The sequence below is a fragment of the Uloborus diversus genome, chromosome 2 (assembly GCF_026930045.1).
Source record: "Uloborus diversus isolate 005 chromosome 2, Udiv.v.3.1, whole genome shotgun sequence".
Classification (NCBI taxonomy): domain Eukaryota; kingdom Metazoa; phylum Arthropoda; class Arachnida; order Araneae; family Uloboridae; genus Uloborus; species Uloborus diversus.
Genome location: NC_072732.1, coordinates 192,807,976 through 192,948,340, shown reverse-complemented (window position 1 = coordinate 192,948,340; position 140,365 = coordinate 192,807,976). Strand labels below are relative to the sequence as shown.

Genomic DNA, 140,365 nt, shown 5'->3' with positions numbered 1-140,365 from the left:
AAGTTTTGAAGGGGAGGAAAAAAAACACATAAGAAGCCCTTAAGGGTGTATTACAAGTATTTCTACGTAGCAGAGAAGAAAGATCTAAAACAGGTTCTGTGACCATTATAATGAAATATGTGTCTTTGGAACTCTATTTCGTAGACTGTGGAGCTATGAGCAGTGAGCATGGGGAAAGGTACCACCAAGATATCTTTGCATTAGAATGCATATATCAGGGTCATTGAGCTAAGTTGATGCTTGTCAAATATTGCTGAAATGTTATAAGAGATGATCCTTCTTCGATACACAAGAAGCAATAGAAAATGAAATGTTTACTGCAATAGGCCAAAAACAACCTTAGCAGTCAGAAAAATAAACACTGCTTAATGAAACAGGACATATTTAATATCATTTACAGCACAAGCTTTTTTTTTTCTTTTCTTTTAACTTAACCTTCAAATCAACGTCTGATTGTTGTGCATCGTTCCCCAGTGCACTTTTGTGTATCTTGAAAACATGAGCTAATAAAAAAATCCATTTGAAATCCAGTAATATATATTCATTTTTCTCGACCCAAAACAAAAGGGATTTGACTATTTAAAACCAGGATGCAGATAAAAAAGTTCTTTCTCGTTGTGTAACGTTATCGACGATTTGTACAGTGAGTATTAATGTAAGGGCCCCATCTCGGGACCTTACAATTGCATGGTTAAAACAGGAATTGATCCAAGGCACCCAAATTTTAGGGGCCCTTATTGTAATCTATTTCACGTCAAGGAGGGGCAATAGGGGCAATCGCCCCTCCCTTGAGGTACCTACAGAGACAATTTTTCTGAATCGAGGTCTTAAAACAAAAGTCATGGCCATTTTGATTTAACGTTTTGGAAAGGAATTGGGTTTGAATCTCCCTCCCGAAAACTTTTTGGAATTGAAGCTTCAAACAGGAATTTTAGACGGTTTTTGGTGATTTTAGGAGAAACTTCCTCCCGAAACTTTTCAAAATTTTAGTGTCAAAGAAGTGATTATAGACATCTCAGTAAGTGTTAGGGAAAGGAATGGGTTCAGCGACTTTCCTCCGGTAATTTTTCAATACTGCAGATCCAAAAAGAAACGACTTTGATGACAACAAGGGTACTAAATTTCAGAACATTCCTCTGGAATTATTACAAAGTTGGAATTCTAAAACGTTATTTTAGAATAGCTCTATCGATGGAAAAGGAAAGGAATAGGTTGGGGGATCGCCTTGGCTAAATCTCTATATTTTATTTCTTGTAACCAAAAAGGATGTGGTAGCCAACCGAGCAGATTGCAGGGTTTGGCCAGAGGAAATTTGGGTCCGTTAACGGACCCTTCACAAAAATACGATCACTCAAAACAGACCCTTCACAAAATTCCGATCAACCATAACGGACCCTTCACAAAATTCTAATCAACAAAAACGGATCTTTCACAAATAATGTATTGTAAAAGCGAATCTAAAATCGTAATAATGGCTAATTTTTCAAAAGAAATGTCTGCATATTTCTGTGATTCTTACTGTTTTTGTTATCACAGCAGAATCAAAATAGCCAGCAACGATGTTGTTGGTATAGATTTTTCTGAAAATGGTATTTGACCCGCAGCTTGATATTGCTGCCTCAGCACCTTTCTCCCCTGCTCTCAATCTAAACAATAATAACATATATCAACGAATTGAACTTGGTACTGCTAACGAATAGAATAGCTATAGGTTGGGGAAGAAATACACAAGTGATCACTTCAGATACGGTTATCAACTATAAAATTAACATTAACGCTAAATAAATTAACATTTAGTAAACCTTTCACAGGGACTTGGAAAATATTCCTAACATTTTACCAGCTTGGCAATTTTTGTGCCTTTATAGTAAGATGTTTTAATGTTATCAATGAGCCTCCCCCCTCTCCCAATGCATTTATTAATGTTTATAAATTTAAAATTTTCATTTTTACAAAATAATTTTGTTTTACAAAAAAAAAAGAAAGAAAAAAAACGACCTTTCCCAAAAAAATTTTTGATTTTTCACAAAAACTTTTCGTTTTCAGAAAATTATTCTGTTCTCACAAAAATATTTGATTTTTCACAAAAAACGGACCCTGTGAAAAACCCTGGACAGACCCCTGAGATGTATATCAGATACATAGTTTAAGAGGTAAAAAAATCGCCCCTCCTTGAAAATTTTTTGAATCTGTCTTTGGTTAATTTATTTATTTGTTTCATTTCATTTCATTTATATTAACTATTTTTGTTAGAAAGAATGCTAAAATTGAACAAGGATGAAGTTCTGTGCACTATACAATTTACAACAAGGTACATTAATCTTATAGTAAGCAACTGAATAAGAATGACCCAAAGTTTCTTTCGCTTTGGGACTCCATATCGTTATAATAGGAACTTACTCCATTCCCTTCCTTGCAGTGAAGGGAGCTGGTAGATCTTAATATAGGGCTGATCTACGTCGATGCGGGGCACTTTGTGGCTCTAATACCAACTCCAAAACGATCCTTTAATGAAAAGCCAGAGAACGCCAGAGGCAATGACTTCGGTCAATTTCTGATAACTTATTCACTGTTCCACATGTTTTTGTTCTATAAGTGTAACCTGCCTTGCCATTAGAAATAAAAATTTGAAAAATATATTATATTTAGTTTGCAAAGGATGAGGTTAGAAAAAAAGCCTAATTGTCTAATATTTCCCAAACATGGCAACAATTTTCTACGCACAGATTTACTAATTGCATGGTTATGTTTAGTTATTTTTTCATCAAAATGACTAACTTGATCTCTGCTCTATATTATGTCATCTGTGTGTGTGTGTGCTCAAGTTTCTTACTTTTCTTTTTATTTTTCCAAATAGCATGAGTAGAGTTGCTAATGGACACAATGCACCGGGGACAAACGAGACAGGCTGTCTTGAAAACGGAGCGGGTTCAAAACGGGACATATGGTCACCTTAGTCGTGACCCCCCCCCCCCCCCCCCCTTTCCCTCTTCAAGTGACCTAATATAGCCTCCTAAATCTGCGTTTTTGGGGACCTATTTTTACAAAAAATACACCAAATATCCCCTATTTCTGCCAGAAAATTGCAGACACGTGATTCGCCCTTGGCTGCAATTGGTGATGCAAAATTATACAGGGTGGAGAGGAAAAGCTAACACAACTTTCGGCCATCGATTTACATATTTTCAAACTTAAAAATACGTTATAAAGTGATTTTTCATTCCAAAATCGGAAATTCATCAACTCAGAAATTATTTAAATTAGCGTATGAAAACACTACATTAAAATTATTACACAACTTATGAACACAGAAAAGAATTCCGAAAGATCTCACCCAAAAAAGTAAGTTGAAAAAGAACAAAGAATATTTCGTGCATGGACTTATGAAATCTTCTGGTAATCTGTTTCGTCTACGAGCCATAATGGAGAATCGAAGAAACAATGAATCATCAAATCAAAACTTTGAAGTATAACAACCCCAAACTTCGTCTTCATAAACAACGAAAACAGAAGAAACCGGATTTCCGGAGAACAGATCAAAGTAGTATTGCCACTAATAATTTTTAAATATACATAACTTTATTACATTACGTTCTACTTGAACGTTAACAGTGAAAATGAATCTTCGTTTCCTCCTTTTCTAAAGTCTGTTCCCTATACTTTCTTTTCATTGGATATTTAAAAGGCTAATAAAACAGGTTTTCCTCCCACGCATACTTTTATTCTCACTAATGTGATAGTTGTGGTTCAACTGCTAAAGCAATGAAGACCCCCCACCCCCTCAAAATGAAAAGATTCGAAACAAACTTGAATGGATACTCTTTGGCTACATTCGGAAACAGGCACCGGTCACACCAGGCCACCGCAAGCGGTCGAAACGGTTGAGTCAACTCGATCGTTTCCTAACGCTTGCGGTGGTACCGGTGCGACAGGTGTCTGTTTCTGAATGTAGCCTTAGGTGCATTCGGAAGCAAGGATCGGTCGGCGCAGTACCACCGGTCACGTCACCTAACAGGGCCATTTGTCAACTGCGTTCGGATATGCTGCGGTCGCTTTCTGGCGGTCGACTCGGTAGCAACCTGTCGCAGCGCCGTCCCCCCGTTTGGACGCGGTTGGTGAGATCACAAAGGTTGCGTTCGACGAGCACGACCGGTAGCGCCCGGTTAGTTAATCACGTGACAGCTAATGATCACGTGCTCCAATCAACAGCTTAGATTGGTAACCGATGCGGTAACCGGTTAATCACAGAACGCTGCGGTTAGTTACTGGTTACTCAACGGTTAACCGGTAAAGTTTGTCGAACGCAACCAAAGTGTATCGTTGCTGAATTCGGTCGTGTTTCATGTTTTGATCGCAACGCACTTGACTTTCCCATCACGAAAATTACGCTTTGATGCGGGGGTCGTTTGTTGCTATAGAACTACCGCGCTATCATCACGAGCGTTCGGAAACACAGCTGTTCCACCAGGCTCTCCAAAGAAATCCAGAAAACGTCTTAACCAAACCAGCCTAACCAAAGAGTTCTTTATTAGGAAACTCTTTATTATAGAACTCTTTGAGCCTAACCACGCGGTGTGTAACCGGTGGATTGTTTCCGAACGCAGCCTTTCGGTTCTCCCGGTGATTAACCAGAAGCATTTAAGGTTGCGTTTCGACTAGCTCGACCGAGAACGACCGGTTAGTTAATCAGGTGACAGCTAATGACCACATGCTCCAATCAACCAATCAACTGCTTAGAATGGTAACCGCCGTGTTAATCGGTTGATCATAGAACGATTCGGTTAGTAACCAGTTACTTACCGGTCGACCGGTGAGTTTCGTCGAACGCAACCCGTACCGCAAGCCCGATAATGTATTTGTTGAATGATCGGCTACAAACTATAACCTTTGGAAATAATGTTCAAAAAAGAAAAAAATATCACGACGAATCCACAGAAATAATTTTTTAACACTAAAAACTCGCTGGAAATTCACCAAATATCCTAAATAAACAAACAAACCACCTGACGTAGACCCGGAAGTAGCGAGTCTTATTTCCGGTTAAGCGCCAATCTCCATTGCTAGAGATAGGTGTTCATAGCGAAAGCGATTTTGTTGTGCTTCTTTAAAAAGCAGAATAATGTCTTCTGCGTATTTCAATGCATTAAATAAGAAAGACAAACTTAGTTATTGTTAAAAATTATCTTTCAATGGCTGTGACCTTACCGATCCTTTAGTAGATGGATGGCGAATCTATTGCTAACGATTGATGTTTACAGTGTTCAGGCAATTTTGTTTTCTTTCAGTTCTATGTAGAATCATGTCTTTTGCGTGTTTTAATGCATGAAATGAGTATAATAGGCTTTGCTATTCTCAAAAATTGTCGATCAACGGATCTTATTTTCCTGATCCTTTAAATACAGAAATAAGAAAAAAAAAAAAAAAAAAAAAAACGAGTCTTCGTTTGTCGATCATTACCGCGATTTCAATGATAAGCATTTATGAATACCTCCTAAACAGAAATAAAGTTAATACAAAGTCTGCTTTCAAGAATCACAAATCTACTGGATTGCAAGTACGTTGTGAATTGTAATTCCTATTCTTAAGTTGAAGCTATTTTTTCAAAGATGGAAGCTTTTCTGCACTGTGTCACACAGAATGGCTATGACAGGGAGTTTTGGTGTCATATTCAATCAATTCTCCTGTTGTAGCTTTTCGGTTCACACACACTTATTACAGTTGCTACCTAATTTTCAGGTTTGATATTTAATATATTTTATTACATATTTGTTCATCACTTTTTTTTTTTGTTTAATCAACTTGCTTCTGTAGCAAGATTGATAGGCATAAAAAAAATTGAAAGATAACAAAATTTAAATTTAATCACCGAGTGCTTTCTCCTGCGTTAAAATTGCTTTGAATGTAATACCAATAGCTGTACTATGATACTATACTATAACTTTTAATTAATGTGTTTGTTTACCGATTGTCGAATATCTAAATTTGTTTACAAATAGAGCGCCTAATATTAAAGTACCGTCAATAACTCGAAGTCCCAAGAGACGGGCTAAATGGTTCGAGTTATTGACAGTTCGAGCTATGGGAAGTTTTTTTCTCATGAGGTAATGAATAGTGGTTCTTTATTTTAATCACACAAATCAAACTGTTTGAAACCTGTCAAAACACTGGAAACTTTCAGCTTTGCAGGAAGCAAATAAAAAATTGTTCAGGTTGAGTTTTTCTAATAATCAATTTAATATAGATCATATAGATCTTCACACATTACAGTAAAAAACACAAAGCTGATGAAATTAAGGTGAATGTTTCCAGCTCGTAATACCTCGCACAAAGTGTGTTTACTTCATAATATTCATTAAGATTCAATCCTTTCGCTTTAAAGCAATTGGTTTTGATTCGACGATCAGGACCTTTAGAAATTTGAACATCTTTCTTTCTGACATCTTGGCTGCGTTCGGAAACGATAAACCGGTTACACCGCGTGGTTAGTCCGGTGTGGTTATGACGTATTTGGAATTTCTCTAGGAATTCCGGTAGAACAGCAGTGTTTCCGAACGCTCGTGGTTAAACCGCGGTAGTTCTAGCTCAGCAGCAAACGACACTCCAATCAACGCGTAACTTTCATAATAGGCAAGTCACGTGCGTTACGATCAAAACATGAAACACGACCGGATTGGCCAACACAGACTTTGTGACGTTTGTGATCTCGCTAACCGCTTCCAGACAGCGGTGCCACAGGTTGCTACCAAGTCGACCGCCCAGAAAACAACCGCAGTGTTTCCGAACGCGGTTAAGTGACGTCACCCGGTTCCACCGCAAGCGTTTCCGAACGCTTGCGATTGCACCGAGGCGACCGATCCGCGTTTCCGAATGCACCCCCTTATTTGCTCCTGTCCTCATGCTGTATCCGAAAGCAGAACAACATCACCTCTTTTTACGAAAATTTTGCGCCTTTGAAATTCATGATTGATTTAAAAAATTCAATCAAATTACAGATACGTAAACAGAGCAATGGGATACTTTCACGTGACGTCACAGCAGGTTTGTTTTGCATAAGACACGTGACTTTAGCATAGGACACGTGATCTATGCAGCTTTTGCTGCTTTGTTTGGAAGCCATTGCTGACCACCCAACTTCAGCTACTTGTCATCACCAGTGAAAAATTGGGTAAAACTAGCATTTTATTAGTCTCGCCGTAATATTTGAAAGATTTTAGAACAATAGAAATACATGATCATTCTGAAAACTTCAGCAAAATTTTTCGATGCATACGAAATGAATATGATTTGCAAAACCAATGAAAGGCTTGGAAGTTTGTAAAGAAAAGTTTGTTTTGAACCAGCATGTAAGTGAACTACGAACGGAAATAATGAAAAGTTATTTTTCCTGAGATTTTGCACCGTAATTTTATTTATTTTTTAATACATTACAGAAGAATCATGAAATGATATTAAGTGTTTAACTAAGCAAAACATCCTTATAAAATAAAAAAGAACTGCAGGTGATCAAAAATAAATAGTTGATTTTTTGTTCCTAACCAATACAATGTTTTTTTTTAGAGTTCTAGATCGATATATAGAAGTAAATAGTGCATGAGGTTTCTTATTTACTCTATGTACAGTGTCTTTTTTATTGACGATATTCTAAGCATTAAAGAGTCAGAATTTTGATTTTATGATGAAATGGACAAACTAATAAACAAGTTGTCTATTTTTCTCTGCTGGTTTTGTCTTTCAAAGTCAACCAATTTTTTCTGTTCTGTAACTGGAGTGTAATGAATGACATTAGGCAGTCACATTACAGTGACATTTGGTGATTATCCATCCCTCGGAAAAGCAGAAATGTTTCTTTTATGACCATACACAAACAACTGAAACAAACTTCACCCTTTCCCCCTCTGAAATGCAGCGACATCCCTTTCAATTTTTTTCTGGCTGCGCCAATGTTACAAGGATTTTATTTCTTGACAGTCGAAAAATTCAAACTGCAGTGAATAATGATAGCAGAACATTATCATTATTCCGCAGACTGTTTTTTGCTAAGCAATTTTCAATCTGTTGCGAGAACCCTCAGTTTTCTTGAATTTAATGTGGCTTATGTTTAGGCGAGCCAGATTTTTGTACTGTTCAAACGGAACATCGAAAAAACTCCCCCCACCCTTCAGCGTAGCAAGTATTCAAAAGGGTAGGGATTTGTCATTTATGAACAATCGAGTCAAAAAGAACGAATCTTTAAAATGAAAGATCCGTTCGTTAACTAAAAAATGACAACCATTCCTTTGAACGGTGAGCATTCGGAAAATTTTATTGCTGCACTTGTGATAAAATCGCATTTTTTAAAAAAATACTTTCATCTTCAATTTTTTTAATGGGCAATCAATTTCAATTTCCTTTTTCTCAATGCAGTACAATATCTTCTTTTCGAACCTTTTTACTTTCTGCGTTATTCATCATTTTTCTTTAACCATTGCAGTTAATTTTCTATTTTCCAATGTAGTTAAATTTACATTAAGCAATGTTTTGTGTAACTGGTTTGGGCTACTAGCAAAATGTTTGGACATTCCACTTCTTGTCCCAAGCACCTGCTAAAATCCTTCTCACGCTTTCTGTCACCAAAGTTATTTCTAAAAGTAATTTTTATCAATTTTCTGGTGATCATTTTATCTTCTATAACATTCCTATCAGCTACATTCTATATTGATTTTAATTTATTTTTAACTTGCTTGGCGATTTTGAAGTCGCTTATTTTACATTCAATATCCAGGGATTTTTAATAAAGATTGTCTAATTAGTCCCCCATTTAAAAAAGTGTTGTCTTTTTTTCTTCTGTTCTCATCGGTACTGTGGAATAATTTTGAAATTCTCTAATATTTAGGTGAGTACCTTTTTTAAAATTAAGTTCTTCGGTACTCCGGCTGAGCTACCAATACATTTGTTGTTACTTTTTCGTTTCGGCAACTGAGAAATGACTTACAAAAAAAAAAAAAAAAACTATAATTGCTTTTATACATCTAAACCTGAATAAAAATTTTTGATCAATTTTTCATAGGCATTTTTTATTACTTTAAAATAATTTTAGTTATTTTTTCTTTAAGAATATTACTGATCTAATGAAACCTTTCGTGTCTAAGTGAGTATGTTGTGCACAGATCATCTGCAATTTTTTCAAATGTACGAAGTAGTTCAAATGAACGAGTTGAATGAACAATCCTCTGATGTGTGTGTGTGTGAACAGAAATTAAATAGAATGACATTGCCCACCCCTGTTTTTTTTTAGAGTTTTAAAGGGTGATTCATTCTCAATGCCAGGCGTGCCCATTCCCATCAAATTCAATGGCGCAAATCCCCCCCCCCCCCCCAATGTGACCAGACGTCCTGCTTTTTGTCTTAGCGGGAATGTCCCGCCAAAGTGTCTCGCTTTGTCGAAAAAGTCCTGCTTTTTTTTGTTTAAATTCTGTCACACAAGAAATATAACATACTATCTAGATTTTTTAAACGCTTTTTCGATATTTTGCTGTCAGTAAACGTAAGAACGCCATGTAAAATGTTATTCTTTAATGTTTAATACGCTGCAAGTACAAATGAAAATAATAATTTTGATTAATAAATTTGTTGTGTGATGCAATATTCTTTACATCAATACTAGTAAATTATTTTCAACTTGAGTTCTTTATTGGTACATTTGAGTTATTTCTTGGCATTTTTCTGTTACGTAAAATATTGAGCCTGTGGGAAAAAAAAGCTACTCAACCCCCCCCCCGGTCATGTGTCCTGATATTTAACTTGAAAAATCTGGTCACATTACCCCCCCCCCCCCCCCAAATTTTCTCAACCCTCTTTCCCCCCTTTTTTTATTTTCTAACTCTCTTTTTTATGTTTTATTTTTAAAAATATATTAATTTATTTTTTTAACATTTTTATTTATTTATTTGTTTATTTATTTTTAATCATTATTATCATCATTATTTTATTAGAAAAGTTCTGTGATATGCCAATGAAAACACACATACACATACAAACTAAATAAATAAAATGAAATGAAATAAACAGAATAAAATAAATAACTTAAATCAAAAATAAATCAATAAATAAATTTCAATAGAAAAATTAAAAAATCCCCTCCAAAAACTTTGATAGCGCAATTTGCGCCATAATCCCGCTCTGTGGGCACCCGTGCTCAATGCCATGAATAAATGGTTATTAATTTTAATGATAAATCAGGGGTCATAAATAATACATGATGCAATCAGATACATTTAAATATTTTATTTCCTACACGTTAATATTTTTAAGTTACTTTAGTAGGAAGGAAAGCTTTGAATGAGAAATAAAAATTTGAACGATATTTACGCATTCTTTGCATTGGCCAGGACTGTTTTAGAAAGTCTTGTTTTGTTTTTAATCTCGCTGTAAAAATTCCTCACAAGCTAATCCAATATTAATTTTACAGGTCAACTTTACCTCAGAGCAAGACTAACTTATGTCCACAATCGCTACTTTATAGGAAAAAAAGGAACATTTGTCTGGATCATTCAAAGGATAAGGGGTGCGCTCTTTTAACACTGGTAAATAATTACAGTTGATTGGGTTTTTTTTAGAATTAAGTTTGCATGACTCGATATGGACTAGGATTATACATACAATGCAGAAAATCGCAATTTATAGACTCGTGTCAGTCTGGCTCTGAGGTACAGAAATGAGTTTTTGGACTTTTTCGGTCATCTGTAATCAAATTTATCTTTTTCCGCTACGTGAAGTAAACCAGCCAGGACACCGAGATTTTGTTTGAAAACTGGGACTGTCATGGTCAAACCAGGACGTCTGGCAAGCCTACTTATATTCTACAATTTCACCATCCAATACTGACTTAACCTTCCGAAATGGCTACTGCATGATAGATTTTTCTGTATGTTGCAGTGTTATATTTTGTTGCTTTTATATTTTTCTTAAATCTTATGATAATACCATCAGCCTTAATTTTAAAACTCATAAATTATTGCTTATTACAAGAAAAAGAAAGGATTGTTTTCTCATAGCATGAGAATTGGAAAATAAATATCATTCATTGAAATCTGTTTAGTTTTTATGAATCATAAGGCAATCAAATGTAAAAATAGTACATGTCTGTATCATTGTATTGTTTAATAAAAATATTTGTTTGTATTTAATGAATTTATTTTTTCCATTTAAATCCATATTCACTTTAAAACAGCCTAGGCTGATACCACAAGAAGTTATGATTCATTAAGTTTGCTTCAGATATTGAACCAAAAGTGAAAACATATAAAATGCATTAAATTTGAACCGGAACAAAAGAGCTTAACTTTAAATTTACATTAATGTCAGACTAAGTACTGGTTTCATTTCAATGTATATTGTGACTCTGATAAGTTTAAGCTTGACCTTGATAACGTTTATATTCTTTTGGGATATCAAGGAAGGGTAATTGGCACCAAATTGAGTTGGGTTGCTTTTGTAGAAGTTTCTCAAAAGTATTCCAACCCAAATCCGTGCAGCAATTACACGTCCCTTTTTCATTGAAGTTCACAAAAAGAAGTAGTCAAGGTCAAGCTTGCATTTATCAGAGCCACACTATATTTTCTTTCTCAACACCAACTTTTTAATTCATTTTATAACTTTTGATACTGGACCCAAAATTCATGATTTTTTGTATCATGATTTAATTTTTAATTGCATTAATTGAAAATTTAACTGCTATGTTACAGATTCATCATTTACACAGATCACGCATTTATTTATTATTATTAAGCTCAGCGTTTTCGATTTGAAAATTTTAATGTACTGAAAAAAAGGTGGATAGGGCGGTTTTTCCCAGGGTGGAAAAAATCTGACAACCTTGCCTTTCGGTGATATTCCGCATAGCTTTGAACCCGACATTTCTTTGAAGAAACTTCTCAAGATACCATTTAAGGATTTTTTTCCCTCTACTAAATGCTTTCACTTAATTCATAGCATATTATAGGATTCTAATGGAGAATTTTATCAGTTTATATTGATTGTTTTCAGCTGTAAGACGTGAATTTTTTGATAAGTTGACCAAATGTTTAAAAAGATGTGATATATGGAAATTCACTTTATAATATTGTTTACATTTTGTTTCACTAGCTGTGAAACTAGCTAGCAGACGAGTGACCGAAGCAATGGTTCGGTCACTCGTCTGGTCATCAGTGCTGATTCTACATTACAGTTTGTTTGGCACTCTAGGCTTCCTTAAGAGGTTTTCCACCTCCAGCTCACTCACTTCCTATGCCGGGCTAATGAGTGCTAATAAGCACGAAACTGCAGTCCTCGGCTGGAATTGACTGAGCTGGCGGTGTATTTCATGTATTTCCGCCTTAACTCTAGCTATAGGGCGGTAAGTTACTGAAAAGTATATATGGACTTTCAATATTTTACCCCGCCATGGAGAACAACATAGTGGCATGTTCTAAGTATGAAATCTCTCACTACACAGCAAATCATGGATTATACAAAGTATAGTTTTACCATATGGACATATCAAGCCATTGTTGAGTATATATAGATTATTGTGTGTGTGTGTTGTATTTTTTTATTTTACTTTATCCTGGTAAACTTTGCTTCTTTAATAATAAATTGATAAAAATTACTTTCTTATCCATACTATTCACTACTTACTAGTAATCAGACTGCCTATTGTTTGGGAGGAAAACTTTTTGATGCTTAAAATACATATTACTCATTAGTCTTAAAACCAATTTTGAATGTTCAACAGTTTGTATAAAAAATAACAATGACACATTCAAATAAAATAATTTTATTTTCAAAAAAAATCCATTGTTTTTATGAAAATCAGCCTTCTTGTGTGCAAAATTTTTCGCTATGCCAATGAATCTGATGGGATGTTAGCCACTTCAACTGTGATAACCTAGAAATATATGTTGCATGCAAATCCTTCTCGTTTGAATATGAAAGGTTTTTTAAGAAAGATAAAGTTCTGCATCAATTTCCACACTACCTTAAAGTGGCATCCTGACTGGAGCATCATAAAACAGCTTCTGAACATGACCTAAGATCAAAAGCACTCTAGTGTGGATGCCACTTTGGAGGTATGATGCAATAAGCGCATTACCCCTTTTTGCAGAAGCAAGGCGGGTTCCCCAGGAGGTATATTTCCATCACAGAAAAGAAAAGCTATTTGCTACTATTTTTAAAATGTCATTAAGAATTGATGGTGTAATAATCATTTACAAGAGTTGTTAGATAGTTCTAACTAATGGGAAAATTTTATACCAGGTATGTATCCAATGAAGGTGTAAGAATTGGAACATTTCTCCATTTATAAATGTTCATCCATCTGAAAATGCAGCAGGAAACTAAAAAATACAAAATTGTGTTTGGAAAATCAATAATTTTATGTAAGGACATTACACAAATATTTTATTTACTTTGAAAAATAAAAAATCATTTATAAACAGAAAAGATATTAAAAGTAATACCTCTAGTGTGATACTTAAATGTCCAAAAGAAAAACAATTACTTGAATTGACTGGTTCTCAAAAATATTCATGGATGCAAGCCTTCATTGAGTTAGCACACTTTGTCCTTTGCCTAATATTTTAAATAAAAGAAATGAATAAAATTGTAGAAAAGTTATCAAAATTCAACATTTGACAAAAAAAAAAGAAAAATTAATTTGAATTATGAAATTTTGAATCCAAATTATGTTTTTCACAATCATGCGTTGCGACAGGACCCTACTCATTGGAGTTATCGTTTCTGGAAACAGCTCCTGTCCCTCCAAGCCAGCCCCTTCTCCTGGGCCTGGGCGGTTACGTGTTTATAGTTTTGTGTATGTAGGCGCGCGTTCGTGCATGTGTCGGCTTGTGTGTGTGCGTAGACCTGTGTGTATGCATGAAGGCGCATGCGTATGTGTGTAAAAGCGTGTGTGAGTGTATGAGCGTGTGTGTAAGTAGGACATGAACACCACCGCCAAGCTGATTTTAGAGGACAGTGGTCAGGACCAGAGGAGCCGTGCCTGCAGAGGCTCCCGGTCCAAGCTGAAAAAGGAACCACAACGCTAAGGACGGTCAAATGAAAACAATTAGCAATCGTTATTGCTCAAAAAAAAAAAAAAAAAACACAAATAAGCAATTGTTGAAAATGCAAGAATATTAATGAACAACAAATGAGCGATTTTCGGAAAAAATGTCCCGTTCGTAACGCTGGAGAATCAAAAATCAGGATACTACGTATAAAAAGCGAAAGAGATCCTTAAAGAGGCATAACAATTTTGTATCGGGATGAAAAAAAGAACTATGTTTTGTTACAAAAATTAGAATTGTTTACAAGACATTTAAAAACATATGAATTATTTTCCACATTACAGTCAAATCTCAATAACTCGAATATTCCTTTATCTCGAAGTTTTCATCAGATGCCAAACTTTTGAGACTGTTGTGAAAATTCCCCATAACTCAAAGTACCAACAACTCGAAAGTTTTAGCCCATGGGACTTAGAGTTATCAAGAGTTGACTGTACTTCCTAACAAAGAATTAGTCTACTTATCTTCTGTTTCAAACACAAGTGACATTTCAATGAAGCACGGTCATGAAAATGCTTCATTAATAGATCAAAATATAAATGGAATCTTTCTTGCACTCAGAGTTATATTTTTACTTTCATAACTTAAAATTATATCTATGAAAAAACAGGATTTTTAAAGAATTTTTTAAATTTGATTAACGAGACTACTGTACTGTACATTGGTTTGAAATGCACTTCTTAATTTCACTTCAACAGCTTTGTCAAAAATGCTTGTATTCTCGTTGGGCCCTCACACCGAACATAGTATAACAGTAAAGCAGACCTGTAGGTACTCAGAAAAGTAATTTTGCATTGAAGGTGCACTGCTTGGCATTCAATTTACGGTACGAGATTTGGCGAATCACATAATATGTATACAGTATAGAAAATATGTTTAATCATCCAATGATAAACATAGAATGATAAATGTTCTTCATCTCTTCAGCAGGAAATTACTAAGATTTAAAAGATATAAATATGGCACAGCTCCAAAGACTAGTTTTAATCATTAAAATTTTGTACAGTATTTATATTACTTGACAAATATCACATGAATTTACAATTAATATACCTGAATCAATGGAATGCATGAGCTGTATATGAATGTTGAAAATTTATTTAACCTGAGAACTAATGTTCGGGGATGAAGGAAATAAGAATGAATTCAGGTAATTGCAGGACTAGTAGAATAAACCTTTGTATTCAACAAGAGAAAATAATTTATAGTTTTTTTGCACTTGGTGGTATAGGTTTTTTTTTTTTTTTTTTTTTTTTTTTTTTTTTGTACTAATAGTGAGACAAGGTTACAGCATCATTTTTTAATACTCAAAGCTAAAAAAAAGAATGATTTGTTTATAAAAATTCCATTATTTGATTTTTTTTTAACGGGAATAAATGAAAATTCAAGAAGTATTATACATATCATTCAACTTTACATGGGCAAAACTGATGTAAACATAACGACTATAAAGTGTAGATTAATGACAAAATAACTTACTATGCTTCAGCAGCTCGAGGCATAAAATTTGTATTCCTCCTTCTTACAAGATGGCTTGCACAAAAAGAAAGAAAAAGTTGACACAGCATCAGTTTTCAGTACTCTTTTTTAGTCCGATAAAATCTTTGTGGTCATACATGGCCGTCGTGACAACCTTGAATATCGTGATTTGACATTGACAACCGATTTATTTTTTTAGCTCTGTAGTTGAATGTGGAAGGATTTTGAGGGATATTTCCTGCTCCTTGCATTCTTCTTTATCATCATTATTCGTTCATCTACACGCACAACCGCTTGTTAGCATTTTTCTTTACGAAAAAACCTAATTTCGACAGCTAACGCTACGCTCCCAATACCTTTAACATTACCATGTGCGTTTGTTTTGCATAAGGAGCCGTATCCGCGGTGTTCTTCTTCTCGGCGTGAAAGTATCCCATTACGCAAATTGTAAGCAATCTTTGATGACGTTAGGGTAAGGGGTAAGATTTGCGGAGACTTCCTCGGAAATTTTTCAAAATTAAAGTTTCGAAAACAACTTTAGACAATCTTTGATGATGTTATAGGGATCAGGTTTTAGGGTTCTAGGGTTTCACCTAACCCTGGGAACTCTTTCAGAATACAGTCCTAAAACCGGAAATATTAAAACTTTTAATTTTCACCCTTACCTTACATTTTAACATGTTTGAATTCAAACGCTTACAGCCCCAGAAGTATATTTTATTGATTTGGACGGAGGTGTTTTTATTTATTTATTATTTTATTTTATTTTTGACTTTTGTGTGATAACTATGGTCATTTTTCTACTATGTTTCATTTTAAATATCGTATCTCATTAATCTCCTGTAGAGTTCTTGTTTTAACCTTCGTTTTTTCCCTTCAACCATTTAACAACTTCTAGTGCGACTTTTCATATCAATCGTTTAAATCTCACTTCTCTCTATCTCTCTCTACTTTGATTTATCTGTTTGAACCATATTTTAACGGCATATACATTTTTCAGCATTCAGCCACAGCCATCTTAACACAAGGCCTGCGCGCTCATTCAACATGGCCGCCCGTGAAGGCGGTTTGTTTACATCTCATAATAGCTCTACCGTGAATAAAAATTTAGATTTTTTTATAATCCATTAAAAAAAAACAGTTAATTTTTACATGAAATACTCCGATACATCTCTAAATTAAAAATTTATATCGTTCGAGTTTTAATATTGACACAAATAGTTCTTAAATAGTAAACTAAATTAAAATTCATGCATGACACATTACATATTATATTCGTAATAAATATATAGATAATGAATAAAAATGAAAATTTTAATGGGTAAAAAGAAAATACACTTCAACTTCAAATCATAATGCAAAAGAAAGTACGAAATAAATTTTGCTTAATGTAAATTGTAAAATGATTAAGACAGACGGGGAAGATAAACGGGAAGTGCATATTTCTTATTCATAAACTAATAAATATTTTGAATTTTTCACACGAATGATTTACAGTAGTATTGATTTCCTTTGATAAAAATACAGACAAATGAAAAAAAAATATAAGATGGAATAAAATAAACCAATATTTAGCCATATTTCTAACTGTTACAAACAAAAGAAACAGTATACATTTTTGAGAGAAAAATCACTCAAATAATAATTACAAAACATCTAAACAATTGAAACAAACTAAACAATTGGTATAAAGGACAATACTGATGCATATATTTCAGAGTAAAAAATATAATTAGATTTATCATGAGTTATCTGTGAGATTTTTTTTTTTTTTTGGAGAAGTTATTAAACAGTATGTTATAAATCGTTTGCATAATATTTCTCAAAATCAAGAAAATGGTGTGAGAGCTAAGCTTGTAATGGTCATGTACCACATTTCTAATGCATGGCTCGCTAATAGTTGTTAAAAGCTTTAATTCATTTTCATTTGCTATGAATTCCTCCAAAAAAAAAAAAAATTCCACAACATTTTAAAATACATTTATACAAATAGAAGCTGGGTTTAAAAGAAAAAGTTGGTGTTTTTCAAAAGTCACGATTTCATGTATCTATTAAACTGCACTCTTCAGAGAATTCATAATAAAAAGCTCCTTGAAATTTTAGTTACAAAAAATAATCATTTACCAAAGTGAGGGCAAAAAGCTTCGTCATTAAAATCGAAAGTAATAAATGTGTATTACATGAAAAAAAACATAAATAAAAATGTGTACCTTTCAATGATAGAGTACAGTACCTTACAGAAATAGAAACTGCTTTAAAAGTTAAAACAGTTGCTCTTTTTAATGAACCGCGATCTAATGTATATATTAAACAGCACTCTTCAGCCAATTCATGTTAAAAAGTTCCTTGAAACAATAGTTACAAAAAATAATCATTACACAAATTGAGGGCAAAAAAGCTTCGTCATTAAAATCGAAAGTGATAAAAATATGTAGCATGAAAGAACATAAATAGAAATTCGTCCCTTACAAGTAAAAAATCCTTAAAATATTATTTAACAAGTACAGTAAAACTCCTCTAATATGGACACTAACAAGACAAAATTTTTTGTTCGCAATAGAGGGGTGTCCGCATGACAAAGGTTTAATACCTTTTAATTTTACCTTAGAATCGAGGAATTAAATACTGTCCACATAGGAGGGGTTTCCGTTAAGAGGGATTTTACTGTGTTTATTTTTATTATCAATTCTGCTTAAAAATAACCATTGGTAACCACACTTACCTTCTTAACATTTTTTAATCCAACAATAGTAGCTTCAAACATATTTGGAGATGTTAAACATTTGATACGTTAAATTTTCACTACCAAAGTATCCCAACGGCTTATAATGTAAACTTGACGAAACGTAACGATTTAGTACAGTCAAATACAAAGAGCAAAAAAGAAAACATCATTTCAAGTCTCCATAAAGACAGTTGATAACGTATTCACACATTTGGAATAAATATTACTTTGCTATTTGATACTAAAGTTGTAAGATGAAATACAATATTGCATCCGCAACGAGCAGCTACTTGAAGTCCACAACACTGTTTAAACTAAATGGGTTTTCCCGCTCAAAGCCTCCTTGAGGTCACGTGACATCGATTGCGCAATACAGCGCGTAGGCCTGATATATAGAAGGCTGTGATTCAGCTTTGAGATTTTCATGGTAAGAAAAAAATGAAAGTAAGAAAAACAAAAACAGAAAAACATCAGCACCCCAGACGCTATCTTGTTTATTTATAAATTTATATTTTTTAGTCTAAAGCGTGCCATGAGTTTCCAAATTGCACTGAATACTGTAAGAGCATTTTTTTCGCGAGGCTTTAATTTTCGCAACCCCGTCATAATAAAAAATTTTAAACCTTGTAAAAAATCTTTTTACGTCGGATTTTTCAATTTTCGCTTCTGTTTGCAAAAAAAAAAAAAAAACGCGAAATTTTGTTTTCCGATGGGAAGTCACTGTAATCTTCCAAAAATTTCATAATTCGGGACATTTTGCCTGATGATTCTGAAAATATGGAGACATAATCTTTACTAATAATAAAGCTGAAAGTCTCTCTGTCTGGATATCCGGAGCATGTCTGGATCTCTGTGACGCGCAAAGCGCCTAGACCATTCGGCCGATTTTCATGAAATTTGGCACAAAGTTAGTTTGTAGCATGGAGGTGTGCACCTCAAAGCGATTTTTCGAAAATTCGATGTGGTCTTTTTCTATTCCAATTTTAAGAACAAAAATATCATAAGATAGACGAGTAAATTTCGAAATTATCATAACGTGGAACCGTAACATGGACACAAGCCAATTGGCGAGATACTAAATTATAACGTGGAACCGTAACATGGGTGCAAGCCAAGTGGCGAGAAAATTCACCATATATTATTTGTAAATATACAGGCGAACTAAAAGACCTTTTAATTTTTCTATTACAGGCAAAGCCGTGCGGGTACCACTAGTTGAAATAATAAAACGCCTAAATGTAATTATTTACTAAAGATGTAAGCACATGTGTGAATATCCATCATTTATCATTCTGCAAAGTTTAGAGCTCCGTTCGGCAGAAAAGTTCTCTCCTCTTAAAAATTTAAGTTCGAGGCGCCCCTGCTGGTGTTGATCCTACTTATGACAAAATGATTTTAAAATCTCTGTAATTAGTATAAAAGAACTAACACCTTTTACTTCAAACTTGTGCAGACTACGGTTATAGAATAGATAAAGGGATATCGCGATGCGCCCTCTTCATTTGTAGATGGTGCCAGTATTTTTTCCAGAGAAATTAGTTTTTTTTTTTTTTTTTTCAGCAGCTCAGTTGCAAATATTTTTCATATTTTGATTTGGCAATTTTGCGCCCCTCAAAAATCTTTACTCCGTGCCGGGGAACGGACTGACGGAGTATTAGTCCGGCCCTGATGGGGCTCATTCCAATTTGGCGACCTCCGCCCCGCGAGATTGCCATGGCTTAGTTTTCCTGGACCTGAGAGGGAGAGGCGCTCTTCCCTCCAGTTTCTTGGCGGACTTCACAGTTTCTTCGCAAGTGACCCTCGCCGCCACATTTCCAGCACTTAAGTGGTTGTCGATTTTGGTCCTTGGGAGCCGAAATCCTTTTGAGGGTTCCTGCAATTTCTTTTATTTGCTTTTCCAGTTCAGCAAAGCGTGACGAGACCGGATCAGGCTCATCAGTTTTCACACCGCGGATTGAATGGCGATCCTTGCGGGTTGCTTGCTGGGCGGCCTCCAACTTCATCGCATACACAACAGCAGAATTCAGGTCTTTGACATCCGCCATCCGTAGAGCTTTCTGGATTTCCGGATCTCGAACCCCGTCGATGTAATAGTTGAGTGCCAGGTTGTCTCGAACATCCGCAGGACAGTCGCATAAAGCAAGATGAGACAGTCTCTCGACGTCCGCCGCTAGCTCTTGCAGGGTTTTCCCGGTTTTCTGGAAACGGGACTTCAACTGGAGTCGGCTGAAATCTTTCTGGCACTTCTCACCGAAGCGAAGCTCCAACGCAGCTGTGAGGGCGGCGAAATCCAGGCGCTGGCTGTCCGGAAGGGTCTGAAGAATGTCCGCTGAGTCACCTCTCAGGGATGCTGCAAGATGGCAGGCCTGGGTAGCAGAGTCCCATCCGTTCGCTTCCGCCCAGGGGCGGATCTAGAGGGGGGCCATGGGGGCCATGGCCCCTCCCAAAGCCTTGTGATTGTAGGAATTTTTTTAAGGAAAAAAAAGAAAAATATATTATGAGAAGATAAAATTTAACACATGAATTTTACTGAAAAAGAAGTATAGGCCTTAATTGGGAGATAAATTGTATCCCTATCCTCAGAACAAAACTTTTTTTCCAAAATTTTTCTCCACCTTTTACATCATTTCTTGATTTCAACTACAGACCACTTGGACGATCTCTAAATGCTGCGGTTCTTAGAGTATACCTACTGTTCACAAGACGAAAGATAGCCTAAATTTTCGTTTTGATGGCTTTAATTTCGAAACTAGGAGGAGAACCCTCTTTTCCCATGCCCTTTGACAAATGCCTTGATATGTAGCAAAAAATTGCATTTTAAGTCTTTTATTTGGAAAAAATGTCAACCGAAACTAGCTTATCCAGCTCTTATCATTTAACTTGCTTAAAAGCAACTTAAATGATTTTTTTTGGGGGACTTCAATTACAAACGAGTTTTGATAGGACCCCCTCCCTCCCTAGTTTAATATCGTGATGATAGCTTTAAAAGGAGGTTCTGGAGAAGCTCACGAATCTTCCATCCCTTTCTAAAATATGTATAAATATAGTTAAAAATCGAATTTTTAGAGCCGCAAAGGCAAAATATTTCCAGGAAGGAAGGATTCTAAGCACCTTCACACTTCCTTTAATGTAAGCAAACATTGCCTAAAGGTGCATTTTTAGGCTGGACAGCTGAGAGCTAGAAGAGCAACCCTCCTCTTCTAACTTCTCAATGTATAATGACAGAATATTTTGGTTCCTAAGCTTTATTTTCAAAAAGTATTTTGGGGCTAACGCCCGAAACCCGACCTTTCTCTGTACATCATCAAAAATAGACAAAATGCGTTTTTAGTTTCCTAATTTTCAAAAATTACTCGGAAATTTAAATTTTGAAACATTTTCGAGGGAGATTCCTAAATCCACCCCCTCACCTAATGTCTGGATACCCCTAAAATTGAGTTTTTAAAACTTCATTTTGATAAAATTTCTGGGGAGTTATCAGGGCCTAATTTCCCATTAGGCAGAGTAGGCAGCTACCTAGGGCGGCAAACTTTTCAGGGGCGGCAAATTTGCTCTTATAATACACATTTTTTGAATTAAATTGTTATTCTTGAACGTAAAATATTAGCATTCTTTCATTTTCCACAGAGACAACTTTTTTTTGTAATTTAATAATGATTACTTTCACACATCTTGTGAAAGTCAAATGTTTTTCAATCACGGTATTTGCCGAATCATCAGCAAAATTTGCCGAATAAAAAATTTTGTGGGAGATCACTGTGATCATTTCATCGGGGGGCCTCAGAATGTGAAACGACATCATTTCTTCATAAGTTTGACAGTTTTGAATTTGCGGAACACTTTTTTACGTTTTTTTTTTTTTTTTTGAGTCAAGGATATTTTGCTTCTTTTTTTTCTTTTTTTTTTTTGGGGGGGGGGGGTTCGGCAGATTTCAAATTTGCCTAGGGGCGGCATGGAGCTAAATTCAGCCCTGGGGAGTTTGTCCAAAAATTTTGGATGGCCCCTCCCAAAACAATCGGCTGGATCCGCCACTGCTTCCGCCACTATCATGAATTGAGTTTTGTAAACCTGCCATGAAGTTTTCCCATCAAATGTGGCAAGTTTAATGGACGGTCGAGCAACCGATGTGGGAGCGCCAAACTGTACAGAGCTGCTTTCCGCGATCGACAATCTCCTTTCCATGTTTTTAATTTTCTCATCCACATGATTTTCAACTGTTGCGATACGGTTTTCTACTGTTTCAAATTTTTCATCAAAAGCATCAACTTGATGCTCTATCTCATTAAATTTATTTTCCATCCCAGTCTTTACCGAAGTAAGGTCGTTTTTAATTTCCTCTTGGTTAGAAACTAAATCATTTTTCAGTACCATTAAATCACTTTTCAATTGTTCTTGATTAGCCTTAATGTCATTTTTTAATTGTTCTTGATTTGCAGTAAAACTTGCAGTCAAATCACTTTTTAATAGTTCTTGATTAGCCGCCATATCATTTTTTAATTGTTCTTGATTAGCCGCCATATCATTTTTTAATTGTTCTTGATTACCCGCCAAACTTTCAGCCAAGTCGCTTTTCGCAGCATTAATTGCTTCCAGAAGTTGTTTTAATTGATCATCCATTGCGCGAGTAATCACCATAAAAAAAAAAGTCTATAAATTCAAACAGTCTTTATGAAAAAATGTCCAAAGTCACACTTACTCCAAGAAAGTCCAGAAGAAGCCCCACTTTGGGCGCCAATTGTAACGGATTCGGTGCGACTTCCACTTTCTTGAAATGAAGACACAGTTCTTGATAAAAACACAGGAGCTTTATTTACACTATGTTCAGGAGAAATCGTTAACAACTGCTAAATTATTCATCAGCAACTAAGCAATTATCACACAACACCGTAAACTCAACGTTTACACACATATTTACTTCCAAATACGAAAACTACACAGCGAAATGCCTCGCTATAAACAGAGCTAATACACTCTCAGAACAAATTCTCAATCGAAACTAACTTTTTATCCATCGCTAACGGTTTATATACACACCGAAAAGAAATCTCTCAAAGATTCCAGAAAATGCTACAACGTTCTACAACTACACTTTCATTGATAAAATCAGTGAATGAAATAAGAAAAAAAGAATAGGGGGTTGTATATTTTAGCCGAATGAAAAGGGGTTGTATATTCATTACGGGAAACTATTTACAGGTTACGTTACTACAATAATTACTTTTTACAGGATTTGTAACAATATCATATCGTTATTGGTTAAAAGCTTTATAAAGCTCTCAAACAGGTTGTCCTTTTTTTTTTTGTATGTTAATCCGTTTTTTTTTTTTTTTTTTTTTTGGTCTATATTTTGTTTATCTTATCGTTCATTGGTTGGATTGCTTTATGTGTGTCTTCACTGGTTAAATTCATAATCCTGAATTAAATTATAAATAATTGATGTGTACTCTTTATAAAATGCTAAAACAATTGAGATGTCTGTATTTAAAAAAGAAAGGCTTCCACCTTCATTAAATTCAATTTTTTAAAATACTTTTAAAAAATTTCAATGAATGTATGATATTTAATGTATTTGAATGATTACATTCAAATTGTTTCAGAACTATTCATGAAACCACTAAGGTCTTATCAGCAGTACAGCAAAAAAAATAAGGAAAACTTTTTTGCTAATTTTGCTGAAAATCTTTAACAGCTGCAGTTCTCTTCATAGGCCAGTCTAAACTTAAAAACTTTCGCAGTATTTTTTATTACAATACATTAAAAGTCATATATTGATTTCAAAATTGTCTCAAAAATGGTTGAGTTTTCAAGTTTTAGAATTTCGTGAAACTTTTTTTTCCCCAAATGTATTTAAGTTAAATAGTAAATGAAACTGCATGAAATTCTCTTGAATTGCCTCATCAACTGTGTGTGATAATTTTTTAAATGAATAATAAATGAATTTAAGGTAGCAAACGGTGCGATTTCTGAAAGTTTGACTTGAAATAACATATATATAATTTTTCATTATGAAACATTGCTTTTTTATGTTATTTTCAATTATTTCATTCAAGAGTTTAAATTACCTATTCCTTTTTACATAACTTTTAATATTATGAAGAATATTAAAAGATAAAGAATTTGCTGGTTAATTAAAAAAACTTACATTGAGAATTAGTTGACAAATGAGTTAAATTAAACTCCAATAGCTCCTTCTTCAAAAGCGCCATTTTTTTCTTAAAGATAATGCTATTTATTCGTTTAATTATATATTTTACAGGTTTTTTTTAAAAAAAGCAGAGCATTATTTTATTTTATGAGTTATGAAATTAGAAGGAGACAAGAAGGATATGTTTGTCACTCACTCAAAATTCAATTGGAAGTCTTATTCTTGAATGCTAACTCATATTCAATAGAAATTAGCTAGAAATAAATTGGCACAAGAGAAAATTATATTAGAAATTATTATGTATTAAATTATTGACTAGAAGTATTTATTATTAAGTTAAATGGCAATCATTTCTTTGAGAAGAGCTGTTTAAATTGCATTAAATATCATTAAGAATATGAAAAATTGCAGAATTCGCTCTTTTCCATCTACAAAATAATTTACCATGAGAATTATTTTTAAAATAACTTCAATTTAAATCAAAACAATGTCGTAAAACATGCATTTTTTGCTCAGAGATGAAGTAACCTATTTTTATCTCAAAGCATAGTTGCTCAAAGGCACTTTCATTTGCTTTGCAAAGAATGAAATTGATTGGAAATAATAATGATTAAAGATATCATTTGCAAATGCTTATTCGTATTTAGCAGATTACAAACAAGAAACACAGTGCGAAAGATGACTAGCAACATTACAATGGCATCTTTGAAGCTTTGATTGACACTCGAATAAGCCAATGAGAGGGCCTGAAAATTTCCTATGACCGAACAGGAGTAAAGATAGCTTATATGCTACCGGCATTTCAAAAAAATGAACTGTGGGACAGCCTCTTGCCACTCAACATACTTCACATTCAAAGATTACTTTTTGGTTCATAATGTTTTTTGTTTTTTTTTAGTTTTTAACACCATATATTTTTTAAATTCATCATGGTCAAAACTCGCTTTCAGTCAAGGGGCATCCCAGAAGTGTCTCGACGTGAAAACAAAGTTATATATATATATATATATATATATATATATATATATATATATATATAAAATTAAGCAATCAGAATTTCAAATATTAAACAAATTATAAATAATAAATAATGATAAAAAGGAAAAATGCAAACAGCTATTAAGTAGGAATAGATAAAGAGCGAATCCAGAGCTCATCAGCCGTGGAGGATTCATTAATTATGGTCAAAAGACCAAAATTTTAACTATGAACTGGAAGAGAATGTTTAAGCTCCAGTACATGCAATATAGAGTAACAATGGGCAAAAGCACCACTTGCTAACCACATGTGAAAAATGAATGCAGATTTATAAAACTAAGACCTAAAACTAAGCACTGGGTTTCGTCTTGGACATTAGAAGTCAAAAGACTATCAATAATGTCCCTCCACCATACCGCCAGCGAAAAATCAAACTATGTGTCCGAGTGCAAATTCCAATCTGTAATCAATTCAATTTTCGTGCCAGTCGATAAAAAGAAAATAAAAACAAAACCAATCGAATGAATGAAAAATAAATTAAATCATTTCATTTATTTTTACCTTCCTTTTCTTTTTCTTTCCTTTTTTTTGCACCTTTTTCCTTTGCGCCCTTTGGAGGCCAAGGTTGGCGCCCTCTTGCTGGACCCAGTCCGCCCATGCCTCTTCACCTGCGATTTAGCCGAAGTCAGCCGTCACGATCTGTTTTTCACTTATGGAACATTTATTGATTTTTTTTTCTTTTGATTTTGAGTTTTTCGACTTCTGAATTGTGTGAGGGCTACGATTATTTCACGCCTTGCCCCTTTAATTTAGATTTATTGATTTAAAAAAACTTTAACTTACAAAGGAAGAAACTCCGTCAAGATATATAGATTAATTTTCTTCATCTAGGAGCGAGCATAAGTTTAAGTACTCAACACTAATGGCTAGATTACTATGCATTAGCACAACAAAACTTACAGTAATGAAATGTTCCCCTTTTAGTTCAACTAAAGGAATCTTTAATTCCATCTTAATCTATAATTAGCTGCATTAACCAAGAGTAGACCGAGATATGGCAACCCTTTTGCTGCTCATAAACCAAACCACGTGACTAGTGGCTATCCTAGCAACAGCGGGCGTTGATCGTAGTAGATCGTAGCAGACGATCAACGCGAAGGAGAAATATAATAAATAGAATTGATGGAACACGGAAGAATGATCTTTTATGGAGTCCTATTTGTAAATTTGTTGTTCTAAGTTGTAAATATTTTGTTAATATAGTGAGTTTTTCGTTTAGATAGTATTGTGCATTTTCTTTATTCAACTTCAATAACTCTCTAAGCAATTAAAGATGCAAGCGCCCAAAAAGAATCGGCAAACGGTAAGATTTTTACCTACAATTTCAATTTAAGATACCGATTAGTACATTTTTGCGTTAACGCAAAACGTTTACGCCAACGCTAACGTAGCAGTTCCGAATGAAATAAAAGTTACTGAAAACTGTGATCAAAAACTAGTTACTAATATCAAAATATGCATAACTAAAATTAAAACAGTTCAATCATCTCTGCACCTGGAAAAAAAATTATGATAAAAACACATTACGTGTCTTAAAATACATGTCGAGTGCCAAACTATAGATACCGTATTTTGGGGAATAAGCGCCGCACCCAGTGTAAGCGCCGCATCGTAACATATTCTCAAAGAATTTTTTTTTAATGTATGCGCCGCACCCGGTGTAAGCGTCACACCTTCCATAAGCGCGCACTCAGCATTAAACAACTTAAAAGCCAATCAGTAATAAAGAAAGCTGGATTAAATGCAAATGAAAAATATATTTTATTTCTCGTTAATATTTTTAATTAACGATAAAGAAATTTTAAAATTTCCCCATTTTTCACTTTTTGCCTTCGGCATCCCTCGATTGGTCATCACTTTCGATTTCCAATTGCTTCTGCCTTTATTACCTTAACCTTAAAGGCTGCAGTATAACTTTTCAATTGCTAAGGAGCCATTTCAAAAGCAACTCTAAAAAAATTCGTAAAAACGATGAGCCAAGAGCGCAAGAACGGCAGCAAAAGATGCAACACGACGATGTGAGTGAATAATAAAATTAGAGCTAGGAGACAAGTCTCCCATTAGGATGCTTGACCAAGCAACCCATTTTCGTGAAGGAGGTGGTAAATTCCCTTTAGACACTGGACATACATCCCTCTCTCTTACTAGTACTTTTGCTGCCTCCTCTCCCTGACCCCTTCGCTCCGACGCGATAAGGCTTTCTTGCTCACGTGTATCAACTCTCCTCAGCGAAATACGTGCAATCGCTGACTCACCTTCTCTCCCCCTCTTTGCTTTACTTGTCGCGAAGGTCGAAGAGTTTCCTGACCCCATCGCGCACGTGGATCAGCATTTCTCTCCTCGGTGAAACATGTGCAATCGCTGCTCCCCTTCCCTCCCCCTCCTTGCCTTACTTGTCGCCCAAGGCCGAAGGATTTCCTGTCCCTTCGCTCCGACGCGATAAGGCTTGCTCGCGCACGTGGATCAGCATTTCTTTCCTTATTAGTGAAACACGCGCAATCGCTGACTCCCCTCCCCTTCCCCTCTTTGCTTTACTTGTCGCCTAAGGGCGAGGGATTTCCGCGAAATAAAAGCAAACGATGTGGTGCCATCTGTTAGCAGCATTTTCCAATTTTTTTTTTTAAACTTGAAAAAAAAAATTAATTTGAATTTTGTCATCTTGAATTCAAATTATGTTTCTCGCAATCACGAGTGTGTGTTTGTATGTGTGTGTGGGAGGGGGTATGTGTATGTGTGAAGGCATGTGTTTTTGTGTCTGTGTGCAGTCATGAGTGTGTGAGTAGTTGTGTGTACGAGTGTTTGTGTGCGTGGGGGCGGAGTATGTGTGTGTGTGTGTGCAGGCATGAATGTGTGGGCAGTTGTGTGTATGTGTAGGTATCTGTATGCGTGCGTGTGTGTATGTGTTTGTGTGTGTGTTTGTGTATGTGTGTAGGGGTATGTGTGTGTATGGTGGTGTTTGTGTATGTGTTTGTGTGTGCTGGTGCGTGTATGTATGCGTGTGTGTGTAGGATATGGACGCAACCTGGAGACGGTTTTCGCTAGAGGAGCAGCATCGTGAGGCCGGCCGACGCGACGGGTGGTGCTGGCAGAGGGTGTGGTGCCGCGAAAAATGATAGCACGCCAAAAAGTCAAATGAAAGCAATAAGCAATCGTGATTACTCAAAAAAAAAACACTGTATCCGCCGCACCCGTTATATGCGCCGCACCGGCAATTTTTTTACTTTTTTTTCTTGTATGCGCCGCGGCGCCTTTTCCCGAAAATACGGTAATCCTACCAGCAACCATTCTGCCAAAGTTTTCGCCAAGCCTTTCACCAGTCACATGATGTATCCATGAACCAATTTTTTCATCAGGAAGTCCGGGAAAGCTCTGTCTACTCTTATTATTAGTCTATGGCATTAGCAAATAAAACTATTAAAGCAGACAACTTATCTTGAGTCTCGACCCAAGACACTTCTGAATTAATGCCTCAAAGCCTAATATGTATTTGATATTTGAAGACTCAAGTGTTACGCTTTGCTAATGCCAGTACTGTTTAGAAAAATTTCCCATGGACAGTCTAGGTAATCTAGTACTAGTTAGTACTGTCGGCTGTGGGTATGGCTGCGTTCGGAAAAAATCCACCGGTTACACCGTGTGGTTAGTCCGGTGTGTTTATGACGTATTTGGAATTTCTCCAGGAAGCCTGGTAGAACAGCTGTGTTTCCGAATGCTCGCAGTTACACCGTGGTAATCCTAGTTCAGCAGCAAACGACGCTCCAATCAAAGCGTAACTTTCGTGATGGGGAAAGTTAGGGACTCTAGGGAAAGTCATGTGCGTTACGATCAAAACATGAAACACGACTGTTTGGTCTAGAGCCACTATGCCTTAAGCGCTTATCACACGATGCAACTTTTCACCCGATTCCCTCCAATACCGGACTAGTCCAATATACCTCAGATGCTTCGGCCAAGTGAGACGTCATCATTTCTATTGTCCGCCTTTAGTCCAAGATTATAGCTTCCGAGCAATAAAGTTGGGTAGAGTTGGTCTTTCGACCAATAGGAAAGCATCTGAGTGCACGGGCAAATCCAACATGGCTGACTGCTTGAATCCGAAGTAGAAGACTAAGAAATTTATTAAATAATGGACTTTATTAGCGAGAAAAAATGTCTATGGGATGTTAAAAGTCCCTTGTACTGCATGAAGATTTATAGGATATGGTTAATGAGGGAGTATTTTCAAGGAATTGATTAATCAGCGATTGCCGAAAGCATGCCATACTCTTTACATACGGTAAAGATATCCTTTTCGATGTTTATTTATCTGCTTGATATAGTGCGTGAAAGAAAAATCTTAAATGCTGTGATACCTTTAGTTTTATTGTTATTCGTGCTGAAATTTCGCCTGTAAATTTGGCTAATTCTTACATTAATTCGTAGTTTTGGTTAAAGGTACATTGGCGACAGTACCGGTACATATCGACGCCAAATGATTGTTTACATTTTACTGAATCCTTGTCAAATTACTGGAAAAAATAACAATAATCTTAATTTGATTATTTGCCGTATTATTTCTCATAGTGCGTATGTGCGAAATGTATAACTGTTTACATAAAACAGTATCATATAAAAAGTAGCCTGATGCTTGATACATAATTTTTATATTAAATGTTTAAAATAGTTTTTGAGGTGTTCTAGAATAGTGAGAAATTCTTAATTTCATAAGATTCAAAAACAACTTTTCATTTTGCAGTGCTAATAAATCAGTATTAATCCTGCTTGCAAATGATTATCATTTTGTCTTGCTTTTAGTGTTAAAAAAATTAAAATTAATCTATGTTATTGCTTTATCATGATTTAAAAATAAGTTTCTGAATCATTTTGTAAGAGAGCTGTACATAATTTTTGCTTCTCAGTTACAAGGATCCCTTTCAGCCATTCATCTGTGCAAATGAATGAAGAAGGATATGAGAAAGACCTTTTAGTGAAATCTTACCATTAAACGCTAGCTGGTTTGTCGATATTGACAGGTTAAATAAATTAAATTATCTGTCATATTGGTTAACTTGCTGGTTAATCTTTTCATCCTTTGAGTTCCGGTGCCAAAGTAATTGAAGAAAACCACAAGTCACTGAGGCATTTACAATTGTAATAGTTCAGTTGGTGATGGCTATGTTTTAATTCAAGAAAAAAAAAAAAAACAAGTTTTTCCCATTTGAAGAGAATTTATTGCATTTAGCCAAGAAGAAATGAAGATTTGAACCCAAGCATCATTACTTTGAAAAACCTAGTAATGTATTCCCTCTACCAATTTTTATTACGATTTCATAGTATTTTTTTATTCTGTTCTTTTATTATAGTTTATGCTATTTTTTTAACGAATAGTTCTTTACCTGAGTAAAGCATGATTGGAACATTTGCTATAGTTTTTATATTTAAAATAAACATTGTTATTCAATTTGGTGTACTTGCTGTTCATGTCATTACTTTGCGAATATGTTAACAATGTTGCACCAATTATTTGGGAACTATTCGGTTTCCGGCTATTTTTTTTTTAACAATCCGGTATCTGATCGAGCCAGCCCACCGTACGGGATATCTGACAGATTTTTGCAGGATATCCAGTAGTTAATCTGATATTGATATGGGGGTTATCCGGTATATATGTGGGGATTATCCGGTATGAAGTGGGGTTTGATGGAAAATTTTCAATTAAATGGGATGATGTAATAACTTTTCATGTTTCCTTCATCAAGTTTTGCCTTTAGTAGTTAAGATAATAATTTGCATTTTTTAAGACTCTACCTGAATTTTTTGAACACAGTAAGATTTCTTAAAGTTGATTTTTTAATTATGAGTTTATTAATTTCTTTTTTAAAAAATAAACATTTTTAGCACAACTCTTAATGATGTATTTTAGATGTTAATTTGCATTTTTTATGACTATGTAGGGGAAAAAGGGGCACATTTGAACATGGGTCACATGTGTACATGGCATGTTTTACTAAGATAACCTCAAGCAAAAAATATTTAAAATTCTCAAAATATGACAGTACCAGTCCTACCTCTTGGTGACATAATCTTTGTTTTAGCAGGTGTTGTATATAATTTTACCAATATATGTCCTTTCCTTGTAAAAACATATTTTAAACTAATTATGGAGCTAAACTTAGCTGTTGCAAACCATTATATGAACATGCAAGTGAATTTATGACATAACTTTTTTAATTGAATCAACTTCTTTTGAAAGTCAGCTGTAAGGTAGATAAGATGGGGTACTTGTGAATATAACATCTTCCTGCATATGTGAACACTTTCCATACCTCTTCCATAATACCTGTACCTCAGAGCCAGACTGATGTAAGTTCAAAAATTGTGATTTTCAATTCGTTCATTATTATATTGTACGTAGAATCCTATTCATTCCGCATCGAGCCATGTGAATGCAATTCTGAAAAAAAATTATATTAATTTGAATTTTTGGCATCTTGAATTCAAATTATGTTTTTCGCAATCACGAGCGTGTGTGTGTATGAATGCGCATGTGTGTTTGTGTAGGCGCATGTATGTGGGTGCGTGTATATGTGTATGTATGCATGTGTGTGCGTGTTGTGTATGCAGTGCTGTGTGTGTAGGAGTTCGTGTGTGTGTATGTAGGCATTTGTGTCTGTGTTGAGAGCATGTTCAATCTTTTGCATGCGGCAGACAAAAGTTTTTCCTCTCGCCTCTAAAGTTACAATTATATGACTTACGTTGTTCTGACCTGAGGTACAGATATCAATATTAGGGTAGTATTAGGGTTGAAAACACTACGTACTGGTGTCGGAGTACAATTAGTTTTGGGATACTGGAGTCAGAGGACCTAAAATGTTTTTAAAAAATTCTGTGTACAAGCATGGAGAAAGAAAATCGTTGAATTAGTAATTTAAACTTTTTCATTTTGTAAAATTTTTGACCTGAATAGGGAAGAAATAATCTTTTACTAATAATAAAGATGAGAGTCTGTGTCTGTCTCTGGATCTCTGTACGTCTGTTACGCGCATAGCACCTAGACTGCTCGGCTGATTTTTATGAAATTTGGCGCAGAATTAGTTTGTAGCATAGGGGTGAGCACCTTGAAGAAATTTTTCTAAAATTCCATTTTGTTCTTTTACTATTCCAATGTTAAGAATATTTTACCAAGGAAATTATCATAACCTGGACAAATAAATTTCCAATTTATCATAACATGGAACCGTAACATTTGAGAGCAAATGAACACAGCAAATTGGGGAGAAATTCATCATCCATTATTTGTAAATATACAGGGAAACCAAACCACCTTTTATTTTTCTACTACTGGCAAAGCCGTGCCAGTACCGGTACTCAATAAAGTAAGACAAAAGGGATGAAAATAAGGAATTTCTGCCGAAGCTGCAGAATGGGAGTATGACTAATTTTGGGGGTGCAGGAGTCTGAGTTGGAGGCCCTAAAATTTTCTCTAGCATTTCTTTGTACATGCATGGAGAGAGAAAATCATAGAACTAAATTAGTCAAACAATTTTTCATAATGTACATTTTTAATCTGAATAGGGAAAATATAATAATTTAACTTATGAAGTAAAACAAAAAAAAAAAAAAAAAAAAAAAAGATGGAAGTAATGAATTTTTGCCACAGCTGGGGAGTCGGATTACCACTAATTGTAGTCAGAATTGGTAGCTAGGCATTTCCCTTCAATTCCGCAGCATTAGTAAAACCATTTGCATTTCATATTCCTTTCATTTTGGTTCAGTCATGTTTATCTCTTGTGTCAATATTCAGGTCTACGAGATATGGCATTTCAATTTTAGTGATAGCTTTTTTTATCTATTCCTTGATACCAAAAATTGAGAATGTATTCAAAATCTGCACAAATCCCCCCCCCCCCTCTTAATTTTTTTTTAGGTGATAAAAAATAATGTTTTCTGTCATTCTGAATGTTAAAAAATTTTCAGTTGTTCGAAAAATACTTTTAAAATAGTTAAATTGACAAATACCTTTTCTATATACATGTTCATCACCAAGAACTTTTTCCAACTGTTTGTTTGAAACAAATTCACCTTTAAATTAGGGATTTATCTTTGGCTCTTAAATTTTCCCTTAGAGGCTAATGTTACATTCCTTTGATGCGTAAAAAATGGAACAAAATATATTTCAAATCAAAAAGTAAAATCTGGAAATGAGGGTGTGCTCGCTGAAATTTTTCAAACAGAAAGTTTGTTCAAATCTGACTATTCACTCAAAAAGTTATGTAATGTGTGGAGGGGGGGGGGGGGGCAGCAGATTTCTGAATGTATTCTGTGGGAAAAAAAGCCTTTTTGTTATTATAAAATTGATATAAAATTAATTTACTTCAGCTGTTAGTCTTTAGTTAATTAAACCTACATTACTAGCACTTTTTTAGGAAAATTTTAAATTCAATAAATTTCTTCTGCATTTCTGCGCACAAACGAGGGAGAAAAAAAAATCATGGAACTAAATTATAAAAGCCCATTTTTTCATAAGGCATTTATTTTGAATCTGCATAGGGAGAAAAATTAATAACCAAACAAATGAAGACAAAAAAGACAATTTTTATGCAGTTAAAATTTAGCACCTTTTTTTACTTGAAAGTGAACAATGACAAGATTTTTATTGAAAAAAAGGAAGGAAGTAAAAAAATAGCATACGGAACAAAAAAAAAAAAAAATGTATCAAAATAAAGTCCTTTTTTCAAACATTATTTACTAAAACTATCGGCGATCAAACAAGTAAAAAAAAAAGCCCGCACGAAGAGATAAAAACTTATTTTAGCAAACCAAGTATTTGTTTTGAGAGCAGAACGATCCGAACTTTTACGGCAACCCACAATAGTAACGATGACGTCATGGTTTAGAAACAAGTCTGAGCTCTGCCAAGTGTTGGCTGGTATAAGAGGATAGCTCGAACTTCAAGCGTTGCTTGGACTTGTCTCATGTTGGATCGTGTGATAAAGCGCTTTTAGATGGTCAACACAGATTTTGTGACGTTTGTGACCTGAACCGCTTCCAGACAGCGGTGCTACCAAATCGACTGCCAAAAAAACGACCGCAGCGTTTTCGAACGTGCGGCACCGAGTGGCACTACGCGGTGGCACCGAGGCGACCGATCTTTGTTTCCCTGATGCACCTTATGTTTCATACTCTGATCGCTACTACAGTCTTTCATATAGGGACTCTAATTCGCACCTGCTCAAGAGCGCATTGACGCTCCAGTCGCTTTTCAAGTTCAGTGGACGCGAACAGCTGACTGAAAGTCATTTCTTGAAACTTGTGCTGAAGTGAAGAAAATAGCAGAGTGCTGATTGGATGTTGCAAAATACTCTAGTTTTAAACTTGTTTTTCAAGATTCAAGTTTAAACGTCAACGTGTAAGAAGGTTCGGCTTCGCTGTGCGTTAATGTATTGCTTATTTATAATTTTAAAGTTTTCATAAACTTATTACTCTTACTAAAGTTTTTGTAAACATGGATATAAGTAATTTAGACTGTCCGCAGTTTGTTAACTTTCCAATAGAAGAGTTGGAATTAGTGTACACTATGGAAGGTGAGTCGTTACGAAATTCAGGTGTTATTTGTCAATTGTAGTCATTGAATACGAAATTATATTATTCTTAGTTACACATTTTTAGTTTGTTCACTTTATACACAATTTGCAACTTCGTTAGTTTTTACCTGCCTAGCTACTGGAGAAATATGATTGTAAGATACCAAACAACCATAGGACCCGTTTTTAAGTAGGAGTCCTGTTTTCAGGTAACCTGTTCCGTTGTCCCCGCTCAGGCTGAAATGTCCCATTTTCTAAAGTCACAGAAGGAAATGCCAAATACCACCATCAGTGACTCAACCAAACTTCACTGGGTGGAGCTATTGAAGCATTTTCTTTAAACTGGAACTAATTAATGTATAGTCATTTATCTCATTTATTTTAACCCAGGCCTAATACATTTGTAGATGAGTTATTTTCCCTTATGACTTGACTATAATGCCTAGAAAGAGTAGTGTGCCGATCGACAGGGGAAAAGTGAGGTTATATCTGAGGAAAATCTAGACGGCGCTACGCTCAAGGAGTACGTTATGCTCCTCAATCAGACTCGTTTTAAATCAGCGATTGCATGCAGATTTCGCAGTTTAAAAGCCCCGTTTTTCGGATTGAACTTATTTCTGCGCAAAAGACAAATTCTGTAATAATTGCTAATTGTTACATGGATGTTCATTTATTTTTTGAAGCATATAAAATTACCTTATGCTAATTTTTCTTCAATGAAAATAGTAGACTATAAGGGGCCATTCATTAAATATGTAAGGGTCCCGAGGGGGAGGGGGGTTGGAAAAGCCTCTATGTACCCTTACTTGGGGCCCCCCCAATGTGAATTTAATAACGATTCCAGTGATGTAACGATTCCAAGATTTGTTATTTTATAATTTTGAACAACGAAATGGAATCTTACGTAAGAATAGGGGGGGGGGGAGAAATCTTATGTACTTTTACATGGGGGAAGGGGGTCAAAAAATGCCAAAATCATCCTTACGTAATTAATGAATGGCCCCTAAGTATTCAATAACTGCGCGTCTCTTATTTCTCTACTAATAATAAAGCTGAAAGTCTCTCTGTCTGGATTTCTGTCTGGCTCTCTGTGACGTGCACAGCGCCTAGACCGTTCGGCCGATTTTCATGAAATTTGGTACAAAGTTAGTTTGTAGCATGGAAGTGCGCACCTCGAAGCAATTTTTCGAAAATTCGATTTTATTTTTTTATTTCAATTTTAAGAACAGTTTCCGAAGCAAAATTATCATAAGATTGACGAGTAAATTACGAAATTATCATGACGTGGAATCGTAACATGGGAAGAGTGAATGAACATAGCCAATTTGCGAGAAATTCATCATCCATTATTTGTAAATATACAGACTAATCAAATGACCTTTTAATTTTCTCCTCTAGGAAAAGTCGTGCGGGTAGTTTCAAAATAAAACTGCTTCTAAATTCTTAAGGTAATTAAAATTATCAGGGCTTCTCAGTCCGAGTCAAAGAGTCGGAGTCGCTTGAAAAACCTATCCACTCCGACCTGTCTTTTTTTTTTTAATTTGCAAGGACTTTCCTTACATTAAAAAAAATAATAGGGCCACTTGCTCCGATCACATACATAACTACATACTAATTTGCAAATAACTGCAATTGGCAAACAGCTGGCTTGACTTGATTATTTGTTGAATTTTCGGTAATACTTATCAACGTCAAACTGTTAGTTTGCTTATTTTTATAACGCTCTTTAGAACCTATCAGCAAACGGTTTTGTTGTCGATAATTATCGAAATAGAAGTAGTTTTTGAATCTGACGTTATTACTGTCAAAAAAAAGTTTTTGTATTTTTATCTTTTATCTCATATGTAAAGTAGCGAAAGAAATGTATCCTTAAAAACTAAAAACAAATGGGGAACCTCCTCGTCCTTCTGTTTTGTCTAACATTGCTTATGATAGCTTTAAAATGTTCTTTTAAGAGGAAGTGCAGCTTCTGAATCTCCTTGCCCTTAATCAGGAAACAACATGACAGTGGTACAATTAAAAAATCTAAATAAGTAGCGATCAAAAGAACATTGTTATACATGTTTTTGGACGCAAAAAATATTTTCCTGTTGTTGATATATGAGATTTTAAAGCCTATGGGAATTTTATGAAAAGCGAGTCTCGTTGTTCCAAATTTAGCGAGTTTCCATGGAGACAGACATCTTTCTCATGCTCTGTAGATATGGATGTCCTGCCACATGCAGACGAGTAAATCGTCTGTGAGAAATTGGTACCTTCAATCCCTCGCCAAGTGTTTAAATTTGCCACTTTTCTTAAAATTTCGAGAGACTTAAATACCTTTTATCTCGATGACAGGGGAGGATAACAATAATATTTATCAATTTTGTACAGGATTTTAAAAGGTTGAAATTCAAGAAAAAAAAACTTTTTTTAAAAAATATAACTTACGTGCTCATTGATTCCGTTTGTCCAAAAGTCTTATGGTCGGTCGCTAACAGTTACCAGGCGTAGCGTTGCTGGAGATTTCCAACCTATTCTCCAGACCTATAAACTATAGAGGTGGTGCTACCATATACCGTGCCAAAGTCGGGCTCTTTCTCATTTAGGGGCCTCATTGACTCAGGAGTCGCTCCTTTCTGCTTTAAACTCATGCTGGCTACATGAATGGGGCTTGAATCTCCCAAGTGGCATTAAAAACAGCAACTAACTGCGCCCTGAGCCATCTCGATTGATAATACATTTGCCTTAAAATATAAGTATCAAATTTTCAGTCAATTGGGTAAAATTTTGTTTTGAAAACATCCTTGTCTTTGTGTCTGCTTCAATAATGATCTTTTTATCATCAATATTATTTTCCACATAATTTTCATTGTATACAAAAGCTACAATATTTGGAGATTTTTTAAATTTTATACAAACTACAAACCTAATATTCGTTAGGCAAATTAATATGAACAGTTTCATTTATAATAGATTTATACGTGGTTATTTCAGTTTCATCTGCAGAAAGATCAAGTTTTTTTTTTTTTTTTGAACAGGGAACATTTTTTTTAACTGCATCATTCTTGATGGACCTTTTCTTTGGTAATTTTTTAGTAAAGTATGTTGGCAGATTTGGGAAAATTGTCGGAATTGCCTCATTTTCCAAAAAAGGTTTTCCCCCAAGGAATCAAAACTTCCTCACCATTTATAATATGCTTAAAATGTTTTTCGAAATGCAGAGCACAAGTTGTGCAATATTTATCAAAAACTTTATCTGACCTGGGAATTAACGAATTCCACATTAGTTTTTCTTCATCTGCTGGAGCTTTAAAAAGCGTAACTTTTTCCTTGAATGTTTTGTATCCACTTTTGCACCCTGGTACGAAACAAGATGAAGCTTTAATTCTTCTAATGTTCAACTTTGATGCCTCCATTAAAAGCCAAAAACGTTGTTTCATGAAATATTCACGAAATAAAGGTAAAAAAGAGAAACTCGGAACTAAATTGTAACAAAATCCCGCGTCTACTAATGTAAACACCGCAAAATTGAACGTGCACCTCGACCGCACTGCCCTCTAGCGGTTTTCATACAATTTGTCTTCAAGAATCGTGGGGGGGAAAAGCGCCGGTCGGCACACTACTCTTTCTAGGCACTATAGACTTGACTTACTAGGCATCCCGGTTTTCAGACAAAGTCCCCCTGTGCAATGTGTCCCGGCCAATTTACATCACATCCCGGTAAAAGCTAAACTTGATTATAGATACTGAAAAAATCTAAAAATAAATAACTGGAGAATTATTTAAAGTAAAATTTTCGATATTTCTGGACCTGAGAGCTAGACTTAGACTGACAATTAGTTCAAAAATTATGATTTTTTGTTTATTACTGCATCATATTAGAATCCTGTCCCAATCCATCATGCAAACATAATTCTAAAGGAAAAAAAATCCTCTAATTATTTACCAGGGTAAAAAGAGTGCGTCTTATCCTTTGCATGTGCCATACAAATGTTTTTTCTATCTCCTGCAAAGTATACCAATTATGTGGTATAAGTTTCTCTGGCTCTGAGGTACCTACAGATTTCTAACATTGACCTATAAAATTAATATCAGATTAGCTTGTGAAGATTTATGCAACAAGATTAAAAATAAAAACTTTCTAAAAGAGTCCTTGTCTATGCAAAGCACATGTAAATATTGTTCCCTTTTGACTACTCGCTATGCTGGCGGGAGGGAGGTGGTTATTCTGGTGTCCTGTGGTTGAACATTTCAAAAATCTAACAAGCCTACTGATGACTAATATGTGAAATAGCAAAAAAGCACTTGAAAATTGTAGTTCTTAAAGCAGTTTTGATTTCAGAAGTGAGTTTGAATGGAATTTTACAAATAATTTTGAAATCATCACCAAATGGATTCATACAAATTTCTTTCTAATTATATTTAAAAATTGCATCAATGCTATTCTTTTAAGGATTAATTTATGTTTCTGTCTGTAATGAAGAGTATGTAACCCCCCCTCCCCCCCCCCCCCTTTTTTTTTGAAAATACACATATAAAGATATTTGAAATTGGTAACTCCCATTTTTGAAGCAAGAATAAATGGTTCCCTTAGTCATAACTTATGAAGAAAATGTCACAAAACAACCATTTGGGCTCTATAAGAATTAGTGAAAGATGTTGTATTTTAATTTACTTCACTTTTGTTATACTTTGATTAAATTCTATTTTCTATTCCTGTCTCAGATAGCTTAAATATTGAAAAACATGTTGAAGATTCATGTATAGATTCAAGTGTTCACAATGATGACGAAGATAGTTTCATTGTCATTGAAGATTCTTCTGATACAGAAAACTCAATATCAAAGAATGAGGAATCCAGTGATAAGCAGTAAGTTTCATTTAAAAAAAAAACTATTAGAAATTTATTTTAAATATTTAATGGTTAAACACTTTTAAACTTAGAAATGTTACATTTGTTAAAATTCAAATTTTTGATTCGAGGAAGTTCCTCCCTTTTTCATAGCTGTCAAGTGCTCACTTTATCCCAGAGTTTCTCAAATTTCATTTGCATAATTCAAAGTCTTCAATTATTATTATTATATACACATTTTTTGAGGGGGGTGCCCTCCCCCGCCCCCAGGGAAAAAAAGGCACTTGAGGATCCATTCTCCTTTTGAATGCAAATATTTTTAAATTTCGAAACCTTTTTTCTTTTTTTATGCTTACATGAAAGTGTTACCTACTAGAAGTAACTATAAACAATGGCACAGCTAAGTTCCAATTATTTTACTCATAAATTAAAAACAAAACAAAAAAAAAATGCTTTGTTCATGGAAATAAAAAAACAAAAACAAAAAACTTATAATGTTTAAAAATCAAGGCCAATTTAGTACCAAAGTAATAATATTAAGCTTTCTTAATTAAAGTATGGCTTAATTAGTAGTTTCAAATACATTTTAAAAATAGTATTTTGTGAATTTGAGGATATACTGGCAATTTATAAATTTGGTAGAATGCCTATTATTGATGTATTTCCCCTCTATCATTTATTTTCAACTCAGAAATAACGACATTGATAAGGTCTGTCACAGAGGTGCTGAATTTTCCATTAATATAGACCTGATAAATTCTTTTTTCGGGGATTTTTTTTTCTTCTTCATTGCTACAGTCTGCACATGTTAAGCATATGAAAATATGTTCACTTCTTTTTTTACATTAATTTACATGCCTGAAGTTCAAGTTCACGGAGGTGAGAAGTCAGAATAACCGCACTAAGTTTTTAAAGCAAAAAAAAAAAAAACTTTTTAAAACTTAATTTCTTTTGAATCAATAGGAAAATTATACATATCATTACGAATGAAAGTGTCAACATATGAAAGTTGTATATTTGTGTTCTAAATTGTCCTGCCCCTATTTTAAACCCCAGGTTTTTTTCTTTTAGGGCAAATTCACGGTAACATGTGTGACAGTTTTACAATATTTTCTCTTTTCAGTTATTTTTCATTAGCTCAGCATAATAAGATCAAGCATTAGCAAATATAATTTTATGTTAGATACTCTTATAAAATAATCCTACATGCACAATATAATCATTCTCAGGTTATTGTAATTAGTTATTAATTTCATAAAACTTGTAACGTATGTGACAAATGAAATCTCAAATTGTCACACACGTTACAAACTTTTATAATATTAATAATTTTCATAAGCTGAGAATAATTATTTTGTGCATGTTTTTGTTTTGTAAGAGTATATCTACGTTGTAAAATGAAGTCTTCAAAAAGCCTCTGTTTGTTTGAACGTGCAAAACTCGAGAGATGCCCGGCTAATTTCTCTGAAATTTTCACAGTATCTTTCTTTTAGTACTGAAAAGGTTTGCAGACCAGTTAAAAAAAAAATTCGATTAGTAGTTTTTTTTTCCAATTTAGTCCCAATTTTCACATCAATTCCCGAATGGGGGGGGGGGTGAAAAATTACTTGCAAATATTAATATTACATATCATTGGAAAGGGTAAAATTTTTCCGCTTTCTACACAATTTGTTTCAATGCTTTAACTTAATTAAGGTGGGAGTTATTTAAATTTTTAGGGCTTAGCTGAAATTTAACCACTACTTTCTTCATTAATTATATCAATAAAATTTGAGAGAATTGTCTATCTCGACTTATGGTCGAAAAAATAAGTTTCTATCTCCAAAGGGGAAAAAGTTACAAGCCCTTTTAAATCAAGTTTCAAAAATCTCATCTCTATTCAATTTGTTAATCATTTTATTTTAGCATTTCCACGGTAATGCTTTTTGAATACTGTTTCTTTCCATCTTTCTCATTTTAATTTCTTAAACTTATTTTATTTTTTGTTTCCATGGTTACGCTTTTTTAATTCATCTTTCTCATTTTAACTTCTTAAAAGTATTTAAATATCTGTCATCCTTGTTTGGAAGGGAAATTTAGCATGCTGTTTCTTTTTCTATTATTTAAGCCTGATTGTTGAATATTCGTCACTTGACACAATTTTTATATTCAAGGTAGACCAGCAAAGCCCAGCTAGTCTAAAATAAAATAATATTTACTAAAGCTTGATTTTTTTTTTTTTTTTTGGATGCTGACCTTAAAAAGAACTTTGAAAAGAACAAGAAGTTCTGTCTAGAACTAGACGAGCCTACTTTCCCGTATACCCATACTACTTTCTAGTACCTTATCAATATACTCAAAAATAGCTAAAATCGTAAATTTTTTCAAACATATTTTTAAAATACTTTAAGCTGATTTCTAGGAATAAAAAATTCCCCACTCATCTAAAAAAATCGATGCGTAAAAAAAAAAATTAAACAAAGCAGCTAATACGCTTTTTTCCAATAAAAAAATCTTGAACAGCTTTCAAAACGAAAAAATTATCATTAAAATTCATAAGCTCATTAAAATAAATATATCATATCAAAATAATAAAAATATCGTTTCTTTTCCCCCTGTTGCCTAAAACAATTTTTTAAATGAATTAATGCACTTACCAAAATAAATAAAAACAATAAAATGTCAACTTAAAGAAATAATTTTCATTGTCAAAAAAAAAAAAAATCGTATGCGCATATCTTTATGTAGAAACATAAATGACTTCGAGTTTATTCGCCGAAAACTGAATACCTAAATTAAAACTTTAGCGTAAAAATAAAAACAATTCAGATCAACAATAATTATTTCACAGTCAAAACCATAGCTGCGGAGTCGGAGTTGGAGTCAATTTCATTTTGAGATAAAGGAGTCGGAGTCGAATATCTAAGAATCGGAGTCGGTCATTTTTCCTCCGTGTATAAATTTTTGCCAAGGCGTCGAAGTCGGAGAGTCGGAGTCTGATTAATTGTCGGGCACAGGAGTCGGAGTCAAGTGCCCCTAAATTCTCGGAGTCGAAGTCTGGAGTTTGGCGTCAAGAGCTATTTCCAACAAAATTTGTTTGAAGTAAATCCCCCTTTAAGTACGGAATCTACATTGACTTTCAGTTTCCCCGTAGGCGCTAATGTTAAGGGATTTGAACTGTTCAAAATTGAACGGAAAATTGTTCAAATCAAAAAGATATTTTATATACAAGTTTTTCATCAAACGCTTTTTCCTACAAAGTTTGTTTGAAGCAAATTCGCCTCACAGTTCGGAATTGCCTTGAATTTCCCCGTAGGCGCTAATGTTAAGTTTTTTCGAACTGTTCAAAATTGAACAAAAAATAGTTCAAATCAAAAAGTGAAATATGGGAATGAGGTGTCCTCGCCGAGATCTTTCGAACAAAAAAAAGTTTGTTCGAATCGGACGATTCATTCAAAAGTTATTAGGGGGGGGGGACAGACCGACAGGCATTTTTCCCCCATCTCAATACCCTACTTTCCAATTTTTAATTTTTCAATATTTATTGAATTATTTTATTTATTTTTGACTTTTTTTTGTTTTTTGCGATATTTTTAAGATGCATTAAGCCTTCTTTCATGCTTTTTTCTTCTTTTTCCGACTTTTACTGGGAAAGTAGGCTAAAAAAAGAAAGGTGTAAAAATGTCACACATTATGGTGAAATCTCCCTTTAGTGCTTCTGTATTTTTATCTTGAGTTTGGCAGCTGTGCTCCATTCATTTTGACAGTAAAAAAACTATAGTACTGATCAAATATATATATATAACTTCTCAGGGGTCTGGCCAGAGGATATTTGGGTCCGTTAACGAACCCTTCACAAAAATCCGATCAAACAAAACGGACCTTTCACAAAATCCCGATCAAACAAAACGGACCTTTCACAAAATCCCGATCAAACAAAACGGACCCTTCACAAAATTCTGATAAACAAAATCGGATCTGTCACAAATTGTTTATTGAAAGAGCAAATCTGAAAGCAAAATAACGCATATTTCTGTGTATAAACCGATAATTTTTGGAACCTTTTTTTAAGTCAAAATAGAGGGATCAGCTTATACAAAGTCGGCTAATTTTGAAAAAAAAAAAAAAAGAAAAGAAAAAATCGGCACTCTTGCGATGCTCCGATGCTCCTGCAAGCGATAAATAATTGCTACTGCCAAATAAATATAATGGTTGTTTGTTTTAGCTAATTAACAGCGGTGTTGTTGTAAACTTTTCTGAAAAGGCATTGGTAAGCACTTTTCTCCGCTCATGATTTAATAAACAATAATAATATATGTCTGCAAAATGAACTTAGAACTGCAAAGAGATAGTAAGGGTGAGGAAAAAATATGATCGCTTCAGATAGGGTTACCAACTTCAAAACTATCACCACTTAGCGTCTGGCGTTGAACCTTTAATAATGAGATTAGAAAATATTCTCATCATTTTGTCGGCTTGTCAATATTTCCGTTTTTACAGCGTCTGGCGTTGAACCTTTAATAATGAGATTAGAAAATATTCTCATCATTTTGTCGGCTTGTCAATATTTCCGTTTTTACGGTGCGGTGCGATGTTCACTTGTTATTTTGGGAGAAAATTATATGGGTTTTGATTTTTCGATGTTAACAAGGATGATTAACTTTAAGCAAACTCTTTTAATTACCGTTTTTTTTCTTTAGATGTCTCCATTTTGAAAAATGCAATCTTTTAACATCCGATATGAGAATCATATTTTGTTCTTTTTTCAAGCTAACTTCGCTTTATTTGGATTCAAATAAATGAAAAGTCTCTTTTTTATTTCTGTTAGAACCCTCATTTCAAGTTTTTAAAGCAAAATTCCATTTTCTGTTATGAGTCAAAAATTAAAATGCTGAATAGATGGTTTATTTTATTTTATTATTATTTTTTTGGGGGGTCAACTGTGTTCACAGATATTAATGATATGTTATCATAGGACTCTAAAATGCAATTTTAAAATAATTTTATCGAAAATATTTCTTTTACAAGCCGTTTTTATACTTTTGATGCCTTCACTTTGAGAATTGCGATCTCTTTGCATCGGCTATGGGAATCCGATTTTTCGAATTTTTGATGATTATTACGCTTTGTTAAGAGGTAAACAATTGAAATATCTTCTTATTTTTGTTAAAATCACGGAATTTATAAGTTAGAAACGAAATTTCGTGCTTTTTAAGAGTGTCTTGCGTCAAAAGATTGAATGCTGAATCCTATTCTGAATTTTGTTTTATTTATTTATATTTTTGTTACAATTATTTTAAATACTGTACAGAAATATATCTAGTATAATTTAACATAATGCAGAATGGTAGATAAATATTGATACTTGAAAGTGCGATGCCCCCCCCCCCCCCGCCAAATATCAGGAAAAAAAATCCAGAATGATTTTCTCGTCATAGAAGAAGAAAACACTCAACTTTAAGTTTAATTGATGCAGTTTGTGCCATCTCTAAATTCTGAAATTTCGTTTTAACAAAATTTTTTTTTTTTTTTTTTGCGAAATTTTTTGATTTTTCACAAAATTAATTCATTTTTCACAAAATTATTTGTTTTTTCACAAAAAACGGACCCTGTGAAAAATCCTGGACAGACCCCTGCTTCTCAATGATGGAAGGGAAGATGAGAGGCAAAGAAGAGTTCACAATATTTAATTTTTAGAATGTTTGACTTTCTGTCTTGCAGTGTATGAGACACACTTGTATAGGCACTAAAAACATCTCTGCCTGAATATGATATGTTTTGATTATACAGTAGGGTGGAACGAAAAAAACAAAGTTTTTATTTTCGAATTGTAATAGTGCAGAAAAGTTGCGATTGGTGAAGACTTACAAAACAAAACAAAAATTTTTAAAATCGGATAATATCTTCCGATCCCGCAACGAGCCTAAAAATTTGAAAAAATGGAAAATTTCATGTTTTTAGCGATTTTTTAAAAACTTTGCTCCAACGTTTCTTTTTAATACTCTAAGACGGAAAAGTTATGATTGTTAAAGCCTTCAGAAATTTTAAAAAACATATTGAAATCAAATAATACCTTCTGATCCAGGAACAAGCATGAAAAGTAAAAAAAACGGGAGAATTTCATCTTTTCTTAGTGATTAAAAATAAAATTGTTCTTCTTGTTTTTTTCTCCGGTGTTACAGGGAAAAGCCTTTTAAAAAACCCTATATTACACATAAACATTAATTTATTTCTTGATTTTTAAGGTATCTTCTAAACATGCAAAACTACCATTCTTTACAACAATGAAACATTTTCAAATAATAAAAAGTTATAAAATATTTACCAAATTTACAATCCAGTATACAAGTCTTATTGTTTTAAGTGTTACTTGTTGAAGCTAATTTATAATCAGATTTTTTGGAAAATTCGGGCATAATTGATCTAGATTTCAATGTTGCTCTTAGTAGCCATCTCTTGATTTAAATCCACACACTTTGAACGAAGCCTCCGTCACTAGCTTCACACATCTTTCGACAGCTTGCGTATGACAAGGGAATAGTTTTATATCCCAGTCGAGTATAGCGCCTGTTGCAATAAGATTTTCAATGTCTTTGTTAGGAACTTTTCGAAAAAAAGGTGGAGAAGATAGCTTTGTCGTGTTCCAATTAATAATATCTGTGTAATCTTCTGCTTCGAAATTTAGAGATGGAATGACCTAGTTTCTAATGCTTTTGCCTTTAGAAACAGACTCCCTGACTTTCTAGACGTTTTTAAACTCTAGTTCTCTTATGTGCCTCCTTTCATCAATCACCATTGACATTAATAAGTTTTCGGGATGTGCAAAGAAAAAGTTTCTTTCAATGCCAGGGTAAACAACTTGTTTTAGATTTCCAGGTAAGTATCGACAGGTTTGAATTGTTCTGTAAACATGAATCGCACCGTCTGTGAAATTTTTGCGGTTCTTTATTTCAAACTAGATCGACATGTAACATCTCAAAATAAAAGTCACTATGTCTTTTAACTCACCTGATGGGATTGATACACTTACGTACAGTCTAAGGACTCTATTTGCACAAGTGAGCCATCTGGAAAGTGATAGTGGGCCGGGGTCGCGATTTGACAAATCATTTGTGCAATTGCCACCCTTTATTGCCTGAGATATATCTAAAAGATATCTTTGATCCTTGCTCAAGCACTTTCTGTTTACATCTGGAATTGTACAGTCAATTGCTTGAAAATCTATTACTGGCAGTTTTTCGCGATCTCTGAGTTGTTCTCCTATTGGTCCAGAAAACGAATTTGGGCCAGTTGTTCCACCATCCAAATGCAGAAAAAGATGGCGAAAAGGCAACTCAATGAAATGTTATAAACAAATTGCCCATTGCAATGGTCGTGTAATATAAATTAATCAATCCTTTCTTTAAACTTTGGTTTATCCTTGTCTCGGTTGTAAGATCTCATGAAATTGAGATACTTTTTGTAGAAGATATCGATGAGCTGAGCAATTCTTTTCAGGGAAACTGTAGGAATCGAGGCCTTATCAAAGATACATTTAAACTTTTTGCGCCACTATGTCCTTAACAATGGAAAAACTCACTTTCGTGTTATTGACGTTTCTAGCTAACTCAAATCTCTCTTGAAAGCAACTTTGAAGTACATTTTCATAAGTAGGGAGCTTGTTTGTTGGCAAATCTCTCGGGTGGCCAAATATAGGGCACTGAAAGGGCTTTCTCGTAATTCCTTTCTGCAAAGATGGATTCATGATTGAAACATGTTTAGCAGAGCAAATTGACTTCATACGCACATTAGAAACATTTAGAAATACTGATGCCAGCACGACTGCTTTATTCATTTAAGTAAGATACCCATAGACACAAGTCAACTAAATAGCTCTTAAATTCAAGATCGTGAGGCGCTAATGGGGTATATTAGATGCATACACTGGCGGGATTAAAGGGCCATGTGGACAATTTCACAGGCAGGCTAATACTAAAATATCACATTTGTTTTATAAACAAACGTTCTTCCATTAGTATTTCATACGAACTTATGAGGATCGTTAAACTAAAATAAAAAAAAAGCTGAAAAAGGACTTAAAGTTTACATTTTTTCAAACATGTAGGTTTGTTGCGCGATCGGAAGATATTGTTTTATTTCAAAAAGATTTTTTTTTTTTTTTTGAAGTCTTCACTAAACGTAACTTCTCCGTTTTGTAGCCTTAAAAAGTACATTGAACCAAAAATGTTAAAAATTTGGGAAAAAAAATCCTGAAATTCTCAACTTTTTCGATTTTTTAGACTTGTTTCTGGATCAGAAGGTATTATTCGATTTCAGTTTTTTTTTTCTGAAGGTTTTACCAATCGTAACTTTTCCGTCTTAGAGCCTTAAAAAGAAACATTAAAACAAAATTTTTGAGAAATCACTAAGAAAACACGAAATTTTCCATTTTTTCAAATATTCAGGCTCGTTGCGGGATCGGAAGATATTATCTGATTTTTAAAATTTTTGTTTTGTTTTCTAAGTCTTCACCAATCGCAACTTTTCCGCACTATTACGATTCGAAAATAAAAACTTTGTTTTTTTCGTTCCACCCTATTATACAGTAAACTTCAGATTATCCTCGGGTCTTTTCACATTTTTTTTTAAACTGATTGTGCTATTATTCACTTAGATTTTGCATATATTTTTTATATTCAATGTTAGTAGATGCTATGTAGCAATGTTTTTAGTTATTAATTTAGTAATCTAAACATTTGTGAGTGTTATTAATATTTTGTAGCTATTATATACACTAAGAATATTGTATACACACAGAAATTTTAGGGCCGGTCACAAATTACTTTTCCGGAACCCCTCCAAATTTACTCCTATATTTCACACTTAGTTTTAAGAATATTGGGCACCTTCAGGCTCAGGCCCAGGCCAGCAAGTGTCCTCGCCCCCCGCCTTCCCCCGTGCACGCCCCTTACACTAAGTTTCGTTTATTAGCTATCATTATTACCTATTAACCTTGGTTTTCAGGAATTGCTTGTAAGAAAGTATTGTATATTAGCTCTTGTAAGTTCAAGTAAATGTTTCTGTGTAGAGTAGAAATGTGTGAAACTGATGTGGTATTTTTTGCCCTAGAGCTTAACTATTTTTTGCTGCTCTAATTTAAAATTATGTTTCTTTCATTTGCAGACATGAAATTAGTTCAGAAACTGTAAAACATGGCAAAACACAAAGCGATGCCTCTGATCAATTTGTCAGTGCGATTGGCTCATTTTTTGAAGATAATTCTTGCACAAAGGACGATGTTATAGTTCCTATCAAGTAAGATATATGATATGAGTTCTATGTATTTTGTAGCATAGAAATGTACAAAAATGATGGTGAGATATTTTGAGTTCAAGTTGTTTTAAGTTTTTTATACTGGTGAAATTTATTTCTCTTTAGTTCAGGATTATTTCCATGGTTATCCTTGCAATTTTTCCTCCCAGTGAAGAAAACAGAAAATTCTTAAAATTTTGATCTGTTCATTTACAAGAAGTACTCAATTTTTCAATAATTTGAAGGTTGTTGCTGTCATGAGACATGCTGTGGTAGCCGGATTGGTAAGGCATTGAACTCGTAACTGGACAAGCCTTCCCAGCCAGTCAATAATCTTCCATGAGGACTGGTGGTCACAAGGTCCTCCAAGTTTCCATTCTAAATCAATACCTCTGCTAAATCAAGGGGGGCTTGGCTTCTAGATTTAGAAAAAAAGTCTTGCAGAGCAGACAGCAGTCTAACTTGAGAAGGGTTTTGATTTCATTTTGGTAAAGTCTGATTCTGGGGGTGCCATCACCCTTGGGGGATAAGCACCCTTGAATGGAACCTTTGGGAAGCTCAGAGCCGAATTTAGCTTCATGCAGATTTGCAGTGTCAGGAATATGTCTAAATCAATATACGGTAAAATATCCCTCAAATGCAAACACTCAGGGGACAAACTTTTTTGTCCGCAATAGAGAGGTGTCCGCAGGACGGGTTTAATAATGTTATTTGCATTGGAACTGGGGAATTAAAAATTGTCCGCATAAAAGGGGTGTCCATTCGGAAGGGTTTTACTGTATGTAATATTTTATTTGAAATAAGAAGGAAAACAACAAGAGACAATGGTGTGCCAGTGAGAAGCAAAGGGATGTTAGTCGACTTTTTAAAGTTTAGATGAAAAAACATTTGAAGTTCAAATCCTATGTAGACTTTCATTGAAAATGTTTTCTAAATCCTGCAGTATAACAGCACCTGCACCTGCTTCGGATATTAGTTCTATCGCCTGCCGTTGCCCTGAAAGAAACAAGAGGTTCTCCTACTATTTGTACACTATACAGGTTATCTCGATAGTTTTAAGTTTGGCGCTTAACATCCCTTTGCTTTTCACTGCTGCAATCGATGCTTTGTGTGAAAAGATGCAAAATGATACCTAACAATCACTTCATTTTTTTCTTGAAAGCCTTAACTTTTTTTATGTTATAGTAGGAGCATATCTTCCTGATATTTTGTTTTACATTTGATTTGTAAACAGTTTAAAGTCAGCAAATAACTTCAATGAATTCATATAGTGATCTATGTACTTAAAATTAGGTTTTTTCTGAAAGTCTTGGCTCCTACATCTGTATCATTTTGTACTTGTCTGTCACTGCTTGTTCCGTTCAATCGCATCAGTAACTTACAATAATTCTAAAACTGGTAAATTATTTTTTTATTGTTAGGCATTCACATTTATTATACAGTAGAACCTCTAAATAAGGGACACTAATGGGACCAGACATTATGTCCCTTAAATAGAGGTGTCCATCTTCGGAGGTATTTTAGTTTATTCATGCAATGTGTTTACTCAGTATAGTTTTGTTAGGAAAATAAGCTATTAACATTTAAGATAAAATACTTTTAATATTTTATACACAACTAAATAAAATTCACACTTAATGTTTTTTAAAATTCTTTATTTTATTAATTATGATTAAGTCAAAAATTTGGTAAGTTTAAAGTTTTGCAGCATAAAGCAATTATTTTATTGCAATTGTTAATTCATTGCATGAATTTTCTTTGTGTCATGCAATTTACAATGCAAGACATTGAATTACCATTAGTGCTAACATTTCAGTTTTTATATAAAAAGCTAGTCAGTTTCTGTGCCCTCTCCTTTGGCCCTAAGCCTATTTGAATAAATTTCTGGGCAAGGGCGCCCATATAAGGGGGCAAGTGGGGGACTCGAGCCCCCCCCTTTTCAAATTAGAACTTCCTTGCTTTTAGTACTTTTTTCTTTGCACAAATGTAAAAATATTTCTTCTCCACCCCTTTTAATGAATAAGTTATTAAAAATGTCTAATTTTAATGATTCTAATCTGTCCTGAAATTGTTTTCTACGGGGAAAATATCCAGCTAAACTACGGGGAAAATATTTGAGCTCCCCCTTGCAACTTTATATATGGGCGCCCATGTCTCTGGGTGAGCAAGTCATGCATGTAAATTTCTGCAAGACTCTTTCAATATATACTTATTTCTTTAACATATGTCAATGTTAAACGCTCCTCAATTTTTAGAGGAAATGTGAAACTTGAATTCCAGTAAATTCACTCTTTCTAATGCATTTGTATATAATTTTTTGTAATTCTCTTCTGCTGAGACTGGCCCTTAACTAGAGGCAAATACATGGAGGTCCCTATTCAAAAGGGCTAGGACCAGAAAAAATGTCTCTTAAACAGATGTCCTTTATTCGGAGGTGTCCCTTAATTGAGGGTCTACTGTACTTGATATGTAGTTATTTATTACTGAAAGTATCTGTGAGAACACTTATTTAGTTTCGTTGAACCTTTTAGTTTTCTTTTCGTGATTTACTTGACTTTAATTTTGCATGACTCCCATTCCACCACAGGCATTTTATTGCATATTTTTGTATCATTTTGAAAAAAATTATTAATTTTTAATTTTCTAAGTTATACTTCAACAAATCTTTACTCTTGATACCAAAACAAAGGTTCCTTATTTGTTCTATTTGTATTTGTAGAATGAAAGCTGCTGACAAAACTATTCCGAATGTCCCATTCTGTCACATGGAATGGTTCCTGTTCCGAATGCTTTAAACTTTTTCTTCTTTCATGGTGTTTGTTTTATATTCTTGTTGTTATTTATATTTAATTATTAACAAATGTTGATAAGTTTCTTTGGTAATTGGATAGATAATCCTTGCTGCAAGAAACAGATTTCTTCCACTGGGTATTCCTATATTTTTTATCACCTTGCTGATCATGGAGACCAGTAACTAAAAGATTTGGCTCTAACACTTTTTATAATAGTTGAAAAAACTGTGAAACTACATGTTGAGGTAAAAAAATATATTGATTTTTGTATACAGTTGCACCTCAATGAGACAAAGCTGTTACCCGGAATTGAAGCTGAATTACTGAAATTTAATTAGTAACTAGATATCTATTTATTTTATGTGTACTATAAAAGCTGACATAATTGGTAAACTTTTTTTTTTTTTTTTTAACATTTAATTTCTGAATGACTGATGATTTGTACTTTTGTGCTGCGTTACTACTTAGTTATTGTCAAGTAAGGCATGCTCTAAATGTTATCAATTTATTTTAATTACATTGTGAGCATGCACGAAAATAGGTTAAATTACTTTTATTTCCGTGTTTGTTTATATTTCTGTTTTATGTCCCCTTTAGAGCTGAAGTCCATTCGGAACATGTTATAGATAACAAGCTGCAAAGTGATGCCTTTGATCATTTTGATTGTTTGGTTGCCTTTGTTTCCACACCAATCTCTTGCAATAGGTATGATACTTTAGTTTTTCTCAAGTAGGATATACTGTAAGAATTATCGGCGGATTTTACGTGCGTGCTATAGAAATGACCACAAATGGTTTTAACTACTTTGCACTATTGTTACTTTTATTTGTTTATAGATGATGATTTTCTAACTAACATAGTTATCTTAATTTTTGTGGAATAAGAGATATAATAGTATTATCTACATTAAATAAAAATGCACAAAAAAGTGTCAAACTACTTTGTTCTCTTTTTTTTTTTCATTTATGCAATGTGTGTAGTACAGTGAAACTTCTCTGGAGCGACCACTCTCCGTTCCTGAAAAAGTGGTCGTTAATGGAAGTTGATCGCTCTTGGAGGTCGTTTTCGAACATGCAAATATAGCACCATAGTTGTTATTTATCTTTTTCCTGCAGTGTATTATCCAAGAACATTATCATAAGAATGTATTTAAAAAAAGAAACTTTTTTTTTAAATTTTAAATGTAAAATATATTTTTTACATGATTTTTCTATTTAAAAACTAATGGCTTTAAAATTCACCTGCTTCAGATTCTTTGTTTTTCCTAAAAAAAACTTTAGTTTCTAGTTTAGTTTTCCGCTGCAAAAATAAATTAATAGTATGTCCTTATTATTAGTGCAAGATAAGATTATCTATTTCTGTTAGAGTTTGTTGTGCTGACAGCTTTTTTTTTTTACTGCTAATTTCCTTTAATTTCCTTTCTGATTTTCCTTTCTTGTGTGAATTCAAGACTTCTGCACGTTTCTCGAGCGTGAGATTGCGCAATTTTTCGAAATTCTGACTGCGATGTATGGTATGGTGATGAAAAGCAGAATGCAAATTCACTGAAGTCAACTCTTGAGCTTTCAAAAGCACAAAAAATAGATTTTGTCCACTCTGATGAAGTAGGAATGCTCCCTTCTAACCCCCCTCTCCCGTAAGCAACCAAGAAATTCCAAGAAATAACCTTTTAACAAAGTTCTATTCTTATCAACCTCCCTCAATGAAAGGTGCAAACTTGACTTGCCTTGAGATTTGCATTTGCCACCTGTTGGATATAATTTGAAATTAATGGCCTACAGCTAAGCTGAAAATTAGGCAACTCATTTCCAACTAAAAATTTGAGGTAGTGGTCTGCCCGAAGAAAATGAAACATGAATCATTCTTTACACTGAAAAACATTTATTTGACACATATTGAAAAATGATTACAACACAATGATTTGTTCCCCGAAGAAAAATTAAAAAAAGAGATCTTACAATAAGTCCATGCATGGATCAAAAGTCCTATTGATGTTCTATGGTGACGCCTCACCGGTCGTTGGACGGCATGGCAACTTCCACGAATTGCAGGCAGGTCAGTTCGTACCGCGTGAGCAACAGTTCACCACATCAAGGAAAAGGCATACCCAGGATGGACACGATCTTCTTTCACCGGAGAACAATTAACCCCCATCAGGGAAAACTATAACTTTTCACTTTGGTAGACGTCATCACAACACACGCTTTCCAAACTTAAGACATCAGCAGTGCTCTTTCAAGAAAGACCAGACCTCACCCAAGAGGCCAATAGCGAAAATTTATGATGACATTTGACGAACACGTTCACGAGACACAGACAACACAAGACGAGGAGACGAGTAGAAGAAAAGTAGCGAAGCCCTCGAGCTACTGCCGGTCTGCGTATTTATAGCCAGATTCGGCCTTTCCAGAAACAATGTGACGTTACATGATTTGCATATTGCCAGAACAACACTACTCCGTAATCACACAGCTTGCAGGTTGCACAATTCTTATTTAATTTGGCATTCAGCACTTAACACCTCAACATGATTTCATCACGTCATCGACACGTGCTCTTTCGGAAGTTTACCGACATCTGCCGAATGACGGCAACCAATCATAGCGTGCCACATGTTTTTCCGAACACTTCCGATTCAAACTCGGACATTTGAGTGTTGGTGGCAGGTGGATGGGATTCCCCGCGCAAGGTTTTCTCTCGGAATGGCAAAAGGTAAGTCACAAAATGATTTTTTTTAAACAATATTGGTGAAATCCTTCAAGAACCAAAAATAAAGGCATTTAGCCCAACACCACCTTTAGCTTCCCTATGGTCCGAAAAAACAACGCCCTCCTTTTAGTGACTTTAACGAGGTTCCAAGCAGAGAGAGCAAGAAAGGAACACGTTTGGACCCACTGGAGAATAGATTTAATCCCTTATTCTGGTTTCTTTACACCATTTTAAAGGCATTTTAACATTAGTCATATACGGGGGAAATTCAGTGCCTCAGAAAAGTGGTCCCTATATAGAGGTGGTCGCACATAGAAGTTTCACTGTATTCACTTTAAATGTTTTCTTTTTTTAAACTAATCAGTCATGTTACTCTAGCTTACTATTATTCTTATCTTTCATGTGCAGATTTGAAGTCTCTTCAGATCAGGTTAAAACTGAAAACATCGAAAGTGTTGTCTTTACTCATCTTGACAGTGTTGTTGACTCAGTCTCTAAATCACTTTCTTGTGAAGGGTACTATTATTATTATTATTACTGTTATTATTTTTGTATGACATGCCTTTAGAATGATGAATTTTATGTGTGGGGGAATGTGGGACAAAATGAAATAATTAAGATCACTTAAGATTTTCAAAATGAACAAACTGGAAATTTGTTTTGAAAATTGCTGTACATAAAGAAAGAACAATATATTAAAATAAAATTTGCATTGAAACATTGTTTTTTATTTTTGGCAGTTAATCTAGAACTTCAAAAAAATGGAAAATTTTCACTTTCTTACTTCTTTTTACAAAAAACTATTGTATTCGCAAAAAAATGTCACTCAGAAATTGTCCTTAATTTAAATTTTGCTTGCCTGTGAATGAATATTCAGTTTTTTTTTTCACCTCGACCACACATGGATATATGCCTAAGACCGTATAGATACCTGAAGTATCCATTTTGATGATGCCCAATTCCCCAAGTTTATTACAACTAGTTTTCCCGTGATGTATGTGCGTATGTATCTTGCATAACTGAAAAACGGTATGTCCTAGAAAGTTAAAATTTGGTACGTAGACTCCTATTGGGGTCTAGTTGTGCACCTCTCCTTTTGGTTGCATTCGGATTTTCCAAAGTTGGCAATTATTGCCAAGCTTTTGGTCTCTAAGTTTCATCGCCATCTTGGCGACAAATTTGACTTTTTTTTTAAATTTAGTTTCAATTTGGCCATATTTAAAGAGTTAACTGTTGAATCACATTGAAACTGCCAATATTAGGGTAATTTATCTGTATAAAACGGTTTTTTTTCGCTTCAGTTTGCAGCAAACTTGTGGTGAAAAATATTTAAAGTGTCTTTGCTTACTCCGAGGCACTATTATCATTAAATTGGAGTAAAAGGAAATCATGGGATGCACACATCTGCTCATTTATTTTATGGAGCACAGTGAAAAATGAAGTATTTTTCATGTGTTTGATTCGATTGTAATTCTGTTCCATTGTAAAAAATATTTTTGATCAAATGAATGAGTAAATAAAAGGATGAGTGAATAAATGAGCAGATAATGAAACAGTAATATATGAGGGAAAATAAATGAGTGAATAAAACTCAATAAGGAAATAAACCAGTGAATAAATAAGTGGGTTATTAAATGAAAGAATGTAAATGCATTAATAGAAAATTAGGAGTTGGCAAATGATTGAATGAGTAAATAAAATGAACTATTTTTGCACTGCCCCATTCTGTTTGCGCTGCATGCACTTGACTAATTGTACTAAATATTTAAAACAAAACTCTGCTTAATATGAAATAAATAAGTTCTGCACCGAATATTAGTGGGACTTACAAAGTATTATATAAAGTGGTAATAACTAGAACTTTATCATTTGATAATAACAAAAATAATTTTTGGCTTCGACAAAATATCATAATTTCGGTACTAATTTTTGGAAATTGCTTGTATTATATGCTTTGATCTTCAGAGGTAATTCTTCCCCTACTGGAATCGACAACATGCATTATTACATGGTAAAAATATTTTACGAGATAGGTGGCGCTAAAAGCAGAGTAAATATTTCACCATTTCACTTTGTCCCACATTCCCCCACTATAGAAGTTCACGAAATATTTTTTTTTTGCGTTAATGTATTTATCTTTACTAACATTCCTTTTTGATCAGTTAAGCCACTCTTCCTTACCAATGTGCTCTTCTTCCAGGCCAGACTCTGATTCAGAACATATCCACGTAGAAAAGACATCAAGTTTTGTCTTAGGTCAAAGTGACTGTACTGTTTATTTAGATGCAGAAGAAAGTCCTAATAAAGAAATTGCCCTTTCGCCAAATATTAAGTAAGACAAGCATAAAGATTTATCAGCATATTTTCATTCTTGTTGTAGATATAGGGGAAAAGGGGGCACATTTGAATATGGTATGTTTTACTAGCATAACGTCTAGCAAAAAATCTTGAAAAATGCTGAAGTAATTGCAGTACCAGTCCTAATTCTTGACCAAACTTTTGAAGCAATTTATGTTTCTGTAGTGACAACTTCTTTGTTTTAGCTGGTGTTGTATGTAATTTTATTGTTGTCTTCTTCAAATGAAGACATATTTTAAATAAATTAATAGGCTTAATTATCGCAAACCATTATAGGAACATTTAAGTAAATTTATGACAATGTTTAAATTTTGTAATTAAATTAAGAATGTTTTATTTTTAAAAATTAGTTCTAAGGTAGGTATACATGTGACAAAACATGGATGGGCATTTGTAAACACAATACGTAGGGGTATATGTGAACAGTTTCCATATCCTGGTATATGATGATGTAAATTTATATTTTGCTACAGCTAGTTTATAAATTTATTGTTAATTATTATTGCATTATTGTAAATAAATTATTTGTTGTGTTTTTTTTTATGTTTTTTATTATTTTGTTTCAAAATAGTTGGCCAACGATTTAGTGTTATGTAATATTTAAGAGAAGAAAAAGAAAAATATTTTCCTTCAACTAAAAACTGAAGTGTAAAATAATTTTAACTCTCATCATCATGAAGCTTAAACGCACTGTATAATAAGAAGAAACTTTACATAATAAAGTATTCTTTGTATTGTTTAGTCTAAGTATTTTTCCTGTCGCTCCAGTAATTAGAACATGCTACGAAACTTTAAAAATTTGACAGTGAGCAGCGCTATACAGCTCGGAAAATATATTTTCTAATTGACAATTATTGTACAATTTAAACTCACCCAATATTTACAAACCCCCTCAATGTGATTCGTATATGTGTATGCGTTTTATATTAGAGTTTTTCGTTGAAATATAATGCCTGTCCTGTATTTTTCAATCTGTTCATATGTGCCCCAAACTTTTTCACATGTGCCCCCCTACACATGTGAACAATTGAGGTTTTTTTTTATTACATAAAGTAACAAAATATTTTTTTCTTTTAATCTGAATCCCAGGGCACAAAAAAAAAAGAACTATTTAATCATGGAGACACTTTTGCTTTGAGATATTAAGAAATAAAAAAAGTGTTCACATGTGCCCCTTTTTCCCCTACACAAAAAAAGCATAAAAATACTTTGTAATATTAATTTTTTAATACTTTGTCTTCTCTCCCGACCTCATGCTGCTTTCTTATTACCTTGTTCTTTTATTTGAAGACCTTAATTTCATTAAGAATATGATAAGCATGATGGAACTATAATTTATTAGTAATGTGTTTTGGTATGTAAACTTCACTGCATTCAAAAGAAGCAAAAAAATATTAAGGTGGTTTTTTTTTTTTCTGAAAAATCTAAATTTTTATCATCCTTAAAACTTTTAAAGATAAAAAGCTATACAGTGATATCTGTGATCAATATGGTATATAGTTGAACTTGTTTCTGAAACTGACTTTTGTGATTGAGGTTACACTTGCCTTTCAAACAGTAAGACATGTGCTGAAAGTTTTCAATTTTTTTTCTTATATAAAATTGTTTGCAAGTACACCCAACTGTATAGCATAATAAATATGTTTATTTTGTCAATTTTTGTAACACATGTTTTCTGTTTATTTTTAGATCTGAAGACCATGCAGAACACATTATAGATACCACGCTGCAACGTGATGTCTTTGATCACCTTGACTCTATGGTGGACTCAGTTTCCACAGCAATCTCTTGTGCAGGGTATCATACTCTAGTTTTTCTCAAGTGTGACAAGCCATAGAAAATATCAGCTGATTTTATGTAACTGAAATAAAAAGGAACACACATTTCAAACTAATTTGTATTATGGTTATCTTTATTTGATTTTTAAAAGATATTTCTAATTTTTGAACAACTAATAATAACTTTTGTTCATTTTAGTATCTGTTGAGGGAGACATATTCTAAAAGTTATCAGTTTATTTCATGTAGATTATATAAAAGCATAAAAATGTTTCAATCAATAAGTAGTTTTAAGTTAAAAGTTTTAAAACCTCCTTACTCGGATGAATTCTAGCTAAAAACCGTTGTACAACCTTTTTCTCTTCGAAAGCTGCACATCATATCAAGATGAATCTTACTTGTCAGAATATGTATAATCTTTAAATCTTGTTTACGTTGGAAGTAATGGAAAGGGTAGAAAAAAATTACTAAGCACAACTATATTTTAATTTCTAAATGCTTATTTTATTAATAAAAAGTTTCCATGTGTCTTTTTGAAACCAATATCTGACTATTTTGCTACAAATTTACTACAATTATTCTTTGCATGGATTGCAATTTGTTAGTTATGTAAAGTTACAGAACAAGGCCTCTGATTGATAACATTGAACATAATAACAAGCCAATAATGCCGACCAGCAATGGATTGCACAGCGTTGGCTAACAGCACTTTCGACCAAGTCTCATCTCAAATGATTTCAATGGACCACGGTGATCAGAGATTGGGTATAACCTGCAGAGAATACTCTCAATCATCATTTCAACAAAAATGAAAAAAGTTACCAAGAATGGTTCATTTGATCTACAATGCCACAGACAGAAACAGACACGCACGTCAAACTTATTATTCTCTTACTTTTTGTGTCAAGAGTGAAGTACTACTCAATAATTTTTATTTGTTCAATGTATTTATTTATTCATTTCAGTGATTTGTCCTTCCTAGTCAGTCCATCTGCACTAGTTTACAATTGCTCTTTTTGTTCATTTGCAGATCTGAAGTTCATTCAGAACATGTTAGAGATGAAACAGTGACAAGTGATGTCCCTGATCAATGTGTTTCCACGGTTGACTTGGTTTATGAAGCAATCTCTTGTGAAGGGTACCTTTATTTTTATTTTTAAGTGTGACATGCTATAAATTAATGATCAATGTATTTTGTCTGTACTATCAAGTGCATTAAAAAATGTCTATTTCTTTTATATTAATCTGCTTTTCTTGACTTTTGTTTCTTAGGCAGTTAAGTTGCTCTGCCATACCAATGCACACTTTTTTTCAGATCTGGAGCTCATTCAGAACAAATCAACAATGAAAATACCTTAAATTGTGTTTTTTTTCTCACCTAAATAGTACGTTTTTTAATAGCATTCATTCCTTTACCACATTACCAAATCTTACATAAAGAAATTATGCAATAAAGTTATTGAGAATTTTTTTAAGTAAAATATTTCTTAAAAAGAACGTTTCAGAGAACATTAAAACTTGCATTTACTTTCTGATGAGTAAGACAGGTACTGAAAGGTTTCATTATAGTGATGTGTATTAAATAGAATGCAAGAGAGTACTTCCAACTGCATTGCAATATTATTTTATTTCTCTGATGTTTTGTAATACATATGTCCTGTTCATTTTTTAGATCAGAAAACCATTCAGAACATGTCCTAGATAACCTGCAGAGTGATGTCTTAGATCACCTTGATTCTATAGTGGACTCTGTTTCCACAGCAATCTCTTGTGCAGGGTATCATACTCTAGTTTTTCTCGGCATTACCTGCCATAAGTAACGCCCCCCCCCCCCCCGAAAAGTTCGTTCTGACATTTAAATGTTCGTTTATATTTAAAAATTTCCAAAAAATATTGTTCCAAAACTTAAAATTCTTTCATATGTACAGGGTTTGTACGCTCCTTCAAAACTCCTCCAATGGTCCTTCCTTTAGAAAATGTTTTGAAGGGCCCGTCAAACTCTTTCATTTTGGTTTTAACTCCTTCTTTTTTTGTTCAAGAGTTCTACATAATCTTCCTCTATGGCAGTAACTTATAGTACTTTGATTGACAACTAACTTCGCCATAAGGACAATTTTAATGTAGTAATTTTGTGCTTTTTTTAAATTTTTTCTAACGATGTGATTTACTAATTGATCACAGTTAAGTCATAAAAGTTGAAGGTGAAAATTTTATTAGAAGACTAAAATATTTCATAAGTGAAGTAAAATATGCTTAAATGGTGCTTGGCTATTTTTTCAAGTTTTATGGTTATTGTTTTTCCTTCCACCTCACTCTCAGCAGCAAAAGTCAGGTTGTCTTATTATTATTTAAATATTTACAGGATTCGTACGGGTCATGGAAATCCTGGAAAGTCATGCAAAAAAAAATAAATAAATAAATAAATTTCAGACCTGTAAAAGTCATGGAAAATTAATATTTTCATTAAAAGTAATGGAAATTCATTTAAACAGGGTTCGCATGGGTCATGGAAATCCTGGAAAGTCATGAAAAAAAAAAAAAAACATTTCAGACCTGGAAAAGTCATGGAAAATTAATATTTTCATAAAAGTCATGTAAATTTATTTCAAGTCATGGAAAAATGTCTTGAGTAGTAAGAAAGCAACAATTACTAAAAGAGTGCTAGAAATATTGAGTGATTTAGTAATACTGCATATAAATTGAACGATCTCAAAAACAAATCCGAGTTTTGGAATCCAATTTCATCTGCTTCTGTAACAGCCGCTCGCCTTTTTTTATGATGTGATTTTACTACTAGGGCATTACTAATTTTGAACCCACTATTATTTTTAGTACTTTTTATATTTTATATTCTGTAGTAGTGGATTCGTACTTTCTTGATTTTGCCACGCTCCCTCAAGAAGTGTAATTCAATTGCATCCGAGTTCCTTTCAACTACTTGTATAAAGTTCATTATTAAATTTTTCAGGGTTTATCTTGATATGTTGAAGGTTTTAAAATGAAGACTTTAGTATGGCAATAGAACATAGAAATAATGGGAATTCTAATCAGTGGCGGATTGGTTGAAAAAATCAGCCCTGGCATTAGGAGATGTAGCGGCCCCATAGCTCTTATAGATATTAAATTTTACCTAACGATTGAGATATCACTTAAATATGAGAAAATTATGCTTAACAACTAAATATGTTTTATTAACAACAAAGACAACAGTTAAACAAAATTCAACAGATAGGAACACTTCTGCGCTTTAATGGTGAGCAAATTGATACAGTATTAGCTAAACCTTATTTTGGGGGGAAACTGATTGTAATTGTCAATTTAAGTATTTTTATAATGCCCGGAGCTTGATTGAATATATCCGTAATGATAACACTGCTTGGCAAGTATGTCCTTTTCTGTAGTCATAACAAGTAACTTAATTGCCCTGTTATATAAAAATGATCTAGCTCATGGGTGAAAGATTAGGGCCGTCTTTAGAACGTGATGATGGATCCCTCGACACAAACATACATTACCGGACCCAGTCATAAACATTCCCTTTTTTATACTGCCATACCCTGACGACACCCAGACTCGATGCGAGGTCAAAAACCTGGTGGGAGGGATCGGGTACGAGTTTGACAGTCCCTTATTTTTTTTTTCAAACGCATGTATCAATACAAAGAGAGAGAGAGTGGACTTAGCTTTATGGCTTCTGGGAGTATTAGCAATATAAACTTAATGGAAAGATTACCATAGAGTGAAATAGGGGGGGGGGGCTCTCCCCGGAAGTTTTTCGAAACTGTAGTCTTAAAAACTCAATTTTAGACAATATTTGGTGATGTTAGGGGAGCGCAGGTTCAGGGTTTCTCCTGCTGCAATTTTTCGGAAGTGGAAATCCAAAAACAGAATTTTAAATTATCTTCGAGTATATGGTATGAAGAGCTGTTCCGGGGGCTCTCCTCTGAAATTTTAAAAAATATATTAGCTCTGAAAACGCCGCTTAAGAAGTTCTTTGGTGAGTTTAAGTCGAGATAGATTCCGAGACCATCCACCAGAAAATTTTCAAATTGAAGTCTTAAAAGCCTTTTTTGGTAAAGATTAGGGCACCGGCAATTACTCGAAAGTTAAGTTCCAAAAACGAAATTTTTGCTGACCTTCACTGATTTTAGGAAAAAGAGTTTTCAGGAGGCTCACCCCAGAAAAGTTTCGAAATTGAAGCACTAAAAACGAGATTTAAAACGTTCTTCATTGATGATGCCGAAAGACAGAAGGGGACGGGGCACTTTCCCAGAAAATTTTTGATACTGTTAATCTAAAAACACAGTTTTAGACCATCTTTGGGAATGTTAAAAAAAAGGGAGAGGTTCGAGTACTTTCCTCCAGCAAATTTTCGAAACTGGAATTCCATGTTATGTCGGGAGTGGATTCGGCTATTCTCTTATGAAGTTATTCAAAATTGAAGCCCAAAAATTTAAAAATTACACATCTTCGATGATCTTAGGAGGGGGGAGGTTCTGGGGACAACCGGAATTCTTTCGATATTGGTTTTTATCAACTTATTTTCTTTTTAAAATGAGGGGACCGAAACCGTGAGTTTGTACAGCGTACAGAATACTTTATGTTTCGTCAAAAACTGTTTGAAACTCGCATTTCGGCGGTCTTTGGCTTTTGATTTGATAATCTTAATAATGTAGAGTTTTTCATGCTCCTCAGTGGTATTTTAAGATTGAATTTTTTAAAATAATTTTACAGTTAAAATATTTTGTCACTTTTATTCCAATTGTTATAAACAGGGTCGCCGAGAGCAAAAGCGGAACCAGGAAAAAAATGACGCAAGTCAATTTTTTTCACAGGCCCCCTTCTACACCTTTCACCATTAAAATATTTTATCCTCTGCGCGAGTTCAATTCCAAGCCGGGCCCCTATTCTCCTACAAAACTGACATGACCTCACGTGGGTCCTTGTTGTAAGTTGCATTTTATAGCAATTGTGAATTGTCGTTTATAAATAAAAGCGTCAAAGAGACCAAAAGTATTTTAACTTATTACGACCCCTAGTTTCCCTGTTTTTTTTTTTTTTTTAATTTATTCATTTATTTTTTATTATACCACTAAAAATATATTGGCAGCCCCAGGGCCCGACTAACTAAAAGTGAGGCTCTAGGCCCACATTAATTTGGGGGCCCCCTGAAGACTATGCAGTGTTTGGTTTACATTTTTAAAGCACGAGTGTACTTTTGGAGGCCCCCTTTGTCTAATCACACAACTATGTATAAATCACTTATGTGCATTTATGAATCCTCTTTGGGTCCCCTCATAATCGTGACCCAATAAATTCGTTACTGGCAGCATGATTAAAAATTCCCCTTTAAAGAAGTTTTTTCCAATTAATAAGCCATTTTTTTCATTTTTAAAAAAATATATTCTAAGGACATGGGGCCTCAGGCCTAGGCAGCCTGTGTGGTAATCAGGCCCTGGGCAGCCCCATTTCAGAAATTCCCCTCCCCCTTCTTGGTGACGGCCCTGCCTCCCTCCACCCGCAAGCTTTAGCCCATGCTTAAAGAGGAGCTGAGGCTGTATTTTGCGAATTTGCGTTATTCTAAACACATGCGTGCAAAATTTACATTTTGCTGTTAGTTGACAGGCCCGAAAAAAATTGCTTTTAGTTGATCGGCCCGAAGTATGACCGGCCCACCGGGCAAATGCCCGGTTGCCCGCCGGCTGTATCCGCCACTGATTCTAATACTCTAAAACAGTAGTGCCCAATATATAGCTCACAAAACTGATCCTTTTAGCCAGCTGAAATATCTGGTTTGGAAAAATGAATTTACTGTAAAAAGTGGCTTTACTTTAATGAACAAATAGGCTGTCCAGTTACATGAGTGATTAGATGCACTATTGACATCAAAGGTCAGTGATTTATGAAGTAAATTTATTATTTTAAACTTATTCAATTTTTGTCCCATTAATTACTATTCTGTCCTATTTATTAAATATTTATTAGACATTTAAACATTAGTGTATTGAATTCATTATATTTTTATTTTACTTAAATTTATGTGATGAAGACAAATAAGAATTATTACTTTCAGCAGTATGCACTGATATTTTTTCAGTCACAAGTAAGTGCTCCAATGAGGTAATTGTACTCACGTAAAAGTTTTTCTAATGCCCATTTTCGAAAAAATTGGCAAGTTTGACATTAAATAGTACTATTCTCTTCGTGTGTTTTATGAAGTCATGAAAAAGTCTTGGAAAAGTCATGGAATTTTTTTATCCAACTTGAGTATGAACCCTGTTTAAAGTCATGGAAAAAAGTCTTGGGCAGTAGTAAAGAACAGTAGAGAATTAAAATTTAGAATTATTTAACCATATTGCATGTAAAAGCAAATAATACTCAAAAATTGAACAATCTCAAAAACAAATCTGAGTTTAGGAATCATATTGCATCCACTTCTGTAACACTTGCACACCTTTATTTTAATGTGATTTTACTGCTGGGACATCCTTAATTTTGAATTCACCATTATTTTTAGAACTTCTTTTATGTTATAGTCTGTAATAGTGGGCTTAGCATGTTCTTGATTTTACCACGCTCACTAAAAAAGTGTAATTTAATTGCATCCGAGTTTATTTCAACTACTTGTAATTGTCAGAGTTTATCTTAATTTGTGAAAGCTTTAGAAAATGAAGACTTTAGTCAGGCGATAGAACATACAAATAGGGGAATTCTAATAGTCAAACTAGTGCCCAACGTGCAGCTCACAAAATTGATCCATGTGGCCAGCTGTGATATCGCTGGTTCAGAAAAATGAATTTACTGACTGACATGACTTTACTTCAATGAATGAAAATACTGTCAAGTTACATGGATGATTAGAAGACTGTTGACACCAAATGGCAATATATTTTTTTTTAAAGTAAATTTGTGATCGGAAACTTAGTAATAACTCATTCAACTTTTGTCCCATTCATTACTATTTTGCCCTATTTATTAAATAATTACTAGGCATTTAAACATCAGTATATTACATTCACAATGTTTTTACGTAACTTAAGTTTATATGATAAAGACAAATTATAGTTTTAGTTTCTGCAGTGTGCACTGATTTTTTTTAGTCAAGGAAGTGCTTTGATGAGGTAGTGGCATTCATGTAAAAGTTTTGCTAATGCCCACTTACAAAAATTGGCAGGTTTGACATTAAGTATTACCATTCTCTTCTTTTAATGAGGTCATGAAAAAGTCTTGGAAAAGTCATGGAATATTTTCATCCGAATTCAGTATGAACCCTGTATTTAAAACTACATAAGTTAATGTACTATGTTAAGTGATTGTGTTAAAAAAAAAAAAAACAATTGTTTAGTAAATTGCAGTTATGATATTGTAAAAAGGGTCATCTACAAGTGATGTCATGCCTCGAGGAGGAGACGGGCTCATGAAATTGTGACAAGGAGAAGAGAGAAAGTTGAAAAAAAGTGACATTATACAGATATTGTAACCATATGTTTATAAAAAAAATATGACATGTAACAAGAGGAGGAGTTAGGTGAAGACACTTTGATTAAGGGGGAAGGGGATCAAATATGTTGAAAAGAAGTATGACATCATTTATATATATATATAATGACAGCCCATTAATACTCCTTCAAAACCTCATTTTACTCCTTCAAAACTCCTTCATTTTATTTCTGAAATTGAGTACGAGCCCTGTATGTATATTAATTGCATAAAACGCTTTCATAAAAGACAACATGACTTGAACATTAGGACAACTTTCTTTATAGTTCTTAGCCCTGCATGAAAGTTTTTAACCTCTCCCCGAAATTATTTTCTGGTTACGGCCCTGATAAGTAATATCAGCTAATTTTATGTGTGTGCTGTAGAAATGAACACAAATGTTTCAAACTACTTTGTTATCTTTGCTTGATTTTTAAATGAAGTTTCTAACTTTTGAACAGCCAATGTTGTAACTTTTGTACATTTTAGTTTTTGTTGAATAAGGCTTGCTCTAAAATTATTCAGTTTATTTTACGCAGATCATCTATAAGTGTAAAAAGGTTTCAAACAATAACTAATATTGAAGTAAAATATTTAAAAAAATCATTATTCAGATGAATTACAGCTGAAAGTTTCTTGCCCAACCATCTCTCTAAGGCTACGCTTTATATTAAGATGAATCTCACTTGCCAGAACACATATAACATAAAAATTATTTCTTGTTATCAGATGAACAATGGAAAAGGGAAAAAAATAAAAAAAAGAATTACAACATGTTTATTTTATTAATATGACGTTTCTATCTCTTTTTTTAGAAATCAATTTCTGACTGATTTGCTACAATTATTCTTCATATAGAATGCATGTAGTCTGTTAATTTGAAAAATTACAGAACATCCTCTTATTTGTAACATTGAGCATAATAGCAAGCTGCATATGGCTCACTGGCAAAGGGTTGGTCTGCACTGGCTAAGGACACTATTGATCATGTCCTATTTCAAACAATTACATAGAAATTGTAATTCTACATTAAGCATTTCAATTAGTAAGCTTGAGTACATTTTATTTTGTAATATTGTAACGGATTCGGTGCGACTTCCACTTTCTTGAAATGAAGACACAGTTCTTGATAAAAACACAGGAAATTTATTTACACTATGTACAGGAAAGATCTTCAACAACTGCTAAATTATTCATCAGCAATTAAGCAATTCTTACACAACACCGTAAACTCAACGTTTACACACGTATTTACTTCCAAATACGAAAACAACACAGCGAAATGCCTCGCTATAAACAGAGCAAATACGCTCTCAGTTCGAAATCTCCAGAAAACTAACTCATTTATCACGCAGGACGCTTTTATAAACATCGAAGAATTTTCCACAACATTCTTACCTCTTCTCGAAATGCGTAGACTGTTATCAAATTTTATCAATGAAAATAAAAGAAAATAGGGGGTCGTATACTTTAGCCGAATGAAAAGGGGTTGTATATTCATTACGGGAAACTATTTACAGGTTACGTTACTACAATAATTACTATTTACAGGATTTGTAACATTGCCCCCTTCCTAAGGACTGCACGTCCCGGGCAGTACAATCCCCAGAAAGGGTGCCAAACTTCTATCACAAGTTTACAAATATACACATTAATTAATAACTAACAAATACAGAAAACACAATAATAACAAGAAATATTACTAAACATTAAAAGCAAAAAAATTATCTACAACTTTTATGTTATCAACCATGGTTGCTTACGTAATACTTATGAACTATGGCCATAGTATGGGGCTAACCGTTCATAATGTACAACCCTAGATTTTGCATTAGGTGATTTTTGGATCCTCACTACGTCGTCATTTAGTCGGTTAAGGACTTTGTAGGGTCCATCCCAATGTGACTGCAATTTGGGTGACAGACCTTTACGTCGGATGGGATTCCATAACCAAACCTTGTCGCCTTCGTTGAATTCATGTCCAGTAGACCTTGTGTCGTATCGGGTCTTCATCTTCTCCGCCGCGATGTTGATTCGCTCTCGTGCGAAGTTATGAACGTCTTCCAACCGGGCCTGGAGATCCTGGATGTACTCCTCAGGTGATGAAGGCGCATCCGGAGGACGACCGAAGACGAGATCACAAGGTAGCCGAAGCTCTCGTCCGAAGAGCATCTGAGATGGGGCATATCCGGTAGTCTCGTGGACAGCACTGCGGTAGGCCAGCAGGAACAAAGGTAGCTTCTTGTCTCAATCCTGTTGATTTCTGGAGACCATAAGTGAGAGATTATTCAGGATTGTGCGGTTAAATCTCTCCACCATGCCGTCCGATTGTGGGTGTAGTGATGTTGTCCTAGTTTTCTCAATTCCGAGAATTTGACATAGGCCCTTAAACACAGCAGAGATGAAATTCCTCCCTTGATCGGAATGAATCTGCAAAGGTGTTCCGTATCTCGAGATCCAATGTTGGGTCAGAGTCTCTGCTACGGTGGTAGCCTCTTGATCTGGAATGGGATATGCTTCTGGCCATTTGGTGAAGTAGTCGATGGAAACAAGAATGTATTTGTTCCCATCAGCAGTTCTTGGTAGAGGACCCAGGATGTCGATCCCAATTCGTTCGAAAGGAGCTCCAACGTTGTACAGATGTAGCTTCCCTCTGCTTCTTTTCTTCGGTCCTTTACGAGCAGAACAGGCGTCACAAGAACGGCACCACTTCTCAACGTCATCCTTCGCCTTGCTCCAGAAGAAGCGCTCCCGAACTTTATTGAGGGTTTTCAAGACACCAAAATGTCCTCCAGTCGCACTACTGTGTATTTCTTTCAGAACATCTGAAATCCTTGATCGGGGAAGCAGTAACTGTCACCTAGATGCTTTGCCGTCGTCAGATTCCCATTTTCGGTGTAGCACGACTTTCCGTAAATGGAGCGAGTTCCATAAAGCCCAGTATCTTTTTGTTGCAGGACTGAAGATGGAAACGTCCTGCCAGCTAGGTTGCCGACTGTCACTTTCCATGAACTCCAAAATTGGTTTTATGTCGGGGTCTTCAAGTTGATTTTTTCGAACTTGGTCGTCACTCCATGGATCAGGTTCTGATGATATAGGAGTCACTGTCACCTGATAGGCGGTAGGGCTAGTCGTTCCATACTGTTTCTCGATTCGGGAACAATAGTGGCAGTTCTCAGGACAGGGTCTCCTTGATAAAGCGTCAGCATTACCGTGAGATAACCCTTTTCGATGCTTGATCTCCATGTCATATTCCTGGAGCCGCTGTATCCATCTGGCTATCTGGCCTTCCGGATTTTTGAAGTTCAAAAGCCAAGTTAATGAGGCATGATCTGTCCGAAGCAGAAATTTTCGGCCGTAGAGGTAATGATGGAAGTGTTCCACAGCTTTCACTATGGCCAGTAACTCCTTTCTAGTGACGCAGTAATTTCGCTCCGACTTTGATAAGCATTTGCTCCAGTAAGCGATGACATGTTCATTTCCGTCAATTTCTTGGGATAAAACAGCTCCGATGCCCTCGTTGCTCGCATCAGTGTCCAGGATGAAGGATTTTTCAGGCTGAGGATAGGCATTGATGTTAAAGCCTCCTTCAAACGTAGAAATGCATCTTCGCATTCTTTGGACCATTCAAACTTTTGCTTGCTCTCCGTCAGCTTATGCAAAGGTCGTGCAATGTTGGAAAAACCCTTCACAAACTTCCTGTAGTACGTGCAGAGCCCCAGGAAACTTTGCAGCTGATGGATGTTTTCGGGACGACTCCTGTTATGCTGCTCAGATGTCTTGCCAAGTCACCGAGTTGTCTTTCAAGTTCAGCGAGGTGGGACGACCTGGAATCAGACTCATCAGCTTCCTGAGTCCGGATTAGATGGCGATCCACACGGGTTGCTTCTTGGGCGGCCTCTTATCTCATCGCATACACAACAGCAGAATTCAGGTCTTTGACATCCGCCATCCGTAGAGCTTTCTGGATTTCCGGATCTCAAACCCCGTCGATGTAGTAGTTGAGTGCCAGGTTGTCTCGAACATCCGCAGGACAGTCGCAAAAAGCAAGATGAGACAGTCTCTCGACGTCCGCCGCTAGCTCTTGCAGGGTTTCCCCGGTTTTCTGGAAACGGGACTTCAACTGGAGTCGGCTGAAATCTTTCTGGCACTTCTCACCGAAGCAAAGCTCCAATGCAGATGTGAGGGCGGCGAAATCCAGGCGCTGGCTGTTCGGAAGGGTCTGAAGAATGTCCGCTGCGTCACCTCTCAGGGATGCTGCAAGAAGGCAGGCCTTGGTAGCAGAGTCCCATCCGTTCGCTTCCGCCACTATCATGAATTGGGTCTTGTACACCTGCCACGAACTTTTCCCATCAAATGTGGCCAGTTTAATGGACGGTCGAGCAACAGATGTGGGAGCGCAAAACTGTACAGAGGTGCTTTCCGCGGTCGCCAATCTCCTTTCCATGTCTTTAATTATTTCTTCCTTAAATGAAGTAAATTTCTTTTCTTCTTCCAACTTATTTTCCACATTGGCGATACGCTCTTCCACAGTATCAAATTTTTCTTCCAGAGCATCAACTTTATCTCCCATGGCGGTTAGTTGATTCTCCATCATGGTTTTCATCGACGTTAGGTCACTTTTTATTTCATCTTGACTTGTAGTAATTTTAGCAGTTAAATCACTATTTAACTGTTCTTGGTTAGTCGCCAATTCATTTTTCAATTGTTCTTGGTTAGTCGCTAATTCATTTTTCAATTGTTCTTGATTAGTCGCTAATTCATTTTTCAATTGTTCTTGATTAGCCGCCAATTCGTTTTTCAATTGTACTTGATTTGCAGTCAATTCATTTTTTAATTGGTCTTGATTAGCCGCCATATCATTTTTTATTTGTTCTTGATTAGCCGCCATATCACCCTTCACAGAGTTGATTGCGTCAAGAAGTTGTTTTAATTGTTCATCCTTTGCGCTAGTAATCACCATAAAAATAAAGTTTAAATTCGAAAAGTCTTTATGAAAAAAATGTCCTAAGTCACACTTACTCCAAGAAAGTCCAGAAGAAGCCCCACGTTGGGCGCCAAATTGTAACGGATTCGGTGCGACTTCCACTTTCTTGAAATGAAGACACAGTTCTTGATAAAAACACAGGAAATTTATTTACACTGTGTACAGGAAAGATCTTCAACAAGTGCTAAATTATTCATCAGCAATTAAGCAATTCTCACACAACACCGTAAACTCAACGTTTACACACGTATTTACTTCCAAATACGAAAACAACACAGCGAAATGCCTCGCTATAAACAGAGCAAATACGCTCTCAGTTCGAAATCTCCAGCGAAAACTAACTCCTTTATCACGCAGGACGCTTTTATAAACATCGAAGGATTTTCCACAACATTCTTACCTCTTCTCGAAATGCGTAGACCGTTATCAAATTTTATCAATGAAAAGAAAAGAAAATAGGGGTTCGTATACTTTAGCCGAATGAACAGGGGTTGTATATTCATTACGGGAAACTATTTACAGGTTACGTTACTACAATAATTACTATTTACAGGATTTGTAACAATATTAAGCACATTTTCCTACATATTTATGTATGAGTGCAAATTCATAAAAAAATTTCTTCTGTTTAGAACATCATGCAATAATTTACTTATATGCAATGAGTAGCAATTTTTTAACTGAGAAAAAAATGTTTATATTTGAGACACTTTTACGGTTTTGGTGTAGTTTTTATTTTGACTCTAGTGCCCAGTTCATGAGCTGAAACTAATTTACCACCAGTCTATTTTAGGAAAATGCTGATTATTTTTTCCTAAAAGTTATCAGACTATTATATTTAGTTTATTGTAGTTTCAGAATGTATTATACTGAAAATAGAAATCAAAAATAGGAATTGTACTAGTTTTAAAATATAAAGTTTTCATCAATTTATTATTCTTCAATCTATGATTTAAAAAATAATTTTTGTTAGAACATCATGTAAAACTTTTATGCAGAAACCATTGAATAAATTAAGCTTTTTTTTGCTTTCAAATAAGTACATTTAATAGTGTTCCTTTGAGTTATAAATAGAACTGAAGTTAGTTTCTTATATAAGTTATAAAGTTAGCTCTTACATAAGGAACTTTTATGTAATAGTTATCGCCAATTTTTTTAAGTGAAATATTTTTGAAAGAATATTTCTGAAAAAATATTATTAAATAGGTATTGATCAAAAGCAATTTATATTTATATGAATGCAGTACTAATATTGCAGTAATACATTGATTAGACCCCTTTAGTTTTAGCATAATTTTGGAGTTTGACACTTTTTAGGGATGAAAAACCACCTCTCCTACCCAACCCTGAAAAAAGGTTATCAAAAGTAGTTCATCCGTTTATCAAAAATAGTTCATCCGTTAGGATCTACAGTGAAACAGACATGTACACACCCACATATCGACTTAGTTACTCCCTTCCTTTTTTGAGTCGAATCGAATGCTACTTGATCTTTCAATTTTAGATAATATATTTGTTTATTCGTTTCAATAGTTTTTTCTTTCCTGTCAGTTGCCCCTAGGCTCTATTATATTTTTCTTTCATTTACAGATCTGAAATTCATTCAGAACATGTTCAAGATGAAGAAGTGCCAAGTGATGTCCCTGATCAATGTGATAACACAGTTGACTCAGTTTCTAAATCAATTTCTTGTGAAGGGTATAATTTTTTTTGTTTTTAAAAGTGACATGCTATATAAACAAATGAACAATTTTTTGTGTACTGAGGGAATGCGCTAAATTTCTTTTCTTTTCTTTTTTTTTTTTTTGCATTAACCTGTTTTTCTTTACTAATATTTATTGGGAAGTTAAACTTCTCTACCTTACCAATGCACTTTTTTTTTTCAGGTCTGGAGCTGTTTCAGAACATACCAACGAGGAAAAAACATTAAACTATGTCTTTGGTCATAGTGATTGCACAGCTGATTTGGATGAGGAAGAAAGTTCTAATAAAGAAAGTGCCCTTTCAGCTCATATCGAGTAAGACAAGCATTAAGATTTAACACCCTTATATTCTCATTCCTGTTCTAGAAATATTATACAAAAATATGTATTGAACTACAGTGAAACCTGTGTAAGTTGACCATCTGCTGTGCACTACTTTAGTGGTCAACTTAAACAGGTGGTCAACTTACAGAGGTTGATTTATATGATAAGGGCTAATTCCGTGCCTGAAAAAAGCGGTCAGTTTTTTCAGGTCTGAAGTTTGTTCTGAACATAGTATAGTTGAAAAAGTGCAAAATGATGTCTCTGTTGAACTTAATGAAATGGTTGATTCAATTTCCAAAGCAAACATGTATGAACTAGAAGATATATTAGTTTGTGTCAAGTAAGATATGCTTTAAAACTTACTATTTTATTTTATGAATGTATTAGATTTCAACAAACCATTATGCATTTGCATAATTTATTTCTGTTTACTGTATTTCTCTCCTGGTCAGAAGTATTTAAGGGGTATCAGGGCTATGTAACCTGAAAATCCCATGTTTTGAAAAAAAAAAAAGTTATTATCCTTACTTTTCTGAACAGTTTGGTACTAAACTTTTAATGATCGTCAAAATATTTCCAAAGTTTTTAATAAATTTACAGGGGCTGTTTACATTGGGGACCATTATGAGTTCTAACTTTAGACAGGTTTTTTTCAAAATGTAAAATTTCTTATTATTTGCATCATATTTAAACAAATTATTGTTCTATTGCTCTGAAATTTTGTATACATATTTTGTAGGACCTATTCTAGGACTTATATCTGAATTTAAGTAAAACTAGTTGAAAAATATTTTTTTTAAGGACAGGTTTACATCAATTATAATTTTGATACAAATATCTATTTCTATAAAAAATATTTATTACTTTATAAACTGAAAAAAAATATACATACATAGTTAAAAAATATATATATATAGTATTGTAGATAAATCTTCCTGTGACACTTAGCTGTATTTAAACAAATTTGTGAAAACATAAGCCCTTTGTTTAAATCGGAATCGTGCACAGCATGGGTGCAAGACCTTCCGTCTCAGGACGGATTTCCGTCTTGACAAAATTTCCGAGACGGAGGTCGGGACGGAAAGAAATTCAATGACTTTCCTTTAGTTTTTAATGAAAAAAGAAAAATTGAGTGTTTGAAAAATATGCTTTAATATTACTGGACCGTTCCATAACCACGAATTTACATTGACATTCTTTCGGTTTTCCGCCATGTGCTTGTTTTGTTTGCAACGTGCTTTTGGAGGAGTGGCTTTTTGACTCGCGCCGTTTGACTTTTTTTTAGGTATAGCTTTGTTATACCCAACTCACTGCATTGCAGACCGAGGAATTGCTCGCTATTCTCCCTGATTTTTCGAGGCAATCGGCTCTAATTGAAAATTTAGCCTTTTCTCATGCTATTTTAAATCATTCTTTCGTTTTTTTCATTTCCTTTTTTTTTTTTTTTTGCAAACTTTACACGCATAAATGAAAATTATGTACGCTCTTAAAATGTCTTAAGAGTTGAATCTGCATCACCGAATGAGAGTGATTGACAAAAATAAATGAAATATTTTCGCCAAAGCAAAGGGCGTCCACATACCAGGTAAAACAGAAACTATCAAGGATTTTGAAGATTTTAATGAAAATGAGAATTTTGGAAATAATCGGGGGGGGGGGGGGGGGATTTCAAGCTGGTTGGAAACACCGATGGACAACCGTTCCTGCATTTTTGACAATGACTTGAGGAATGACTAAATTCTAATGTCATTGAATCAAACACTCGCTAGAATGGAAATATGGGATGGGGGGGGGAGAGAAAGGAAAGGGGAGAAAAATGACGGCAGCACGAGTTTGCGAAAAAACGCTGCTCTTGCAAAGTGGGTAATCTGTCCGCAAATTAACCCACGATACTGGGGTCTTAAAACGTTGATATCTTGAACAATCTGGGGGGGGGGGGTTACTCACGGGTTACAGTATAAAATATCGAAAAACTGAATTGAAAATATTTTTGATGCTAGGAGTGATTCGATATTTCTCCTCTGCAACCTCTTAAAAATTTAAAAGTCAAAAAGTTTTAGGCTGTCTCTAATGATGTAAAAGTGTGTTTTGAAAAAATCGATGACTGGAGTCTTAAAAACACTAACTTAGGCAATCTTTGGTGAATTTATGCGAGATGGTTTTGGTGTTCTAACATGAAAATGTTTTGTAGCTGACATATTAAAAACTATTTGAGGCTATACTGAAATGACTTAAGTTAAAGGGCATTTGCGACCCTCTCCCGAAAAGTGTTTGTAACTGAAGTCTTAAATCTTTTAGGCTGTCTTTGTCAATGTCAAGAGGGAGGGAGGGGGATCTCTTTAGGCGAAATTCCGAGACTGGAGTCTTAAAAGCGCAACTTTGGACCGTCTTGGGGTTCGGGGTTCTCCTTTCCCGAAAAATATTCCAAGCTAAAGTATTCAGAACTCAGCTTTAGGTAATCTTTGGAAGATTTAAGAAGAGGGAATGCGAAGGCTTTCTCTCAATACGTTTTAGAATTTAAATTCTTAAATCTTCGGTGATGAAAAGGGGAAACCGCAAATTTAAATAAAATTTAGTGACCTTAGAGGAAAGAGTTCGGGGGGAAGGGGTCTCTCTCCCCGAAGCATTGAAATTGAAGTCTTAAAACTTTGGGTTGTCTTTGGCGATGTGTGGAAGGGAGTTGCTCTCTCAATAGAAAAATAAATCTTAAACAAAAACTTACACTGCGTTTAGTAAACACAATGAGAGGGGGGGGGGTACTCCGCACCCCCAGCCGGAAATATTTTAGTTTCTGAAATTTTAAGAGCTTTGTTTTGGGCTATCTTTGGATGACTTAAGGGGGAAGGGTGTAGGAAGATTTTTTCAAAAAGTTTCCAAAATTAAAGTATTAAAATTTTTAGGCGATCATAAGTCATGTTTATAGGTAAGAGGGGAACTATTCCTACAAAACAATTTAGAAACTGAAACTTCAAAATTGAAATTTAGGAAATTTGTGGTGAGGAAGGGGTTCGGGAGTTCTCTTCCGAAAATTCTTTGATGCTGAAATATTTAAAGCGCCACTTCAGGCTATATTTGAGTGCCTTAAGAGGGATGTGATTCGGGAACCCTGCCTGGGGTTAGAATTCAGTTCCCCTATTTCTTTTTTTAATTAATGAATGTTGGAAAGGGTATCTTGTTTAAAAAATATATCTACTTCCCTGAAGCGATTTTTTATTGCTAATTTCACCACCTGCTATCTTATAAAAGAATTCTTTTTCAAATGAAGACTGTGGGGAATGGTGACAGTTCATTATCATTAGTCGGCCTTACCCTTCCCCCACCTTTCCTTCTTTTCTAGTTTATTGGCGCTACCTTGGGTAGGCTTTCGAATCAGAACTGATTTATGTTGCAAAAGTGAAAATCTTATGTCCTAAGCGATTTTATTGCTACAATAAAAATGTTTACGATCGGCAAAAAACTAATGGTGGGATGCTGCAAACGCTTTTACCCCTTACATTATCCAACATCGTCTAAAATTGCGTTTTTGAAACTTCAATTTCGAAATATTGCCAAAGGAGGGTTCCTGAACTCTATCCCTTAAGTAGTGCATTCAAAAAGCGTATAAACGTTGTGAAATTTAAATTACAATTTCGTTTTTAAATCTTCAATTTCGGGGAAATCCCATAGCGTCCCCTCCCCTTCCCCTCTTTCTTTAATATTTTTTGAAGGTTGCCCAATATTGTGATTTTGGGACTATCAGTTTCAAATAATTGATGTAAGAGTCCCTGAACCCCTCCTTTCTCTGATCTTTACCAAAATGGCCTACCACAGCGTTTTTTGGACTTAAATTTGAAAAAATTTCTGGGGGAGAGCCCCCAGACCCCCCCCCCCCCCACACCTTTTTTTTTTTTTTTTTTGTCGGATTTTAGATTTTTTGGAATTATGATGACAAAACACTTAAATATTACAATTTTAAAGGCTTAAAATTTAAATCAAACATTCTAAAACTGGCATTGTTAAAATCTGCAACATTTATGCATACAAATTTTTTCTTAAGCCCGCATGCGGGGGGGGGGGGGGGGGACTGAAAATATTTTCTGTCTTGAGCACATCACCAAACTTGCACCCATGGTGCACAGGGCAAAGTATTAACTTTTCGCAATTCGGAGGAAAATCATATTAGGTTTTGCATCATAGTCTTAATTATTTTGAATGAAAAATCAATTTGAAGGTACTACATTGCACAGCCATATGTGTATTTGTAGTCACAAAAAAATCAACTTGGCAAAATAGTTCCCTAATTAGATAAAAAAATTTGGAAATAGCTGTTTTCGCATGCTCATCAATGGCGGAAAAGTACTGAGACCCCTTAACGTAAGTGTTATTATTTATCTGTATATTAATTTTTAGACCTGATTCAAAAAACGTCAAAGATGAGGAAGTTTTAATTGATCTTGCTCCATCCGATAAGATGACCAACTGGAATTGCAATGGAAATTCTTGTGCAGCAGATGACATTTTATTTCATTTAAAGTAAGATATGTACTATGAGTTACCTTGTGTGTATTATTAAAATGCACAAAATTTTTGGGGCAAAATATATTGTCCTGAGCACTTTCAACTTATAAATTATTACTGTTTTCTTTCATTTGCAGATCTGAAGCTGATTCAGAATTTGTCGTAAATGAAAAAATGCAGAATGTTGTTTCGGACCTCATTGATGTATTTCCTAAACAAAGTTGCTCTGCTGAAGATGCTTTTGTAGTTCTTTCTGAGTAAGATACATACCTTTCTATTCTTTTTTTATTTTCCCTTGCGTCCAACATGCAAATTGTTTTTTTTTTTTTTTTTTTTTTTTCATTTTTGATGCTTACTACTCTTTGTTAAGAGAGAAATAAATGAATTTTCTTTTAATTTTTATGAAAATCATAAATTAAAATTGTCAAGCATAATTCTGTGTTCTGTTGAAAAGTTAAAATTTGAATCACTGGTTTTAATTTTGCTTTGATTATGCTGATGATTATTAAGGCTATAAGTAAAAAAGTTGTTTAATCGTAGTTTAAGTATAAATTGTTTGATTTGAATTGGTGAACCATTCATTCTTCTTTTTATGCACTGATGAAGGGGCTTGCATTTGATAACCCCGCAACAGCTATTACTGAGTTTTTAACTCCCTTTTAAATTATTTTATTTGTACTTTATACACATTGTGTCATTTTAACTATTCCACAGTACAAAGTTTTCAACTGTTTTTTTATAATTTTACAATATTAATACTATGCTTATCGTCAAGCTTTAAAATGCAATTAGAAAATGATTTTCCTTAAGTTTTTTATATGTCCTTTGATGTTTATTGTCACCATTTTTATTGTGTATTGTCACCATCCCCTAATTTTTGATGTATACCTTGTAAGAGACAAGAGTTTTGAACTGATTCCTATCCTCTTTAAGAGTCAAAAAGTCAAAGGCTGGGTATTATTTGTTTTATTTATTTTAAATCTGTGTATTAATAAATGTATAAACTCTTTGAATCAGTTCATATTGTGTTGGTTAGGAAATTTAGGTATTGCATCTAGTTAAATTCTGATCAAAATGTTCAGTACAGTCGTCCCTTGCTACTTCCTGCTTCAACTTTCGCGTCTTCACTACATCGCGGTTTTTTCTAGGTTTTTTTTTTTTTTTTTTCAAATATAGTAATTAGCCTTTTTTATGCGCTCGTGTAAACTTTTTTCTACAAAGGAATAACAAAGTATATGTCTTTTAAGTAAGGTCTGAGGGGCTAGTTGTACTAGTTGAGGGAGTGGATGTATAAAATCGCCGAAGAAAGCGTAGGAAATTGCTATCTCATTTTAACCGTTAAGCACTAACTGGAAAGTATAAATCACTGTATCATTACTAGGGGATAAATACATCTGTAAATGGTGTTCAACAATGTACTAGTTTTTAAGTTGTACACGTAAATGTAGAGGAAGAACGGGGGTACCTACGGTCACTAACGGGCAATTGATTCATCATCAAACAAGTTGAGGTTTTTTCATAGACTAGTAGCAGTGTGTAAGAACTGCATGTGTGTGTAGTTTATTTTGCAATAATTAACAATGTGATATCTATTACGTCTAACATACCTAATTTTATCATATTTTGTGCAATATATTGAGTAATATACAAATGTAATGGTGGCTAAGGGTGCTGTTTTATGTCTAGGGGGCTCTAACTATGATAAAAACCTAATTAAATTGTTGTAAGTAAGTTTTATGCACTCTAAGTAGAAAAATCAAAACAGAATCCTACTTTGCAGAAATTCAGTTATCGCGGTAAAGTCTGGAACGAATTAACCACGATAAATGAGGGTTGACTGTAGTAAGTTCAATTGTCATTAGTCGGCGAGTGAAGTGCGCAGGGGGTGGAGCCCCCTAGTCTTTTACAATTTTTTTTTTTTGTGATAGGAAAATATACATAAGTTCATTTCAATAATTCTCAGCATACTTTCAGCTTTTTTTTTTTTTGCTTATCAAGTGTTTCTACTATTCTCCTGGATTTAACTAGATAGTCATCAGAACTATTCCACCATGAAAGCCAGTTTGCTGTTATACCTTGGTTTTTACTTTAACCATTGATTTTTCAGTGTCATTTGTAAAATAAATACCCAAAAGAGCATTTTCTATAGTTTCTTTTTAGTTCATGCTTATTTTCAACTTATATATACCTCAATATACCATGATTGTTGTTTTATTTATTTATTATTATTTTTTTAACCTTTTTTTTCTTTCATTTATAGGTCTGTAACTAATTCAGATTTGAAATATACTAATGATGAAATAGTGCAAAAGGAGGACTTGAACAGATTTTGTATGCCGATTGATCCTAAAAATGCTGAAGCAATCGCTGTGATTGAAGCTGATGTAAAGTAAGAGATGCAATAAATTTAATTTACTGTGTGTTTAAAAGATTTACACAAGTTAGTGTAAAACTAGTACTACTTTTAACTTTACGGACAGTTTAATTATTTTTTCTGTATCTTACACCAGTTTATAAAGAATCTCCAAGTCAACCTTATTAAAACAAAAATATAAACTATTCATGCAGTTTCAATGTCGAAAAGAGTTAAATAATTGAAATAGGATTTCAGTAAAATCAGCATGTTTTGTTTTTCAAATTCATGCCTTTAAAAATGATCTAATCCTTTATGTAACATCACCAAAGTTTTCATTTGCAAGTTTAAATTCCAAAATTATTTTGCTTTGGTTAATGTTTATTCAGTGACATCCTCAAATGTGTAATATTTTTCGTACAGCTGCAAAGATTTGGAAAGTATGGAAAGGAATAATTCAACTGCTGAAAGCAATCAAGTATGTGATATATCAAAGGTAATACAAAACAGTTTAAATAACTATTATATGGTGTCATTTTTTCTAGTTTTTACCTACCTGTAATCATTTGACAAAAAATAATTATTTCTAGAAGTTTGCATGAAAAGATTTAAGGCATGAACATCATCAAAAAACTTTTTTTTATTCTTTTAACAAAATGGTGTAAAATTCTAAAAATTTATTCAACTGAAAAGTCTTTGGGAGATATTGAAAGATTTACCGTTTGTTTCTTAGCTGCAAAATATTTTTTTAGAAAAATGGTAATTTTCAATTATGATCTAATGTCCCCAAAAAGGGGGGGAGGGATAGCTGCTAATCTTTAATAAAATGTCAATGATAGAATGCAAGTTTTAATGTTTAATTTCACAAAGATATGGCATCTTTTCTTACTTTCTGATTCAGACTTAGCTCTTCAAATAATTTTTTGGTGACAGGTATGGCACAAAATTTTAGCAAAATTCAATTAAATCTTAGCATATTATTGTGAGAACTGTAATGCCTGCACTTTTTTAAGAAGGCATGTACTAATATTGGGGGATATCATTAGAACAGGATTCAACTGCAAAATTGTTCTGATTTTTTTCATGATATTACTTTAATGCCAAATATTTTAATTGCAGATTTCATCTGGATCCAAAGGAGCTATTTCAAAAAATAAACAGGACGTATATGTTCCATTAGCACAACAAGTGGCTGCATTTCAGCAAAAATGTCCCGAGCGATATCTTTCTTCACATGTAAGAAGTGAGTTCAAATTCAAACTGTTAAAAATGTTTTACCATGTTATTTGTATCTATGTTTGTATATATATGACATGCATTCATTTTTTTTTCTTTTTATCATGTAAAGTTAATTCAATTACATTAACCTTTTTCTTTTTATTGTATATTATAACTTTTTTTAAATGAGTATTCCCTCATTTGAAAGCACTACCTCATTTAGTTTGTTTCTGGACTAGAGCTAAAAAACTAAGTAAATTCAAAATTCAAAAGCTTTCTTGGATTTTTTCAGGTGTTTCTCACTTAAACTTTGTGTAAATAAGCACTTACTCTGTTAAAAATAGATGTAATTATTTACCTTAGAATTTAGTTTTCTCATTTTGATACAGTAGAAGACCATTATAACGCACACCTTGGGACCAGAGCTTTTGCATTATTATAGATCATTTCACAAATTTTGAAACTAATGTTCAGAATATGTCTATATATTAGCACTTCAGAATGAGTTTTATCTGCAATGAGTATTAAAGCACAATATTACAATTAGTTATTTACAAATAAATATGTTTCACAATCAAAAGAAAGTGCCTTATCCTGCACTTCTGCTAACTTCGTGGTTTGCATAACAGCTGCATTTGCAAGAGCCATCTGGTATTTTCTGTTTACTATGAGTACTAATTTTCATTTAAAAGCTTTGGATTAAAATGGAAAGATGAAAAACTGTTTCAAAATTTACTTTGCCTAATAATTTTTATGTTTGCAAAGCAAAACAGAGGTATATTTTAAACTTCAAAACCTATTGTTTACATCGGAAAAGTTGTGCAGTTTATAGAGAATAGGGAAGTTGCAACCAATTAAATGTTCATATTTCGGCTATTGGATATTGTTAATTGACCCTCAAAACTAAAAAATTCACCATCGTCAAATTTTAAAACACTGTGATTGATTTTTAATGAAATTTTAAAAATCCATGCGTAAAAGTGCGCTTTTCTGAAACGTCACGAGCTTACATCACAGGGCACTAAGGGCAGCCTTCCGCCGAAGATCCCTTGTTTTCGCTAGGGACATTTTGAGCGCGCTGATATTTTTATTTTTTAGAAATCCAACAGGGTGGCGACAGATCAGGGAAATCAGGGAAAAATCAGGGAACTTTATTAATCAGGGAAAAGTCAGGGAAATATCAGAGAATTTTGAAAAAATAACAAAAAATCAGGGAAAATTGATTTTATCAAGAAAAAAAATTTTTTTTTTGCTTTACAAAATTAAGTTCTCTAATTCCCTATGCATTTTCCGCCAATTATCTGTTCAAAAAAAAAAAGAAAAAAAAAAGAGTAAAAGTAATGAGGTGCAATTATACACTGCCGCATATTTGCGCATCTTTTTTCCTTAACGTCAAAATATTGAATCTTACTTATTAACCACAGAATGAACTTCCTAAGATTGCTTCTGTGTCTGTTAGGTTGTTTATTTTACCTAGCTCGAAATTTCCTTTCACGCTTTCAATGCTACCTAAAATAAACAACCCTACAGGCAAAGAGGAAGCCTTCATTAATGCCTTAGTTCCTTTGCCTTTATTCCATTGTCTTGAAGTAATTAGCATACTGTAATCGCAATTTCAAGAAGAAATCTTTGGTTTTTGAATTAATACTACAAAAGCTTAAAAGTTATTGCTTCGTGTTTTTAATTTAATTGCTAAAATTAAACTTTCAATCAATTTTTTTTTTTTTTTTTTTTTTTTTTTTTTTTTTTTTTTTTTTTTTTTTTTTTTGCCGTTATACTATTTGCAGTCACCATAGATCATAAAGGTTTTCTTTTCTTCAGTCTTAAATGATACTTTTATTTTATAACCTAGTTGTATTCTTCTTTTATATGTTTTGAAATTACCTAATTGCTTTTTTTCTTTTTTTTTTCTATCATTTCAAAGTTGTTTGTTACAAAAGCAATCTAAGATTTTTTTCGCTACATACATTTGAAATAGAGTTAACTTGTGTACTTAAGTAAATATCTTTCTTTTTTTTTTTATTGTTCAAATGCTGTATTCATTCATTAAAACCTATGTTCTTGATTAGAGAAAAGCTCCCTATGAATTGATGTCAAATGGTTTCATCTTTTTTGCATAAATATGTCAGTTAGTTACATAAGAATAATTACATTACTTCTATTCTTCTTAAAATTCTTATGCTAAGTGGTTTCTGGAAGTAAAGTGTTTTTTTTATTTTAATTTTCTATATTCTTTCCATATAGAAAAATTTAATATACTATTTTGTAGGTTTTTCCCCCCAAAAAATTTGACTTAATATGTTTTTTTTTAAACAATTTTATTAAAAAAGTAGCATCTTTTAAAAATATATCTTTAATTCAACAACTTAAAACGTTTAAAATACTGCATTTTATACAAACATACAATGGATTTCAAGTAGAGCAAAGAAAGAAAACCATTATCATTTTTAACGTAAATCAGGGAAATTTGGTGAACTTAATCAGGGAAATCATGGAAAAGTCAGGGAACTTTTTTTCATAGTTTCTGTCGCCACCCTGTCCAACAATCCTTTTGAACGCACTATGGAGGCCAGATTCGTTAAAGAACAATCTAAATAATCTTCCTCAAGTAACATCAATGACAATATTCGAATATTTCCGAGAGGATGAGTTCCAGAAACGCGAAGAGATAAGCCTTTTACGTTTCGTCTTCGAAATCGAATGCACATCCTTCGGTTTCTCCCCTATTGGAAGGGTGCATGACGTCACTTCCTATGCCATTTGACTTCACAAGCGCTTGAGCTTTAAAAAATAATTTTAAAAAAACTACTCATCGTATCGCAAAATTTTTTTCACCTGAAAAATCGCAAACTTTCGTATTGCGTTATATAGGTCGGCGTTATAATGGTCTTCTACTGTATTCTTTAGTCATTAATTATATTTATGTGTTTGTTTTATTACATTAAAAATATCTAACAATTATTTTTCATGGTTCAGATTTTCAGTCTACCAAGAATTGGGCTCCACCGAAGTACGTTCCTAAATCTCCAAAACTGCAAGCTGCGAAAAGACATCGGGAGATTAAAACCAGTGTTGAAGATGTCAAAAGGTTCGAATTTCTGTTTACTCTTTTTATTAAAAGGAAGTTGTAAATAATATGCTCAGTGCTTACCTAAAAGTGAATTTCTTTTTGGCACAAATTAACGAATCGACTGCAATAAACTATGAAGCAAAAATTTCTCACTTCGTGAAAATTTATGGAACATTTTACATCCTTTGTGCGAATAAATCTATATTTTGTGTTAAATCTTCACCAAATGAATTATGAAGATACTTTTGTACCTCGAGACTGTAGCAGTGGAGTTTCTCAAAAGTTCAGATTTCTAAACTGATAATTTTAATTTTTGAATCATCAAGTTGCTTAAGATTTCTCTTTTTCTTAATAAATTTCTGTATTACTTTGAATACTGTGCCGTGCAAAATATGTAAAAAAAACCGTGCCTTTTATTTCAAAGTCTGTGTGATAGTCAGACCTCCTGGAATAATTAATTCTAACATAACAAAATCAATGGCTCCAAAATCCCAATATTCTTCAATATGATTTGAAAACTACTAAGCTAAACCAATAGGAAAATAGAGAAACATTAATGAAGGTCCCTTTATCAGAAACAAAACTTTAGATCTTTGAATTTCGAAAAATTGGGGAAAATTATTAAGTTCTTGATTTAAATGAGAGCAAATTCTAAAATTCTAACCTTAAAAAGTTACAGAAAAAACTTGAAACTTATTTCCCAAAGTGCATTAATATTGATTGATTAAACAGCTCCTTGTATTCCCTAAACATGTATATGCAATGTAATGTTTAGATTTTTTTTGGTGGTCACATGTTTTCACATTTAGGTTCCACATAAAGTTAAATATTTGCTATCTATTATGCAGAAATTCTAGCAATTTTTTGAGTTTTTGACAGACATTTTGAGCGATGTTCAATGTGACTTTAAACATTGCTCAAAATTTGGTAAATTTTAAGCTATAAGTTCAAAGCCGACATATTATTAGTAATGTTTGTACTTTCTAAAGCCACACACATTTTTCTAAAATCATTGGAAGCTATTCATGGGAAAAAGAATTTGAAAAGCAAAAAAATATTGAGTTTTAAATTTAAAAAAATGTAACAATTTGGCATTCAAACAATAAAAAGTAAATTATTCATTGTGTCAACATTTTGTTCTAAAATTTTTGAGCTTTGTTTGATTTTGACGAAAGTGAACATAAGAGTTAATTTAAATTATTTTATACTATTTTGATATATGTAGTGGTTTTATTCTTGCGGAAAGCTGAAATCTAATCTTTAATAGTACTGTGATGCATTAATATTTTCAACTGTCTGAAGCTTTGTTGATATTGCACAAAATTTCTTGATGATGGTTGCAGATTCAGACTAAGCTATTGCTTGAAGTAAATTTAAATGTCGGGAATGTGCAAATAAAACCTTAACATCTTTCTATTTTTATTTTGTTACATAGCTTAATGTAAAGGTGATTTTTAAATTGAAGTAGATTCAGTTTTCATGATTTGGACTAAATTTTCCTGATTGATTTTACAGGTATGAATTTCATGCTCGACCTTTCAATCCGAAAATTTTTGAAAAGCCCATGACTTTGGAAATTGAAAAGCAGTCAACACAACCTAAAAGTTTTACTTTGAAAACCGCACAGAGAGCAGAAGCTCATGTAAAGAATGAGAACCTTGATGTGAAAAAAAGGGAATTTCATGCTCGTCCTGTTCCTAAAAGTTGTCATATGAAGCAAAATGTGAGCTTTTTTTTCATGTTACATAAATGCAAATTGAAAAGGCAATTTTTAGTAGAAAATTCTTTGTAAAAGCTAAAATGAAAATTCTTTGAAAGAACAGAGCATTTGGTTTAAGCTTGATTAACAAGCTTAAACCAAAACATGGAGATTCCTAAATTAAATTCAAGTAACAAGTTGATGCGTCAGTCTAATTTAGTTGCTTGATCATGAGATTTTTAATTTATAATTTGTTTCAAACTATTTTTCGACATTGTTTTAGTTTATTATGATATAGTGAAACATAATTGCTAGAATAATTTTTGTTAAAAAAAAACTTCTGCATGCTTTTACCGTTCGTATAGTGATTTTAAAGTAACCTAACATGGTTTGTTTGCTCTTCCAGGAACCTGAAAAGGTGAAAATTCATACCACTAAGCCTAAATCACCAAATTTTGCACTGAAAAATAGAGAAGAGAAGTGGAGTCAACGAACTAACAAAACAAATGTACTAATATTTCTTTTATGCCATTCTAATTTTATTACAAAGCAGAGTTTGCCAATTTTTATCATGACATATACATCACGATATATATATCCAATATTTATTTTGAAAATATGGTATTTTGATATTTATTTTTCAAGCATGGTATTTTCAATATAAAAAGTTTATTAATCATAAAAATGCTTTTTATTTACTATTAAAAGTAACCAAAAAGTTATGTACTCTATTTTGTAAAGTATTAATGCATCATTAATATAACAAAGTAATATAATCTTCCTTTTTTACTTGCATTTTATATTCATAAAATTATTAGTAATGCAACAATTTTAATTCATATCAAAAGTGACTAAATAAATATTAAACATTGCTCAGGAAAAAAAAGAAAATGTCTTATGACTGTGCACAAACTAATGCGTATTATTTATTTCTGAATCATGTAACTGTAAAAGTAGCTAAAAGAAGAAAAATGAGTTAAACAGCTATTGCCAAACTAACTCCATTAAAATTGATAGAAATGTAAAATGAAATATTAGATATAAATAATGAAAGAAACCTTAATTTTCAGTCTACATATTGTGATTATAATATAAGAAAATAAAGAGTGATTTGAGAATGCATTTACTATTTTGAAGACTTGAGTTTGTGCTAATTGAAAATATCGATATATATCAAAAGGTCGGGTTTTTTGACATTTTCGAAAATATCATGATATTTTCGAACCCTGTTACAAAGTGTATCTATAAATTCCACTCATAAAAATTCCTGTTAATGTGACATAACTACCAGTTTTTCTGCTCTTCCACTTTTCATGTGTGTAAAATATTTTTCAGGATGACACTAAGCAGTCCAACCAGAAAGTTTGCTCTAAGCAGCCAAAGCCGGCAGACTTTTCTGAGAGTGTTCTAAAACACGAAAAAAAACCTATTGAAGTAGTGCCCTTCAGCTTTGAAGAAAGGGAGAAAGCAAGAATGGCATTGAAACAACAAAGGAGTCAGGATCTGGGGAAAGAAAATCTTGTATGATATTTTTAAGTATCTATATCTGTGCTTTAATTTTGTTGTATTACATTTTAATTGTTCATTGAAATTAATTAAATAATTAAAATATTCAGGAGAATAGACAATGATATAACTTTGAAATTTTAAGCAATTTTGATAATGAACTATGAAACTGATGGTGTAAGACATTTGATAGAGAACATTTCCTATCTGTCTGTCTTTATCTGTACCTATATATTTATGCATAAAAATCTGTATGTAAGTGTGTGTGTGTTCCTTACACAAATTCAGTTTATGATGGATCTTTGCCAAGTTTGACACAGAGGTCGTTTGATGCTCAGAAATTCATATGGGGGGTAAGGGGGTCTAATACAAATCCACAGTTCAAATGGCATCTGTGTCAAATTTGGCAGAAGTTTTTTGATGCTCAGGAATTCACATGGATGTTTTTTTCCCTCTTCAGTGAGTTTTTGCCAGAAAATCTGAGAAATAGAATGTTTATGCCTATTAATAACAATGACTGAATTTTGAAATGTTAAAAAAATCCAAAGAGGTTTAAACTTAAATTTTGAGTTATACGATTGCTCTTTTCTGCATGTTGATGAAATTTTATTTATTTTTTTCTTTTATTTAAGCGTGGTTTTGAACTGGTTGCACAACTTTTATTTTCGAGGAGAATGTGCAATGCCTGCAGCACACCTAGTAGGTCATATAAATAGAAAATATAAAATCTAAACATTAATTTGTGTATTTGAAACATAACTATTGTGCCTTATTAAATTTCTTTTAAATTTTAGTTTCTTTTGTTTATGAAAACTGGTACATTTTCATTGTTACTACTGAAAGATAAGATAATAACGAATATAAGATCTGAAAACTTTAGTGCATGTTTTTATGATGAATTTTTTGTATAGAAACCTGGTTTTAAAGCAAGAGAGATGCCAAGCTTTAAGCCACCAGCTTTGCCGAGTATTCAAAGGAAGCCAGCAACTCAACCAGAGCCCTTCACATTTTTATCAGAATCCAGAATTTCTAGTCAGAAGGTAAAGATCGTTTTATTGCCATAATTATGCTCTGTTTTAATGTAATGATGTCATGAATAATATTTTCAAAGAAATGCTTATTGCTTGTAAAACCATGTTGTACAAGAAGGAGATTGCTATGTTCAACTCATAGTTCTATAAGAATATCATTTCCTTCCCCCCCCCCCCCAACATTAAGTTGACGTAATACATTTGCTTGAGACAATGTAGCACAAAGTAGTGATTGTGTACGAAACTTCTACCACAGTTTACAACTGATGTCCTATAAATATTTGCTACATGGAAGTTTTGTTGCATAATTTCAGATCAAAACTGTCCTAGTTTTTCCAAAATTACTAATTTTGTAAAATTCTGTCCTATCCTAGTTTTTAACATTTGTTTTGACTTTTAGAGTTTTCAATCCTTAGCTTTGAAATTTCATATAACATTTAGTGATTTAATTATACTGTCTGCGTTGCTTGATCGAATATTGTTGGTTCCAAGAAATGTAATTCAATTAAGTGGGTAAATTTTCTTTACTATTCTAAAATGACAACATTTGCCTTAAAACGTAATAATAATAATAAAGCTATATAAGTTAATTAATGTTATCAGCAAAAATGTTTTGAAATAAGCTAAGTTAACAACAAAATAGTTTAATATTTAGTATATACAGTCAAACCCCGCTATAACGAACCCTCAACGGACCGACTTGAGAGATCGCTATAACCGGGGGTTCGCTACATCCGATTTTCCAAAAAATAGTCAAAATTCGGTAATATTTTACAATAATAATCATCATAATTGCACAATGACTTAATTAGTAGTTAGGGTAATAAAATTAAGTTTTAGAAATAACTAGTAACTATATTTTACTCAATAATAAGCAAATTAAAATTTAACTTTTTTTTATTTATCAGTAGCATGGAAGAAAGACGTTATTTTCGGTTGAAAACTTTTGGATTTTATATACATATCATTTTTTTTCTCAACTACTGCAAAAGAATCCACAATATGTTTGTCAATGTTTTCAGTCGGAAAAAAATTGTTCAAAATATTTACAGCTGCTTTTGCAGCAGAAATGGACCCAAGATTTTTTGTTTGATTTATAAACTAGAGAGAGTTTCTTCACGTTCTTAAAGCACATGGGTTTATTCGATTTTCCAATAACCATCAACTTTCGTTTTTCAGAGCCAGTCATGTTAGCACAAATAAGTGGTTATCCATGTGTTGGAGTGTTTTCCGCCGACACATTTTTCACCTTTTAACTTCAATGTTTGATTTGGAGTCAGCTTATAAAATAAGCCCGCTTCGTCGGCGTTAAAAATATCCTTTTCGTCGTAATCTCGAATGATGTCCGGCCACACATTTTGCATCCAATCCTTCACATCAGAAGAGCACACACTTGCAGCTTCACCCACAACTTTTCCGCTCGTTATGTTGTGCCGTTTCTTGAATCTATCCAACCACCCGTTAGAACAGACAAACCCTTTTTCATTAAAATGTTCGGCAAATTCATTTGCCTTTGCCTGCAGAATGGCTCCCGTTATCGGTACATTTCTGTTCCTCTGCAGAGTGAACCACTTAAATAACGCTTCGTCTACATTTTCCCTTACTGCTTTTCGCATTTTTATACAGCCATATGTTTGTTTCATAGGCAGAAACAATTGCATCACGGTTCTTCCAAATAGTGGCTACAGTAGATTTTGAGAGCTAAAATTTTTTGCAAACTGAGAATTGGGTTTCGCCACTTTCTAATTTGCGAATTAATTACACATTTTCTTCAACAGAAAATGCTTTGCCTTTATTTCCGCTGGCCATGATGATTTCTACCTAGTTCACACAATTATACGCAGTGGAAATTATTAAACTAAAAATCAGAGCAAACGCTCGAGTAACCAATAATCTCGTCCTCTGACTAAAACCAGTTGAGAAAATTGAGGGAGCTTGAAAACCGGCTCGCCCCCCCCCCCCCCCCCCCCCCCGAAGCAGCAGCTGCTCTTGCAAGGAACAATAAAGGAGGAATGTGGTTTGGACTAGAGATTTCCTAGAAAAAGGGTTGAGAATTGTAGAAGATGGAGTTTGCTGAGAGAACAATTGCTAATGAATTTCATTGGGGCATGTGCGAAGAAGAACTTGGAAAAATCAGACATTTTAGGATCGTTACAGCCGATTTTTTCGTGTTTCTGGATCGTTATAAGCATATGGAATTGTATTAATGACATAGGGCTTCAGTTCGGACCAACTAAAAGGTTCGCTACAACCGGGAGATCGCTATATCCCGGGTTCGCTATAGAGGGGTTCGACTGTATATTACAAATACATATGAAAATTATTGTAAATAACATACAACTTGAGTTATGAAATCTTTCTTTTGCACCTTTTTTCAGTACATTATTTTTTGAAAAATTCCATATCAGTGGGTTGCTTGCTCAAGGTCTTTTGGGATTATATTTCTGACTCTCCTCCCCCTCTTGTCTGCTGTGTTTTAGATTTAATGTTTATCAATATATTATCATCTAAAATGTGTATATTTCTTTGGGTTATTTAGTTCAATTATCAACTGTGCTATCTTTCTTTTTTTTTATAATAGCAAAGATGAAAGAAACTATAGAAAAGTGGAAGCGTTTTGATGGAATATGAATGTTGTTTTTCTTGCCTATTGTGGGCAAAAAATTACTTTATATTTTTACATCAATCATTGTTCTTTCTTAATTTATTCCAAAAAATTTTCCGCAAAAATATTTACAAATGATGATCAGTATTATTCCGATTATCCGGGGAAATTATTTGATAGAGCGGGGATCTTTAACATTGCGTCTATGGGGAAATATTGGGTTCCGGAAGGTTTAATTCGTATAAACCGTGTATTTTTTTATCCGTTACCCGATTAAGCCAGACTGACAGTATATAAATATCTTACTTTTCTTTAAACAGCATAGATTTGTTTTTTACTCAGCCTGCTCAGCAACTTAAAGAATAAATTTTTGTTCAAAAAATATTTTGTCTTTGCATGAAAAGATAGCTCAAAGTTTTCAATCGAAAATATTCTTCCATTCACTGGCATAATTTAAAATTTGTTATGGTTTTTTATCATATAATTGTGGGAATTCTGAACAATGTTATTAGGGGTGAAGTTGTAGGAAATCAATGTTATAGAGAAGGAGCTGTAAGCTTACCCAAAATGTCTTTTTCCTAATAGCATGTATTTAAAGCATCGGGCATTTTCAAAAGTGACAATTTTCTTTTTTCAATAACTTGACTCCAAAAAAATATTGTGGTTTGACTGTAATATGCTGCAACTGTAATATATACCACTAAACAAACTTCATCTGTTTGAATAGATTAAACTAGTGTCCAGGAGAATATCATACGTTATTATTAAAACTACTTCAATATTAGGTCAATTCCACAAAAAGTAGACATTTCGTTTTTTATTTATTTTTTAATCCTGTTAATCATAAGACATACATTATTCCTTTCAAAAAAAAAAACGATGGAGATCAATATTTTACAAAAGTTTTTCCGAAAGATGCTGAAAGTTCTGAGCGTCAATATTTCATCTTGCAGCTTATTTTTATTTATTTTTTTTAAAGAATTTTTTTGCACTTTTTTAAATTCCAGACTATTGTTTTCTTCTACTACCTTTGATGTTATAAAATTATGAATCAATAACTGAATTTAACTATTGAAACTTTTTGTTCACTAACACAATAAATTTTCATTATTCAGTACTAAAGTAAAGTTTGTTGAATGTTTCCATGTTGTCCATTTTTTATGTTAAGCATCCAAACTTTTTAAAGCTAAAATGATTATCACCCAATGAAACAGCTTTAGGTTGGCTTGAATATTCCAATCTTTCACTTTTTTGACTAATTCCATATTCCAAAACTATCCTTCTCTTGTCGGAACACATCAAATAGCAAAAAGCTTTTGATATTATTTTTTTATTTTTTTTTTGTGAAGTGTCAAGCGAAGACAATGATGTAAGCTTTGACTTTTTTTTGATTGACGACAGGGCCGAGTTTGAATTATCTCAATTTCAGCTTAAAAACTTCTTGTTGCTGTTGTAATAACTTAAAACTCTTGCCGTTATTAAATTGTATGTTCAAAGGGATATTAAATGGTAAACCTTCTCAACATGAGCGTAATGTTCATGTAATGGAAATTCTGATTTACAAGTAGTTTAGTTTGAGCTGTTAATACAAGTTACAGTAGAACCTCTATTATCTGAGCTAATTGGGACTACTATTGCCTCGGATGTGGGAAATCTCAGTTAATAGAAACTTTGCATAAAAACCTGTCAGGATCTCTGATGTTTAAAAAGTATTAATTAAAATGCAATACAATACTCAGGGACCGTGCTAAGCATTCGCCAATGCGCCAAATGCGATAAAATCGTAAATTCAGCAAAAAAATTCGAATTTGGTGAATTTATTGTTGAACAAAATTCTCTAAAATATACACAGAAGAAAAAAAAATCTCCCTTCAGATGTCAATCTAGATAAAAATTAGGTCCGTTCACAAAATTCGGACCCCTAAAAACGGACCCTTCACGAAATTCCGATCCCTAAAAAGGAACCTTTCATCACAAAACTCTCAGACTAGCAATCACTGAAAGTTGTTTTATCCTCAGACCACTCCGAGCAGAATGAGGTGCGCGCACGCGCGTTAGCATCGGATCGGAGCGTTACCGTCCATCGGATTGGTGGAAGGATGACGTTTGCCTCTCGCCTCTTCGCGCCAGTGTCCTTGCACCTCTCGCTGATTGGATATCGAGTGCGCAGCATGGCTACCGAGTAGATATTGTTGGCGGATGCCTTGTTGAAAGGTTCTGAAACATTGGAGTAAGATAGGAATGCAATCTTTACTTTATTAAAAGCTTTTATTTCTACTCTCAACTATTTTTAAGAATGATAAATATCACTTTAAGTTGTTTTTAGTCATTTTTCCTTTGAAAAATTACTTATGACTTGTGGGAAAACTACTTAATTTGCATTTTTTTTTCTCACAAAATTCCTAAAAACGGACAAAAATTCCTGGATATACCCCTGTCCTTATCCTCAAAAATTGTCAAAAATTAAGTTATACTTCACTCTGATTAAATATTTCTGTAGACAAAAATACATTAAAATGAGTAAAAGTTAATCTTTGACTAAGACTTTTGAAATTTGGCTAATTTACTGGCAAACATTTCGAAATCCTTAGCGCGATCCCTGAATATTTTTAAAAGATAAAAATGACCATGTAAAAAGCAATGTTTTACAGTTAAAAAACAAAAATAGAATATAACTTGCCGTACGTTTTTAAAAAATATTTATTAATTTTTTTACAATGCCAAGTTAAATATGTGAAGATGTATTTAAAGAAACAAACTTCTAGAAAATATTCTTATTTTCAAATTCAAAACTCTTTATTTAATATTAAATTAAGTCTTTTTTTAAAAATAGACTTTGTTATCAGCTTGGTTAATCGAGGTTCTACTGTACTTGTATTGATAAATTATTTGAATGTAATTTTTGCCAATTTGTTACTTTAAATGTTAAATGTATGTTACTATCACTTAATACTAAGATACTTTTCCATTGATTTAAATTGATAATAAAGTTTCTTAATATGAGGTGCATGCCTCACTTGGGGGTATTTTGATTTTTTTTTCAGGGGCAATCCCAGAATGACTTTGAATTACTTTAACTTTCAGTAATTTCCTTTTATGCATGATCAGCCACTTTTTTCTTCTTCCTTTAAAGTCATATGCTATTTAAACCAAGTTAACTGTATTTTAAGTTGAAAAGCATTCATGTTTTGAAGTAATACAAATTATATATCAACACAAGGCAACAACATATTAGATATATGACACAGTCAATAAGTGGTTGGGGAACACTGTCCTATGCCAAATATTATTTTTACTTTGCTTTCATATTGAAGTTAATGCATTCTGTTTATTTATTTATTTTTTTTAACTTTAGGGTGATACTACTATATCTGATAAGACTAGTTTCAAACCTCACCCAGACAATGTTTTGAAAACATTTAATTCTAAAAAAGTGCTATCTATTACTGGTAAGTAATCACTCTATTTCATTTTTTTAATTGGAATTATCAGTAATACTGGTATATTTTGTAGTAATTCGAATGCTTCTTTGTTACTCCAAGTTAACCAGAAAATAGGACCATACTGAGGCATCTGATTATTAAGGGCAAAAGTTTTGGCGGATTTCAATTTACAGATAATTAACAATTTGGCAGATTATTTTACTTTTTTTATGGCTTTATTTATTTGGCAGATTTTTTTTTTCTCTCTCCAATTTCCTTTAACTTTAAGTTTGTTTAATGTTTCGCTTTGTATAAAACATAAACATTAGGGGCATTCCAAGGTATTTGTGACATTTATGTAGAGTCCGTAACGTGACCTTTTTTGCCATAACTTTTTAATTTACTGTTTGATTAGCATATTATTTTATTTTGATCTTTTCCTACCAACACACCAGCTCAAATTAAAATGATTTGCAAATCAAACGGTAAATTAAAAAGTTATGGCAAAAAAAGGTCACGTTACGGACTCTACATAATGTCAAAAATACCGTGGAATGCCCCATTAACTATTTAACTTCAGCAATATCGATATTATCGATGGTTGATAAGTAGATAATCCCTTTGTTTTGCCTAGTTTGGGGAAATTTTTTTAAAAACGTGCCAAGTGTACCCTGTTTTGCTAATCCCCCCCACTTGATGCATTTATTTGACAGATTATTTTTGATTTTAATGTAACTTTTAGTCTTGTTTGATAACTGTCTTTGTCTGCAAAGTCAACCTTAAATTTTTAAAATCTTTATATTGATGACATTTGACAAGCAAATTTTTTTTTTTTTTTTTTTTTTTTTTTTTTTTTTTTTTTTTTTTTTTTTTTTACTATGCAAAAATTAATGCAAATGCACCAAGTGTTCCAAGTTATAATTCCTCCACTTGATATGTTTATTTGGTGGATTATACATACTTTTCATTTCATTGGATCTATTAATCTTGTTTATCATATTGTTTTGTTTTTAAACCAAACATTTAATTCTAAATTTCAGGAACATTTAATAAGCAAGTATGCACTATTGTTTTGATTAGTTTGGCGAAAAACTTTGAAAATATGTCAAGTGTTGAAAATCTTTTGTTCTGGAGGGAGGAGCGGGGTATTACTCTTAGATGGATGGATATCCCAGTAATTTATGGGGGGGGGGGACAGTCTGTGAGGAATTTGTATTAATATTTTAGTTTCATGCAATTTATTTAAATTTAATATTTTTTTGGTTAATTTAAAACTCTACTTTATTAAGATGAAGATGTTTCAAAACAATCCAGGGGAGGGTCTTTTCTACAAATTACATTGCAAGAAAAAAGTTTTTTTTTTTAAGTGTAGAGGTAGAAAACTGCATTTATCACCTCTGCTGATTACCTTTTGCTGTTGAATAGTTATGATGCCTCCATCTTGGATTACCCGCCTCAGTGACTACATTTCAACCGTTGATGCCCATAGGGGTCTTTCATCTTCTCTGTCCTTTCCTCCAAGAAATTAACCTTATATTGTAACCAAGTTGCTTAAGTAACTCCTTTACTAATTGCTCGGTTGTTAATTTATTGTTTTTCAAAGGTTGTCTAAGCAAGAGAAAAAACTGAATTATAACTAGGGTTGGGGAAAACTTAGCAGGGCAGCATTGTGAAGGCTATGCAGATCTTAATCATGGTATTAACGACATTACCAGGTTAGGTTTGTCCAAACTGTAAAATCAACCTATTGTTGCCATTTACAAATAATATATAAAGAAATAAGTATCTCACAGATGAACTAGGTAAGATTTCTTGCTATTGAACAGTAGAAGACATATCTGGCGACAATTTAACTCCTCTCTTGTCAGATTTTGGCCACTATGAATTATTTCACCAGTGGTATAGAAATAGCAGCCATGTTGACCTATTGAAAAATGTAAATACAGTAAAATCCCTCTAATGCGAACACTAAAGGGACAAAATTTTTTGTCCTCAATAGAGAAGGTGTCTGCAGGACAGGGGTTGGATAATATTATTTGCATTGGGACTGGGGAATTAAAAATTGTCCGCATAAGAGGGGTGTCTGCCTTTCAGAGATGTCCGTTAAGAGGGGTTTTACCGTATATAAATTTGAAGGAGATTAACTGAATAAATTTCTTCAGTTATTGTAGCAAGAGGTTGAGTATTAGAGATTTTGTTGAAGTTGAATGATGACTAATTTGATTTTATTAAAAAATCTTTACTAAACGGTTTTTGTTTTAAAATCTTGTGATTGAATAACTTCTGCAAAACTGGCTTGTTCAAACTCTTTATCTCTCTCTCTTGAAACAGAAGTCAAGGAGTTTCAACTCCACACCGAGAAGAGGGCAAAAGAATGGAAACAGCTAGAAGAGATAAGAAAAACCGAAGAAATGGAAAAACAGCAAGCTTTAGAGGCTTATAAAGTAGCAAAGGAAAGTCAAGAACAGCGTGAGATTATGAAAATGAGACAGAATGCAGTTCATAAAGCAAATCCTATTAGAGCTTATAAAAATGTTGAAATAAAACCTTGCAATTTGGTGACTCAACCATTCACTCCAAAGTTTGAAACTGATAAACGACTTCAGTTGAGGCACGACAAGACGGGGCTTGATAAGACTGAAATTGATTTTTAGTGTACTCTATTGGTTTTCCATTATTCATAGTGTATTATATATAACTTTTATATTGTATATATTGGTTTTGATAGAATGCTTGGTGATATACAAGATTGTGATTTTATTGAATGTTTGGCTTCCAAAGTATCAAATGTTTTAATGTAATTCATTTTAAACAAAAATTGTAACCTCCTTTTTTTCATTCATGAAATTTACTATTTATATTTTTAAAGAATCTATCTTTCAAATATTTGTTGCTTTAATGTATAAATAAATCATTAATCCTAATGTTTAAATTAATTTAAAAGAAAAGTTTAGCTTCTAAGATATTTTTTAATTAAAATACAGACTTGGTGAAAGTCAAATATTAAATATTTGTTGTTTTTCTTAATCTGGATTTAAAGTGCATAAAAAAAAGTTTTAGTAATCAAGGTAGATATAATACTAATAGTTTACTAGTGACTGCATTTTCTATTGTTTAACAATAAATAATGTTTTAAATAAGTTTATTTTCTTATTTCTATATTATTTGCACAAACTTATTATGGAATTAAAAATATTTTTTAATTCAAAAAGTAGGACATTAGAAAAAATGAAAGTTTAAAAGTTTAGAATTATATGAACAAAGTATTGAATAATTATGGAAAATATAGTGTTCCTCAACTATTAAAATATAAAGAAATGCAAATGAAGGCCTTTACTTAATTTATTTGCTGATTACGATTGAGGCAATGAGAAGCAAAGGGATGTAAGTGGCAAAATTAAAAATTTGGAGATAACCAGTACACATGGTAGGTGAACCCCTCCTCTGTCTTGGGGCAAGTGATGGTACTAGCAGCTCTGCTGGGTGCTGATATATACAGGGCTCATTATCCTCCTACTTTTCCTACTATTTCTACTTTTTCCTACTTAAGTAGGAATTGTCCTACTTTTCAGCAAAAATTCCTACTTTTCAGCAAAAAATTCTTACTTCTCCTTTTTTTAGCATGATTTTCCTTTAAAATTTAACTCGAAATTCCTTCAAAAGACTTTGAAATCGATGTGATTTCAAAATATTTGCATTCAGAAAATGAAAATTTGTAAATTGTTTACATATAATATTGAATTTATTTCACAAAGTTATTCATGCTTGCAACTTCTTCTGAATTCTACTACTTATGTTAAGAAAAAACGTTGGTTTTTTAAAAGTATACAGTAAAAAAAATCCATCTATATAAGTACAAACTTTTGATGATTATACTTGATTATGTATGTTACTTTTTTTTTTTTTTTTTTTTTGCTGGCATGTAATGTTAGTTATTCTATTTGAATTTCAGTTTGAACTAGAGTCAAAAAAACTGAATCCTCCCCCACCTTTTTTTTTTTTTTGTTTCTGTCACATTTTCGTAAAATTCAAGAGTTTTGTAAAATAAATATAATTTTCAGTATGGAAGAATGAAGTTCAGTTAAATCAGAGAAATAAAACTTTCTTTTTATGTCAAAAAGTTTTAAACTGGAAATTCCATGTTATTTCTGACCTAAAATGTTTTGTTGCATACAAAGTACTGAGCACAATTAGCTCAAACTTTTTGCTTTCTTTAAATAGATAGATCTCTAGATATAGTAATATTTAAAGCACAATAAAATGCTGCTAAATGGTTATCATGTACCCAGTACCTCTCTTGCCAGAACCGAAAAAATTCATCTTTCCTCAATCAACATTGATTTTGAAGCTGGCACTTTGCAATAAGATAGTAACTCTGCAATGTTTATTATTCAATATTGTTTGAACTTGATTTTGATTGTCCTAAAAATGTTCTGAATTTTTATCTAAATTGTATCAATTTCTTTAATTCTCTTGCTGCTGACAATAGCTTGGCTCAGGGGTGCCTCAAGTTTTAATTTTTGAATGGGAGATATTCTGAATTTGGCAAATGATAAATTACAGGTATAAACACATAAATATAATAGTAAAAAATACACGCTTTTGTAGCAAAATGAACCTTATCATCTAAAGTGTATTTTTTACTTTTCAGTTTATTTTGCTACAAAAGTGTGTTAGCATGTTTTTTTTTTTAGTTTTTAAACTATTATTTTCTTTTTCTTTCTGTTTCTTCTTTTTTTTTTACGTTTAACTTGTTTAACAAAAAAATATCCATTTCAACATTTTTCAAAATCTTCAATATTCATGAAATTTACCCAAAAAAAGTGCCTATAGGTCTTGTTCAGCATTCAAAACGCAGTCTCTTGAACTCCAAAAAGAATAATTATACTTCTTTAAGCATAATAGCCGAGCTCTAAAAACATTCAACTGTGCTAATAAATTGCATATATAGTTATTGTCTAATCCATCTCAGTCATCAATGCATGTGTGCAGAAATCATATTTATATTACTTTGAAAATTTGAGATATCTTACTACTATTGTATATGCGAAAGTTTGTCTGTATGGATGGATGTTTGTTACTCTTTCACGCAAAAACTACTGAATGGATTTTGATGAAACTTCACAGTAATATAGCTTATGCATCAGAATAACACATTGGGTAGTTTTCATCCCGTTATGGGGGGCAAAAAACCCCCATAGGGAGCAATAAAACAATTTTCGTATAAATTCTCTTATATGGGGATGAAAAAATACTTTCACATATTAACATTGTGTCCATCGAAAGATCTGATTTTTTCTGCTGAAGATGGCGCCAGTTTGAAATTTCTAAATAGAATAAAAAACGAGTTATGAGCTTTTTAGTTCCATGTTCAAAGGCTTTCCTCAACTCAATACAGTATTTAATGTATCGTCTCAACTGTCGATAGCGACAATTGTTGTATTCTTGACTAATTTTGCTTTTCGTCTGACTGTTTAAAGCTTTTCTCAAGTGAAATCTTAAAGTAAGATTTTTGCACAAGATTGGCAAATCATACATGGATTTGGTTGGTTATTTTCCAGTTTAACGCAACTTTAAAGTAAATTAATGGGTTTTTTTAAATTTATTTGTGTTGACTAGGTGTTTGATCGACCAGCAGGAATCTCGCCAAACGTTTTTTCCTTATCAAATTCAATAGCTAAGGCATTTGGCAATTTTTTCAATTGTCGCTGTTTTTGAAGCTAAAGACTACGTGAATACTATTTCTTGGTTTTCACCATGTAACTAAAATATTGGCATTTCTTTAATATTTCTTTCTTTAAACATTTGTTAACATGTAAAACAATCCTCCAACTAAATGAAGCAAATCCATTAACAGCACAAATTTATGCGCAATTTCAAACAATTGCCAAATTTTACTACCTATTTTGGAAACATTTTGGGCAACATCATTTTATTGTCACCAGGGTAGAATTGCGGTAACCGGGTCGCGTTGGCGTATTCTTTCAAAAACTGCCAAATTTGGCACCTATGACTCAAATTTTATTTTCATTCAGATAAATTACAACGGGGTAGTTCTGTACACAAAAGATCAGTGCAGTGGAAGATCTTTATCTTTGGTGGAAAGAACAAACTAGACAATATATGAAGTTTAAAAAGTTTTCGTTAAAAATATCAGACTGCTAATCGGTCGGAGTTGGCTTCACTCACTGATCAAAACTTTTGAGAACATACCTCAAATTCTGACCCTTTCTGTAACGTCTCCACAAGAAAACCTAAATTTGTGGCGTATAATTATATTTTTGCAGAACTAATTTTTGGAAACAGCCCCCTATCCTTTCCTTGACGTGTCAGCACAGATATTTTAAAAGCACTTAGAAAATTCCGTGAAAAAAACCTCCGAAACCTTCCAAAACAGTCGAAAATTGACTTCAATTTTGAAAAAGATTTTCAGAGGGAATCTCGAACTTTCCTTCCCCTTTTCCTCTTTATTACCAAAGAATGTATAAATTTGTGGTTTTAGTACATTAATTTCGATAAATTTCCAGAAGCCACTGGATTGTTTTCTTTCATTTGAAGTCAGTGCATCAATCACAGCCTAAAACTCACGTCATTAAAAATAACCTACAAATGCGTTTTTCATATTGTAACAGTGAAAACTTTCCGGGGATGGCCTCCGAACCTTTTCTATTTCCTTATCGCGAGCTAAAATTGCCAAAAATATTGTCTTTAAGAATTTAATGCAAGAAAACTTCTTGAAGATAGCCCCAGAACCTTCCCTATTCCTTTAACGTCCATCAAAAAAGTTTCAAATTTTGATTTGAGACATTTCAACGAGAGAACAACAAACCTCCCCCCTCCCCAAAGATAGATTAGAATTGACTGCAAATTTGAAAGAAATTTCGAGAGGGAATCTCATCCCCACTTCTTTTCCTTTTTCATCGTTATTTGAAACATAACTTAAAACTGCGTATGTAGCATTTCATTGTTGAAAAGTTTCTGGAGGAGAACCGCTGGATTCCTGAAAGCTACTCAAAAATCTTGTACAGACTTTGAATTCAGAAAATTGTCTAAATAAGCGAGTTATAAACTCCCTTCCCTAACGTCACCACAGATAGCATACAACATACAATTAAGTTTTTCAGAATTCAACGTCGAAACATTTTCGGTGTGAGAGGGCTTAGAACCTTCCTCATTCCTGTAATATCACCAAAGACAGCCTAAAACCGAAAATTATTTTTAAAGCTTCAATTCGGAAAAATTTCTAGAAAGTATCCTCGACCTTGACCCCCTAATGCTACTAACTACATTCAGACATTAACAGGATTTTTTAAACATTTCGAAAGCACCTCTCTCCCCTCCATTAACTTTTCCAAAAAATTCTAATTATCGCCATCAATTTTAAACATTTATCTGTTGAAGACCATAAACCATAGACTAATAATAAGCCATAAACTAATTTCTCCCCCTCAACCCCAGGGGCGGATTTAGAGTTTATTCAAGAGGGTGAAAAAGTAATATTTTTTCATGTAAGTGAGCTTGGTTCTTGTTGTTTTCCGATACAATTTGCAATGAACCCCAACTTTGCACTTCGCGATCGGTCTGTCTCTAGTAAATCCGCCACTGCTCAACCCTCTTATCCCCCCCAAATATTCTTTTATCTGTGGTGATGATTCTCTGCCCATTTTTTTTGGGGGGGGGGGGTACCTATCCCCAGGAAGACCCCCCTGCCCCCGGCGCGTCGGACGTATAAAAAGGTACAACATCGTTGAAATACGTGATACGGACGGATAATGCCGGTCGGAGGATCTGCGGTTCCATTACAGATGGCGCCACATACGGCTCGTTTTTTCTTTTTGAGCCCGAAAACTCCGTTTAGGATCCGCACTCTGATTGAACTGTTTAACCGAATAATTTAACTGTAACTGTAAGAAATACATGTCAAAGGATGTAAACAAAGAAGCGTGGCTTATAAAATGTGGTAGTCGAAAACTATTTTTTAAAGTAAATTACGCATGTATATAAATTATATGCCTTGAAATGAATGTAAAACTTGTGGACGAGTGTGAAAAGTATACTCAAAAATGTTACATTCCATCTACACTTCTGAAAAGTACAAGTTTTAAAAATGGAGATATTGTTCATATTAACTGTATTGCGAATAATTTCATTTGCCGAATATTTTGTACTTCACATCCTGTGACGTTTATAGAAATAGACGATACTGTTACAGGCACTTCGAGAACAATTAATTCTGAAAAACTTGTGCGTTTTCCTTATGATTTTACGCTTCTTAAAACATCCACTTTCGATAAACTTCTAGTCAAAGTGGTCTTAGAAGATTGCATTTCGTTTAACAATTTTGACATCAGTAGCATGAAAAATGTTATCACTGAGCTAATTTCACCTTACGTGTTTGGAAAAAATACATCTGTGAATTGTCGAGGCAGAAAACAAGCAAAATGTTTCAAAATTCATAATATAATAATTTTAGAAACGTTCTGCGAAGAAAATGTCTTTGGCAGATTAAAACGGACATCAGCTATTGAAATAGCGGAGGTATCGATACTAGAGCAGGAAAATCAAATGAATGAAGTACGAGGAATTGCACTTGGAGGCCAAAATGAATCTATAGATTTCCTCAGAAGAACTTTCGAATCTCGCCAAGAGAAAAAGAGAATCTTGATTTTAGGCCCTCCAGGAAGTGGAAAAAGTAGTTTAGTTAAAAAAGTCTGCAGCGAAGTCGGCAGTATTTTTGTAATAATTGATGGAAAAAGGGATTTAAAATTCAGTAAGGAGAAATACGAGGGTCACTCCAGCTTTTTAATTTACTCTTCAAAAATGTTTGGAACAAAACCAAGTATCATCTTCATTGATCATATTAATTTATTTATTTCTCATAATTCAAAGCAGAATAATATTGAATTGGTTTCTGGAATCGTGAGCCTGATTCAAAGCTTGAATAACACTGGTGTTTATGTTATTGCAGCAGCAACTTATCGCAGTGAACTGCATTCTACTGTTTCTTGTTTGTTTGAGGAGGAAGTAAGTTAATTTAATTCATATGCTTTGTTCAATAAGGGTGTCCTCCAGAACCTAAAATTGGAGCGAGGGGGGGGGGGGGGGTAAAACTCCAAATTTTGTCGAATCAGACAAAATTTGCTTAATCAGGAAAATTTCAAAGTTTATAGTGACCTCAAAAAGGGTTCCCCTTGGGTGATCATGAGAAGAGATTCAGTGGCGGATTGTGGTTGAAAAAAGCGGCCCTGACATTAGGGGATGTAACGGCCCCATAGCTCTTATAGATACATTAAATTTTACCTAAAACGATTGGGATATCACTAAAATATGAGGAAAATATTCTTAACAACTAAATATATTTAAACAAAATTTAACATATAGGAACACTTCTACACTTTAATGGTGAACAAATTGATACAGTATTAGCTAAACACCTTATTTTGGGGGAAAATGTGATTGTAATTGTCCATTTAAGTATTTTTATAGTGCCCGGAGCTTGATTGAATACTTCCGTAATGATAACACTGCTCGGCTAGTATGTCCTTTTCTACAGTAATAACAAGTTACTCTCAATTGTCCTGTTTTATGAAACTGATCTAGCGATGTTCATGTGGGAAAGACTAGGGCCGTCTTAGAACGTGGTGGGTCCCTCGGCACAAACGTACATTACTGGGCTTTGTCATAAACATTCCTTTTTTTTATACTGCCATACCCTGACGACCTCCAGACTCGATGGGAGGTCAAAAATCTGGTGGGGAAGGGGCGGTACGAGTTTGGCAGCCCCTTAATTTTTTCAAACGCATGTATCAATACAAAGAGAGAGAGAGTGGACTTAGCTTTTTGGCTTCTGGGAGTCATTAGTATATTAAATATTAGCAATATAAACTTAATGGAAAGACTAACATTGAGTCTGAAAAAGGTCAGTCCGGGGGGCTTCTCCCCCGGAAAATTTTTGAAATTGTAGTCTTAGACTATTTTTGGTGATATTAGGGGAGCGTAGGTTCGGGTAGGTTCAGGCCCAGGCTACTCGGTACGTCTCTACTTTTTAGATAATGATTTTTAGAAATTTTGTTTTCAAACCAATTTTCACTGAACTTAGCTGAGCATGCAGTTTAGACATTTTTGCTTCAGTTAAAATTTATTTTACTTGTTTATTTCATCAAATTAAATTTTCATAAGGAAAATTAAAAGTCATTACAACGTCCCAACCTGCACCACCAGGTAGGGCACCAGCAATAATCCTGATACATGAAATCTTAACTAATAACATTTTCTGCTGCTGTTTCAACCACAAATGCATAAACAGCAGGGAGCTTCTTGTTCGCTTTTCTAAGTCTCAACATTTCTGTTACATTTTAATACTTTATCTAGAAAGAAAAATCAATTTTCTGTAAAATAGTAGCTATTTTCTCAATTTTAGTTCATTTAAACTCATAAGATTTATTAAGTACAAAGAAATAGGCTTTTTCTGTACTGTGCATTGGTGGAGCAGCTTGGGACAGTGTCCCAACATACCCCACCACTGTGTGTCCCAACCTGCCCCACTTAGATTTTTATTATATATCAACTTTTTAAAAGTTAGACTTTGTAGCACAATACATTTTTTTTAACCTTTAAATTATTTATGAAAGGACATGTTTTAATTCCCACATGCTCTGATTGAAATTATTTCATTTCCTACTTAAAAATTTTAATACTGAAACCACCTATTAATGTAGAATCCGATGCATTCTGATCTTGACACAAAAAGACTTTGTCACTCAACGAATGATTCCAATTAGTACTCATAAGGAAATTTTAATTGATATTAGAACTTATATACAAAAGCTATTTACAATTATGAAATTAAAGATCAATTCTACATTATTAACCACGGCATTTCATAGCGAAACTATCCGGGCGGCTTTCCAGCGCGTCCATTCATTCTCGTTCTCTTGGCTCTTCTCTGCTCGTCGTGCAAACTCGTGGTATATGTTGATTCCAGGTGGCGCCGGCTGCTCTAGCTATCTCAAGGCAGTCTGTTGTAGGAGCCCGATCTGGGCTCCTACATTAATGTAACTTCAAACCTTTCAAAACAGAAAATTAGATCAGTCTTTTCCTGTTCATGTGAGGAATTCCAAAGTACACTGAAGAGTAAGATCCTGCTGTCATTGATGATGTCCTAAAAGAACTAATTTCTGTTTGCAAAATTAAAGCTGAAATTTATGGTGTTCCAAGGTGGGCCATGTCCCAAGGTGCCCCACCTTCCCCTACTATTAAAAATATATGTTCAGCTTAAAAATGAATATAAGTTCTATACATATCTTATATTCTTAGTATTAATAAACAGTTTAATTATGTAAAAATACTATATGTATGTGTACTAACAATGTTATTTTAACAAGAGAAATATTGTTTAATAACGAATAATTTTATAAAAGTCAAGGTTTGTTATTTTTTAAAGTTTTTGAAAAAAATCAAAAAAGTCGGATTTTTTTAAAATTAAATCGGATTTTTTTGATTTTTTAAAAAACTTAAAAAATTTGTGGGTTTAATTAATTTACATTTATTAACATAATTATTTCATACTATAGATGAAAAAGCAACTTTTTAGCTATTTTCATTTTATGGCATCATGGCAGTAGCTGTTTTCTAATAATAGTTTACAGGGGCGCCAACTTGCAAAAATTATTGGGGTGGCCAGACATCACCGGGGGTTTAGGGGTTATGTAATCCCACTGAGGTTCTCAGCCCCCCCCTTCCCCCCAAATCAAGGTCAGATTTTTGTACCTTGAAAATGCCAATTTACATATTGTTTGTGTGCATAATTTAAGGCGTTTTCAAAGTAAAAATATCTAAAAATTGGTATACAAATTTTCTGGTTCAACTAGATCATTTCACTTGTCTCAATAAGAGAAAATTTTTTGTTCCATTTTATGGGGAGCCGTGCAGTGCCGTAGCTAGGCATTGATATAAGGTAGAGCACTTGACTTGCATGGAAAGGCACTCCCACAGAAGCCGACTTAAAAAAAAAAGTGGGTTGGCATACCAGGAGTCTTGGCGCGGGAAATTTTCTAAATCTGAGATGAAAAATAGTGAGTTTCAAAGTTTTTTTTAAGTATTTTAAAGTCATATAATTAACATTAGAACCCCGAAAACACGACAAGCCTGACACATATTTTTTGGCTTTGAAAAAAGAAAAAATAAATACAAACACACACAGTATTTTGTAAAAAGGTAATTTAATTTACGCATGTTTTTTGAGACCAGTTGTTTTTTCATTGGGGATATCAGCTAACATATTCAAGTGTAAACGCAGTCTCTCAATGTCTAGGTCATTTTTGAAAAACTCAGTTGATTTTTCAAAATTGTTTTCACCTCTGTTTAATAAAAGCAAGCACTCCTGTTCAACTGCAATAACCTGTGTGAGTCCAGTTGATGTAAACCTCCCAACAATGCAAGATTGCACTATTTCACAAAACTCAATGTACCAATGCCTTGTATTCCTTTGGGATTTTGAAAGTGTGCGGTGAGCTGGCTTTGTTGTTTTCATACTTCTTTGGTATACGTTGATACCAAGGAAGCGAAGGATCATGATTTTGTGAAGGTTTTTCTTTTAAACACAATTCCCAAAAGCATTCAGAACTATCACGCCTCCCATTTAATATACAAATCAAACCCTCATATATTTTTCCCAGGTCAGCAACACTTACTCACTCATTACTTAATGTATTTTACAAGGTAAACTATCTTCAAACAAGGAAATAAAAGATAAATTTATGAGTTTAGAATGCATAATATAACTAATAATTTTCTTGATTTATTGAGGGGGCTCTGCCCCCTCAAAAATATTTTTAAAGGGGGCTCGGGCCCCCCAGGCCCCATGGAGTCGGCGCCACTGATAGTTTAAGTAGACCTGTTTTCACAAATACATGATTCAAATTAAATTTTATGTTTTCCCTATCAGCTACAACCTTCAATCCTTCCACTATAATTCTAGGAAACAGTAATACTACTATTTCCTATGATTATAATTTTCATGCTTTTTAGAAAAAAAGATTCTTAAAATTTGGCAGTTTTCTATGTTTATCAGCTTTGAGTCAACAAAAGTTCTGAAATTGGTTCAATTGTTTGTTCTTTTTTTCTAATTAAAATATCAAAAATCGAAGCCCGAGGTGCACATCTTCAGCAAAAAATGCACCTGTATACCAAATTTCATCCTTCTAGGCCTTACGGGTCATTCCATGTCAAGTGATCCAAAATTTGGGAAATTTTTTCCCTCACCCTTTTGTATTTCTTTGAAATTTGGCTCATCAGTTTGTACCCTTTGAGGTAATCAAAAGTCCAAATTTTTAGATTTTTATCTCTATTATTTTTTTATTTATGACACTTTGATTTTTCGAAAAACCCTCTTTTTTTCATGGATGCTTGAACATAAAATGGACGATAACTCAGCACCAAATATAGATAGAAAGATTTGGTAAAAAGCATTTTAAAGTACATTAGTTGCTGTTTAATAGGATATGCAACATGACTATTTTCAGAAAAATTTTAATTTTTAAAAAATAAAATTTAATTTTTAAATTTAAATTTTTCAGAAAAGGTATAATGAATTTTTTTAAAAAAATTCTCAAAAATTTGTGTGTATTTTATCTTTATTTGTGCAAATTTTCAAGTTGGGATCTCAATGGGATCATATTTTTATGAATTTTTAAATAAAATTTGACTTATGAAATAATGACATTTTTCAGATTCTAACTAGTTAAATATGGGGTTCTCTTACTGGGGATGGTCTAGTAAGTAATAATTGATCATAACTATGCTTGAAATGAGCTGACATGAATTTGTAGATTAGTACCTCCCCGCCCCCCCTCCGCCACACAATCACTTTTTGTCTTTTTTTTTTTTTTTCAAAACTTTTCATAATGTAAAAATAGATAAATAAATAAATAACCAAAATAAATAGTAAACTTATTAAAAATTGGTAAATGTTCTTCTTTAAAATAAGAAAAGCCCTCCTCCCTCCCGGACCACCACTTTTATTATTTTTTTTCAAAACTATTTTCAAAATGTAAAAAATAAATAAATGAATAAAATAAAACAAAATGAATAGAAAACATATTAAAAGCTAGTAAATGTTCTTCTTTAAAGCAAGACGAAGTACATTACCCCCCCCCCCACTCATCCACATATACGATTAACACTATACAAGTATCACGCCTCACCTGATGTTTTTTTTTTTTTCAGACCAAGTGTTTCTTTTTCAATCCGAACTTCACAAAGTGTACTTGATTAATTCACTATCTGATAAGGAAAGTTATGATTCATTTCATCCCTTACCCCTGCACCAACTTTCAATATTGGAGGGAGGAAAGAAATAGTTTGCCACAAGATCATAGCAAAATAGGAGTGTTCCCCCCGTGTTGTTTCATTCTTTTCATACTAAACTAAAAATAAATCTAAGTATCAGATCATATGTCTGTCACATAAAACTAAATGTCTTTCTACAACATTCGGAGTGCAGCTGTTTTTTTCTTTTCTTTAATGCTAGCTTTGTTTTAATTTCAGTCGTAAAAGAGAGCAATGCAGCGAGATCTATTTATACATAAATTAAAAGCAGTTATAGATCAAACAAATTTTGCTAGTTTGAGCATAACCTTCCATGTTGTTAAGTTTCATTCCAGATTGCCTCCCCCCTCCTCCTCCCCCTCCCCCCTACCGTCCCAGTTTCCGAAAGAAAAAAAGCTGTAAATGAGTGGTTCTATTTGTCTGTTAAAGTTTTTATGACTTTTAGTTTTTATGACCCCCCCCCCCCATTTATAAGCTTTAGTCACTACTGATGTTTAGCAGCGTGCGTCCCAGTTTATTATGGTTATAACTCTTACGTGCCAGCTTTTTTTTTTTTTTTTTTGAATACTGTTTTGAAAAAAAAAAGATAAAATGTGGTTGTGTGGCGGAGGGGGGGGGTTACTAATCCACAAATTCATGTCAGCTCATTTCAAGCATAGTCATGATCAATTACTACTTACTAGACCATCCCCAGTAAGAGAACCCCATATTTAACTAGTTAGAACCTGAAAAATGTCATTATTTCATATGTCAAATTTTATTTAAAAATTCATAAAAATATGATCCCATTGAGATCCCAACTTGAAAATTTGCACAAATGAAGATAAAATACACACAAATTTTTGAGAATTTTTTTTAAAAAATTCATTATACCTTTTCTGAGAAATTTAAATTTAAAATTTAAATTTCATTTTTTAAAAATTAAAATTTTTTTGAAATTAGTCATGTTGCATATCTTATTAAACAGCAACTTATGTACTTTAAAAGGCTTTTTACCAAATCTTTCTATCTATATTTGGTGCTGAGTTATCGTCCATTTTATGTTCAAGCATCCATGAAAAAAAGAGAGTTTTTCGAAAAATCAAAGTGTCATAAATAAAAAAATAATAGAGATAAAAATCTAAAAATTTGGACTTTTGATTACCTCAAAGGGTGCAACCGATGAGCCAAATTTCAAAGAAATACAAAAGGGTGAGAGAAAAAACTTTGGATCACTTGATATGGAATGACCCTTACTGTTTTCCCGGGAAGCGCGCCACACACACACACACACATCTTATTTTATTATATGTACTAGCCGCCTGCGGCGACCAGCTGGTCCGCCTTTTTACGCAATTCGCCTTTTTGCGCCAGGGTTGCCCCCTTCGGCGGCTGATTAGACAATTTAGCGACGATATTAATCAATGTTTTTCTCTATATATCAATATTATCATTCGCCTTTTTACGCCAACGTTGGCTTCTTCGGTGGCTGCTTAAATAAATTTTGTGTTGAATAAAGTATTTTCTAGATCTATCTCCCGTTATGTCCTTTGTAATATTTTTAAGGGGGGGGGGAGGCACAAAGGGACTCTTCATGCAAATTTTGTCGGAAAATAACAAAAAGCACTTCCACTTTTATGTGAAAGCATTGTTTTTCAAAGTCATGGTATGTGTTTGTGTGTGTGGGGAGGGGAGCGGCTATTGATCCCCCGTTGAAGTTCCTCTATTTCTTACTGTCTATCTACTGTATCCACCTCTATATTTGTCCACCCTTCTTTCTCTCTATCTATCTATACGATCCATGCATATCTACCTCTGATAGTAATTAACAATCCTTTTCTATGTAAAAAAATAAAAAAAAACATTTTTTGCTCACTTAATATCATCTCTCTATCTACCAAACCTAACCACCAATCCCTACAAAAATCATGCAAAATACCGTGGGCTTTATTTATTTACTTAAAATTGCACGCAAAAAAAAAAGGCTCTACATACCCATAAATATAGTGAAACGTCAAGAAAAAAAAAAAAAAGAAGTTGGGAAAATAAAGATATGAAGCTGGTGGTGTGTTTCACAAAGATATGAAATCTTTGAACGTTGGGAAAAAAAAGTGAAGAGAAAGCAAACGATTTCAGTTAGGTCACGTGATTAGGAAGTGCGGAACTCAGCCGGCAATGCTTACAGGTTGCGTCGTGTTCTGCATTTAAAAAATTGTAATAAAAAAACTTTTGCATATTTTTAAAAACTTTTTTCTTCTGAAGAGGGCGGAATGTTTTTACTATTACCAACTAAAATTTTGGAACTGAGGGCTCAATACTTTTTGTAGGATGGGTTTCGAAAAAAACTAAACCCAGAAAAAAATGCAAAATAAAGGTTTTTTCAAAAATTTATAAAAAATACAAAAATTGCTCTATCTTCAAAATTTTTTCATTCATCCTATTTAAAATTAAATTTCCTACACTATAGTAAAAAAAATATTTGTGTGATGCGATTGGTTCGGGGTCTGTGAGGTAAAAAGTACTAAAAAGTGCAAAAAAACACATAAAACATTAAATAACTTTTTTCTAATTAAAATATCAAAAATCGAAGCCCGAGGTGCACAACTTCAGCCAAAACTACACCTGTATACAAATTTCATCTTTCTAGGCCTTACCATTTTCCCGGGATGCGCGCCACACACACACACACACACACACACAAACATCTTATTTTATTATATGTATAGATAGATAACATATTTGTCATGGTGTATGAGAAAAACTGGAAATTTTTATTTTGTTTGTAACAACTAATTTTGGAGTAAAAGCAATGTTGAAAGAGTTTGAAAATCTGTTACACACAGAAAGAGGGATCTATGTAGTTTTGCCAGTTGGAGTTAAGACTGTATAATGCAGCATTGTTAAATTTAGAGCCAGACATTCTAAATATGCAAAATTATTTTCTATAAAAATAAAATCAACTGATTTTAATTAATGATTTTGTTCAAAAAAATCACTTGATTTAAATCAATGATTTAAAAAAAAAATTACTTGATTTAAATCATGATTTAAATTAACGAACCCTGATAAAAATTAAATTAAAATTAAGTAAGCAAACTTTCAAGCAGTATGTTATCACCCCTAAACCAGTGCTAAAGAATTTACTATAGCTATTCAATAAATAAAAATTAAACTTATCTCTCTAAAAGTAGGTTTGCCAGATTTCTGAAATGTTCAACTGGGACATCGAAATAGAAACATCCCCCCCATCCCTCTGTGTCACTGCTATTCAACAGGGTTCACACAATTGGCTAATTTTTAGAGTGTTTTAGACGATAGTTTCTTCTCGATACTATGAATAAATGGTTTCTAAATTATGAACCAAAACCAGAAGATAAATTTAAACATTTTATTTCCCACACATGTTAATATTTTTACGTTACTTAAGAAAGGAGAAACACATAGAATAAAGAAAAAAACTATTTACATGTACTTTTCATCAGCTAGAACTCTTTTGGTTTTAATATTGTTGCAAAAACATTCGCAAGCTAATTCAATATTAATTTTGCATATTAATGTTACAAATGACAAAGTAAATATCCTAAATCATCCTTCACAGTTGATTTTTTTTAGACTTTTTTGGTCATGTATAGTCAAATTTATCATTTTGGGGGACCTGAAGTAAACCGGCCGGGACACCGGAATTTGGTCTGAAAACTGGGACTGTCCCAGTCAAACTGGGACGTCTGGCAAGCCTATCTAAAAGGAATAAATAATTATGAACAAATTGCAGTCTTAACGATGATTGCTTCTGAATTGATTACTTCATTGGCATATAATAGAATACATTAATAATGACCTACCAGAAATAACAAGCACATATTATGTGCAATGAACTTTTTTTTTCTTTGAAAGAAGTTTACTTTCGGGATTTATTTATTTATTTCCTTTCAGTGGTTTGCTTTCTGATTGGAACTGAATGTGGGAATTTACTTTGTTTTTTGCAAAATAAACCTTGAATTATCCAGCGTGCCGGAAAATTCGAATTTCCCGGCATGCTGGTCAACCTCGCTTTTTTCCAGCATGCCGGATAATGCAGGGTAATACGGTACGGTATTGAAATAGTAGCCATGTGACCAGATTAGAAAGTTGCTGATCCACATGGAGATCTTAGGGAACAAAAGATTCCTTTGTTTATCCAGAGAATCAGTATCTTCCCTGATACATTTTGAGTGTTTCTTAATTTACTAAAATTGTAGAGAAAGAGAGAATCTCAATTATATTTGTTGTTTCTATAAAAAAAAAATACTTGAGCATTAAATATGATAAAATTTTGTATGCAAAGAAAGTTTTCATGCATATTAAGAGAATATTTTATCAAATGAAAAAAGTTCCTTCGTTTTAAAAAGTTATAGATGTGAAAATAGGTGCAAATATCATCTTGATTCCTCTCAAGTGTCAGTTTACGTCAGCCTTGGGGTTGAACTGAAATAGAGAAAATGTCTTATATTGTTTCTCTCTAGCTATTCAAAAAAAAAAATCAACAATTTTGTCCCTCTTATTAGTTATCGAAGAATACCTATAGAGCTCTGAAGGGGGGAAGGGCTCTATTCCCCCTTTAATTCTAAACCATTTTTTACTAAATTGTTCAACTTATATGCAAATATAAAAAACTAAATTATCAATCTTTTGTTTTTGGGAAATATTACCTAGAAAATATTTTGTTGACATTTAAAAATATTTTTTAAAAACTTATCTTTGAACCATTTTTTGCTTTGTATAACTTTATAATGTAATTGATGTGTTTATAATTTTCTTTATGCTTTCTCTTTCCCAGATTGTTTTGGGAATACCAACACTGCATCAAAGAAAAGAAATTTTTGAAACATTAAGTAAATCGTCATCAAGTAGCGAGATTGATTGTGAAAAGTTGTCTCGTTTAACAGCTGGCTTTGTTGGGAATGACATCAAGCTCCTTTTTGAAGAAGCAATGAAGACAAAATGCTCTTTAAATCCTTCTCAGGTATATTTTGAAATTTTTATAATAATAATACAGTAGAAAGACTGTTAAAACGCATACCTTGAGATCAATTGCGTTATATAGGGTTTGGCATTATATAGATCAATTCACAAATTCAGAAAATAATATTCAGAATATATTAATATATTTACCCATTAAAATAAGTTTTTAGTAAAATGAATATTAAAGCTCAAAATTAGCAATTTATTATGTATATTGTCATTTACAAAACAAGTATGTTTCATAACTAAAAGAAAATGTTATTGTGCACTTTTGCTAGCTTCATGGTTTGCATGACAGTGGCTGCATTTTCAAGAACAATGTGTTACTTTTTTTATGTAAATACAAAATCATAATTTATAAAATTTATGAATAAAGATGAGATGATGAAAAACTATTCCAAAATTTGATCTACCAAAGAATTGTTATTTGAAGTTAAAATAAAACTTATAGTTAACTTCTGAAAAGCTGTGCGTTTTATAGGTCAGTGCAATAAAGGTATTCTACTGCACTGCAATTATTACCACTCGTTCCTCAACGCCGTTCTCAGGCTATGGATGGTTCCTGGACAGGTGTTGCGAGTTGCTGTTGCCCTCCTGAGAGCGTTCCCCACATGTTCTACAGGATTGGAGTCTAGAGATCTACTTGGCCAATCCATCGAGTGAATATCCTCCCTTTCCAGAAATTCGTCGACCAGAAGAGCTGTATGTGGTCTTGTGTTAACATCCATTAAAACTAACTCGGGGCTAACAGCACCCCTCAAGACGGGATCTGAGGGCTCCAAGACCACATCCCTATGTCTCGCAACTGTCACACAGCTTCTCTCAAAGACATGGAGGGGTGTGCGGCCATTCAACATGATGCCTGCCCAGACCGTCAAACCACCATTGCCAAAATGGTCGATTTCGCGGATATTGGAAGGCAAATAGCAAGTCATTTCAGCTTTAAACGACGATTCTTGTCTTACGTTTACATGGACGCAGGAACCTGCTACCTACCCTCCAATATTGGTGAAATCAACCATTATGGCGGTGGTGGTAGGACAAGAATAGTCGTTTAACGACTTGCTATTTGCCTTCCAATATCCGCGAAATCGACCATTTTGGCAATGGTGGTTTGACGGTCTGGGATGACATCATGTTGGATGACCGCACACCCCTTCATGTCTTTGAGAGAAGCTGTGTGACAGTTGCGAGAGATAGGGATGTGGTCTTGGAGCCCTAAGATCCCATCTTGAGGGGCGCTGTTAGCCCCGAGTTAGTTTTAATGGATGTTAACACATGACCACATACAGCTCTTCTGGTCGACGAATTTCTGGAAGGGGAGGATATTCACTCGATGGATTGGCCAAGTAGATCTCTAGACTCCAATCCTGTAGAACATGTCTGGAATGCTCTCAGGTGGGCAACAGCAACTCACAACACCCCTCCGAGGACCATCCATAGCCTGAGAACGGCATTGAGGAACGAGTGGTATTAATTGCTTAAAGATCCCATGAACTGATTTATTTCAAGTATGGAGTCACACTGCGAGGCCTATATGTCTGTTAGAAGGGACCGTACCCCCTACTAACCCCCCCCTTTTTTTTTCAATTTTGCAATTCCTGTTTCATACCATCCGACTCTAACGAGTGCTATTTATGATCATGCTTGTGTATTTTAAATTTTAGGTGGTTATTTGTTTTGTATTGTTTCAATGTATGTACGTACCAAATTTCATTAAAATCGATCCAGTAGTTCTGGAGATAATTAACCAAATCTGAAAATTCTCTTAATTTCTTACACCAGTGTATAATATGATTTTAAGTTTCGCATATCTTAATATATAAAAATCTTCTGTGCGGACGTTTGTCACCATAAGGCTTCTAAACGGCTGGACCGATTTTGATCAATTTTTTTGTGTGTAATTAAGTTGTGGCAAGCATGGTTTCGAAGCGCGATGGATCGAACCGGAATTGTTTTTGTTAATTAATTAATTAATTTAAACATTGGATGGTTATGTCTCCCAAATGATTAATATTTATTTTAACCTATTGTTGAGCGAGAATTGAAATTAATATTTACCCCGTTGCCAAAGGACAATAAGAAAGCCAGCTCAGTTTTTTGTAATGAAATTTCCTACTGTGATATGTCAACTGGGAATAGATAAAATGTAGAGAAAGAGACAGAGTGAAGCCTTCATTTCTTAAAAGCAACGGTTTTAGGTCCCGTGATATATTTTAAAGTAAAGTACTGGAATGTTCACTCAAAACGTGTGTTCTGTCGTCATAGTTGAACCATGTGACCGGATCGGTGCTTTAGGTTTTCCTAACCAAATGATCAGAAAGTACTGTACCTAGCAACATTTGTATCTCGGCTGCTTTAAGGATTATCTAACCAATCAGTACATTATTAAAGGAAAATATCATGGAATTTAAAGACGAAACAAATTTTATTTTCGTCCAGATAAATTACAACAGGGTAGTTCTGTACACAAAAGATCAGAACAGTGAAAGATCTTTATCTTTGGAGGAAAGAACAAATTAGGCAATACATGTAGTTTAAAAAGTTTTCGTTCAAAAGATCGGACCACTTATCGGTCGGAGTTAGTTTCACTCACTGATCGGCTGGATTACAGTAACGTGGTGGTTTGGCGACTTTGGCTGTAAAAAATAGAGTTGCGTGATCATTTGTTTACATTTTAAAGCTACTGTTAATGTAATTTATTGTATGTTTTGTTTATTTGGCGAAATATTTCAAATTGCAAAGAATTGTTTTTCATATTTAAAGAGTTTTTAGTCATTTTAGTTGAAAAATGTGTTTATTTTACATCAGAAGTGGTGGGGAGAGGGGGATGAGTGATTTTCGCTTATTCAGAGAACTGTTTTTACCTTTATCATTTTTCTAAACTATATCCTTTCAATTGTTTTATTCTTTTTCATATGGGGAATGTTGCAGCGAGATTTCCCGTTTGTTCTAGATGGGTAGTTAGATTTTTCCACTTAATATACCTGAGGACGTATTTTTCCCTTTGAGTATGGCTGAAGGAACAAATCATCAAGTACGGGAGAAAAAATAGTTAATAAAATAACTGCTCAGTGGGCATTAGATAAATCAAGTTGTAATAAATATATGCATTCTGACACCAAAGCAGCTTAAAACATTTTTTTTTTTGCTTATTTATTTCAACCGAACTGTTTAAACACTTCATAGTTTATTGAATTTTTTTTAACTTTTAAATTTACAAAGTTTGAACAGAACAACATCTGTCGGGTCCTCTAGTGTATCTATAAAAAAATAAAATTTGTAGTGCAGAAAAATTTTATTTCAAAGAACTGAACATTTTGTTTGTTGTAATATTATTTAATTAACGTAATAGCAATTAACCCTTCAAGCGGCCGTGACGTAAAATTCCTTCACCCAGCGATGTATCGAAGAGCGGCCGTGTCGAAAAATTTCACCATGAATATTCTTCCATAGAATTTTACGCCGCAGCCGTTCTCGAAGCAGAATATTCAAGGCCAAATTTTTCGACACGGCCGCTCTTCAATACATCGCTGGGTGAAGGAATTTTACGTCACGGCCGCTTGAAGGGTTAAAAAGGGAAGTGTATTTTGTTGAAGCAAATATTTCTTTGGGAACTAATGTCATATACTCCACTCTTGGCGACTTTTTCCTGTTCGCGCCAAGAAAACGATGTGTGAGGACATATGTCATACATCTTTCTTAGCAATGCTTTTTTAGCGCCAACAGGAAAAATTCAGATAAATAAACATGATCAAAGCACTTCAGAACACAATATATATAAAAACAACATAAATCCACAGCAAAAAACATCGCAAATATTTGCTTCAAAAATACCAGAAACTGGAAAATTTTTGTACACAAAGAAAAATTACTAGAAGATATTTAAAATGCTTTAATTAACAAATTACTATTAAAGTTCATCAAAGAAATTTGTTCCAATAGAAATGGAAGATATTTTCCAACATGCATTTCATCGAACAAAAACTTTTCTTATACTCTACTAAAAAAGAACAAAGCGATTCAATATGCGATACTTAAAGCAGAAAACATCCCCAAAATATAACTATTTCAGCCAAAAAAACGCTTTTTTATTCAAATTTTGATGTATGAAAAGTAAAAATATCTCGACAGAACATCGCAAACATAAACAATACAAAAATACCATGCATTAAGTTGCTATCCAGAAATGCTTTCAAAATACATACCAAAAATATCTACTATATTTTACATAAAATAACACCTTCATATTTTTATAAAATGCTAGATTCAACTTATTTTCAGAAATTCTGTACCTAAAGGAGGTACGTTTACAGAATATGCCGGAATGGTTCTTGGCATGGATAAGAATTAACTTTTAGAATAAAATAACCGTACTATTTTTGTAAAAAAAATTACATGCAGTTAACATAAAATTAAAAACTGCAAGAAACCCTCAAGATTTTGTGAAAATATAAAGAATTTCAGAAGTGATAATTTTTTTTTTTTAATTCTCTAAGAAAAGAAAATTTTACGTTTTTATTGTATAAATCGTTACACTCAAGCTGAAACAACATATGAAACAATGGCTCCTTGTCGAGACACACCTCAGTTGGATTTTACTCATAATTAACGCTCAAGTTTGAAGAAACTGGCATTTTCTAATATTTATTCATCAAAACACAACTACTGAGTTTAAACCAACACAAAATAAGCTTTCCTGTAAGGTATATTACACAAAAAAATAAGAATCTATCTAACATGGAACCGCTAAAAAGTAAACAAGTTTGAACAGATCTAAGATTGCCAAATCTTCAGGTTGCCAAACACAGGTTAGTTTCGCCAGGGATGCCATGTTTAAAAAATTATCGCCTCAATGGCGAGAAAAATATTTCAATTTTGTGCAAAAAATCAGATGTCGCCAAATGAGGGCGGGTTATATCATATTTGTGTAAGCAAGAACTTGGGTTACTGAGAATGGCAACGATGCAGATTGGAATTACGATTTTTGTAAGACGTTGGATGTTTTTCGGAATTATCGAGTTTGAGAAAGAGATTTACGTTTGATGATTAAGTGATGTAACGTTTTTGATGTTTACGTTGTTATTGAATAAAAGCTCTTAAGTTTTACACTTCAGAAGTGGGATAATAAATTTTTTTTTGAAGCAATGTCCTATTTATCAAGAGTCAGGAAGAGAGATTTGCAATATATTGCCACTGAGTTAGGAGAAGATGATGTTAAAAACCTAACAGTTATACGTTTGATCAAAGTTATCTTAAGTAATGACAATTATGAAGAAGAAATAGTTAAGGGCATCATTTCGAGCTTAGATGTCGAACGACTCAGTGAAGAAGAACGTGAAAAGCGCCAACATGAAAATGAACAGCGCCAACAAGAAATTGAAAGGGAAAAGCGCCAACATGAAAATGAACTGCGCCAACAAGAAATTGAACGGGAAAAGCGCCAACATGAAAATGAACAGCGCCAACAAGAAATTGAAAGGGAAAAGCGCCAACATGAAAATGAACTGCGCCAACAAGAAATTGAACGGGAAAAGCGCCAACATGAAAATGAACTGCGCCAACAAGAAATTGAACGGGAAAAGCGCCAACATGAAAATGAACTGCGCCAACAAGAAATTGAAAGGGAAAAGCGACAACAGGAAATCGAACGGGAAAAGCGCCAACAGGAAATTGAAAAGTTGCAACGCCAACAGGAATTTGAAAGGGAACAGCTCCAGTACCAAAAGGAAATTGAGCGAGAAAAGCGCCAACATGAAATTGAGCGCGAAAAGCGCCAACACGAACTTTAGTTAAAGAAATTAGAGTCAGAAGCAAAGACTTACCAGCAGCGCAGTGTCAGAATTACCAAAGGTGGATTGGCAAGCTCAGTTAAGAAAATTCGATTCAATTAACGACGACATAGGGTTGTATCTTGTCCATTTCGAAAGAGTGATGACGCGAGTTAAAATGGAATCGACATTGTGGATGGCGTGTCTTACTGGAGTATTGCCAAGTGATATTGTTGAATTAATTCTGAAAGAACCAGAAAAAAATGCCGAAGATTATGCTTACGTGAAAGATTTGCTTTTAAAGCGATATAAATTAAGTCCCGAAAAGTTCAGACAACTATTTTACTCACATAAGATTAAGGATGGAAAGAGCTGGCGTGAATATTATTATGAGTTAGAAACATATTTTACCGGATGGACTACAGGACTGAAAATTGAAAGTGTGGACGACTTAAAAGGACTGATAATCTCTGATCGTATCAAAGAGGTGGCTCCTTCTGCAGTAAGAGATTACTATTTGAGCACATGGTCATCATTAAATACACCAATTGAATTGACTAATAAGATAGATGAATACATAGAACTGGACAATACTTTTAAGGGTAAACTTCAAGTGAATGACCGTCCAGAGTTTATTTTGAGAAAGAATCATACTTCAAACGAAAGTTGGAATAAAGACATTTCGCGTGTTAGAGCTACAGAATCCATAGTATGTTATAACTGCAATGAAAAGGGACATTTTTCTCGTGACTGTCTAAAATTGAGACGACCCAAGTTGTGTACCAGGTGTAGAATGGAAGGTCATGGAACAAAGGATTGTCCACAGAAACCCTCTATTTCTCCTCTAGTGAACATTTCTCATTCGAATCCTTCGGACAGAAACGTAAGTACTAAGACTATCGTTATTAACGGCATCACTACGGAGGCAATCATGGATACCGCAGCAGACATATCAATGATTAAAGAAACATTTGTAACTAAAATAAATGCGATCATCTTAAGTAAAATTTCAACCAACATACGGGGTATCGGTGGAGTTACGGAGTCTTTTAAAATAGTCACAGCACAAGTAACAGTGGACAATGTACATTTGACAGATGTCAAGCTTTATGTGGTGTCTGATGGCACTTTTGAGGGACCTAATATTCTCATTGGAAATGACATTATAGATTTTCCCGATTTAGTCATGGTTCGAAAGCAGGGAATGTCTAAACTGTTTCACATCAGTGAGTTTAAGAAGATGTGCAATATCGAAGTCGATGAAGTCCCAGAAAAAGTTGTATTCAGAGTTTCCGAACCTGTTCAAATACAACCCCGTACGGTGCAATTAATCCATGTAGTAAGCAACGTTGATCAGAAAAATGGAATTGTGTTAGTTAAGGAACAAAGTGAAGATCTTGAAACAGCAGTTTACCTTGATGGTGGTAAAACAATACTACCAGTCGCCAACTTTAGTTACCAAACTATGCATCTCAAAAAAAATCACGTTATTAAAAGAGGGATTTTACAACCTGAGCCTCTCAAGATCGACCAAATCCCTAATGAAACTGATTCAGTAGAAGACAGTAGAAAAATTAATATTTTGATGGCAAAAGAAGTCATTAGGCAAAAGATTACACGTGAAGACATTAAAGTCGGCCCTTGTATAGACATTCGACAACAACAGGAAATTTGCAATTTATTGAATGAATACAGAGCATGCATAGCACTAAAACCGGATGAACTTGGATGCGTCAATAATACATTGATGTGTATTTCTGAAAAACCAGGTAGCTCACCTGTAGCTCGCTCACCTTATCGTGCTTCTCATCATGAACGGGAAGTGTTACGCCATATTATTCAAGAATTAAAAGAACAAGGAATAGTTAGAGACAGCTCTTCCGAATATAGTAGTCCAGTTTTGCTAGTAAAGAAAAAAACGGGGGAATATCGGATGGTAATCGATTACAGGCAATTAAATTCTCAAACAGTCAAAGATAAATTCCCCTTACCATGCCTTGATGATTTGCTCGACCAACTATCTGGTTATAATTTGTTTTGCATACTTGACGCTTGCCAAGGTTTTAACCAGATCCCAATGGACAATGAATCCTCTCGAAAAGCAGCATTTACCACTCCCGATGGGCATTTTGAACCAACACGTATGTTTTTCGGCTTAGCGAATGGTCCTTCCGTGTTTCAACGGTGTATGTCGCTAGCTTTGGGAGATTTATTGTGGAATGGTGTATCGTGTTTCGTGGATGATATTTTTTTTGGATGCTTAGATTTTGAAACCATGATGATTAAACTGCGAGAAGTGCTTAAAGGTTTAAGTAATGCAGGATTAACTCTGAAATTATCAAAATGTGAGTTTGGAATGTCTGAAGTTGAATACTTGGGATTTGTTGTGACCAGAGAAGGTATTCGACCTGGACCGAGAAAACTCTGCAATTTCTGAATTTCCTGTACCAAAGTCTAAGGAAGAAGTACGCCGATTCTTAGGACTGACAGGATTCTTTCGACGATTCATTAAAAGATATGCCTCCATTGCTGCTCCACTTACTCTATTATTGAAGAGTGGCCAATCGTTTCTCTGGAATTATAGGCACCAAGAAGCATTTGAGAGGCTTCGTAGAATATTAACGTCAAAGCCAGTTTTGAAATTATTTGATCCACGTCATGAAACTGAACTTCACACTGATGCAAGTTCTTTGGGATTGGCGGGTATGTTACTTCAACGGGATGAAAATAATTTGTTACATCTTGTTTACTGTGTTAGTCGGAGAACAACCACAGATGAAGAAAAGTATCACTCTAGCAGATTAGAATTATTAGCTGTAGTTTGGTCCGTTAATAGACTTCGACCCTTGCTTCTTGGTCTCAGATTCACACTAGTTACGGATTGTTCTGCAGTAGCTTATTTGAACAGTCAAAGAAATATAAAACCACAAATTGCCAGGTGGGCTGAGCAATTGAGCGAATTCGACTACGAAGTAAAACAAAGACCTGGATCTCAAATGCTGCATGTGGATGCCCTAAGTCGTGCTCCGATTGAAAACGCTGATGATGAAAATCAGTGTAGGCAAGACAAGGGAAACGATAATCAGTCGGAGCCTATAGTGTTATACATTGCTACGGAAGAGGACAAAGTAGCCCTGATACAGTCACAAGATGAGGAACTGCAAGCTATTAATGAAATGTTGAAAAATCCTAAACTGAACAAGCAGAAGAATCTTGATGCCAAATTTGAACTTATCAACGGCATTTTATACCATGTGCCAGTTGTAGATGGGAAGAAAAGAAAACAATTCGTAATGCCCAAGTCGATGCGAAAGTATCTTGCTGTACGATTTCATGATTTTACTGGACATTTTGGAGCAGATAAAGTTGTCTCTTTAATATCTCAACAGTTTTGGTTTCCCCGGATGATCAGCTACATTAGACAACATATACGACAATGCGTAACATGTGCCTTTGCGAAAATTCCATCAGGAAAAGTTCAAGGAAAACTAAACCCTATCCCACCAGGAAAACGACCATTTGACATAATTCATTTAGATTTTCTGGGTGCTTTTGTTCTAAGTTCAAATCGCAATAACGAACTCTTGGTATTTGTTGATAACTTGACAAAATTTGTACGTTTATGTCCTTGTTCCAGCTGCTCATCTAAATGTGTTTTAAAACACTTTGAAGAATTTATAAATGATTTTAGAAGTCCTAATCGTGTGGTAACAGATCGTGCACAATGTTTCAAGTCAGATAGTTTTGAAGAGTTTTGTTCAAAGTATGGTATAAAACATACATTGAATTGCAGTCGAAGACCACAAGCAAACGGTCAAGTCGAGAGAATAAATCGTGTTCTTATCCCAATGATATCGTCAGCTGTTCGAAAGGATTCTCACAAAGATTGGGATAAAACACTATCTGATGTTCAACGGTGTATAAATTGGACCCCAAGCAAATCGACAGGTAAACCACCCTTTGAACTGTTATACGGTTTTAAACCAGTGAAGCTTGGAGATTTTCCAAAAGATTTGCTGCCTGATTCCGATGAATACTCACGACCTGAATCACTCCGAGAAGAAGCCCGGGAAAACATTTTGAAAGCTCAGAAGAAAATGAAACATGGTTTTGACAATCGTCATTGCGAAGCTTATAAGTATTCAGTTGGCGATGTGGTTGTGATAAAACGAGCGCCAGAATGTACTGGAAGTAGCACTAAAACTCAAGTCAAGTACCGAGGTCCTTTTGCAACAATTAAAGTCCTACCATCAGATGTGTATCAAGTTGCGGACTTCCGAACACAAGGGCAAGGGCGCAAAAGGCGGCCACATACGACTACTGCACACGCTTCACAAATCAAACTATTTCACATTGTGAACGAAGAAGATAGCACACTAGACAATGTGACGTGCAGCATTCAGATGATGAATTACAAGCTAGCGAACCGTTACCGTCGAGCGAACTCATCTCCCCGTTTCCCGAGACTGATGAGACTACACAGCATATGAACGACGAAGTATATACATTCCGTAAGCAAAGAGCCAAGAAGTTGCCTATTCACTTGCAAGACTATATACTCTAGGTCGTGGACGACTAGATTGTAGGATGGCCGATTGTAAGCAAGAACTTGGGTTACTGAGAATGGCAACGATGCAGATTGGAATTACGATTTTTGTAAGACGTTGGATGTTTTTCGGAATTATCGAGTTTGAGAAAGAGATTTACGTTTGATGATTAAGTGATGTAACGTTTTTGATGTTTACGTTGTTATTGAATAAAAGCTCTTAAGTTTTACACTTGTACCATTTCTTTGTATTGGTACTTGTTGTAACATGATTTGAAGACTAAAAATGAAAATGCAGTAAGTGCCAAATAAATTTTACAGGGCATCAAAAATAAGATTCCGGGCATTTACTGCATTTTCCATTTTTTGCGTTATGAACTTTTACCAAACAAGGTAAGTAACTTTCAATTACCTTCCAATGGCACTTACTGCGCTTTCCACTGCACGGGCGCTAACTCTTGCTCCACTGGCGGACAGGGCCGGATTTAGGGGAGGGCAGGCGGGGCTGCTGCCCCGGGGCCTCCACAACAAATGGGCCCCCACAATAAAATTTTTACAAAACATCCTAACTTTCACGGGTCAAAAATATCGGATATATACATATATATCAAAATATTCGGATAGATATCAAAGTATTGGATATTTTCGAAAATATGATGGTCTTTTCGAACCCTGATTAGGGGCCTCCACTCCTTCGTTGCCCCAGGGCCTCCACACTTCCAAATCCGGCTCTGCTGGCGGAGCCTAACAATGTTATTTTAACTAGTTTTAGGGGGGGGGGGGGTAGGGACATAAATCCTTTCCACAGTGAAAACAGCTTGGCATTTACTTCGATTTGATGAAAAAAATTTATTATTTTTTTGGGCATATAATGCATTTTCTAATTTCACTTTTCATTTCACTGTTATAATTTATGAAATTTCAATATTTTCCCACTAGTCCAAGTTATCAAAGCCAAACTATGCTCACTGCGTATTTTATGAATAAATACATTGTTGCTTGTAGTGGGAGAAGGGGACAATGGCAATTGCCTTTTCAGAGCCCTCAAATGGCAGCTTGCATATGTTTGTATATGATACAAGAAAAACAATAAAAAATTCATATTTAGCATTTTATTTAGTAGTTTATTTGTTTTAATCTACAGGATAGTAGAACACCCAATCTGAATACTGAAGATTTAGAAAAAGTTCTGACATCATTTACTCCTTTTCTTTTAAAATCGTCAAAGTGGAACATGAAAGTTAAACCAGTATATTGGAAGGATATTGGTGGAATGAAAGAAATAAAAGAAAGACTACAAATGGTAATTATTCATTGATCCAGGACTTGCCGATATATATCAGTCGATATATATCATGATATTTTGATATTTTCCATATTTATTTTTTCAACTATAGTACTTTCAATATAAAAATTATATTAATTAACCGACTTCAAAAAGGAGGCGGTTATCAGTTCATACCGTGTGTATGTTTTTTTTTTTTGTTTGTCCACTCATAGCGTCTCACCTAGTGAACCGATTTTGATGATTCTTTTTTTAATGGATAGAGGATGGCTCAACTTAGGTCCCATTACTTTGTTTGACCATATTTGTTCTTTAGAAAAAAAAGTTATGGGCAAAAAACAGTAAATTTCCCTATTAAATGATTAAAATGATATTGTAGCGAAGTTCGCACTTTTCATCCATGGATAACAGTGGTCCCGGGTTCAAATCCCGACTAGGACAAAGTGAATTTTACTAAAATTTTGTTTCTACTGTTTCCCGTATTTTCTCGAATGTTCTATTAATTTCTGTATCTTTTCAAGTCTGGAAAGTTCCAGTACTTTTTCAAGTTGTATATGTTGGGCTAAATGCCTTTATTTTTGTTTCTTGAAGGATTTCACCAATATTGTTTAAAAAAAACATTTTGTAACTTACCTTTTGCCATTCCGGGAAAAACCTTGCACGGGAAATCCCATCCACCTGCCACCGACACTCAAATGTCCGAGTATGAATCGGAAGTGTTCGGAAAAATATGTGGCACGCTATGATTGGTTGCCGTCACTCGGCAGATGTCGGTAAACTTCCGACAAAGCACATGTCGATCACATGAGAAAACCATGTTGAGGTGTTGGGTGCTGAATGTTAAATTAAATAAGAATTGTGCAACCTGCAAGCTGCGTTTTTTCGGGTTGAGTTGTTCTTGCACTATGCAAAAAAAGTTAAGGTCACATTGTTACGAGCAAGGTCGGATCTGGCTATAAATACTTTGACCGGCCATAGCTCGATGGCTACTTTTCTCTCACTTGTCTCCTCGTCTTGTGTTGTTTGTGTTTGTAAATGTGTTCGTCCATGTCATCATAAGTTTTTGCTACTGGCCTCTCAGGTGAGGTCTGATCTTTTCTGAATGATTCACTGTTGATGTCTTCAGTTTTGGAAGCGCGTGCTGCCATGACGTCCATAAAAGTGAAAAGTTATAGTCAAATCTAAGTGGGTCGTTTGGTCTCCGAGGAAAAAGGATCGTGTCCATCTTCGATATTTTTCCCTGATATAGTGAACTTGGCTCATAAGGTGTGAACTGACCAGCTTGCAATTCTGGGGAGATTGCGATGCCGTCCATCTACCTGTGGGGATTCACTATGGAACATCGACATGACTTTTTGACACCTGCATGGACTTATTGTAAGATCTTTTTAACATAACTTAATTTTTCTTCGGAGGACCAAATTATTGTATTGTAACCATTTTTATAATATGTGTTAAATAAATGTTTTTCAGTGTAAAGAATGATTCATGTTTTATTTTCTTCGGGCAGACCACTCCCTCAAAATTCAGTTGGAAATGAGTTGCCTAATTTTCAGCTTAGCTGTAGGCTATTAGCTCTATAACCTCAAATTATATCCAACAGTATATAAGGAGATGTAACGTTCATTCGTGGTCCTGAATAAAGATCTCGAGTTGAGACTAACGAGTATTCGCTTCATTTGGCTTTCACATTGTCTTCGCTATTTTCATCTACACGACAATATGAAACTCATCGTTATAAAAGTTTGGTGCCATATAACTGTAACATTAATAGTAATTGTAATGATAATTTTGAATAAAGGCTTTTCTAAAGCAATACAGTGATATAGAGCCGCACTTCTTACTAGGTAACTTCTTACTTTTACTGAAACATCTGCATTTACACTAAAAAGAATGAAATAAAAAAATTTTGAAAAAAAATAGAACCGACTTCAAAATTGCTCTAAAAAGTGAAAAATAATTTTATTCTTTAAATACCATCGATAATACTTTTAAACATAATTTTTGAAGTTGGCCAAAAACAAAAACTAAAATCCATTGTAACCATGCTTCGTTCATATTTTTATCAAAAAATCATCCAAACTTAGGAACGAAACATTTATATCGTTACTCAAATATGCTGTCATCAATGCGTAATGCATGTGGTAGTGAAGAAACTGGATGTGGTAAATTTATACTTGTAGTTGAGTTATGGCTGTGAATGATTTTATCGATCGTTTTTGCGCCAACTTCAAAAATTATGTTTAAAAGTATTATCGATGGTGTTTAAAGAATAAAATTATTTTTCACTTTTTAGGGCAATTTTGAAGTCGGTTCTATTTTTTTTCAAAATTTTTTTCATTATAACATTGTTCATTTATTATTAGAAATAACCAAAAAGTTATGCACTATATTTTTATGATGTATTAATACAGCAAAGTAACATAATACTGCTTTTTTATTTTATATTCATTTTTATTAATAGAAATGTCACAATTTTATATCATGCTAAAAGTGTCCAGTTAAATATTAAAGGTTGATCAGAAAAAAAGGAAATGTCTTATGACTGTGTAGTACCAAATAATGCATATTTTTTTATTTCTGAATTGTACAACTGTAAAAGTAGTTAACAGAAGAAAAAGAGTAAAACAGTAATGCTTGTACTGGGATTTATGTAAGATTCGAATTAAAGAATTATTCAGATCAAAGCAACTGATTGATATGAGATTGAACCAAGATTTGCGCTTACCTGAATTTATTCCCGTTTGAGACATCCTGTACCGGCCTGGAAAGGAAGTATTTGGCACATCGAATGGTCTTCGAGAATGATTACACGAATTTAATTTCTTTCGAGTTTAATTGGAGATTTAAGACTACATGATTCGATTCATATCAAGACCAAGCGGTCTCAGCGTGCTTACACAGACATCAGAGAACACATGACTGAAAGTTTATAGTCTCTCTTACGCGCTAGTTGACTTCAGCGCCCTCTATCAATGTTTTGTCCGAAACATCTTCCGGGGGGGGGGGCACAGTCACTAATCGGCAGCAGTCGTATACGTCCTACAGCTCTGGTGACCTCTCCTGTGGCGGTTCGGATGCTGACCACTCGGGTGATGTCATCCCTCCCTGGAAATATTTTGGTGATTCGACCTAGGATGAATTCTTGGGGTGAAGCTTTGTCTTCTACCAAGACCATTTGTCCCAGCTGCAGTTGACGTCCTGCTCTGGTCCACCGGGTCCTGGGTTGAAGTGACTGCAGATAATCCTTGGACCACCTTCTCCAGAACTGCTCTTTTAGCTGTAATAACAACCTCCATCTGGAATACAAACTAAGATGATTATTAGCGGAGTCAGATTCTGGGATTTCCAATAAAGGTGACCCGATCAAAAAATGACCAGGGGTAAGCGCTTGGAAATCGTTAACGTTGGTAGATAGAGACGTCAGTGGGCGTGAATTTAGACATGCCTCTATCTGGCAGAGGAGAGTACTTAGCTCCTCGAAATTTAGAAGCGCTCCTCGAGTGATTTTTACCAGATGACGCTTTGCTAACTTGATGGAAGACTCCCATAGTCCCCCGAAGTTAGGCGCGTACGGTGGGATGAAGTGCCACGTCACGTTTCTCGAAGCACAATAGTCTTGCACAATTGGGTCTTTGACCATTCTTACGAGTTCTTTTAGGTACGACGCTGCACCTACGAAGTTCTTCCCGTTGTCCGAATACATATGAGTTGGTAGACCCCGACGTGCCACAAACCTTCGAAAAGCTGCTAAAAATGCCTGAGCAGACAAGCTGGAGACTAACTCTAAATGAACGGCTTTGGTGCTGAAGCACACAAAAAGGCATATATATGATTTGAATTCGCTCGCCTTGCGAATATGCTGACATTTTGTTATAATTGGCCCAGCGAAGTCAACTCCAGTGTTTTCGAACGCCCTTGAAGGTGTAATTCTAGATGCGGGTAAATCGCCCATTAGTTGAGTGGGCGGTCTAGCAGAATACCGGAAACATCTTATACACATACGAAGGAATTTTTTAACTGTTGATCTTCCATCTATTATCCAGAATTGTTGACGAATTAAGGATAAAACCATTTCAGTTCCTCCATGCAAACTGACTTCATGAAAGTGCTCAACAACTAATTTTGTGAAGTGATGTTGCTTGGGAAGAATAATAGGGTACTTATGGTCATAGGGCAGAGTAGGATGCTTTGACAGGCGACCACCAACTCCAAGAAGTCCCTCGGCATCTAAGAAGACATTTAATCTCAAAAGTCGACTTGAAGTGGGAATAGCCCGTTTTTTTCTCAGGCAGTTAATCTCCGTATTGAAAGTCTCCTGTTGAATTTGTAGAAGAATGCACTTCAAAGACCGATCTAGCTCCGGAACAGTCAATGTCCCTGAAAGTCTTTCCTTGTGCTTCAGATTGTAGAAATAACGTAAAATCCACCCAATAACCCTAATGGTTTTCTTATAAGAAGAATATCTTTTAAGAAGGCTCTGCTCTTCAGATGCGGTGGTTGCCAGGAAAAGATCCTCCTCATTATGTGAATCGTTCCGAACAACATCTGGAATTGTAGACGGACTTGCCCAGTTTGAAGCATTTTGGAGCCAGGTTGGTCCCGTAAGCCAAGTCTTATGATCTTTCAATTGGTTAGGAAAGAGTCCCCTGCTTGCACAGTCGGCTGGGTTCTCCCGGGAAGGAATGAAATTCCAGGACTTAACATTTGACATGGATAAAATCTTAGTAACTCGATGACGAACAAATTGGTTTCCGCTTGAGGGTGGATTGGCTATCCAACTTAAAGTGATGGTTGAGTCACACCATAAAAAGGTTTTCTCATTACTGAGTGACAGTGTTTTTTTGATAGTGTTCACCAGTTCTGCGAGCAATAATGCTCCACATAACTCCAGACGGGGTAAAGTTAATGTCTGGACTGGTGCAACTCGAGTTTTTGCTGCCACGAAAGATATGCGCACAGTCTCAGAAATAGCACGGATGTAAACTACTGCTGCGTACGCCTTTGTGGATGCATCGGAGAAACCATGTAGCTCAATTGTTGTGGCTTTAGCGCATTGCAAATACCTAGGTGCAGAGATATCCTGTAAGACGAAAATTTGAGACTGAAAGGTTTGCCATTCTTCGAGCAGATAATGAGGTAAAGAATCATCCCAACCTATTTTAGTTTTCCAAATCTCTTGCAACATTATTTTCAGTTTAATGGTGGCAGGTGCGATAAGACCAAGTGGATCGTATGTTTTAGCAATAACGGAGAGTAATTGACGCTTAGAATTTACATGTTCTGTAAGGACTGCCCGAACCCGAAGACTGTCTTTAGTTCCATTCCATTCAAGACCCAAGACTTTCTGATTTGCGTCATTTTGAAAGGAATGGGTATCGGTAGAAGCTCTCATGTGATCAGGAAGATTCTCTATTACCTCCGGGTAATTGCATGACCATTTGCGCAGAGGGAAACCCCCACTTTCCATGAATTTTATCATTTCGGGTATTATGGATCTTGCTTCTCCAACAGATGCAGCACCGCACAATAAGTCGTCGACATAAAAATGAGTACGCGATAATTCTGACGCAATTGGAAAATTTTCCTTTTCATCGTCACATAGTTGATGGAGGGTACGTAGAGCTAAGAATGGCGCTGCTAACGTACCGTATGTCACTGTGTTAAGACGAAATATTTTTAGAGGTTCATCTTGATTATTCCTCCACACTATTCTTTGATAATCTTGATCTTCCTCAGCAATACGAATCTGATGATACATTTTGGCGATGTCAGCCACAAAAGCAACGGGATAGGAACGAAATGTTATCAAATTGCAAAATATGTGAGTCTGAAGTTTAGGTCCAGTAAGAAGAATGTCATTTAGAGAATTTTGATTAGAGGTTCTAGCTGAGGCCTCGAACACTACGCGTAATTTCGTGGTGGTGCTATTTTCATTAACCACACCATGGTGAGGCAAATAATAGTGAGGGACCTTATGGACATCTTCAGATTTTACGACACTCATATGATTAAGTTTCTCATACTCCTTCATGAATGTGACATATTGTTCCTTTAACGCGGGATTTCTATCGAGTTTCTTTTCTAGGAGATGAAACCTTTGATGCGCTTGGGTTTTGATTTCTCCTAGATTCGAATTTACTTTTATTGGGAGCTTTACAATATATCTTCCATTTTCATCTATTTTAACGGATTTTTTAAACAATGTTTCCGCGAGTTCATCATCTTCAGTTTGAATTTCTTGGATGGGCACAGACTCCACGGTCCAGAATTTTTGTAAAGTCTCATTTAATGACACAGTAAGGTGGGATACAGATTTCCGATCACTGTGGCAATGTCCGACTTTGCCTGCCAGCACATATCCTATTTCTGTTGGCAAGGCATCTGGTGTTCCTTTCTGGTCTCGAAGAGGAGGGCCAATGATAAGACGTGTGGCTAGCTCAGCCCCTAGCAAAATGTCAATCTCTGATGTGTCATAGAATGTGGGATCAGCCAACTGAATCCCTTCCAGGTGAGGCCAAGAATGTTTTCTCAAACGGAAATTCGGAAGAGGTGAGGTTATTTGATTTACTACGAAAGCATGAATTTTCAGAAATTTTTTAGAAAAGTGTGCGGAGAATTCAAAGGTAGTCGAATGAAGAGAAGTTTCAGCCATAAGGCCATTAATCCCTATCAACTGATGAGATGTGTTCTGAAAATTTAATTGTAAGCGTTCCGCACATTTTCGAGTGATTAACGACTTTTGCGATGCATTATCAGTCAATAATTTACACTGAATTACCTCTCCCGAACTACCCTTCACATTAACTAATGCTGTTGACAAAAGTACACACATTGAGTTTTGCCCCGCATTATTAGACACTGCTGATACCGAATGGACAGGCTCTGGAGCCACAGTATACCTATGCAACAAAGTATGATGGCGCAAAGCGCAACATTTACATGTGTATGAAAGTTTGCACTCCGATTGACTGTGATTATCCCTCAAACAATTTTCGCACAACTTGTGAGTTTGCACGACACCCCACCTATCCTCAAGGGGCATTTTAATTAAATTTTGGACATTTGAATAACTTATGATTTTGTTTGCACACAACACAGATATTTCCTTTCTCTACAATTGTACTATTTACAACAGGCTTACGGAATCGATTTGAATTGCCCATTTTATTTTCCCGATTATCCATGGGTTTACGATTCGAAATGCTACTATCATTTCGACTTTCCCTTTTGTTTTCCAGACTTCGCGCTTCCTTTTCCATAAACGACTTAAAACTCTCTAGACTTGGTATACTGTGATTATCTAAAGTCAATTCCCATCTTTGTCTAACCAACTCATCCAATTTGGAAAGCATGAATCGAATTATCATTAAGTCACTTAGAGCGTTAGACTCCAAACCTAATGTTTTTAGATTTCTGACTGCTTCACTGCATCTATCTAACAACTCCAGTAGACCTTTCGAATTATCAACCTTTGTTATTTTAGACGAAAACAAGTTATTTATTTGAGCTAAGGCTAAAATGCGTTTGTTTTCAAATCTCTGACATAAAATATCCCAACAGTTTTTTAAGTTCTCTCCTTGGAGGGAAAAGCCACGAATTAATTTGGCTGCACTTCCACGAACAGCTGTCTGGAGATATTGTAATTTTTCTAAGTCTGTTAAGTGACTGTTGTCAAGAATAGCCGATTTAAATATTTCTCTAAAACTAATCCAATCCTCTGTATCTCCATAAAAATTCATCAAAGTCATTTTCGGGAGTTTAAGAGTTTTTGCTTCCGGATCATTTCTTACCTTCTGATCAGCGGATCCCGAGTTCTGTGATACAAAGATTTCGATTTTAGCTAATGCTTCAAGCACTTGATCTGACGTTTGAATGTATTTATCATAAAACTCCTCATTATCTTCAATTAAAAGGAATGCTGATTCCAAACCCCCTGCTAAATTATCCAATTTTGTTTTTATGCCCGTTAGAAATGCAATGTTTTCATTTTCCGAAATTAAAGTTCCGACTTTATCACAGTATCTAATACATTCTTTCGACAGAAATGTGAATTTAGACACCGCTTCACTCTGATTTTGCTTCTTTGATTTCGGCATATTAATGCTCAGAATCTTACTGTTGCAATATCTAACTTTTCAACACCAAAATAAAGAAAAAATATTCCGCAAGGAAAAGAATTTTAAGTTTCGCCACTCACTATTCATGAATGAAAAAACCATAAACAACGCTAAGAATCCTAGACAGACTGTGAAACATAACACATGGCGCCAGGGGCCATAAGGGGGGAAAACCAGATGAATCCGCTACGCACAACGAAATCAAAACGAAATGAATTAGATTTTCGCAATTTTTTGATTTATTTCTACTTTTTAATTAGCTTAATTACCCTCGAAAGCTCTCGGACTGCGACGGACCATAATCTGTACTGGGATTTATGTAAGATTCAAATTAAAGAATTATTCAGATCAAAGCAACAGATTGATATGAGATTGAACCAAGATTTGCGCTTACCTGAATTTATTCCCGTTTGAGACATCCTGTACCGGCCTGGAAAGGAAGTATTTGGCACATCGAATGGACTTCGAGAATGATTACACGAATTTAATTTCTTTCGAGTTTAATTGGAGATTTAAGACTACATGATTCGATTTATATCAAGACCAAGCGGTCTCAGCGTGCTTACACAGACATCAGAGAACATGTAGAATATATTACCGCTAATAGCGTTTATAACTTACATCCACCATGAAAATAACAATTTCCGTCTGTTGAGATCAGAAGACACTTATTTAAAAGCAAATCGTTTATTGAAGATATTATAACATACATGAATTTCATATCAACGAGCTTTGTTGCTAACCAAATTAACGGCATAACCTTCTAAAACCCAAAAAACATCTTGTTTCCTTAACTTATAAGGACAGAACATTTGCATAATTCAGTTCACGGTTTGCAGTGATACTTTTCACTTTAAAAATATCTAATAAAATATGCAAATGTGCTTTCAAATGTACGTACGAAAAACAATCAAATTAAAACAATTCTAACAATCGGCCCCATCGGGCGTACATTCATTCTTTCTTAGTTCAAAAATAATATTTACAATATACTGAAGTTTTTCCTTTGATAAAGGTTTTGTTAAGAAATCTGCTAAATTATTTTTACTACTGATATAACTTAAACTAAATAAGTTTTCTTTGATCAGATCTCTTATGAATTGATATTTTATATCTATATGCTTAGTTTTAACATTTTCTGGTGAATTTTTAGAAAAATATATAGCAGATTGATTATCACAAAATTGTATAGGAATATTTAAGTTTTTGACGACATTAATTTCTTTTAATACTCTCGAAAACCATACAGTTCTTTAACACTTTCTGTTAGAGATACAAATTCAGATTCCATTGAACTAAGAGCGATTGATTTCTGTTTATTCGATTTCCAGTTAAATGGAATACCGGCAAAATAAATAATATGCCCACTTGTAGAATACCTATTCGTTAACTTATAACCCCAGTTTGCATCAGAATACGCAATTAAACTAGAATTGTTAACATTTGACAAATTTTTAAACCTTTAGTATTAAACACATAATTCATGATATCTACAGTAACAGTCCAATGTTTAAATAAATATCCATTGCAAAATTGAGACATGACATTTACTGCAAAAGAAATATCGGGTCTGCTTCTCGCAGCTAGAAATGATAAACACCCAATCAAAGTTCTATACGGGTATTTTTTCATTACATCATTTTCCACAATTTCTTTCTCGTTAACCCTTTGAGGTAATTCAACACTGTTTTTGAAAGGTAAATTAACATGATTTCTTGGCAAATCTTTAAATTTTTCCATTAGTTTATTTATATAAGTTTCTTGATGCAAATAAACTTTATTGCCAATCTTTTCAAAATTTACACCCAGTAAAAATTTAATTTCCCCCAAATTTACGATGTCAAACTTACTTTTTAGTAATGCTATAATTTCATCAATTTTACTTTTACTTTTTCCAAATAATATTAAATCATCTACGTAAACCAACAAAACTATTTCATCTTTAAGTTTATAAGTACAATTACACCATTTCATTTTTTCAAACCCAAGTTTGAGTAAATTAGAGTCTAACTCCAAATTCCATTGTCTTCCGCTTTGATGAAGCCCATACAGTGCTTTATTAAGCAACCAAACCTTATGTTCTTCACCTTTAACTTCATGTCCAACAGGTTGGGTCATGTATACCTTCTCATTTAGACTTCCATACAAATAGGCAGATTTTATGTCTAAATGTACATGAGACCAACATAGCACGGATACAAATAAAATGAAAAATAATCGAACAATTGAAAAACAAATGACTGGCGAGAACACCAAATTGTAATCAATGTTTGCCCGCTGTTTCCAACCAAGAGCCACTAATCTTGCACGGAATTTTTTAATTTTATTCTTATCATCCCTTTTTATGCTATATACCCAACGGTTTCCTATGATTCTAGAATTTTTGGGGGGTTCAACTAAAGTAAATACTTTTCTTTCTTTGAATATTTTTAATTCTTCATTCATCGCTCGATCCCATTCAAGTTTTTCTGGAACATTTTGACTTTCCTGGAAGGTTCTAGGTAATTCTACGTTATTTACTTCGTCCTGAAATAAAGCGAAATCTATTTCGTCACAAGTAAAATTATTTTCGTTCTCCGAATTAGACTCGTCACTATTTTCATTTTCTGACTCCGGTGTTTGATCATTTTTCGGCTTAAACAAAAATGCATCAGGTTTAAATTCGATTTGTTGCTCCTCACAATATTCTTTTATTTTTTTTAAAGATCTTAACCTAGGTTTTCCCTCAGGTGGATAGTAATAGACGTCAACTCTATTGCTCTTTTTTCGCGGTCGTTCTTTTCTTTCCCACTCAGAAATGTTTAAAGGTTTTAGTTTTCTATCAGCGTCAGATTTTTGTTCCTCAATAATTTCATGTTCCTCTTCAATCGGCCAATTTAGCGTACCAATTTTAAAGTTTGCGTACTCATTTTTACGACTTTCACCGAAAAGACTTTCTACCCCCGTTTTTACGCTCGTCTATACTAACATGAATAGTTTCTTCTATAGTTTTTTCTTTCGGTAACCAAATTCTATACCCTTTTCTATTTGTTGCATATCCGACAAGTATGCCAATTTTAGCTCTGTCGTTTAATTTATGCCTTTTAACTTTAGGAATATGTACATATGCTAGCGATCCAAATAATCTGAAATGTTGTACTGAAGGTTTATGACCACTCCAAATTTCAATTGGTGTTTTACCTTTTGTAAGTTTATGCTCACATCGATTGTAAATGTGAACGAAAGTATGCAGGGCTTCAGCCCAAAACCTTTCTTGCAATCCACTTTCATGCAATAATGCTCTAACTCCATCTAAAGCTGTACGGTTAAATCTTTCTGCTACGCCTACTTGTTGAGGTGTATAAACAGAAGATCGTTCAATTTTTATCCCACGTTCATTTAGAAATTTTTCGAATTGCTTATGGCAAAACTCTAAGCCATTATCAGTTCTAACTGATTTTAATTTACAATTTAATGTACGTTCAGATCTGGCTAGATAGGATTTAAAACAATCAAATACTTCACTTTTGTTTTTTATCGTAAATACATCTACTTTTCTAGAATAGTCGTCTATTATCGATAAAAAATACAAACTACCTCCCAGCGAACGAACTGGAGCGGGACCCCACAAATCCATATAACATTTATCCAACACATTATTAGTTAATGTTTCATAATTTCTGTTTAAAGAAACTCTAGTAGATTTAGCAATTTTACAAGTCACACAAGAATCGAAATTTCCGGTTACGTTTTCAATACCTTTGACACTATTGTTAACACTCATATTTTTTAGTAAATTAGCATTAACATGAGCAAATCTTTTATGCAGATCATTTATGTTAATGGAAACATTATATGCATTCACATTAAATATTTCAGATTTCCTATAGTTAGGTATACCGTAAATAACATACAATTTCCCTACTCTATGAGCTGTTAAGAAATATTCATCATCTTTAGTAAAAATTCTAATTTTATTATTACACCAAATTATTTTGTACCCTCTTAAATCAATATTTGCACCTCCAATTAAATTCCTACGCATATTAGGTGTATAATAAACATTTTTAAGAATTAATTTCACAAAATTTCCATTATCTTTTACATAAAACACTATATCACCTATGCCCTTTATTTCACTAGTGCAATTTTTATCCCCAATTAAAACTTCACGTTTAGATACAGGACAAATGAATTCAAACCATTCTTTGTTGTTGCAAAAATTTCCTGTTGCTGCACTGTCTATCAAAAATTCCCCGAGTTCTATCGTATCTTCATTACTTGAGACTGACGAATTCTGCACTTCCATATGTTCCGTGTAAAAAATGCGGCTGTCTGGTTGAGACGATTTACGTTTGACATCCGGTTTTCTTCTGTTCTTGAAATAACAGTTTTTAGATAAATGATTGTTCTTTCCACAAAATGTGCACGGCCCCAGAAGATTTCGTCTATCATGCGATGTTTGCCTCAGCTTGCTTCCACTGTTAACGCTCGAGAACTGACTTTTCTTCCATTTAGGGGTTGTATTCAAGTTCGAACAGTCTTCCAATTTGGAAATGTGTGCGTTATCTACGGGTAGATATCCCTCGACTTTCATCTTTAACTGAATTCTCCCCGATTCGCTTATTAACTGCTTTTCCACATTGTTGTAAGTGAATTCATTATCATCCAGGCGATATAATATTTGAACAAGGTTTTCAAACTCTTTGGGTAGTCTTCTAATTAACTGAAATGTTACTAACAGTTCAGGTATTTCAAATCCAGCATCTTTGATTTGAAGTTGCTTTTCCTTTACTCTTTGGCAGAAGATTCCAACTGTTTCTTCATCTGGATAATATCTCAGTTCATAAAATTCATCGATTAAAGTTGCTATACGAGCACGGGAACAAGGTTCGAAGTTTTCCTTTAAAATAGTCCAAGCTTCTTTTCCATCTTCGGTACACTGAATCAATTTTAAATATTGCCGTTCAACACTTGTGTAAATTGTTGTGTAAGCTCTGGCTTTCCTCTGCTCGAAATTTCTTATCAGTGCTTCCGGGGATGTTTCTGCTGGTTGTTTTGGTTCCCCGACGATGAATTCCCAACATCCTCTGTCAATTAGAACAACTTTTACATCACACTTCCATGAACTATAGTTGAACGCATTCAGCTTTGGAAAGTTGATACTACTGTAATTTTCTTCTAGGCTGTTCTCCATTCTTTTCTGATATATCAAGTCCAGCAATATGACGAAAAGTCTATAGTTATTTATCAGGGTTTTTAAGGCCCCATAACCAATGTAGAATATATTACCGCTAATAGCGTTTATAACTTACATCCACCATGAAAATAACAATTTCCGTCTGTTGAGATCAGAAGACACTTATTTAAAAGCAAATCGTTTATTGAAGATATTATAACATACATGAATTTCATATCAACGAGCTTTGTTGCTAACCAAATTAACGGCATAACCTTCTAAAACCCAAAAAACATCTTGTTTCCTTAACTTATAAGGACAGAACATTTGCATAATTCAGTTCACGGTTTGCAGTGATACTTTTCACTTTAAAAATATCTAATAAAATATGCAAATGTGCTTTCAAATGTACGTACGAAAAACAATCAAATTAAAACAATTCTAACAGAACACATGACTGAAAGTTTATAGTCTCTCTTACGCGCTAGTTGACTTCAGCGCCCTCTATCAATGTTTTGTCCGAAACAATGCTAAATTAACTTCATTAAAATTGACAAAAATGTAAAATCAAATATTAGATATAAAGAATGAGAGAAACCTTATTTTTAAGTCTATATATTGTAATAATAATGTGAGTTAGATTTTAGGACGTATTTACTATTATAAAGACTTAGTTTGTGTTGATTGAAAATATGGGATATATATCAAAATATCGGATATTTTCGATATTTTTTGGAAATATCATGATATTTTCAAACCCTAGATCCCATCAATGATTTTACTTTATTTATTACTGATTATTGATTGTTATTTAATGTTTCATTTATTTCAAAAAATATGAGAACGGTGTCCCCCCAGTGTCGCCGACACAAAATCCCCCCCCCCTCCCTTTTTTCAGTTTCAATCATATCTTTTGATATATTTAAGGGGGTACAAAATTTTAAATTTTAGACAAACTGGGGAGTAAACCTTTAAAACTACATGGTTTTAATTACGGGTACCCAAGCGGGGATTATGGCGCACGTTGTGTCATCGAAATTGGGGGGGGGGGGGGGGGTAATTAAAAAAAATATTTATGTAAATTTATTTATTGATTTATTTTTAATTTAAATTGTTTATTTTATTCTGTTTATATTTCATTTCATTCTTTTATTTATTTAGTTTGTGTGTGTGCTTATGTATGTCATTAAAAATCAGAACTTTTCTAATAAAATAATAATAATAGTAAATAATAGTAAAATAATAATAATAGTAAAGTATTTAATCAAAAATAAATAAATAAATAAAAATATTTTTTAAAATAAATAAATTAATAAAGAGAGCTAAAAATAAAAAAAGAAAAAGGGTTGAGAATTTTTTTATTTGGCGGGGGAGGGGGAAATGAGCAGCCCTGGGTTTTATTATCTTTAACAAAATACTAAGCAACAGTTTAAAAATCACAACTTTTCAAATTGATTTTAAACTTTTCTAATGTTGTTCAAAATACTACTGAGTTTGACTTATTTCTGAAG

General features: G+C 33.9%; 3 protein-coding genes and 1 long non-coding RNA gene across 4 annotated transcripts in view; 3 read left to right on the top strand and 1 right to left on the bottom strand.

The window, feature by feature from the left end:
- Positions 1-13,055: 13,055 nt before the first annotated feature.
- Positions 13,056-15,672, bottom strand: LOC129235128 (uncharacterized). Its single transcript, XR_008581569.1, has 3 exons — positions 15,561-15,672; positions 13,476-13,587; positions 13,056-13,352 (listed from the first exon to the last, which is right to left on the bottom strand). It is a non-coding gene; the product is annotated as an uncharacterized LOC129235128 (long non-coding RNA).
- A 19,269-nt stretch (positions 15,673-34,941) lies between these two features.
- On the top strand, positions 34,942-73,260 carry LOC129216739 (uncharacterized). Its single transcript, XM_054850955.1, has 10 exons — positions 34,942-35,031; positions 39,739-39,883; positions 49,007-49,138; positions 52,525-52,632; positions 55,045-55,152; positions 56,837-56,968; positions 58,684-58,791; positions 59,803-59,910; positions 72,829-72,936; positions 73,125-73,260. Exons 1-10 carry the CDS (start codon positions 34,953-34,955, stop codon positions 73,258-73,260), a joined length of 1,164 nt encoding a protein of 387 aa, XP_054706930.1. The 5' UTR covers positions 34,942-34,952.
- Positions 73,261-73,519: 259 nt separating this feature from the next.
- Positions 73,520-97,540, top strand: LOC129217594 (targeting protein for Xklp2-like). Its single transcript, XM_054851921.1, has 13 exons — positions 73,520-73,605; positions 77,655-77,777; positions 77,900-78,019; positions 80,023-80,151; positions 80,539-80,611; positions 81,235-81,358; positions 84,310-84,421; positions 85,919-86,126; positions 86,509-86,610; positions 87,438-87,623; positions 88,520-88,648; positions 94,600-94,693; positions 96,998-97,540. The coding sequence occupies exons 1-13, from the start codon at positions 73,544-73,546 to the stop codon at positions 97,318-97,320; spliced, it is 1,785 nt and encodes a 594-aa protein (XP_054707896.1). The 5' UTR covers positions 73,520-73,543; the 3' UTR covers positions 97,321-97,540.
- Positions 97,541-125,525: 27,985 nt separating this feature from the next.
- Positions 125,526-140,365, top strand: part of LOC129216233 (ribosome biogenesis protein SPATA5L1-like) — a 52,345-nt gene continuing 37,505 nt past the window's right edge. Inside the window, exon 1 of the mRNA XM_054850432.1 lies at positions 125,526-125,594. Coding sequence (XP_054706407.1) covers positions 125,526-125,594 — 69 coding nt within the window. The remainder of the gene's footprint in view (positions 125,595-140,365) is intronic.

Coding starts and splice junctions, on each gene's coding strand:
- LOC129216739 (XM_054850955.1), top strand. CDS start 34,953: ATGGATATAAGTAATTTAGACTGTCCGCAGTTTGTTAACTTTCCAATA. Junction 52,633..55,044: donor ACACCAATCTCTTGCAATAG/GTATGATACTTT, acceptor TTTCATGTGCAG/ATTTGAAGTCTCTTCAGATC. Junction 59,911..72,828: donor GAAGCAATCTCTTGTGAAGG/GTACCTTTATTT, acceptor TTTCATTTACAG/ATCTGAAATTCATTCAGAAC.
- LOC129217594 (XM_054851921.1), top strand. CDS start 73,544: ATGGTTGATTCAATTTCCAAAGCAAACATGTATGAACTAGAAGATATA. Junction 73,606..77,654: donor GATATATTAGTTTGTGTCAA/GTAAGATATGCT, acceptor ATTAATTTTTAG/ACCTGATTCAAAAAACGTCA. Junction 86,611..87,437: donor AACGAACTAACAAAACAAAT/GTACTAATATTT, acceptor AATATTTTTCAG/GATGACACTAAGCAGTCCAA.